The 142,362-nt window shown below is 43.2% G+C and overlaps 5 protein-coding genes across 8 annotated transcripts; 2 read left to right on the top strand and 3 right to left on the bottom strand.

Moving 5' to 3' along the window:
- Positions 1–16,886: 16,886 nt before the first annotated feature.
- Positions 16,887–40,296, bottom strand: MTHFS (methenyltetrahydrofolate synthetase). 2 transcript variants are annotated; one of them, XM_056499767.1, is made up of 4 exons: positions 40,087–40,296; positions 36,138–36,402; positions 28,534–28,639; positions 16,887–18,172 (listed from the first exon to the last, which is right to left on the bottom strand). In XM_056499767.1, exons 1-4 carry the CDS (start codon positions 40,225–40,227, stop codon positions 18,163–18,165), a joined length of 522 nt encoding a protein of 173 aa, XP_056355742.1. In that variant the 5' UTR covers positions 40,228–40,296; the 3' UTR covers positions 16,887–18,162. The 2 variants fall into 2 exon arrangements, with proteins under 2 accessions (XP_056355742.1, XP_056355741.1); XM_056499766.1 differs by lacking the exon at positions 28,534–28,639 and having other exon boundaries at positions 40,087–40,280.
- Positions 40,297–42,363: 2,067 nt separating this feature from the next.
- On the bottom strand, positions 42,364–45,292 carry BCL2A1 (BCL2 related protein A1). The gene is made up of 2 exons (XM_056499784.1): positions 44,737–45,292; positions 42,364–43,239 (listed from the first exon to the last, which is right to left on the bottom strand). Exons 1-2 carry the CDS (start codon positions 45,154–45,156, stop codon positions 43,135–43,137), a joined length of 525 nt encoding a protein of 174 aa, XP_056355759.1. The 5' UTR covers positions 45,157–45,292; the 3' UTR covers positions 42,364–43,134.
- Positions 45,293–71,463: 26,171 nt separating this feature from the next.
- On the top strand, positions 71,464–107,761 carry ZFAND6 (zinc finger AN1-type containing 6). 3 transcript variants are annotated; one of them, XM_056499814.1, is made up of 6 exons: positions 71,464–71,564; positions 96,276–96,445; positions 97,533–97,644; positions 99,772–99,872; positions 106,066–106,179; positions 106,771–107,761. In XM_056499814.1, exons 2-6 carry the CDS (start codon positions 96,295–96,297, stop codon positions 106,917–106,919), a joined length of 627 nt encoding a protein of 208 aa, XP_056355789.1. In that variant the 5' UTR covers positions 71,464–71,564; positions 96,276–96,294; the 3' UTR covers positions 106,920–107,761. The 3 variants fall into 3 exon arrangements, with proteins under 3 accessions (XP_056355789.1, XP_056355788.1, XP_056355787.1); XM_056499813.1 differs by lacking the exon at positions 71,464–71,564 and adding an exon at positions 78,295–78,395; XM_056499812.1 differs by lacking the exon at positions 71,464–71,564 and adding an exon at positions 78,389–78,462.
- A 2,555-nt stretch (positions 107,762–110,316) lies between these two features.
- On the top strand, positions 110,317–127,222 carry FAH (fumarylacetoacetate hydrolase). Its single transcript, XM_056499811.1, has 14 exons — positions 110,317–110,828; positions 113,030–113,140; positions 113,676–113,797; positions 115,136–115,185; positions 116,561–116,651; positions 117,154–117,251; positions 117,510–117,562; positions 118,933–119,032; positions 119,713–119,843; positions 120,602–120,677; positions 121,207–121,253; positions 122,291–122,392; positions 123,396–123,513; positions 127,008–127,222. Exons 1-14 carry the CDS (start codon positions 110,646–110,648, stop codon positions 127,085–127,087), a joined length of 1,362 nt encoding a protein of 453 aa, XP_056355786.1. The 5' UTR covers positions 110,317–110,645; the 3' UTR covers positions 127,088–127,222.
- A 5,502-nt stretch (positions 127,223–132,724) lies between these two features.
- On the bottom strand, positions 132,725–141,671 carry CTXND1 (cortexin domain containing 1). The gene is made up of 2 exons (XM_056499810.1): positions 141,519–141,671; positions 132,725–136,324 (listed from the first exon to the last, which is right to left on the bottom strand). The coding sequence occupies exon 2, from the start codon at positions 136,268–136,270 to the stop codon at positions 136,091–136,093; it is 180 nt and encodes a 59-aa protein (XP_056355785.1). The 5' UTR covers positions 136,271–136,324; positions 141,519–141,671; the 3' UTR covers positions 132,725–136,090.
- Between the last annotated feature and the right edge of the window lie 691 nt (positions 141,672–142,362).

The raw sequence follows: 142,362 nt of genomic DNA, 5'->3' as shown, positions 1-142,362 counted from the left end.
CAGCTTTGGTAAGTGGAAATTTTCTTCTTCTTCTGTCTGCTTTTTGTCCTGCTTTTTTTTACTTAGTTCTGCTTTCCTGGCATGTGTGGAATTTTTTTTTTCTTTTTTCTTTTTTTTTTTTTTTTTTTTTTTTTTTTTTTTCTTGTTTTTGTCTTTTTTGTTTCTTTTTTTCAATTTCATCAATAGAATGGAAAAGGCAGATTCTGCATGCCAAAGGCTCTGGGCTGGAGCTCCAGGTTATGTCACTGCTGCAAAGGCAGCTGAACTCTGGGGCAGTGCACATGATGGGTGAAAAACATGTGGGGTAGTGAAATGTTATCAGGGATCCTGTAGGGTGGTGAAATGTCATTTTCCATGCTTGAATAATGCCCACCACTTTCCTGTTAGGAAATCTCTAGGGAGCAGAAAGAGAAAGGTCACAGCAGGTGACCCCTCTGGTCAGCTGAGGTCCTTAGAAATGTCCTGTACTGTGGATCCTGCAGTCCTTCTGACTGATAAATAATTTAGATCTGGGTGTTTTGAATCCCTGGCCTTTTATGAATATAGAAATTTATTACAAGTGCAGAAAGTCTCACCTTTATCAATAATTAAAGTTGGTTACACAAAATGACTTTAGCAAATGATCTAAGATTTAGGTGAAAAAATGGAGTATTTGTCCCTCTTTTTCAGATAAAAAGAGAAGAGAGTGTTGAGGGATTGGTGACAATGTAAGGGCACATAGGAGGGGTGAGTGGACTACATCTTTCTTCTAAGTATCTCTCTGACCTGATGGATTTGTGACTACAGCTCTGTAATTTTGAGGTAAATCAATTCAGTTCAGAGAGAAGCAGGAGAGGAGGAGGGAGGTCTGCCATCCACATTCTTATAGGTGCAACAGGTATAAAAAAACAATATCCAGCATCCATATCTTATTACAACCACCACTAAAGCAGAATGTTATTAGCAGTCGTGGCACAACAGAGAACAGGAGGGGAGATAAAGAAAGAAAAGAAATCAGGATTGATGTTCTCTTCCTGTATTTGTTATCTTACAGAACCAACAGCAGAATACAAATTAACCCATCCCATGCACGAGAGGGTGGGATCCTTTGAGGCTCTTGTTTTATAGATTAAATTAATTCAGTTGCTGAGGGATGGGAGACTATAAATGTAAAAAAAAATCTCACCTTTTGCATATACTCTTCCTCTGGTGAAGAGCTCTTGGAGAGTGGTGTGAAGGGAAGTGCCAACAGTGGCCCAGGATGGTCACAATTTTGCCCTTATCAGGAGAAATGATCCCATAGACTTCTTCTACTTCTTTCATGGCAACTCCTTCCTTGGAGGAGGTGAAATGGCACTTGGAGATGGCAGTGAAATGGCACCCAAGGTATTGTCACCCATTTGGGAAAGAAAAAAAAAAAAAGGAAGAAAAGAAAAAAAAAAGGGGAAAATATTTTAAAAGGAAAATGAGCTGACTAGGGAAAAGTATGTGAGCAAAAGTGGAAAAAAATATGTTCTTCATGTTTCAGCAGAGACCGACAGTCTGGTTTTTTCCAGTCTGCAGTTTTCTACCTGAAAACACAAGTTTATGTGTTTTACAGACCAAATCAGCAACTGTTACACTCTGAAGGAGCCTGTATCTCCCTGAGAACACAAAACACAGCAAGCACCAGGCTGGTGAAGCCATCTCACCTCCCCACCACCTCCTGCCCTGCACTGCAGTGATTTCCCACACTGTGCCTGCCTTGGAATGCAGGAGAGATTTCACAGCTATCTCTAGACAGTAGCAAGAGATGAAGTTGAACTGAAAACCTACCCAATATATTCCTTTATCCCTATTTCTTGAAGATTAACATAGATATGTCAATCTACAACTTTTCAGGCTTGTGCCCTTTGCCGGAATATACTGATTTACAAGGTGGAGTCAAGAAATTGGTTGTTGTAAGAATATCTCTCACAAGCACACATCCCTCAATTTTCCATCATAGCAATTATCCAAGAGGCAGTGGGATTCTTGAGGTTCCAAATACATCATGCCCAGAAGGTGATTTCTCTGTGAAATTAAACCACATTCAAAACCAAAGGGCACTTTTCAGATTGGTGATAAAATTCTTAATTATGCTGCATCAACCACAGCACTGCTATGGCGAAGCAAATTCTCTTACAAATGATGCACATACATCAAAACCACCCTCTGTTTCAGAGACAAATGCCCAATCATTCCAACCTCTTTTGCCATTTACAGCAGACACTGCATCAGGCTATTTGATATCTTTAAATTTTAATATGTCTTTCCTCACTACAGTCAGTCAACTTGTGATTAGCCAGACTCAGGGAGGCAGCTGAACTAACCCAAACAAAGTGAAGCACAGTCAAACAAAAGTGATGTAAATCAGACTTTGGAAATAAATGTTTTATTTTCTGTATTAATCTTGGCAAAAACTGGAGCGATGATGTAGGGAAAGGTCAATGAGGAGAATAAAAGTGTTTTATTTTTGGTGTGACAGGCTTCATTTGCAACTGGATAATCTGCCCACACATAATTAAAAGTTGACAGTGTCTGTATTGCAAGCTAGGCAAGCAAGTCAAGGAAAAAGCAAAGTTGATTTTGTTTCAGTCTTTGCAAAGATTCTGCTGCTCGGTCCAAGTGATGGATTAAGATGGAGCTGGGATACAATTTACAGCTCTGTCCCCTGGGCAGACTTTTCAGGGAACAGAAAGCAGCAGTGGAACAGCACAGTCCTGATCTCTTGGCAAAATGTAACATGCTTCCAAAACACAAGGGGCAGGGCCACAGACAGGGGTTTAAATAAAACCAGCTTGAGAGAGAGAGATCTATAGCTCAGTGGGAGCTGCAGCCAGTGCCCAGCCAGGTGGGGAGGAGGGACCAGAGGCAGAGGATTCATGGGGAGGATCAAAGTGACCATCACACAGCTCTGCTGGTGTGAAGACATACAGGAGAGGTGCACATTTAGGGGAGGCAGATAATGCTTAGAAGAAATTCTGTACATTCAATAATCATCCTTTTCTGTACACTCAATAATCTCCCTTACAGAGATTTGATTTCCTATTACATTATTCTGAATCTTATTAGAGGTTGCACACAGAATAAAGATTGGGCTCCCTCATCCTTTTATGTCTCTAAACCCAGGTAGAATGCTAGAAGACAGTAAAGTTCCTTTTCCTCTTTTTTCCCCCTTCCCTCTCTACTTAGAGGAAAAGGTGCTTGATAGTAGTTTTAAGATTAAGAAAGAAAATGGGTATTTAAAAAAGAAACATATTCTTCCTGGGTCACTCTGAAAAGCTGTTTCATTATTGCCTAGAACCAATGGAGATAAAGCCAGCATGTCATCAAATCCTTAATACAGCATTAGATCTAATTGAATCTTTTGCATCTATTTTTAATGAGCATCTTGTTTGTTTAATGTGATGGCTACATAATTATGAGTATGAGTTTGTTCTCTGCTTGGGACATATTGGTTCTAATGCAATGACATTTAATTACCACCTCTCAAGGAATTATAAGAAACAAGCTGCCAAGCCTGAAAATGCAGTGAGTTATTCCTTGTTCCTTAGACTGAAGAGCCCACACGTTGTTATCCATGAGGGGTCCCTGAGGGGCCAAACCCTTCATCCCAGATTTCTCCATCCACCTTCAGCACTGGAGCTCTGCACAGGAGCCAGATCAACATCAACATATGCAGATGGGTGAGACTTGCCATAAAATGAATCAAAATCCTCATATTAAATGTGCAACAGCTCAGAGCAGTAATAGTGAGTGATAGGAATGAGGATGAGGTCCAGCTGTTGAGACAGAGACGAGCACACACTGGAAATGCACATCTGTTTTCTAAGGAACAGCATCATCTGCTCTCCTTGCACCCGTCTGACCCTATTTCTGTCTATCCAAGAGCCCAGAAATGGCTTTAGAAAGCCACCAAGGCTCCTGCTGGGAGCTGTCTGCCCAGATTTCTGCAGCCCAGGCCTGAGGCTCAACCTGCTGTCCCTGCCATGTGTCACTGCCTGGCATCTCCTGTGCTCTGCTGCCAAGGGAGGTGACAGGAGTGGAATTATTGGTGGTAATAACATCCACAGCAAATCTGGCCTTCCTGCCATGCTTTGTCTTAACCAAACCTGTGCCCTAGGAAGGGATCAATCACTTGTAAATTCTCCCAGTGTTCAAATGAGGAGGGGTTCCCAAAGAACATGTGCCTGGCTGGTTTTGCCTCTTAGTACTTCAATCACAGGCATCTTCTCCCCAGTAATTAATAAAACTCCTTAAAGATGAAATAACAAATCATTACCCTCCATCCAACCCCACCTCAGAGAGAAGAGCCTAGATCCCTTGACCTGCTCTTTTTAACTCCTTTCAGTACTTCTCTTTTCACTAAAAATGGCTTTCCCCTATTTTCACAGTAGCTGTGTTGCTGTGCCTTTGCCCTTCCAGCCAGCCCCACTCAGCAGGGCTGGCCACAGGTCATTTCTCAGGCAGCCAATTTGCCATTCTCTCTCTTTATGCCATTACTCTTCCCTTCCTGTAAGCCTCCCTCCCACAGGACCCCATCAATAACGTGAGCTGAGCTCAGAGCTTCACTCCAAAACCAGCCAGGGATCCTCACTGCAGCTGCTTATCCAGCCCTTGCTTAAACAGAATGACTATTTGGGGGCTGCTGGCCCTAAAGAAACACCTTCAAAATGCCTGGATTCCTTAACAGTGTGTCCTGCCTGCTCCATGCCTGGGCTGCTGCAGTGGCACAAGTTAATTGGAGAGCAATCAGGCAGTATCATGACTCTGCTGACATGAGTAACTGCAGAATTGCCATTATTTCCAGCAGAGCTACACTGCAGTCCCCACAAATAACTCTACAATCGACTTGGATAAACCCTGCTGTTGTTCTTCAAATGTTTTCTAGATAACATTGTTGTGAGGGATTTCATAGGTATGCATTAACAAAACTAAAGATTCAGAGGTAGGCCAAAGTCAGAAACTAATTCACGTTACCAAATCAGACCTTGGTACTTCATTCACGTGAGATAAAGCCCAGGTAATTCCTGACACATTTTTGCCTACAGAAGGATTTAGCCAGAGAAACAGCACTGGAGAGACACAGCCCCAGCTTTCTTATAGACTGTACCAAATGGTAACCCAAGGGACATCCAGAGCAGCAATTCTGCTGGAAAAGTGATCTAAGAGATCACCCTATGCTAGGAAAAATCTAGGGATGAAAATGTCTAGAGGAAAACAGAGCTGACAAAAACTACTTTTAGCTCCCACTATTTGTTCCAGCTTAGAACACCACTGCAAGAGATTTTTAATTTTTTTTTTTTTTTTTGAAGTTGCACATTTTGTCCTTCCAACTGGAAGAAAGGCAGAGAACAGGAGGAGGAGAAGGGACAGCACAGATTAAAACACCAGCTTGGGCTGGCAGTGAAATATCACACTCAAATGCCTGAATAACCCACAGCGAAGCAAAAATTAGACAAATGAACAATAAAACTGATTGTTCCATCTTGTCCTCAACGGATGGGAAAATAATTAAAATCTCATCAAAGATATATGGTAAAGTTAGTTTAAAATGGATTTAATGAAAATAAAAGAGGATGAGTACTCCTTCTAGGCTACTGATTTTTATTTTCTGTATTTTAGTCCTCATAACCAAGTTCTGTCTCATTAGCCAGTAGAAGTTTAATACAGGGTTACATGTTCAGTCAAAATCCAAGCAGCTTTCAAGACTTTGAAGGAGCAAAATGCTGCATTTTGAAAGATTAGCAAGGGCGTCCTTGGCTGGGTCCTTGCATATTAAAAAGTAAAGTTCAAACCTGGGTTTTTCTTGTGGGATGGGGGGATGGGAAATAATTCAAACCATCATGCCTTTTTTTTTTTTTCCTTGCATTGAACTTGGTATAGTGTAAAATTATACCAAACTTGCAACAAAAGGAATAAAGGTTTACAAAGAATTATCTAGAAAATGAGTGGCTCTTGTGAAGATGAAACATGCTCCAAAATTAGCTGAGGGTTTGGGGTTTTTTTTAAAATTCTATATTCTTTGTCTTTCATCTGCTTGCAGATTTTAGAAAGAATGAGCTTTGTCCCCTCAATGTTTTTCCATGGTGTAAATAATACATCACAATAACAATATTTGGAAGAAGTGGGATCTGCCTTGGTGTCAGAGGTGTTGGAGGCAGACACAATGTGGACAAGGTGAGACCCTCATGTTAAACAGGAACAAGCAAACATCCTCAGCTGGGTGTGCTGGGGGAACATCCACAGGGGGATGCTTAGGGATGAGTGACCTTATAAACGGGCACAGACAAGCAGAAGTCCTTTATAAAGCAGGAGGTTACAAACCACAGCCCCAGGCTGCCCACACTGCTCTGCCAGTGAGTCAGCACTGAAACTGAGCCTCTCTGGCCCTGAGCAGAGAGCAGCTCCTCTGACTCATCCCAGCACACTGCAAGGCTGCCAAAATGCCAGCGGGTCTGGTGACAGAGGTGCACACAGCAGAGCCTGGCTGAGCCCACTCGCTGTGGGAAAGGGCAGCAACTTTGGGAGGCTACACCTGACCCAGGCTGGACACAGAGCTGCAGTGAGAGCATTTCCATCTCTGCAGGTGCAATGGGGCTGCCACAATGGCCAGCCAGGGGCTCATTACCTAACAGTAATAAGCTACTAGTTAATAGAAAATGGCTAATTAGCCAATGAGAAACTTAGAGCACTGAAGCTGCTGTCAGCTCCCTGGCTGCTGTGAGAGCAGAGATCCAGATCTCTGTAGCTTGACAGCAATGTCCTTGATCTTTTTAGCTGTGTAAATAAGTGCATAAATAAACTACACACACGTGCTTTCCTTCAGGAACAAATGGGAATTTTCCACACCCAGCCAAGGAGCAGCCTCTCCTCAAGGCTTCTCCTCGTGAATGTCCCCAGGACCCCAGTGTGACACAGGATCCTGCTGCAGCCTCTGCTGGCACCTCCCAATCTCTGCTGCCACAAAGCAGCTGCTGGTGCTGAGTGACTTTCTGCACCAGTGGCCCTCTCACGAGCAACGCTGATTTTTCTTTCCTTAGCAACTGAAGGTGCAGGGTGTGACTTCAGTCAATTGATTTTGATGGGGATCACATCCGCTGGCACGGGGAGGAGTTGGATGAGCCAGAGCCTCAGCCCCGGAATGAACAATTGCCCAACAGCAAGGACACAAAGGCAGCACATCCCAGGCTGGCACGGGCAGAGGTAACAGCCCATCACCTGCAGGAAATGGCTGTGTACAGGAAATCCATCCACACCCTGGAGTGAAACCATCCTGCTCCCAACCTGGCCCAGTCAAAGAGGCGACTCATTTCTTGAAACTCAGCTGGGCTTTATTTTCCCAAAGTTGCACGGAGCCCCTGGCCAAAATGAAGGAATGCCACCTGGGCAAAGTGAGTGCTTTTAGATGTAAATTCCCCTAGTGCTCACTGTTCTGACTCTTGTTCTGATCCATCGATATTTATAAACCACAAGCTGCTTTTGGTGGGTGCCTTTGCTGGATGCTTTTGCTTTTTCCATCGTGGCTCGAGCTCTCAGGCCTCATTCCTGTTCCCAGGGAACAGCCCCACCACCACATCCCACCCAGTGAAGGTGGCCTCTGTCCTGTGACAGTTTTGCTGGGCTCTGAAGGGGTTACCTGGGCACAGCCACATCCCAGCTGATCAAAAGAACTTGACCATGAGCCTTGTACTGCTCTGTGTTTGGTTTCTGAATATTTCTAACCCTAAAAAAACAGTGTCTGCAAGCAGGAGGCTCTCAAACATCACAAGCAGGGTAGGTAGTTGTGTTTTCTCCATCCCCTACCAGCACTGTGTATTTTCTTTGGTGCAGGAGGAGCAAATCTATTACTCACCACAGCAAATGCCAGACAGACAAACACAGGCACTCCTCAGGCCCTGGTGAGTAGGGCACATCTTTCCCCAGAGAATAATCTCCCTGTGATCAACACATAACACTGAAAGACAAATGAGAATGAAAAGGCCTCTCAAATTTAATAGCCTCCATGAATTACATGGCCTTTCGTCTACATGGACTGTCACTCTTTCCATTAAAGAGTTACTGTCATCTGTAATCCATTTTAAGATTTATAGATGTGGAGATTTATAGACTTGCTGTTCTTATCTGCCTTTTCTCCCCCATGCACCTCCAAGGGCCCCCAAAAGGTGGGATTCTGTCCAAAGCCTCTCCTGCATCTGAAAATATAAACCTGTGATGGGATGGAGGGCTTTTGAATTGGATGCCAACAAAACTAATAATGCTGATAAGGATAGCAAGGATGATAACTATGAGGGGGAGAGAGAGGAGCAATGGCAAGGACAGGAAAGGATAAAAGATGAGCAGGAGAAATAAGAGGGGAATAATCCAGATTTTTAGGTATTTTTTCCCAATTCTTACTCTAAAATTCTATAATTTCAAGAGAGAAAAAAAAAAAAAAAAAAAAAGAGAGAGAGAGAAAGAAGTGGAATAAAGGAATTAGGTTATTTTGACTCTGGTCATTTTTTTACTTAAGAGGGGAAAAAAAAAGCTTGCATCCTTGAAGTAAATGTATTCAGGTCCCATTTTTGCATCCAGGAAGGCCACTTTACAATGCTCACAATAAAGATTATGCTCAGGTGGGAGTATGCTGACATTACCAACTCTGTTCAAACAGCTAGAGGAATTTTAGTACAAATGAGCCTCAAGCTACCTGCTTTGCATATTTTTATCTGATTCTAGTGGCACAGTTTGTTCTGATAGTAGTTGAATACCCATGTGTGGATTAATACCTCCAACACAAAAGCATTTGAGTGTGCTCACACTGCTTGGAACCAGCCTGTTTGCATGTGCAGCTCCATCCTGGATAAAGCTGCAAATACTTACGTGACTTACAAATCAAAGTACTGTTCAAAAAGCTTCTTACTCATTCTGGATCTGTTTTGGGACACATGTGTGAGAAACAGTTCTAGTTATCCTCACTCCATTATTCCTCACATATTATTTAAACAGTAGGTAGTGTTTGAAGCAACACTGAAGAAGAAGCACTAGACTAAATTCCTTAGGTAATCTTTAAAATTTCTGTTATTTGTATTTCTTCATGTATTTGTACCTGCTTGTGTGTAAGAAGAACTAGGACAAATCTTTTCTGAGTTTTGTTGCTGTGTGGAAGAAAGCTGTAATGTTTGGTGAGCTACCAAAGAAATGCTCTGGTACAAATGGCTATGGTGTAAATCACTGGAAGTCTGCAGGGAACACTATCCATGTACATCAAAAATAAGGCTCTCTTCCCACATGCAAATTTACTTAAAGAGCAGTGAACTGTGGGGATTGAATGTGTAAAATATTCTAATTAGCTTCCTCTTAATCATAGCCATTACCACAGGCTATCATCATATTGGAAGCAGTGTCTGTGCTGATCCTTTACACCATGTACATGTGACAGCTGCCAAAGTAATTACCAGCACAAATTTCACTTTCTGTTTGTATTTTCCAGCTCCAGACAGAGAGAAACTAGTGGTGGATTAATTTTGCTGTGCTCTTGGGGATAGGCTGTGCTAGGATTCATTTCACATTGATCCTTCTCAAGCTCTTCAGCAGACAGAGCTGTAACCCATGAAGTCAAGATCTGGCTGCCTGTGCTCCAAAGTGTTGCACAGGAAGGGAGCCACGAAGCCAAAGCTGTTAAGAGTCTCCTCCTTGAACAAATAGCTGCCTTAATAAATGCTCTGGGCTCATTGCCTTTAATAGTTTTCCAGTGTTGCCTCAAACATTACCTGCTGTCAGAGTCATATGTAGAATAATGGAGTGAGGATAAGTAGATCTGTGTCTCACACACACATCCCAAAACCAGACTCAAAATGAGTTAGAAGTTTTTGAATATTAGTTTGTTGTGGTCTTTTGTTGTTGTTGTTTTGTTCTGTTCTGTTTTGGTTTTGTCTGCATATCATTAATATGCTGATATTTGTCTCCCAACAGCATTATTCTCTTGCAAAACAGCTCCTATGCTGGGTCTTCTTTGTTCACCACCTCTTGCATGGCACACCAGCTATCTGAGAAACAAAATTCAACAGGGCAGAAGGGTAAATGCTGGGATTTTAGTGTGCTTAAACTGCTCTTGACCCATCTTTCAGGTGACACCAGACAGAGGTCACTTCATGGAGCAACAGTGTTGTGGGTATCTTGAAAAGGAGCAGAGTGCTCAGCTGCAGGCAAGCTTTTCCTCTCTGGGAAGTGCTTTGCTGTATTTTAAACACCAAAAGGATAATTGTGCTGTTCCATGGGCTAAGAAAATGGGAAAATAGTGTAGAACTTGGTCACTTTTCCAGCTCTCCTTCTGCATCAGGAGGCTGCCCATGGTGGCTGCCTCCTCTTCCTCCTCCTCTGCCTGAAGGCAGCAGTTTGAAAATGCATAACCTGGCTCTTCGGCACCTTCCCAAACCCATGGAAATGCTCACTTGGCAAATGGCCTCTCTCCTTCCCCACCTCCCTTGATTCAAATGCCCTAAATCTCCAGGCAGGGCCAGCTGGAAGCCAGAAGGTGAGGGAGGACCACTGAAGGCAGCAGCCTCCATGCCCACAGGAGAGCTTGCAGAAGAACATGTGGGATCAGCTATTAAATACCCACAAACAAAGCAGAAGATTAAAAATGCCATTTTGCAGCCTCCTGGCAGCAGTCACCATGCTGACAGGGAGCAACACAGCATCAGATGGGGGCAGAGCCCAAACCTTTTTTTTTACACACACACATCCCACCTACTTTAGGTAGTGACTTAGAGATCAGAAAAAGGACTTGACAGTTTAATATAAAAACAACTTATTTCATGTTTAGACCATCATGTTAATAATCTGTGTGTTATAACAATAATCAAGAGGAATAGAAGCTTGCTTACAATTAGCCCCTTCTTCTGTCACACTCTACAGCACCTCAGGCCCATGGCTTCTAATTTTAGACAAATGCTAGGTTTAAAATCCAATTTACATTTTGTTCTAGAAAAAAATCCACATGGCTCTGTATAAAAAGTTTCCTGAATGACAGGAGGTAAGTCTGTGGCAGTCCCCAGTGAAGAGCTGCTCCCTTCCCTCCTCCTCAGCCATTCACCCTTTCTGCTCCTCTTCCCCCTCCTCCACGATGCCCAGACAGCTGCAGCCCTCTCCCCACTGTCCTCAGCCAGAAACATTTTATTTCTGGGTGCCACAATAACCAAGACAGCTGCTGTGCCCCTTATGGCTTCTGTCCATGCACCATAGAGTGTCCTATAAATGTTGAAGGAGGATGCTTATTCCAAAAAATTGTATACAATCAGGGAAAGAAAAGGCAAAGCAAGAAAATTATACATCCATGCTGGATTTGAAGTATTCAAATGGTGAGAAAATAGCCTGGCTGGTCCTGCTGCTGCTCTCCAGCCCTTACAAAAAAACCAGATTTAAGCCTATTGCACTATAATTCCCTCCTCCTACCTCTTTATTCTTGTTCTTGAATAATCTGCATTGTGCTGCGACTAATCCCAGCCAGAGGCCTGTTGTGCTGGAGATTGTGCTTACAAAGCTAAGACCAGTGTCACACAGAGCTTTAAACCTCACTTTAATTTTGGTGCAAATTATTCAAAACAAAGTGTTCACATCACTGTTCAATAAACTGGGGAATTTGTGTTATGTTGAAAAATTGAGACAGACTCTTTTTCTTCCTTTAAAACAAGAACCTCATCACCAAGAGCAGCTTCTACCAAGAGTAACCTGGATGGTTTTTAAGCCAGCAAAGAGTCTTTGACTGATAGCCCTGTGTGTATCAAATCTCAGCTGTGCTGTGGAGGAGCCCTGAGCAGCAACATCCACAGCAAGGCAGCGCCTGTGCCTCCTCAACATCTTAATTAATGATGTACAGCCCAGCCCCTGCTGCTGCTGCTGCTCACACCAGATTTATGGCCAACTTCAGGCCTCTCCCAGCTCTTAATTTAAGACAACAACGCTGTTCATACCCGGGTGTCCCGTGTAGGGACAGCACAGGAGGTCTGTCCGAGTCCTGCCAGCCCAGGAGATGTCTCAGGGAAGCGTCTCCCAGCTAACAAACTGCAAAGTGGCTTTTTCACCCTTTGTAAAGTGGAGGTTGCTTTTTTCAGCTTTTGCAGAGCATTTATCAGGGCTGTAAAGGGGCAGTTTGCATCTGGTCACTGACTCCTGCAAGGTGTCCCCAGGGGGGTGGCTGCAAAACTGCTGAAGTCTGAGCTAAGCCCTTTCCCACCAAGTCATTGCAATCCAGTTCTTAAAGGGTAATCTCCTTTTCCCTTTTTACAGCATGACTTGATTGTATCTAATCCTCCCCAAATTCCCACCTCAGCTCCAGTTTTCTGTTAAATTTACCTGCTTTTTCTTGCTAGGTTTTTCACTTTTGCCTGTATTAAAGGGCTGGTAGGTTCCAAAAGTGGTGCTCCCAGGGGGCCACAGGCTTTTCCCACTCCAGGAATTACAGAAGTGATGGTTCAAAGCTTCCCTGGGCACAGTGATCAGAAAATCATCAATACTTTCCTGGTTCCCAACTGGAGTTTTACCTGGCTATTGTTGTGGAAGGTGCTACAAAATGTTTCTATAAATACATTACAAATAAAAGGAAGGTTAAGGAGAGTGTCCATCCTTTATTGGAGGTGAGGAGAAATTTAGGGGCAGAGGATGAGGAAAAGGCTGAGGTATTTAATACCTTCTTTGCCTGGGTTTCTAGCAGTGAGACCAGTTGTTCAGCAGCTACCCAGCCCCCTGAGCTGGAAAACAGGGATAAGGAGCAGAAGGAAGTCCCCATAATTCAAGAGGAAATGATCAGTGACCTGCTCCACCACCTGGGCACTCATATACTGTGGGGGGAATGGTGAATCTAAACTATTTAATAGGAAATGATCCTTTCCAGTACTTTTTTTAACCATTCTAATATAACTTTTTTGTTAGTAATATTTTATTAAATTTGACAAGGTGATAACAAAAGGCTATAGAAAGGTATTCAGCTTTATTATAGCCTACAGTACTTTTCCATAAAGGTTAATATGGACTCACCACTCCTAATAATTAAATGGCAGTACTTCTGCTCAGAATATTTAAACCTGATAGTCTCGCCCTTTCCAGAAGAATCCTTTGGTTTACTTTCTGTCCTATTCCACTCTTCTGTGGTTTTCCCCATGAAAAGGCTACATTTGCAGAAATTTAGGGGTATCCTCTGTTTCCTCACAAAGTGCTACTGGATACACTACAGTAAAATACAAAGTAAAATCTACTGATGAAGACAATTTGAAAGCTGACAACATTTTTTGTTCCATAACTATATATCCAAATCATCTCCAAAGTATTGTAGTCTTCTCTTGGAGCTGATAAGCCATTTAAAATGCATTACACTGGTGACAGACAAGCTGGCGTTTGCTACAAGCATTTTTATGATTCAGTAGTTTGCAGAGAGACTAGAAAACTAAGTAGCAGATTTACAGTATAACAAAATAAAAGCAGAGATCTCATCTGCCTGATGAACGACTGAAGCAGCTTTCATCTCCAGATTTGCAGATAGTTTGCCTGAAGGTGGAGAACTTATTGCTTGGGATGTGCTAATGGTACCCCCAGGCTACAATCACGTGGCATCTGCTGAAGACTGTACACATGCAGGGGGTAGAGAGATTCCTAACTCTGGGGCAGTTTCCATCTAAGCAAGACATGTAAGTGCAATAAATCTGAAAGAAAAAGGAGACCCAGAGTAAGGAGAAGTGCCAATATATGGGCCCCAGCAGCTGTGCCTGGCTGGCTGCTCTGTGCAGCCCTTGTCTCTGTGGTGAAGGTGCCACTGCAGACGTGGGGCTTTTCAGAAATAACAAATTCAAGGGTAACTGCAGCTGAAAGGCCATTACATACATAGAATTTGGCACCAACAGGCAGGCAGATAGAGTATTTCTGGCTGCCTCATGCCTTAGCAAACAGATATTAGATAATGCCTCCTTCTTGGCCAAGCAATGAGTCAGTGGTTGAGATGAAGGAGGAGCTCTCTTGACTTCCATTCTTCACATCTGACCAGAGATCATGCCAGCTGCCTACACCCACACATTTGAAAAGGTCAGAACTTCTGCCTGTCCCTCAACACCAAGGGACATACTCAGCCCACCTTTCACTAAGGGTTAACCAGAATGTTTTGAGCTGAGAGAGTAGTGGAAAAGTCAGACTGTCCCAGCACTCTCTTACTCTGTCCCTCCATCACCTCTAATCTTTCATCTCCCTCTGTTAGGGCTTAGAATCATGGATTCATAGAATGGCTCAGGTTGGAAAAAACCTGTAAGATCATCGAATCCAACCAGTTTCCTCTGTACCCTACAGAAAAGCCCACAGGAGTCAGTTCCTTTCCCACCAAGGAAATGGCCATGAGGCACTGTCACATCTTAAACACATATTAAACCTTCTGAGGCCAGTGGGAATAACTGGGCAAAACCAGCAACTGCATTTTCTATGCACAGAGTTTTTGGTGCTTTCCGTATGATTTTTAAACCATGAGTAATGTCGGCTTTCAGAGATTTGTCCTAGATTTGAACCTTGCTCGCAGTCATCCACTTGCTTAGCTGTAAACATGATTTCAACAAAGCTATTTCAACATCTTAGTTAATTTGGTTCTGAGGCCTTTCTCTTTCTGAGTGTGTAATTAAACTAAAAGAGCCTGGAAAAGCCCCTTACAGTAAATAATTTACAACTTCTTCCCCGGGGACATTTTTTAATTATAACTCCAATGGTCAGATCTTACTGAATAGTCTGAGATAGCATTCCCCGCTGAGATCCTGAAATATAATTAACTTATTCCTTTGGTAATGGTGCTTTTCCTTAGTCTATCTGTTTCTTATGCAGGGCAGGCAGATTTGTTTATAAACAAAGTGGAGATTGATAGACGCTTTGTCACGAGAACAGCAATAATGGCAATCGCTGCGCCAGACGGGGGCACGTCCATTTGAGGAAAGATGATACTGTTTTGAAGCAATTTTTATAAATCCTACCCTGACAATCCAGCATGGAGAGATACAAGAGAGCATGCAGACAGCCCCGATTCCTCTCGGTCTTGGCAGTCTGCCTCGCTCCCCGAGTGCCACTTCATGCATAGCAAACGTAAATAATCCTGACGAGCCCCCCACCCCCCTAACCTCTGTGCTCCAGGAACACTGCTATATACTATCAAACTGACAGTGATTTCATGTTCTGTGGCAAGAAAGAAAAACCCTGAGCGACAGCAGCAAGGCTGGGGATGTCAAATGAAAACTGTCACATTTATTTAGCTCCGTGATTCTCAAGACAATATACATAAATATCGTTTTACTATCCCCACCAGCTAAATGTTAAGAGCTATTTGCATCAGCCAGGGTCCTGCAGCTCCCCCAGTCTGGCTGATGAGCCTGTAATGATCAACTCCTGACTCAGGAGAGGCTGGCAAGGAACAAAGCACCAGCTCCTCTTGTTCCCAATGATACAGTACATTAAATAGTCTCCTCATCCTTTCCCACTGCAGCTGTAGCCAAAAGGGCAGTTTGGAGTGAAAGTGGGAGAGAATGGCTGCACGAGGTACTGAAAAGTGATCTGAGACATAAGAAGTTTGAGGACACTCATTGCCTCAAGTCCTGAAAACCTTCAAAGCTTGCTTGCTTTTTCTACACCAATTAATTCCAGCAACTCCAGTGAGCCCACAAGGACAAAGCTTGGTGCTTATCTGTGGCTGTGCTGGATGGGGGCCTGTATTTTGCATCCAAAATCTTGTCTTTCATTTCCCCCCTCCTATTTTGAACTCTCACACAACAAAACCAAGTCCTTGTCTCCCAGCCCTTTGTTTCTGTACAGCTGCTAGTACTGGCTCTGAAGCATCCTCCCCATATGCTGGCCTTTCTGTAGTTGTTCACCTGGTACCATCCATAGTGAAATACCTACATGCCCAGCAGCCCTTATTCTAGTGAATAAATCAAAGTTCAGACAGCAAGATCAAAAGCTAAGCCAAAGGCCTGCTCAGTGTTAGACCTAATATATGAATTTAAAGCATGTATCAGAGGCAGGTTCCAGGTTTCTGCTGTGACAAGCGCTGGGTTCAGCGTGGCTTTGTTGATGTTGGTGGCAGGCTGTGCCATATGGCACACTGCTGAGCCTAGTGTGGTAGGTGAACTCAAGCAGCTTTGCAGACAAACCCAGAAACAGGCCTGCCACACACAAACCCCACTGTTTCATCTCGTTGCTCTCCATATGCTAATGGAAGTTCAGAAATAAAGAAGGGATTAAAACACTGACACAACAGAGATTGTAAAAAGAAAAAAACAATGTCTGATTTTCTCATCTCTGTTTTATTCCCCAAAGGTCTGGAATGCAGGACTCTGTTTCCCTTGTGAGAGGCAGTACTGCTGGCAGTACTCACAGCTGAGAGGATCTGGGGGACACTCTGACAACTGCACCAGCAGTGATGCTGTCACCCCAATTTCTGCTTGCACCACCCTTTGTGCACCCATGGACTCACCTTTTGTTTGCAGGGGTGACACAGAGTGATAAGGAAGGGATGGAGGCCAGCTCTGATCACCACTGTTACACTCAGCAGCCCACACTGCAAAGTGCCACCAGCTGCCCTGCCCAGGAGGGATCTTCAGCCTGGCCAGAGGGACCTTGGTTAACACAGGATGGAGAAGGGAGCACAGGCCAGAGACCTCAGTGGCTAAGCTTATTTTCACCCCAGAGCCAGAGGGTTTAAATAGCTCCTGTATTAGCAGAATGGAAACAGCACTGAATACAAGCACTCTGAGAATAAAAGGCTCACATGCACTGCAGGCATGGCTTTGCTCACAAAACCAGTTGCTGTTGAGGAAAGCCTTAAGGTCATTCCGCTGTGGAGCTGGTTCTTAAGAATTTATGGATTTTTAAATGATGACACAGAGTAGTTTGGTGAAAACAAACACACTGATTTATTGATTGAGGGAAGAGTTAAACATGCACAGAAAAGGTGAAGTTGCATTGAAGAAGGAACACAAAATTCTGACAGTTTGACTGATCCTGATTGGAAATACTGTGTTCTTATACTACAAGCACAGTGTGCAGAGGAAACTTGCTATCTTCTGGATTTCCATGATTGTGCATGGAGAAGCAGAGAACAACCAGCCTTCCACCCAAAAATTTATTTCATCCATAAAGTCTGCTCTCTGCAATTCTCAGCATCTCTTATTTTTAGCATAGCACCACAAAGTATTTTGGGACATTATGAATAGTTTATGTACAAAATTAGAGAACTTAAAGTAATTTTGAATATTATTTTACCAAAAAAGAGCTGTCTCCAGATAGAGAATTCCCTGATCACATTTTAGACATTACAATCTTATATTCAGATAAAGGAAAGAACATACCAAAGTTATGGACATCAACCTTTTTTTATTAACTCCCTCTATTTTAAGACAACTGCAAGGAGCCAAGTAAACAGTCAAATTTCCTGCATACATAAAATTAATTAAGGCTTTTTTCCATCACCATTTTTGCCCAGCTTCCTCTAAGATGTCTCCATTAATTTCTTGTTTTGATCATGGATGCACACAATATTTAAGTAGTAAGAACTTTTACAATAACAAGTATCGAATTCCAGAATGGATCAAGAACTGTCATTACTGGACAGTTCACTTTTAAACCAGATAATAAAACTCTTAAGTATCAAGGAGCTTGTACCTCACAAATACTATGAGAAGAAATGGTCCTTACTGTAATAGACACTCATTCTTGTGTGTATTGATTCTAGGATACAAATTAACACCATCCATTTGCAAATTAGAAGCAAATCAACACAATCCTCACTACTATTACCACAGTTATATTCTTTTTGAGGTTTTTGTCCCCAAACACAAATAGTATATTTTATTGGTCCCAAAGTCATATATGACAATTATTAAAAAAACATGATTGATGGATATGACACCTTTGTTTGCTTGATCTGGAGGTGGGTTGGTATCAAAACACTTTCAGCAATCTTCATAAAGGATTTCATCTATTGGAACATCATTTTCTGTCACAGGCACTGATTCACAAATCTGTTCTCTAAAAGCCAAAGCAATCGTGTAAGGCTTTCCACGGGGATGTTTCATACATCTTTCAAGATAGGTATCATAATATCCTTTCCCTCTTCCCAATCTGTTGCCTTTTTTGTCAAACCCAAGGCCTGGCATGAAGATAAGGTCAAGACCTCCTGCAGAAAAATGAAATAAGCATTAGTGGATGCCCTGTGGATTTCCTGATGGCTTGACTACAAACCACATAACTTCAGATATTTGCAAGAACACAAGCTTTGTGTTTTGTAAAATGCTTCCCTTTCTTTGATCAGATGAAAAATACTTTGAATACTAAACCTGTAAATTTACATTTTCATCTTATCAACTGCATACTAGTTCAGCTGAAAAATAATTAGATCTTGAAAAGCTGGATGGGAAAAAAAACCCTACATTTTAACAAATTTATTTTATCATTTTAACCCCACACTTCCAAATACAAATGATTATAACTCTAAATCCAGGTTGAGACTGAACTCAGGGAAATTAAATGCAGGAAGAATCAGAAAATCAAACGACTTCAACATCAGACACAAAAATAGAAAAGGAAAAGAAGAATGAAAAGAATATGTGTAAGAGAAAGCAGAGACATCTTGACACCACTGTAAGATGCCATGAACCTTCTCTTGACCTTCCAAACCCAAAAAGCCTTGAATACAATATATTCTGAAAGTGGTAATTTGCCCTCTTATATCAAGATGAAGATCTGAAGGCTTGTCCTTTTGTGATGTCAGGTTCCTTTTGTCCCAAAGCGTTTTCTTTGTCAGCCTCCAGCAATTTTCACTGCTGTTCCAGCAGCACACACAGGCATTCTGCTTCCCTGCCCTAAATATCCCTCCTTCCAGGATTCTTGTTAGATTGCACTTGATTGGAACTCAAAATCAGTTAAAAAACAGAAAAAAGATGCATAAGCTGCTAATGGACTGACTGGTGAAATCCTGACAGAAAACCCCACCAACCAGCTCCAGACAAAAAGGCAAGAGTCCTTGCTTTGCTCATGCTCTGTGAGGAGATGTGGAGGGGCACCATGCCAGGGAGCCTTGTTTCAGGAGCTGATTCACATCACTGAAACCACGAGGAGTGCACCAGGCATGGAGGCTGCTGCACATCCCCGTCACTTCTGCAAGGCTGATATGCTCAGTGTGAGAAGTCTTGCACGGACATCCTCTAAACAAATTAGCTGGACTGGCCTGGTGCTGACTCCTGAACCCAGGAACATCCCACTTACTCCTTTCACAGTGCAAAGAAAGTCTTTTATTTCTTGCTGCTGTAGCAGACAGACACTTAAGGAGAGAAGGGCAGGGGGTGGAAAGGCAGCACAGACTAAAAGACAGCTGACACGAGTCTGGAAAGAAAGCAAATACAGAGTCTCAGTCCACTGCTTCTGCCTTCTTACAGGAACAGTGCTTAGCCCTGAGCAGCTTTTCTGTGACCAGACTCTGCTCCTTCACCAGAGCTTGGACCTGGTCAGGTACTTTTCTGCTTTTTCCATGTCCACACCAACTCTTTCCTGACATTTTGGGCTGAGCTGCTTTTACTACATCTGAGGGATGATGCCCACCATTGAAGGAGATGTGTGGAAAAGCCAGAGCAAAGCAGACTTTTTCAGTTCAGAGGGAATCCCATCTGAGATCACATATCAACTCCAAACTCTGTCTGGAAGAGCATGTTAACAATTCACATAAAACCAACTCATTTGCACACAGTTCCCAGGCTTCTGGAGATTTCTTTCCAGTCTTCATTGTTCAGAGGAGAGTCACTGACATGAACACTCAAGCATCATGATCTGATGTCTTAATTAGAACATTGATATAAAATATGCAAGGCAACACAGTGTGAAATGCTTAAAGAACATCAATCTTGCAAATCCAGCACTGTACAGTCAAGAAGCACAGCTTTTCTAAGGAGGTCAGGGGAGTAAGGGTAGAGAATTAGCCATAGGACAGACCACAGAACAATACTGGTTGGATTAAAAAGGAGTCAGGGTGTTTTACACACTGAACTCAACTTTTGACTCATAGGATAGTGAAATGAGTGAAATAGCAAATGGCAAACAAAGAGAAAAAGAGGCCCAAAGGCAGAAGTATGGTCTCCCTGAAAAGAGCTGCCATTTTCATGGTACCACCATGTACATCATATAGGACATACCACATCATATCCCCTCAGTTTGCTCTTGTCAACAGTCAGGCCTATGAACTAGGACCCAGAAACCAGCCCCCCTGTCAGCAAGGTCAGGAATAGATTCTGCAGGTCAGGTTACTCCTATTTATCCTCTCCACAACCTGCCTCACATCAGCCTTGTGCAGGCATTCAGGTGGCCCAGAAGCCAGTAAGCACCACTCAGTCATGATGCACAAACCTAAACACACTCTGCCTCACAGTCTGTTTCAGCCATTTTCACTCCAGGTGCCTCTCAAGACAAAAAGCAGGAAACATTTGCAGTCTGCTGCTAGCAGGAAGAATGCACATGGGGCAAATCTGCAGAGCAAAAAGGTACCATTTCTTCTTAGATTTGTGTTAGAGACACGAAGAAGACAAGTCAGGGGAAACACTAGGGAAAGAGGGAAATGGCAAAAACAGTGAAGGGAAGAAATATATTTTCTGTGGAGTTTAAGTGATAGCATCAGGCACCTCAAGTGAATTTAGATGTATTAAAGCACTGTTTTCCTCTGGGTTCTCTGGAGAAACAGGGACTTTTTTTAATAAGCTGGCTCCTCTACAATCATGGGTGTCTTATGCTGAGGAACTCAAAACAAGCTTATGCAAATCTCAATATGAAAAATTATGCTGTAAATACTATAGTAGTTACCCTTATATTTTTCTTTTGTGGCATACATAATACTGACTGCCTTGTTCAGACTCACAACATGTTCTCTGATATCCATGCAACTCACACTGCACAAGATTTAAGTAAAATATCTTTCAAGACTTTTGGTAGAAAAAATGACACAACTAACCCTGCAAGAAGCCCAAGGGCAGCTCAAGCAGCATTAGTCCCAAATCCTGTATCAGGGTCTAGAATGGATGGCAGAGAGCTGCATGAAGTAAATGTCTCCCTGACATGTCACCTGGGGAGCAACAAAACCTCTTGTGGTGTCTGTGGCAGTGTGGGGGAAGAGCTGTCACAGGAAGAGAGGTGACACACAGATGAGACCAAGATTGCAGACACCTAAGATTGCTATCAGCACTGAGGGTACATCAACAGGATGGCAGCTGAGGATAAGAACATGCCCCTTGTGGCATGGGGTCCTCATGCTCCCCAGCTCTCCCAGCCCTGCAGGACTACTGCCTGCCACTCAGGACTGTGCCTTGCTCTGTCCTCACATCCTGCTGTGTGAACTGGCATCCTTGTCCCTGAGAAGACAGAACAGGGACTTGAAAATCAAACCATCAGGTGTTTTAGTGCCTCATAAAACGTGTTATGGGAATCTCATGTTCGACATCTGCCCATCTCCTTGTAATGGCCACTGCCTCCCATGTGTCTGTAGACATTAACTGGTGGTTCTTGGATCCCCAAGGGTCCTGTGACCACGTGCCAGGAGCCAAGGAAAGCACACCCATAGTCAAGAGAGTTTTGTTACAGGTAAGCTGTGCTTCTCCTGGAAAACTTGCATGTGGTCTGCAAATTGCTGAAGGCTGAAAACACTGTCTCAAGCAACAACATTCTGCTCCAGCTTCCATGTAGAGAATATCCATGGTTCTCACACACTTTAAGCTGCTGGGAAGGGTGGTAAGTTTAGTAATTATGATGACAGTCACCTAATACTCAATGTATCTATATCATAAGCTCTTGTGGCTACAGCTCCTCCAACTGTGTAGCACCATGCGTGAAATAATATACCCTGACTTATCTATCAGTGTGGGCATACAGCCCTGCTGACACGGCCACACAGGCTTCATTTATACTGCTAAATGCAGCACAGCCAGAAAACAAATTGATTTACAGGATCACAGGTGGTCAATACCTTAATTGTCAGCACAATGTCTGGCACTGCTGGACCAGGTGCCACCCATGACTGCTCCAGGGGACAAGATTGCCATGTGCAGAGAAGACAGAAGGGTACAGGTCTGGCTCCTCCAGACAAAAGAAAAGAGGCCAAGCTCTGTGTAGTGTGGACAGGACTTATCTGTGCCACTTAGCTCTGTGCTGTTTGGCAGTGTAGATGCAGTCACATCTTCTGAACGGTCCTGTGGGTGTACAGGCATGCTCTGTTTGCACTGACTCCCTTACAATGATGTAGACATACATTATGTCACAGAGAAGTGAAATGACTGGCCCAAGGACTCAAGAAACGTGTGGCAAAACTACATTCAAGAGGCAGGTGTGCAAGCTGCACATGCCCTGACTTGGGCAGCAGACCAAAGCATTAGCATCCCTCTCGGTGCTCTAAATAAGAATACAGGGTTTTGTTTCCTCTAGGCAGCTGCAGTGAACCTCAGCTTGGCAGTGCATTTCTCATTACCTTTCATGATGGTATCAGGTTTGATTTGTTCCCCAGGGAAGGATTTTCTCCTTGCACCTCATTACCTCTCTTCTCCTTAATCTGATGTTCCTATTTGAAATGCCAGCCGGCATTTTCAGAAGTGTTCTTGACAATGGTTAATTATAGAAGGGTCCATCAAACTGCACAGATACAGGTCATGTAAAGACTGCTGGGGACTTGTTCTGCCCTCAGAAGGAGCAGCCAGCACAGCCTCTCTCCTCCCAGGTTCAAGGGGGCTCCACCAGCCCGTTGCCACCCGCTGTGTGGGGTCATTCATCTCCCCCTGCACAGCTTGACAGTCCTAATGGAAGCTGGAACTGAAATACTCTGTCATCCCAACTTCTCATCCCTTGCTGCCACTCGCTTTGTGGGCACAGCAAAGCGCCAGGGACCCATCACAGTGGGAGCTAGGACTCTTTTGATCCTCTCCTCAAAAGCAGTGACAGAGGATGGGGCAGAGGCCGAGCTGCAGCAGCTCCTGTGTGCCTGTGAAGGATGGCAACGTGCTCACACGAACATGCTCACAGCACAGACGCCGTCTGAGCAACGAGGGGCCAACAGCGATCAGCTCCGTGTCACTGCTGCTCCTCACAGCAGCAGCTGTGCAGTTTGAGCTTCCCCTCAAGCACAGAAGTTTGTGCATTGTTTACTCCATCACCACAAGGATGGCTGGATCCTCACAATCTGGTACCTCAGGCAAGAATGAGTTTTCCAGTGGTTGGTTTTGTTCCACACACACCTTACTCGTGCTTTGCTCAGATGTAAATGATTATATAAGGTGCAGGAGCAGAAGAACCAGGTCAAGAACAGCTTTCTGTTTAAAGGAAAGGAGTGTTCATGTTGCTCTGCACACCATAAACAATGTCAGATCTGTGCAAAACCTCTGCTGAGCTCACAAGTAATTGAAAGCTGCTGATTACAAGGAATGAAAACTTACTTTGGTCCTTTTCTGACCTAGCAAAGACCACAATGGATTAAAAAGCAAACCCTATTTCAGGAAAACCTTACTTTTCAGAATGAAAAGAACCATCCACTGCCTCTGTATCTGCAACCCCAGCATAGAGGAAAAAAAAACACTCAATCACTTGATCCTAATATCTGAGTATCAGTCTTGGAGACACAGAGGGTATGAGCCAATGAATTGGAATAACTTAGAAATTTCTAATTAATGACAGAGTCCTCACTGCAACTTTAATTACTGCCAGCATTAGCATAGTTGGGCAGGTGTTTGCTTTCAACACACTCTATAGGGCACAGATCACCATCTTGTTCTGTATTTACACAGCACCTAACACTGTGGTCTGAGTTAATCACCAGATCTCAGGGAAAACAACTCCACAAAAGTATTTCACTTATGCTGCAGCAAAACAAATCCCTTCCCCTTTATGGTTTCTCCTAGAACACCCTGGGTGCCCCAGCACCACTCCTGAGGTTACTTACTGTTTCCTTCCAGATAAAAAGGTTTCTGCCCTTTGGAAAAACCTGCCCTGGGTTTCGAGCACAGCATCTCTGCTCTTACATGTCTCTTGCTATAAGATCAAAAAGGGAAATGCCAGATCTGTTCACTACGGATCTGATCCAGACCCTGCTGAGGTGCATGGCTCCCAAAGGGCTGGGATTGCTTCCAGAGGAAAAAAGCTCTTTTCCCCACAAACCCTGGGAGAAGAAGACACTGTTACATGCCCAAGGAGACAAAAACATTATCCTTTGCTGCAGCTCATAAACATTTGAAAAAAAGGCATTCATCCAAACTCAGTGAGGTGCAACACAGAGGATTGCAGACATAAACAGCAACATTGCTTGCCTTGACCCCAACCAGTCTGCTAAAATACAAATACAATCCCTTAAAAAGAAAGGAAACTTTTAACTGATAATTCTTATTTGCTTACATGATACATTGTCAGAAGCTCACTGTGAAGTCTCATCTCCTTGGAAAACCAAGTTACAATATGAAGGACCATGTCCCCACTAGCTCTAAAATGACATTGCCCATTGACTCCTCTCTGCACCCACCTTGGGAACTACATGAAAAATATCCCATATTACTGACATAAGTTGGAGAAGAATGAATTCTTTTCTCTTGTAGATAATGTGGTGTTGGTTGTACATAAAAAGCTTTCCTCGAGTGCTCACTCTGTGGACTCTGTAAGATCCCAAACAAATACCTAACAGGACTAAAACTTGTGTTTCATATCAGAGTAAAAAACCAACTGCAGTCAGTAGCTTCTTCTCCAGGTATTTCCCCTGTGAGAACACCTTTAATTGTGCACTACCACATCACTTCAGCAGGACACACTGTTTTCTACTTATTCACAGACACCCGTTTTCACAGAATCACAGAATATTCTGTGTGAGAAGGGACCCACAAGGATAATTGAGCCCAACTCTTAAGTGAGCAGCCCACACATGGATGGAACACACAACCTTGGCATCACAGCCACTAGGCTCTGACCAACTGAGCTCATCTCAAGAGTGCAGCTTCAGAAGGAGCCAGAGAGATACTCACTTTAACCTAGCACAGGAATCAAAAGTCTAAATATCACATCTAAATCTCACAGGCTCCATCCACGGCCTCCTGCTATGGGACACACCATTAAGTTCTCAAAGCCTCAACTCCTCCAGGGAGAAATGCTCCATACACCAGGGGTAATTCCTTTATTTTCATTCTTTTGTATGGGAATCACAGGTACTAGGAAGGTTTTGTCTCCTTTTGTCCTCTGAAGAACATTTTGCACACCCATAGCCCATGTTTTACAGCCATACAGATGCCAAGCAGACTATCTCCTCTGCAATCTTGGTGCCCCAGCTGCTGGCATGACAGACACAGCTGTTATTACTTCAATAAAATATTTTGCAGAAAATAGAACCATCAGCAGAATCTACAAACAAGCAACTGAGCAACTCAGCGTTTATCTGTCTACTCATCCATGTCAGTGCTTTGTGTCAGCATGAAACATTGGTCTTCACAGTTCACACTTGCCCTGCTGAACTACAGCATAATAAAATATTTATCCGCCTCCCTGAGAAACTACATGATAGCCATCAGTCATAAAGATTTAAAACAACTGAGTGGCAGCCACTTGCCTGATATTAAACCTCAAAAACACAAATAAAGCTGCTTGATCAGCTCATCTGCTACTGAGCTGTGCTCAAGCAAATACCTCTGACTTCGAATTAGTTTAAACCAAAATCTTGCAGGTTTAGTGCCAATGCATCTGAAAAGCTAAGTGCACTGTACAACATCAGGTGTAGTTTGTCAGCCCTGCTCAAACAAACCTATCCTACTCCACAGAAAAATATCCTTTCATGTTTCACCAGAGAAGCTACTGTACAAGACTAAGACTTGTGTTTCTGGCTGGTTTCACAATGTGGAAATGCTGTGTGAGGTTATAACAACCACACTCATTTCCCCTGAGGTTTAGCTTACAGTAAGATGGGGACTAGAGTCTCATTTTCAGAGTTACACCTAAAAGAAAATTTTCTATTCCACTATTATTCATCGAGCCTACGTAAGCCCTGTAAATAAAACATGATCGCTCAATGCCACCCACAAAATGTCTGGTCTTGCAAATTGAGAGTAAAGGAAAAAATAGCTTAGGACTTCAGTTATCAGACTGTGAAAAATGACTTAATCTGTTTCTGATATTCATATATGTGAGCACAGTCTGATTGGGAAAACATGGGCAATCAAAAATGTTTGGTTCCAAGGCTTGCACCTGCATTCTTCTGTGATTTTAAACCACCAAAATACTCTGAAACCAGATGTACCAAGGAGCAATTCCAAAGAGAGGAGAAATGGCATTAGAGCCACTTTACAGCACATCAGCATATCTTGTTAAATCAGCAAATGCTGACTGCAAATCTGCTCCTTTGCAGAAACTCACAAGGCATTGATGCTTGAACAGTTTATGTGGGGACACTGCTGCAGCCTAAAAGATAAGGATCTTTGTGTATCTTTATGTGTTTTTATGGGAATTTCTCTATGGTCTTATCAGCTACACTTCCACGGTGTTTGCCTGAGCACTCATTTAAATACTCCCACTGGATACACGTGCATGTCTTCACTCTTGGTCCTCTTTTGCATACTTCTGTCTGGGTATTTTTAAGTCAAAATAAGACAGAGGTGAATCATCTGGGGCTTTTTCAATACTTTATGCATCACTATCAATATTTCCAATACCCTTTGACTCACTCAGCAGACAGCCTATCATAAAATAAGCAGAATTGCTCACGAAAGATAAACAGGTAAGACAACAACTTCCAAGTCAGTGCATAAGCCTGGCTCCTGTAAGGAGTGACACCACTTGATGGGAATATCAGGCTGCTTACAGGCAGGGTTTATTGTACATGCAGAGTCAGCTGGCTGGGAGGTGATGGCACCTTCACAGTTGCTGTCAAATGTGTTAACACCACAACAGCTGAGAAATCCTGCTTCCTCCATCACAGGATTTTCTTTTATCTTTTTAAGCTTGCACAGTTTAAAAAATCTGTCTCTCCCTGAAATCCTATCCCTCCCTCACTTCAATCCCTGATTTTTATGGAAAATTAGGCTGGAGCATTTGCTCTCCTGTGTGTGCGAGTGCAATGCCTGGATGGGATTTTAATTATAAGAAAACAGCCAAAATTACACCAATGCTCCATGGCAAATGTATGGAATGCTGACACCTGCCGGCAAAAGGCTTCATGTCACTCCTGGACAGGAATCTGCCCTCATCTACATCCCAAAAACTCATTCCCATCTCACATGCACAACAGCCAGCCCAAGCAGAGACTGAGTTCAGCATGACACCAAACATGAAGGTCCAGAGCTATCCTTCCACCATGAAACAGCAACATGAGTCTTCTGCTCCCTGAAAGCAGGTGGCTCTGGGCCAGTCCCAGGAGTTTCCCACCATCCAGGGGAATAACTGTGTATTTTGAATCTCAGCAAAACCAGCAGGGATTAACTGTGCCAGAAAAACAAATCTTTTGTAGCTGGAAAAGTGCTGACCTGATTTAATAGCCCACTATGCTGGCAGAACACCAATCCTAAAGAAAGGGAAAAAAAAGCCACAAATTTCTGCCAGGTTCATGAGCTGAATCTGCTCAGCAGCAAGCAGCAGAGATGGTACCTGAGATGAGGGGAGCACAGAGCTGGGCACGAGGAAAAGGCATCAGGACTGTCCCCTCTGGCACCAGGCAGCTGCAAGGAGGGCTCAGCTGTCTCACCAAACCACATCTTCAACCCACATTCCCCACACAGGTGGGCAGCAGGAAAAGCTTCCTTGTCTCTCCTGTTCCCCAGCTTGTGAGCACAAATGCAAAGAGATGAGCTTGGTGCTGGGTGTTAATTTCCAAAACATGAAAATAAAGGGAGAAAAAGATGTCTGTTTGGATTAATTACTGCAGCCAGAGACACTTGCACATTGGCATTTCCCCTGCATGAGTTGTTGTACAGACTCCTGCCACACTACAGAAATGAATTTCACCTCTTATCTGCCTTTCAAAGATTCCTGTCTCTAGGAAACTGTATGAAAAAAAATACAATGCTACTGTTCACATTCACTGGAGCAAAATTAGCCCTCTTTGAAACAAAACCCTCGAGAGTCACTTGCAGTTACTTCAAGGCCCTTGCCCATGTTGCTTTTACTTCTCTTCAAACTTTAATTGATTACAGCAGAAGTAATCTTTTTAGTTGTTTTGATGAGTTTTCTGCAAGAAGGCAAACGTGGATGCGACACTTCAGATGATTACAAGGAAAAAATCCTCTTTTAAAGCCGTAATGAACTTTATGAAAGCAAAAAGCTGTAGTGTTCCAGAGCTCTCAGCCTTTCAGGTTCACTGCAGGACACCCTGGCATGGGTGGTATTAAAATTAAACCACATGGTGCTCCTGGTTTAGTCTGCACAAGGGAAATTCAGGATATAAGGACACCAAAGATCTGTCCAGTGAGCTGACCTGAAAAGCAATATTATGGTATATACAGAAAGAATTAATATCTCCAGTGCCACTACATGAATTTCACAGTATTTCTTTACCTGGGCATAAAATTTTCTCCCAGGCATCTTTTTTCTTCCAGAATAACATCAGAGAGATTGTAAAGGTTGAAAGAGCAATGGCTGGAACCCCTACAGAAAAGCTTTTCTACAAGAAAAATAAACTGTCAAAGTTTGATAGAAAAGAATACGATATAATACAGGTGTAACTAAATAATGAATAATAAAAAGAATTTAACTCATACATCCTTATTTACTTCTCATCATAGAAAAATAAAGTATCCCTTAAACTGAAAGCAGCAAATTTGAAATGAATACAATGAACATAATACTTCACAGGTCACAGGAGCATAATATAGTATTAACATAATAAGGAACATAATATTTCACATTACAACTAACTAACTAGTACAACTCACAGCTGTTGGAAGGCAGCAGAGCCAAGGGCTTAATACAAATAAGATTTGATGCTTAGAGGAATGCTCCAAATGCCTGTTGGAAAGAGAAACCAGAACCTGTTTGTAAAGTGATAATCTGAGGACTGCAGCTGCAGAGGTAGGAAGATCCTGCAGTTATTGCTACACAGCTACAAGTTGTGAGATTTCCTGACTCTTGTAAAACATGTGATGCTGAATTGCATGGCCAGATCCTGCACTGTGAGGGGAAGGATCCTCTCTCCACAGCAAGATTCATGAGCAGAATGTTAATGCCTCATTTGCACTGAATTTTGTTCTTCTTTTGCATATCAAAAATACTATGGATCATTGTCTCCAAACAGAAGTTCATTCCAAATTTTAAATCATTTCATTAAAAAATAAATTACATTAGCAGCTAAGCCTCGATTTTCAATTTTGTATTGTGCCATGCTCTCAGGTTTTCTTTTTATGACCAGTGTAAAAAGATTTTAAATTATAATCTGTCCCTTGGCATATTTTGTACTGCAAGTTTTAATCAAGTCTCCCAGAGGAAAAGAAAATCTAATAGTACCTTCAATCACTTTACAATCTTGTTTGGGGTATTTTTTTTCTAAGCAGAAACATTTAACATCTCTGCTTTTCACGTACCCATATTTCATTTATTCCAGATACATTCCTATCTGCATATAGCTCATTAAAATATTCCCAGTTACCTCTGAGCATTGTTTACTACATATCTTTTTCCAGTATGATTAGCATCATTTTGTGTGGTCCCATTATGCCTTCATGGACAGCTGTACAACATCTAATGCAGCTGAAGTAGGATATTAGACCTTCCCTATGCTTCAAGCCACAGCATTTTCTACTCACAAGTGGTTTTTATTTCTAAACTCTAATGCTCCTCATCTTTCAAAATCCTCTCACTTTTGGTGCATTTTTTTGGGGGGGTGGGGGAGAAACCCATTATCCTTTTTTTAAATCCCATTTTATTTTGCAGTTCTAAGTCAAACCTATTCCTCTTAAGACTGTGCTGCCATCAATTCAGTCACACTTCTGAAGAACTGTGCTAAAATTTGGAATAACTAAGAATGCTGATGGCATCACAAGGCCATCAGTCCTGGCAGCAAATGCAGAATCTTTGAATGCATGAATAAATAGCAGGAATTTAAAGACAGGTATAAAAGAGTTTCTGCAGACAAAAATGCTTCTGCAGGGCAAATCCTGATGGGAAAGTTTCAAATAGGGTCAATGGTCACTCAGGAATAATTTCAAACTACTAGAGGTTTGGAACCCTAACCTATAGGTAGCCACCAGTTTCCTTGCAAGAGAATCATGTTCCCTGGCATAAACAGCCCTTATAAACCAAATACCACATACAGGTAAGCTGTCCCTGTCTGTTTCTGCTACCAGCAGGTTGTTGTAATTTATGCTACAGCAAGTCTCACAGTGTACTGGAATTAAAAGGGCAGAAAGATAAAACTACCTTAACCTTAAAAGCCAACATTCAAAAGGTTATGTGAAAACAAAGCCACAAGAACTTACTGCTACACATCTGTATTTCCTTATTTTATCTCAAATTCAGAGCTTTTCTTTTTATCCATAATAAATTTTTTACCGTTATTGAAAGCATGGATTATCTAGTTAATATTTCACTAATTATCTTGAAGTTACAACACAAATGCTGTGATCAGTAGGCCACCAAAGTTTTTAGTGCTAAAAATGCCAGAAGTCTCCAAACCAAATTACAAAATACAACTCAAGTTTTTAATACATTCTTTTCTTAAAGCAAAAATGCATTATGCTGTAGCTGAGTAGTAGCAGATTATTCAGCATTCCCCATTACATATAAGATGCTATATTGTCAAATGGTGACATTTTTCAGCTTGGGTACTTATGCCAGACTGAGGTGGGGGGTTATGTTTGCTTTATTCCTGCAGAATGGTTCACTGGTTTCCATGATCAAAGCTAGTAAAAAAAAAAAAAAAAAAAAAAAAAAAAAGGAGAAAAGCTCTGTTGCTCCATGCCTTGCAGCAAGAACTTGAAATCTTGCTGGTAGTGCCCTCACTGGTGATAATGTGGCTTTAGCCCTGTTCAAACCCATTTAAGCCAGGCTTATGCAATGCAGCAAATTTCTGAAAAGCTGCCATTGGCACTTTGGCACAGAACTCTGGGTGAGTTCTGGGGCTCTCTGAAGATGTCCCCCTCCCTGTACCAGTACTGGAGTCACATTTGCATGGGTGGCCTCATGATTCTCTCTAGGAACCTGTGCCACAGCAGATGTTCCCTCCATCCTGGCTCCTCATTCCCTCCTCCCCACACACGTGGCACTGATCTGGCCACATGGTAAACTGGATCTACTCATCATTGGGTTCAAAACAATGAAAACAGGAGAGGGGGAAGGAGGGAAATAATCTTCATCCAGAGCAGCAGGTTGATCCAGCTCACCAGAGAGGGGCAGGAATAGGCTGAAAACACAAGGAGGGAAAACTCCTCAAGCCAGAACTGGTGCATAGAGGGAGCACATGGAGCTGCAGGTTCAGCTCCTCCTGCCAGACCCATCTCAGCTGTGAGGACTCTGAAGGACTTTCATTTCATGGGTTGTTCCTATTCCTACTGCATGAGGCTAGACTGGGAACTGAAACATGGAAGGAAATGATGACTGAAGTTTCACTGAGACTTTCTCTGGCATGACACCCATTTTCACAACCCTTCACCATCAGCTTCCTACCAGCCCTCCAGTTGCATCAGTCCAAACCTGTGTAGTGGTTGTGTCTGAGAAGAGACTTCTGCTGGAGCTGGGCTGCTCCTAACCAAGACTGGCTTCCCAGGATAGGTCCCAACGTGGCTGCAGGGCCATCTGTTCTGGCACAGGAGAGGAGGAGTGGGGACCAAGAGGAGGAGAAATGGCAGCAGCTTATTTACACAGGCACTGCCCAAAAGAAAACAATCACAAAACTATGTCTTTTGTACAATTTGGTAGAAAAAGTACTATTAAACAGTGAAGTTTTTCTAAGCCAAGGAAAAAGAGGAAGAAGTCCTCCAGCACAGTGGGGAAGGAAATGAATAAATTGGGATGGAGAATCTTGTATGTCTGGAAGCAGACAAGTGAAAGAAGACAAACACATGATCTCCTCACTTTTGGCAGGGACAAGCTATTTATGCTGGCCCAGCTGCTCCTGAAATGACAGAGTGGGAATGAGAACAGGAGGAAGTGGGGAATACAGTGAGAAAGGCCAGAAAAGGACACTTAGGAGGGAGTTTCAGAGAGGCTGGGGAAAGAGCAGAAAGATGGAAAGGGACATTGTGGTGGTAGAGCAATTAAAGCTTGGAAAAGGAGGTCTAGTCCAAGGCTGAGACAAATCTGGGAAATTTTTTTTTTTTTGGAAGGAACAGAGAAGAAAACTTCATGTTGGATAAACAAGCAAAAGAGTCTGTATTCACTGGGGGCTGCACCTCTGCACAACTCAGGCTGCAACAGGATCCTGAGCCTCTGCTGCTTCTCCATCAGCAAACACCACTTAATATCTTTAAGTCACTGAATGGTGTAGTGATGAAGAGCCCATACAGAAATGCACATCTCCATCTCTATTCCAGGGTTTGAATAATGCACAGTAAAGAGGGCAGCAGCTCTAACCTGAGCAGGGAGAAAGCAAATGACGGAGTAGATGCTCATTAGAGACAATCATTAACAGCAAGCAGTGCTCACTCATCTTCTGCCTCTCTGAAAGAACTCATTTCACCTGGGCTCATCTTCGAGGGAGTTCACACCTGAGGGACAAGGACCATGTACTGTGACACCAGGGCAGAACTGACAGAGATTAAGAGGCTGAATTAAGTGTTTACACATAATCCTATTTCTTGCATTTCTTAGAAAAGCACATCCCAATCCACTAGAGCAAGCAGATTCAGAGCTGTAATTTCTAATAACACTTAATTTCTTGGCCAAGAAAAATACTTAGGCCAAACCGCCTCTCTCCATCATGGAGGTGAATGTTACAAAAGCTGTTTATAATTTACTGCACACCTTCAGCTACCAGTCAGTAGCTCAGTTATAAACAGTTAAGCATATTTGCTCAGGTCCAAGCTTTCCAGCTGAGATCCCTGGCCACGTGCCTCCCTTCAAAGAGGCCTCCAAGAATTTTACCATATGGAAACATTCAACCTAGTCTTTTTTCCCTTTTTTGTGTCCCGGTAAGAATAATCTCTTTTTCAGAGGAATAACTTAGCTTTTCCCTCATAGTTCTCAGAGCAGGTCTAAATAATAATAAATAACATTACAGATGGGCAAACCCATGTCCAGCTCAGTGAAATCACAACACCTCCCTAAACCACACTAAAAATGAAACTGCTGGTGAAGAGTTCTTTAAACTTCTGTAGGAGTAGCGATACAAAGCAAACAGGGAGTACAGTTTTATCTGATTTACTCCTTCCAAAGTTGTGCAAGGTTTCTACACTTTTGTAAACAAATACTGCAACCTGCCTGGACTTTCATCAGCAGTATTACCTTGGGCAAAACCCAACACCAGTGCACATTAATACCCCTGATAGGTAAGGATAGAAATGGGAATTGGTACCTATTAGGAAAATGTATCACAGGCTTGCCCCAAAGTTGTCTAAGTCTTTTCAATAGATAAGCTGGAAACAAACCAAGTCATGCACCCACACATATCCCTACTTCAAAATATCTGAACTTCTTCCACCTTTGTTCTTGCTGTTATTGTGTCCAAACAACCTAAAGAAAGCAACTTTGCACATGCCAGTGAGTCACCCACACATGGTAGAGAAGATGACAGACTTTCTCCTACCACAAAAGCAGTGATCTTTGTTTATGCCAACATGGTGTGGTGTGAATACTGCCAAAATGAAAAGAGGTAAACCTTGGTCCAACAGAAAAAAGGATCATCTCCAAAAGGAGGGGCTCATGTCTATTCAACACTGCCCATGAGTGCTACTAAAGAACGGGAAACTATGCAAAAATTATACCCAGTCTTGTATTTGAGCTATTCTTAACAGTAGCCATACCTGAAGTCTTAAGGACAGTGTGAGTTTAGGCTTTTTGTCATGCAAAATGAATACATTCAGAAATGGCATGGCTTATTTATGTACCTGCAGGCTATTTCTTGGAAATTACATAGTAATTTATGCCAGCCATGGGAACATTACTAATGTAACACCATGTTATCTCCTTATAACAATGTAAATGCCTCAGATCACCAAAGTATTTGATAACATCTCTGAGATAAATGTGCCATCCATGTGTCATTCCAACAATGGAAGATGGATGTAGCAGCAGGGCAATTTGCATTCTTGCAAATGTACCAAAGTTCAAAAAATATAATAGGTGACAGAAAATATAGCAAAAGGAATATAAAGACATATTGAGATGAAGGGTGTGTTTCTGTGGGGACAAATTAGTAGCATGTGTCTCATGCTGCAACAGTGGAAAAAAACAAAACTTCATCTCTAATTTACAAAAACTGCTCTAGGATAAAGGACCAAAGTCTGACTTCCAATCCAAATGGCATTATTCCAAAATTACTGTACAAACAGTACAAACAGACTAATATTGAGTTTCAGGCAGAACAAGTCTGACATGGACATACATCAGTTCTTGCAACTGTTTTCTTGGCACCTCTCTGTAGGGCACAGGAGCTCTTCTGGCACTGCTCTATGCCCATAGCCTGATGCAGAGAAGGAAGCAGCAGCTCCAGAACTTGCCAGATGCCAAAGTGTGTCTCTGCCTTCCCCATCTTCACTGTCTGGCAGGTACATCTCAGTGCACTCTATACCTGGAAGTCCTTGCTCTCATCATATCTCAATTTGTGTGTTTACTCTGTGATGTCTGCAACAGACTTGTTAAATTCAATTAACAGCAGCTTACCAGTAGTACAAAAGCTTGTCCAGAGTGCCTGAACTAAGCTCAGTCAACAGAAATCCAGATATTTTTAGGTTACCCTCAAAAGTCCCTAAATCCCACCAATATACACAATTTTTTGACAAACATTAAAAAAACATCAAACAGTGCTAAATACTAAATGTAAAGAAAATGATTGTATGAAGCAGTGAAATCCCTTGCTAGCTAAAATGTAGACACAGAAAAGATTTTGAATTAGGAAAGAGGTAATGACCAAAAATAAAAGAGAAACAAACATGGTGAGCATTCTGGGAAAGTACATTGGCATCCCAAAGCAAATACAATCCCAAGTTCAATCAAACAGAGTCACAGAAATGTTATGTTCCTTTATGAAGCACTAAAAAGCTGGCAAGTGTGTGAGGTGTGGAAGCTGTCTGCATGGTGAATTTCAACCAGGAGTAAATCTTCCCAGGCTGAGGTTTCAAGCACGAGTTCAATATGAGTTTTCCATTAGTAAGATTAAACATTTCTGCACATGTTTCAAGAAGACATTAAAGTGTTTACAAAAAGAATGCAAATAATGAATGCAAATACACAAAAAGTAAGCTTGTTTAGAAGTAGGAGTTAGGGAATTTTAGGTTAAGAGAGAGGTTATTTGAAGATCAAAACACACACACACAAGTTTGATCTTAATGAACTTGTACCTTCTCAACTCTATGAAGAATCCAGTGTCTAAGACAGCATTATAAGATCAAAATAAAAATGTGAGAGAATAATGCTGGAAAAGACTGTAATATTCATGCAGGCCACCAAGAAAGTCCTTTTATTTTCAGTCTAAGGTCTCAGTCCAGAGAGCTGTTCTGCAAAGGCAGGCTCCATATCAGCACTGTGATTCATCCATGCAACACAATTCACAGGATCAAAGATTTCAGAAAATTCTCAGTCTATGGACATCACCTGTGATGCAGCTTTTCAGGCAGCACAAACCAAAGTTCTCAGAGCACATCCTAAACATGTGAATCCCCATGACTTTCAGTGGCAGCTAAGCTACCCCCAGCAAGCCCCTCTTTCCTTTCCAAGCCTCTACATTACACTGGCTGAGACTGTGCTGAGGATGTTCATGGATCAGACCATAAAGATGATTTATCTGGAGGGTTTTCTTCCAGCTGGATCAGTGCAGTCATGTTCCTGCTCTGCTGGCATGTCACAGGGGTGCCATAGGGTACAGAAAAATAGGCAGGAGAAAGGAGCATCTCTCTACCACATATAAAACCAATATGTAATATTTAATTTCATTCTTGCTATCAGAGTATCTCTTACCAGCCTCCAGGCTACTTCTGCTCAGCAATCCCATGATGCAACAAGAAAATACTCACCACCAGCAAGAGCTTCCTCTCTTGCAGTGTCATCATCACTGGGCTGAAGAATATTCCAGGATGTCAAAGCAAGTGAAGAAATGTCTTCAGCTGATGATAACTTCAGCATGTCCATGTGATTACTCTGAGGTTTGTAACGGGGGATGAAACATTCTTTGCCTTGCTTAAAAATGTCCTTAATGATCTCTTCTGTCTGGACTTCATCTGGCATGCTCAGGAAGATTGCAATTCTTTTGGATTCTTGGTACTTGGGATGGTCAATCACCTACATGGCAAATTAACACAAGCGGTTTATGAAAAGTTTTTTTGAAAAAAAAAAAACTGGAGCAAAAATATTCATTGAAAATGGTAGAGATAGAAACTTTGATGCATCATAAACAGAATAAACTGACTTTGCTGCCTACTCCAACATTTCTACCATCAGCAAAATCAAAATAGGCAAATTTTTGCATCTAGTGAACTAAACACTGCAACTCACGTTTGGGCCAGCAAAAAGCAGTTTTGCAGACAACCTTCCAATCCTCTAAAGATCTGTGCCATACAGTTCAGTCATCCTCAAATGCCCAACATCACTGCAAAATAAAGCAGGCCAGAACTGCCAGCTTATGCAAGCCATGAGGGTTTAGCATTCCTTTTCTTCCATCCTTTTTACAGGCTGCATCTCTGCTCTGGGCCAAGGCAGGACGGGAGGCGCCTCAATGATAATAACTCAAAAATTAGCACCACAGCAGATGACAAAGTCTTCCAAGACCAGCCCCTCTTTCTTTTGTTAACCTGAATGTCTTCCCTCCAGCAAGATGAGATATATGACTTCAAACATCACCTGCTTCTAATAGGTGATCTTATTACTGCACATTTTTCAGAGCTTGAAGGAAAGATGGCCTTGCCACTTTTTGATTTTCATGAGACTCTGTGCTGGGCTTATAAAAGGCTGAATATAGGAGGGAAAATAAAAAATGTTTATATGGTGAAAACATGTTAGCAGACTCATACCTCACTTGTCTCTGCCCATTCCAGACTGAATTCCACATTAAAATTTGAAAGGAGGCTTTTCAAAACTTGTCTTCTCATTCTCTTGTACCTTATATATTTTGTCACTTACATCTGGATAAAACAAATATAAATGTGTCCCTACTCATTTAAATGTGATTTATTTTACAAACTTACAAAAATCTGTCAAAAATATCAGACAATTGAGAAACTCTCTAGTATCTACAGAACAGAGATCACCAAATCTCCTGCTCAGTGTTTGTATAACTGCAGGGTAACTCACTCTTCTGAACTTTACCTTTTGCCCTGGCCTTGTTTTGAGATACAAATGCCCATATCTGAGCCAAGATATGGTTTCCACTACATCTTTTATTTTCTTTCCATCACAGCAGTTAAAAACCAGATGAAATATTCTGAAGATGGATATAATTTTGTAAGGGAAAAAAAAAAGAAAAACTTCAGACAAAACATTGGTGTACGTGTTTCTTGGCCACAGAAACATCTTAAAATTCAAAACTGTGTTTTATTTCCTTTTCTATCTGCCTAACCCTACACATGGATTGTTCCACAGGATTAAGCTCTTAAAGAAACAGAATTTCCATGGTTGCTTTTGCTGCAAAAAGGAGACTATTCAGTCAAACTGCAGACTCCAGAAAACAGCTGTGGCTCGTTGAGAGCCTCCAGAGCCAAAACTTCTCATGATTTGGTGAAGAGAGAAACTGAGACACTGAGACAGTTTCAGACAAAGGCTGTGTGCTGTGGGCACCACACAGGTCCCACCTGCTCTGATGTATCCAGTAGCACATTAATTAGGCTGCATAGGAACAAAAATGAGGTTGAAGATGTAAACCCACGTGTGAGCAGGAAGACAACTTCAGATGTTCTCAGAATTGTGCAGATGCTCCTGCTATGACTCGGAGCAGTTTCTGAGAAGACTGAAAAAATTTCCACACTTAACAAATATTATTTGCCCTTTGTTCACCAGCTGATGACATTTTTTTCAGAATCAGAGCATGCAAATAGCATGACTTTAATCATGAACATAAGCATTAAAAAAGAGTAATCATCCAGAAGCTAATTAAATACTGGCGGCTAGGTTGGCCAGTGGAGCTATTTCATTTTGATTTTAAAGATTATTTTGAAATGAGATTTTACTACTAAAAATATTACTCGGGAGTTATAAAATAACCTGCTCACTTTTATTAGCTACAAGCACTGATGTATGTTACAAAGCTACATTTTTGGCCTCATATCATTCCAAACACCTTCTCAGCCTTTTCCAAAATTTCTCTGTGTCTGCTGTATTACCCACCCCCACAAGGAAGCTGCCTACTTTCTGCCACTTGCACAGAGCCACTCTGTCACAAGCAAGCTCAGGATTTTCAATTTCTGTCAGATTAAGAAAATGGTAAGATATCATCAATTTATGTCATATTTCCTGATGCCTTCTTTTAAGCAAAACAGAAGCTGTATCTTTTAGTGGGCTCTCACTAGAAGAAATGAGTGCTGTGTTGCTGTGTTTATCAACAGCAGTTAAACAAAGGCTGAGGGCTCCTAAAAATTCAGTACTACATGGACTAGGTGCTTAAAAGTTGGCTGAGGACTGAATTTTTAAAGGGGATGCATGCCAGTATTTGCTAAAATTTGAGAGATTTAAGTCTAGGATGTGTGATTACTAAAATGCATTATCACGAGAGTAGGACACTACATATAGATATGTTTTTAAAAATCATTCCCAATGAAAACAAAAAAAGGCTATGTAAATTCCTGTTAAAACTTCCTAGAACCTAAAGTTTCTGTGCTGCCACATCCCACTCATGAAGTGGCTACACATTAGTAGTAAATGAAGTCTATAAAATGATTTGAGAGCCTCTGGCAGGAAAATAACCACATAAATGTAGATCATCTAGAAGTACCCGCTGGTGCTGCAAAAAAAATGAAGACTGTGCTCTATTACATGCAGTGACTGCAAAATAAAATTTTATTATGTTTATTAAAATGATAAAATACATCTATATAAAAACTGTGTAATCCAAACACAAACAGGACATTTCAAAAGTACATACCCATATCACTCTGTGCTAGGATACCAGTTAGGCAAACCCTGCATGATATCTTTTAGAGTGTAAAAATTATATTAGAAATAAAATTGTGTGGAAGAAACACTGCTGGAAGATACAGAAGGGAGATGACAGGGCGTAAAACAAGAGGCCAAATCAGGCAGCGGCTGGGTTTTGTATGTATGGCTGGTGTGAAATGGCTGAGACAAACACCCGCCACCACCCCCAGGAGCCCTGCTTGGGGTGTGCGGGTCTGTCCCGACTGTCCCCAAAATCCACGGGTGAAGTGTGACCACCCCAGGGGTGACGTGTGACCACGATCCCACGGGAGCAGTGTCCCCAGCACCCCAGGGGCAAAGGGCGATCACCACGCCACTTCAGGGGTGAAGTGTGACCAACCCAGGGGTGAAGCGTCCCCAGCACCCCAAGGGTGAATTGTCCCCAGCACCTCAGGGGTGAATTGTCCTCACCACCCACGGGAGAAGTGTCCTTAGCACCCCACGGGAAAAGTGTCCCCACTACCCCAGGGGTAAAGTGTCCCCCAGCCCCGGCAGAAGTGTCCCCAGCACCCCCGGCAGAAGTGTCCCCACCACCCCAGGGATAAAGTGTCCCCAGCACCCATGGCAGAAGTGTCCCCAGCACCCATGGCAGAAGTGTCCCCGGCAGGCCCCGCTGTACCGCTGCCGCGGGCAGCTCCTGCCACACAGCCCCAGCAGCCCCGCTCCCCCAGAGCCGCGGGCCGGCCGGGGAAGGCTCCGAGGCGGAGCTCAGCCCGCTCGGCGTAAGGACCCCTGAGTGACGCTTTCGAGCAGCGGCGGCGCGGCCTGCAAAGTCCCGGCCGCGCTTCCCGGCTCTGGGCCGTGCCCGGCTCCGGGCCGTGCCCCGGTATCCGCACCCACCTTGCGCCCGAGCAGGCGGGACTGCCGCTGCTTCTCGGCCGCGCTGAGCGCCCGCAGGCGCTGCCGCAGCTCCGCCCGCAGCTGCTGCTTGGCCGCCCTCAGCGCCGCCGCCATCGCGCCGCCGGGCCCGGCCCGCTCCATGCGCCCTGCGGCCTGCGCCCGCGGCGGGGCCGGGCAGGGCTCCGGGACCGCCCGGTCAGCGCTCCGAGCCGCCTGGCACCGGCCCCGCCGTGATGGAGGGCCCCTGCCAACACCTTTTTTTTTTTTTTTTTTTTTTTTTTTTTTTTTTTTTTTTTTTGTTTCCCTGGCGCAGATCGCCAAGAATTTGCCCTTCTCTAATTTTGCTGCAGGAAGGGAGAGTACACTCCGGCGGGATGTTTTAGCAGCGGCTGCCCAGCAGTTTCCTATCCCTGCGCACCCGGCGGTGGCCTGGGCTCTGGGAGGGATGTGAGGGACAGCCCGTGCCTGCGGCTCGGGTGGTCATCCATCCATCCGTGTCCAGCCAGGAGCTGTGCCCACGGGGAAGATGTGCTGGCCACCTCCCAAGGGAGGCCTCTGGGTCCAGCACACCTTTAACTGCCCAGGGAGGTGGTGGAACCAGCCCTGGAATTGTTCAAGAAATGACTGGATGTGGCACTTGGTGCCGTGGTCCAGTTGACAAGGTGATGGTGACCAGTTAAAGATCGGACTCAACGACCCCAGAGGTTTTTTTCCAACCTGCCTGATCTTTTGATTTGATTGAGACGTTTCTATAGAAGAGCTGTTTTCACAAATCACTTCCGTGTGGTTTTTGATGGCATGGCAGTTTGGCTGCTGTGTGCATCGATGAAGCCATCAGCTGTCACACTGTGCAGCTCTTTGACCTCACCTTTTGCTCTAGGAGCAGCACTTTGTTCTCCCCTGGCAGATCCAAGGATCCCTTAAACAGTAACTGCACATCTACACTATTTCATAAAACTTAGCTAACAGCCCTGCTGTTTTCAGGTATTTTACTATGCTTAGAATTGGGCTGGTACATCTCATCACTGCTTTTCTTGCTTTGCACTGAAAAAAGGATGTTTTGTCCTGGTGAAATTAACCTGGAGCCCGCTGGACCATTAACAATCCAGGCTTCTTTTGTTTAAACCCTGCCCTTACCACGAAGGCAAGTTCTAAAATTATTGTATCACCTACATTTTGAAAAGATACAGTCACCCTTTATATTTAACTAAAACACTGTATTTCTGAGTATAAAGTAGGTTACTAGATCAGTGTAAAAGGAAGTGGATGTGGTATTAATAGATTGGTGTTCGCCACTATAATACGTGCTTGCAGTAGTGCTCAAAAAGGAACTGAGTAAGAATTACTGTTCTTACCATGAAGACTTAGGCTGCTAAAAAAGACATGTATGTCATAACATGTCTTAAAATGTCATTTCTGACAGATGATGCAATAGGTGTTCTGGAGATGGGAATTTTCCTTTATCTGCCCCTTGCCCTCTGAACGCTGCCATCTTTTCTTCAACAGCAACAAAGGGAACCTAGATGAAAACTGTCTAGTGCCCTGCTCAGTTGTATCCTGAAAACTGCCAGGGAGGGGGACTCTACCACAACTCCATGCAGGTTGTTCCAGTAAACAGATGTTCTTACTGCAAAAAACAAAGAAAGTCTTATGCTGAGATGAAAGGTGGAGAGCCCATGACCAGAAGAGGCTGATTCATTCTCTCAGTGTCACAAAGCTGGATATTTTAGAGGATCTGTCTCAGAGAACAGTGGTGGTGTGTGCCACAGGCAGCTACTGGCTCAGTTTGGTTCACCTCCCAACATGTCTGAAAAAAGAAAAGTGTTTAGACCCAGCCTTAGTTCCCTAATGGAAAGTCACTACAGCTGAAGAAAACCCTTCTAGAATGAATTCTTGAAGAACTACTGTTTAGCTTTTGAAAACAAATGGAATTTGAGTAGAAGTATTAATTGCCCCAGACTGTAAAAGCCTGGAAGTCTCTTATATCACTCTCTGAATTAGCTGAGTTTTATGATGTATCCCAAAACACTAATTACTGTCAGCAGAGCTGATCCAGTTCATTTGTTTTGCCACAAGATACCTGTTTCTTACACCAGATAGTACCTATCTGATAATGAAAATGAAAATGAAAGTCTTGACATCCATGGTCATCAGGTCAAACTCATAAACTACTTGGATTTTCCAGCAGCATTGTGATAACGCTTCTAAGATTATTTTACTCAGGCAGATCTTTTCCCATTCTCCAGTTCTTCTGGAAAAAATGAGACCAGTCATGACTTTAAAACATGTATTTTAATATATTTTCTTAAAATATTAGTGTATTTACAAAAATTTATCATTTAAAAAATATTTTGTACTTGCCATTTTTAAACGTCTAGTTTAAAAAACATTCAGCCAGATGACTACATCACACAAATATGAAAGAACATTCATTGTAGATGTGAGCAATTAAAAAAATACAGCACAAAAACACATACCATTGCATTAACAGTAAGTGAGTGCACATTTTTAAGTTGCTAGCTTCCACAAACAGTTCTTCCCATAGAAATTGCTTAGTATGTGTCAGTAACTTCTACCCACTTCTATGCTGGAGTTCCCATTTCTTTTCTCTTCACAAAAATCCCCCCCTTTTTTCTTATACAGAGATTGCAATAAAATGCATTACAGTAGTATTTCATTTACAAAACAAATGACATAAAAACTTGTTTCTTAACCCATTGGATTGTATTTCACTAAAACAATGTCCTTTCATGGAGATGCAAGAGAGATTCCAAGAGCTGTCTGGATGTGGAAAATGATCTCAAAGCAGTTCTGGAAAGGTGGACTTGAATTGCTGCATGATGTTGTACAGATTCCCTTTTGGAAGGATGTCATCTTCAGATTTGGTATTAGGATAGCGTGTTAAACATTGCATTTAGTCAAAATAAATACAAATAAATTAAACACAAATTATGGAAGGAAATTATTCTCTTGTTGATACTGCTTGGAGGAAGGCTGAGAAATGAAGCTTGTGGCAATATCTACACATGAATGGCAGATCCTTTTACTTCAGTAGTACTCTCTGAACAAGGAAACAACAGCCATGAACAGGGCTGTAATTTTGGAGAAGGACAGTAGTGATCTTCTTTCAAACTTTGTTAGGAAGCCATTTTCCTGTGGAAAAGAACACGCACAGTTAGGGACAGCTTAAAAACTGCACGTAGGGAAACCACACCACTGTCTGTGTCAGATTAAAGTGCTGCAGCATTGTGCAGTGAGGGACAGCTTTTCAGAGCTCTACCATCAGAAGATGAATAGAGCTTTAAAAACAGTGGCTGAAAATAGCTGCACCTTGCTGAATGTTTGTTTTATCTCCAAGTCAAGACTGTGCCCTCCCTGTGTAAATAGAAAACAAACATGATCTCTATCGTCTGAGCCCACATCTTCCAGGAAGGTATCAGGAAGGTACAAGTACTATGTTTCTGATGTAGTAATACACTCAGAAATATCTTCCTTTAAGCTTCCTTATTCTACTGTGATGAGCCACCTATTATGACAGAATGTTGCCAGGAGTTGATACTTCTCTGAAATAAAATTGACTCTGTTTGAAAGAGATGGAAAGAGAAGCCTTTATAATAAATCTGATGCCATGAGTCACTATCACCTTTTTTTTGCTGCTGCAGACAAAGAAGGATTAAAACAAACAGAAAGGAAAAAAAAAAAAAAGGACAAGACATTAGAAAATAAAACAGGGGGAAGTGGTACGAAATATGAGAGATGTGGGATGAGAGGGGGTGGAAAGAGAAAGTAACATTTACATATAAGTAAAGGAAAAAAGTCCCGAGGAAATAACTGAGACTGGTGTCATTGATTCTCAGTTCCCAAAAAAAAAAAAAAAAAAAAAAAAAAAAAAAAAAAAAAAAAAAAAAAAAAAAAAAAAAAAAAAAAAAAAAAGTATTGGCGTGATGAAACTTTGCAACGCAGAAGGAACTTTCCCTTCACTGGCAGAGTGGGAATTTCAGCAGCTTGGCAAAACAGTCCACTTAGTAACAATGTTTTTTCTCAGCATTGACCATTCATAGATAGAAGTTCTAGGATTATCTCAGTCCAAACAGAAAAGATTTAATGCCAGTTGTACTTACCTGTACATTTGTTGTAAGTAAAACTGATTTGGGGGATTAAATAATGGCTTTGTTGAAATCTACAGCAAAAGTGCTGACTTCATTTGTGAGGATCACACCTGTGCATTCTTTCCTTAACTTGAACTTAAGTATTTTTCAACCAAGTCCTTTATGAAAGCAAAATTGCTGCACTGACCTTAGGATGCCACTTAATTTTAGATTTAATAATGGAAATTTCAAGCTATGTGTGGTTTAACCTGCTTTGAGTGGGAGGCTGGACCAAATGACTTTCTAAAGTCATTCTCAACTTGAATTATGGTATAATCCTGTTATTCAAAATTGGGAAGGGCCTTTTAAAAAGAAAGTTGTCTTTTACCACTGTGCTGTTTAAAGCAGAAGCAAAGCTCTCACTTAAGTCTCAATGAGACATTCCAGACACCAAATATTAATCCACCAAATGAATCCCTGAATAAAATTGTTTTGACAGTGTCTATAGCAATAATTAATGAAAACTCTTTATCTAGACTTTGGTGGAAAATGAGAAACTCACCCAGCCACCATTTGCATCAATCCATTCGGATTTGTTGTTGATGATGTACTCTGTGATGAAATAAGAGATCTCCTCCTTCTCCTCTGCAGTCAGCTGAACCCCATGCTCTTGAAGCTTCTTTGTGAGGAGACCTCCAAATGTAAAAATGGTCATAATTCGTCCCCAGTTAGTATTTCCATCAGCAAACTTTTCATCCATGACTCCATTGAAAATTCTCTTGGCAACAGCTACAGAGGTGATGTCAATCCTGTCCAGGAGTGGCCTGAGAGCCTCCTCGGTTTGGTCTTGCAGGGAGGACGCCATGGTTCGCAGGACATGGGCAACCCTGGTCTGGGCTGGTCCCAGGTGTGATTCCTGGAGCACATACTGCAGATAATCCTGAGCCAAGTAATAAACATAATAGAACTCAGCAGTTTCCATTCAATACAAGATGCAGAGAGCAGTTCACTGCTCCGAATCAGGGTCGGCAGTGAGCAGCCACAGGACATGCACACCGTTTTGTTTCGTCTGGTTTTGATGGAATCTTTCTGGTTTTACCACAGAATTTCCTGTAAAAGGCAGTGACTTAATGGTGTGTGCTGGGGAATATGTCACAGAGGAAATGAAAGAAAAAGTATGTCTCCTTTTATGTCTTGAGTGATTTATTTCTCCATATAGTGTGATTCTGCAGCTAAAATCGGCCACATTTTACCACATTCTTTAGCAGAATAAATTGGCATTTTCTAGGGACTTTTGCTACATACCACTAGCAAGGGTTTGGCATTTGGCTTGCAAAATTCCAAGAATGATGTGTGCTAGCAAAGGTTAGGCATTTGGCTTTGAAAAAACATGCCCAAGAAGTGCATGCTGCTGGAGATGCAGCCCCCACCAGCAACTCCAGTCCAGTCTCCTCTGGAGACTGTATTGCAGGTTTATGGGTTATTTCTGGTCACAACTTTGTGAAGAAACTGATAGATGTTCCTAACAGGATGAAGGAATAGATAAATTTTCTTCAGCACTCAGGGAGTTTTATGGAAGTTTAAAAAGTCTGAGCACAACAGTGGTACAATTATAGATGGACAAATGGGAAAGTCAGCTTTATAACATTATCCCTGTTCCAGACTTTCCCACATTCTCTCTGAGTGCTCTTCAAGGTCCTTCTTTGAAGATTTGAATGGGAAGCTTCAAAGATTTCTTTTGCCCATAACATCTTTACAGCCCATGCTGTGAAAGATGTTATAACTATGAAAGACAATGTTAATGCAGGCAGCATGTCAGAACATGGGATGGAAAATATGGGGCCAGTGATGTGTGATACCACCTGAGTCTTTTAGGACAGGTAACAAAGAAGTATCATGATACCTACAGCTGCTCCTAGATTCAAATATTCTGTCAGTCTGTTATTCTTAGGAGAAGAGGCAGGGGTATCTAGCCAGATTTTTCCTTACAAACATCTCCTGAGGCAATCTGATCTTGCTAAGGGGTCAGGATGTGCCTGTAGAGAACTTCACCCCATTGCAGAGGCTTCAAGGAGCAGCAAGCAGTTTGATGTCTGGAGACCCCTCTCTTTCTTCCATCTTTCTTTATCCCTCTACTTCTTACCCACCTTTCTTCCACTGCTCTTCCTTCTTTGAAAGCAAAAGGCACTCCCAGCACCCCACACCAACTGCTTTTCTTTGTCCCAGGAGTGGCTGTGAGCCTGTTTCCAGTCCTGGGCACTCCCTGATGCTCAGACCTCTGGAAGAGGAGCAGAGCTGCAGTCTCAGATGTCAGGATAGCACTGGCACCTATTACATGGGGAAAGCCTGTGGGACTGAAGCAGCTCTGATGTCAGCACACTGCTAACCCTAGCCAGCCCCACAAAATGTGTGTGCTGCTGCTCTGACATCACAGTTTTTGCAGAAACCCATTGAGTAGACCAGGGTAATTTCCATTTCCTGCTCAGTTTTTTTCTGCATGTGGTGAGGCTGGCCGAGAGTGACACAGTAATCTTCCATCATAGCAGGGCTTGAAACCTCGAGCTGGAACCAGCACAACACAGCATCCAGCACTTCAGGACTATTTCCCTCACTTTCCCTTGGAAACAAAGAGAGAGGGGGCTTGGTGTTGTGTTTGCATTTGGGAGAGGATGTGTTTCAGAGGGCAGTGTGAGCTGGAAAACTCCAGTGTTAGATGTTCCCCCCAGGATGGATGTGATGCCAGGACTGGGAATGGGGTGGGCGTGGGAAGCTGGATCTCCCCTCTTTCATACACTCATGTTCTTACCAAAGCTCATTTTGAAAGTTCAGAGGTGTTTCCTATCCAGTACCTGCAGCTGTTGCTTTGGCAGGGCTTTCAGGCTGACTTTGCCTTTGTTATGTTCAGTGATTTCAGCAAAATGCTATCATTTTATGAGGAATGAAAATGAGGGGGAAAAAAAAGAAGAAAAAAGGATGTAACAGTCCCTATAGGATGTAACTCTTTCCAGCTGGATGCGAATTTCTGGTGCAGAAATTCCCCCTCCTGTGAGATGCTTGCTGTAAACAGGGCTGAGAGAGGTACTAGAGCAGACATCACAAGAATTATTTTCCTATATAGCACAGTCTGTGAAATTATAGATCACTTCTGAATTTCTTAGTAATAAACTAATGAAAAGTTCTTTGTATTCTCTGAGAATATAAATAAGATATGATATATGATATGATATATGATATGACATAACATAACATAATATAACTATATAATATGTATTATTATATTATATATATCAACAAGTAATAGCTGAATATGAGAACAGTGAACAGTACCTAAGGAGACCAGTTTTGTTTTCTTCATTGACAGTAGCAGAGCACAGGCAGATTTCTTCATTAGTGGAGCATTTAGGATTCTGAGGAGAGTGATGAAATAAGACTATGAATATGTCACCATTCTTGAAATAAATCAGTGTTGATACCTTGGCAATGTGGGTGCAAATGCTGCTGCTTACAGTCTCTTGATTTCTGCAGGGGCTGTGAGGTGAAGCTGAGGGCTCAGCTCCTGGGATGTGGTGGCAGCTCTGAGCAGAGATCTCTAACAGCAGCTGTGACACTGTGACAGAGCTCAGGATGGAGCTGTTGAAAATGCCCCAGGTGTCTCTCCTACAATGTTTTCATGGAATGCAGTGCAGGGTGCAGTTCCAAGTTGGATGTTCAGTAGCAGTGACAGCTGATGTGTCTATACACACAGGTTGATAATGGTCAACTCTGAACACTCTAAGCAATCAGCTTTGGGATCTCTTGCCACTCTAATGCTTTGATTCTCATTTTCTGCATTAGGCAATGTCTTGCTTTCTTCTAGCAGACTTATTCTCATTTTGTGGTTATAAATGAATACCTCTGAATTAATGGAATCTGCTTTGTTTCCTACCTGCTCTGTCTCCCCAGTATTGCATAGACTGCCTTCTCATACACTGCACTGTTTCTTCCTTGTTTTCCTCTTTTCTGGATATACTCTAATATTAATTGTTGATAAAAGGCTTGAAATAGAAATCAGCTTGACAGGGAAGCTCAAATGCAAACCCTCCCCTCACTACTTGGCGATTGGAAGGGGCTTCAGATACTTTGATTTAAATCTGTGCCCTGTGGATTTGAATCCACATCCTACTCTAACCTGAAAAGGCTTATTTTTCCAGAACAGATGGGGACTGAGCTGACAGATCCTCATAAAACTGACTTGTGAGAGACGATGTTATCTCATCGCGTTCGAGACAAAACCAAGCCAAATAACAAAAGCTTTGCTGAGCTATCTGTGCTGCATCTGCCTTGCCAGAGTTATTCCAGTTCCAGGTGATTGTGGGAACTGTGATTTTTTTTTTTTTTTTTTTTTTTTTTTTTTTTTTTTTTTGGTCTGGAAGAACAGTCCAAGGCCTTAAGAAAATGATTGAAGATTTTTTTCTTTCCCCCACTCCTTTTCTTCCCTTTTTAAGGTCTGCACCAGGGGAGAGGGGGTGATGATTTTTTTTTTTTTTTTTTTTTTTTTTTTTTTTTTTTTTTTTTTTTTTTCCATGGCAGAAGAGCAGCTCGGTTCACTTGTAGCTTTGCAGCTGTCCTGCACAGGGCTGGTACAGGGCTGGGGAGGTTTGCTGGTTTTGTTTGCCGCGGATGCTGCGCTGGGGCCGCTTGCCCAGTGGAGTGCTGACATCTAGTCGCAGCCGGGGGAGCTGCGCCGCACATCCCCGGTTTGGGGCTCTCTCTGCAGCCCAGACATAAAGCCCCGTGGGATTGGGCTGCACCCCGCTAATGAGCTGAGTTAATAAGTGATAATGTGTTCCCAAAGCCCCGAGGCAGCAGAGTGAGAGAAGGATTATCCCTGCCGGCTCTGGGACCCCACTGTGCCCACTGTGCTCTGGGACAGGGCTGTGCCCATCTCTGGGGTCCCCAGCACAGGAGGGACATGGACCTGCTGCATCAGGGCCAGAGGAGGACACTAAGTTGATTAAATGGTTGGATCATCTTTCCTATGAGGAAAGGCTGAGAATTGGGATTGTTCAGCCTGGGGTTGACCTAATTGCAGAGCCTTCAGGAAGGATGGAGGGACATTATTTACAGGGTCATGGATGAAAGGACAGGGTGGGAATGGCTTCAAACTGAAAGACGGCAGGTGTAGATTAAGTATTAGGAAAAAATCTTTACTGTGAGGGTGGTAAGGCACTGGAACAAGTTGTCCAGAGAAGTTATGGTTACTTCCATCCCTGGAAGTGTTGGAGGCCAGGTTGGATGGGGCTCTGAGCAGCATGGTCTAATAGAAGATGCTCTGGCCAACAGCAGAGGGCTTGGAACTAGGTGATCTTTAAGGCTCTTTCCATTTCAGACCATTCTGATTCTCTGATTCTATGAATTCTGCCAGCCTGGAAGCACCAAGGACTCCTGTTCAAAGCATGGAAAGGTCATCTCCATTAATTTTGTGAGCAGTTAACTTTAAAACATTTAAGACCATCTCCTAATGTTTCTAGGATGGAGACAAAATATCAGGATCCTGGATCTCCAGTTCTGTGGCAATTGAAAGAGACACTTCTACCCAGCAGTCTGTGTGCCAGACATGCACTGAAGGCAAGCTCCAGAAAGGATGGGAGGATGCAGCTGATGTTGCATCCTTTGGGCCAGCTGAGGCATTCTGGGCTAATTGGAAAGCCAAAGTGGTCCCTAGCATAAACTAAAGCAAGTAACTACTCCAGCTCACTGTTGAGCTGTGGTGCCATCCAGAATGACAGGGCTGAGCCATTTGGCATAAGTTCTCTCCTGCTCCCAAAATACCACCCAGGAAAGGCTGAGAGGATGGATCAAATGGAGGTGCATAGCATGGTTCTCCATTGCTCAAACATGAGAAGGTTGTCATTCAGTTCCCCTGATGACTTCTGTAGCACGACAGAGACCCAAGGGGACTGTAGGAATGGCCAGCTTTGGCTGTGTTACTCAGGATTCAGCTGCTGCCTCGTCACTACCCTGGTAACTCACCTCAAGTCAGAGCCTGTTTTCTTCTGAATCCTTGCTTCTGTCATCACCATAAGTCAAGGAGCAGCCAAACATATTTCTCCACTGTGCACGTGTCGCGTGTCATCATGTGCATGTGTGCAGACACATGCTCTACATTCTCATAAGCCTTTCCAAATGTTTATCTTGGATTAGGAGAATTTGAACACATAGTCATCAGTGTGAGCAGTGAGCCACAGAAATGTAAAGGTCCCTCAGCTTCCCAGACAATGAACAAGTCTTGGTAGAAGCTTAGTAAGTTCTTGCAGATGCCAGCAGAAACACTGGAGTCAGCTACTGGGCTGAAAATACTTGCTCCCAGAAGGGGAAAAAATGAAAATCTGCTTTTGAGTATTCATGGAATAAGTCAAGAGCTCATGCCTCAAAATGATAACCAAAACTTTGTGTGTCCCTGGCACCCATGAGTCAAGGGTGTCACAAGTCAAGGGTGATCTTGAGTGTTGGTTCATTCCCCTGGGGCAGATGAACATGTGCACAGTCATTTGTGATTGATCAGCAGCTTTAGTTCAGATCTGTGTCTGGCAGCAACATAATGCTGCCAGGAGAGACAGGCATTCAACACCTAAACCTGGTGATATCCAAAATGTGGTGAGACAGCATTTCAGTGACATATCTGAGCCTTGCTTAGCATACACTGAATCACAATTCCAAAATATGAACAAGATTTAGGTAAAGAGTTTCCACAGAGCATGGATAAGATATGGGTGCCCAGTTCCTTCAGGTCTCTTTGGAAAAAAAACAAAAAACTTTTCATTAAAGCTACTAATAGTTAGTTAGGCATGCTTTTGAATTCTTTGCTCTTTCATTTTTCCAAGAGAAGCTTATGTATCTCATGTTATTAAAATAAATCACTTTAAAATTCAAGCTCTTTACCAATTACTAGTTACCTGGGTGCCTTGGAGCTTTGCAGTCCTCTCTATCAGCCCTCCCAGGAGTGTGCTTGCTTCTGTGCTTCTCCATCTTTTAAATCAGCCCTGCATCTGCTCCTGTACTTCTCCATTATTTAAATCAAGGCTGCATCTTCTCCTGGTTCTACTAGTGACCTTTGCCCTGGGTCAAGTGTTTGTGATCCACAGATTAAATACTTTTCCTTCAGAAGAGAATGTATTCTCTTAATAAATAATTTCACCCCCCTTTTTCCATAGCCCCTCTGTTGATGACCCTATAAAAGAGGGTTGCAGCAACACTGGTATTTCTACTATAAATTCTTCTTCATGGGGGTTCATAATTCATCTTTAGTTTGTTTTACATGCAGGGTTCTGTTCTAGGGGCACATTTGTTTTCATTCCCCTTTTAAAATGTTTTGAAATATTTATAGTTATAAAATAGAACAAAATACAAATGTATAGTGGATAGATATTTTCTTTTATAATCAATCCAGATATTTGGATGGAAATTATGATTGGGAAATGTGTAATGGGATTTCAGTAATTTTGATATGTTCAGAATAAATACTGATATTAAAACACGTTTCTGAACCCTTACTCAGTAATTTTACTACAGTTTTATTGCCTTTTCAAATGTGTATTTGCGTGAAAATGTCGTGGTGCTGGTGCCTACTGCTTGTAGCCTCCTCTTTTAAATAAACATTTTAAAAAACCCTTTATGTGCAAGAAAAAGACGCAGACTACATTGCTGTTTGGCAGGACTTTTGTGAACTCTGAAGTCAGTTGTTATGAAGGTCATTCCATCCACCTACAGCCTGAGAAACTGGGCTCCATGTGGTAGAATAAAATCTCCTTCGTTACTGAACTGCAAGGAAGAGTTTGTGAACTTAATACCCCAAATGACCCTTCTGGAGGGTTCTTCAGCCCTAACTGCATTTCTCATTCTCCTGATTTGCACCATTGCAGCAGACACTTGGCTGTTGGCACTCTGCAGTATTTTCAAATGATTATGTGCAAATTGCTGCGAATTATAGCAAGAAATTAGCTGTAACTCCCATGGCATATTTTTATCCTTGTGTTTATTATGACTTTCTAATCCTCCAAAAAGCATGCTGAGATGGCATTTCTGTGCTCCTAGGAGAAGGCTGTGAGCAGAAATAGCAAACTAATCTGTCTCCCCAGGTATTTATGCCACATTCATCGCTGAGCTGTCTGAGCATGTAGCACTGTCCCCTCGATCTTTTTAAGTGAAATGATGTCCTGTCAAGTAAGTGTGAAGGAAGCTGATGCTCCCGTGACTGGTTATCCAAGCCTGCTGCCATTCTGTAACCAAAGCAGAATAAAAAGAGATTTGCTCTTGAGCTCATTTTTTAATGATGGTTCTTTAGAGTGCTCTGTGCTGTGAATTACATTTGTCCATCTTCATTGCCATGGCTGTGTACAGAGCCTGGGGTCATCGAGGGAATTAAGCCTGTAAGCATCTTAGCAGTGCTACTGATCCCAGGGCCTGCTCAGACCCTAAAATGCTCTGTCTTTAAGAAAGCTGAATTCTTTTAGATCATTCCAAATAACCTGAGCTTTTGCCAGCTGTTATGGGCAATAAAGCAACACTGAAATGCCCCAGCTGGGAGTGGGGGTTATTCTGTGGTGGGAATTCACCCATCCAAGCCTGGAGGAGTGTCCTGCCCCAGCTCACTGAGCATGGGGAGAAGCACTGAGCCAACACAAACCCCACTGGCCTCACATAACAGCAGGAGTGGGACTGTGAGAGTCTTTCATCAGGCAAGGGTGAGGGTGATTGCATTTAATCTGCAAGGCATTTTAATAGCTATTGGTAGCAGGAGCAAGCAAACTCCATACCAGCAGTTCAGTGCACGTAATTCTGAGTTTTCACAATAAAACCCCAGAATACCCACTCATCCTCAGCAGACTTGCCTTTGTATCAATTTGGGACTAGATTCTTGGCATGCCAGGGAATTATGCATCATAATGACTTAATCAAGGGCTTTCACAGTGTATTCTGGAGCTGAGAAACCTTTTAAAACCCAAATGCAGATGGAAGCTTGGACCCAGCAGCGAGTGCTTTGCTCATGAAGTCAGAGGAGCTCTGCACAGACTGACCCCCCATGCCTCTGCAAAGCTGTATTGATTTTGGTAACTTCATCTGTGCAGGGATGTGAATCTATCCACAGGGAGCTAAATGAAGCCTGAAGTTATCGATTTTCAAGAGCAAAGAACTTTAGTTAAAAATCTCTTATGTTTTCTTAATTATTCCTGATTTTAAAACATGGCATCACAGCAGAGTAATGATATTAAGAAGCAGTAAATAAATCAGCCAGTTGCACGTGATTTAATGCAGTAAGGGCAGAGAGAATGGGACTGGCTGAATTAGACAAGGTTTTTATTTTCCTCTTTGTGCTGGATAACTGTTAATCACTCAATGAGAAACGCATTTCCAATGGCCAGTGCTCAAGCAACATAAATAATAGCAACATCCTTGTTTCTCCTTTGCCCTCAATCTCCTTTTGGAGGCTTGACAATAAACAGCCATTCCCAATCTATTTCGTAACTCAGAACCCAGATCCAAAAAGCCCCCACAAAGCGTAATTAGTTTACTTTACTTGTCTCTCCTTTATATTCCTGAGCTAATAAATGGCCATTGCAGTTCCAGAGGGAGTTAATTTCTCTGGCTTGTTGTCTCACTTGAGCAGAGCTCAGTTGCTTGCTGGGTGTATCAGCAGGGGCTGTATTTGCTACAGAAGGTGGCAAACCACAAAATCATTATATCCAATGCAAAACTTGGTGTTCCTGTGGCATGGCAGACCCCTTCAACCTGCTGAATTTTGGTTTCCCCATCTATTACATGGGCTTCTCCAGAAGATTTGCTGACTCTTACAATACAACTTTCTAGCTGTGCCTGCAGGTGCTGGAGAAACCATTGGTGTCTCTATGACCCAGTTCCCCACTTCTAAAACAGGAAATTTGAGAGCTGCATTCAGGTCTGTGGCTCTGCCTGTGTTTAGCAGCCTTCCCAAGGAGGGGTGCTGGGGCAGGGGGTTCTGTTTGTGGTGTCTCTGCTGGGCTGGACCGTGCTCGGGCTGTTGGTGATGATAACTCTGCAGCCACGAGCTCAGAGGAGCTGAAGCAGGTAAGAGCTGACTCAAAGTGCATCACTCCAGTCATTTGCCATCTGTGTGTGAGTCAGAGCCCGAGTATTTGTTTTCCATCCTTTGTTGGAAGTCAGTGGAGCTGTTTATTTATGCAGCAGTTGACACACTGGGGCCTTAATCTGGGCCAGGCCTAGGTGCTGGTTTAGTACACAGCCTAATGTAGCATGGCATGAGTGAGAGGCTGGGTTTGGCTTTTATGTGTATGTCTGTATATGTCTTGAATCCCATTTTTCTCCCACATGACACTGTAGATAGCAGCTAGATCTGCCCTAGAGATGCCAAAGATGTAGAGCTTGTAATTCTTTGGACATGTGTGTTGATTCAGTCACCTAAGATTGAGTGCTAGTGAGGCAACCTAAAAGGCAGTTTTATCAAGTTCATCTTTTCAAATCACTTTTCTTTCACAATATGGCTTGCTAGCTGTAAAATTATTCCATTAAACTATGTTACCACACTCTGAGGCAATTTGTTTTCTTGTGCATTGATCTTTGATCCAAGGTACTTGCTCCTGAAAACATTGTTCCTTTTTAACCACTTAGCTAGAAGTTAATTTTGTAGCAATTGGAAATTGATGTAGAACAACATTTCTTTTGTATTCTGTCCTTTGTTATTTGCTAATCACTTTTTCTGGATAGTCACTTTGCGAGTGGATTTCTATTCAGTCACGGTCAGGTTCTTTAGTGTTTAGTGTATAAATCAATTTGTTGTTTAGCTTTCCAAAATAGTTTAGAATTATAGAATTCATAAAAGGGTAAAAATCTCATTTTAAAATAAAGAAATGGTTTTGCTAGTATGTGATGTTTGGCAGATTGGAAACAACTGCAGCAACAATAAACTATTTATTGTTAATTAACTTGTAATCTAATGGGAACTAATCTCCCCTGGAAGGTAAAAGCCCAACACACTTGCATGGTGTAGTCAGGTTTTCTGTTCATGGTGTCCAGCTGGAAACCCAACAAGGAAAATGTCTGGGGGTTTATTGCAGCAATTCCTTGCCAAACAATTCTGTCTCATTAGCCATGGCCTCGTGTCAAACCAGGAGGGCTTGTAGGTGCACTGGGGACCTCTAGCTATTGTTTCTCTTTGAGACATTGTTTTCATCCTGAAACATCCATGCTGTCCTGTCCCCTTCCTTCCTTTCTGTGGATTTACAGCCCTGTCCTGCAGCCTCAGGTGCACCTGTGCAAGGTTTGCTGCTGGGGATCCTCCTGCATGGAGGGAGGTGGAATGCAGGATCCAACCTGAGCAGCTTCTGTCTCCATTCTAAAGGGTTCTGAGACTTCTGAGGAAGCAGGGCTGGGTAAGGTCTGGCCTGGAAGCTCACACTCATGAATAGGGATTTAGCAAACACACTGCCTAATTCCTGATGATATTAGCAAGGTAAGAGTGCTGAGATGAACATTTACAACCCAAATAACACACTGAAAATTGTGTCTGATGGGAAACTGACTCAGTAAAAATGTTCTTCCAAAATGCAGGAAGCTGTTACTGAGTCCAGACCAAAGGTAAGCAGTTTACAAGCAAAAGTGCAGTGTTTATTTCTCAGCTGCCAGCCATATGAAGGGCCCATGCTCTAAGTTGGTTGCCCTACAGCTGATGTAGTTGTTTCCCCAGGAGATGTTGTAGTCATGACTTGGTGATGCTTTGCCTCTGCTTTGTGTTTGTATTTGCAACAGGGAGGTCAGAGAGGTTGCAACTGGATGTGAAAAGGGTCAGAATGGGTTCCTTCCTCCTGATAAATGTACACCTGCTGGAACTGCCTCTTGGATAACACAAAGCACAGAATTTCAGTTGCTACTTTCTGTGTATAGCTCATACATGAGCTAAGACAGACTCTGCTATCCAGGTGAACCCTCACAGTTTTATAATTTTATCCCTCTTAATGGTTTTGCAGAAATGTAACACTCCAGAACACTCATGGCTCACAACAACTGCTGTGGTTCTTCTCCCAGAGCATTCCCCCTTGGCTCTTGCACTGGCTCTGGAGCTACCTGAGTGTTGGTGCAGCAATGTTATAAACCTTCTTTGTGCCCTGAGGCACCTGTGTGATACTCAGCCAAAGTTTTTTCTGTACCATTGATAAGTTTTACAGGGGCTTCAATGGTTAAATAATAAAAACAATAGATAAGAATTTCACCATTGTAAATACCTTCACTGGTGATGTCTTTGTGACTGTGTTTCCATACAGCCCTGTACTTATTTGAGTTAGGGTATGGTGAAAAAACATTCTGTCATTGTAACACTCCAGGAACTAATGCTGTTATCTCTAGTCTCTATCTCCCACTTTATTAAAGTTTGGTATTTTGATACCTTCTGACATCACCAGATGAAGAAGAATGCTGAGTGAGCACAGCCTTTTTACTATGAATAAGTGATTGCATCAGTGTTGACTCCAAAGGAATTTGTAGAAATTTATTTCTAGAGAGCAGTTGAGCTATCAGCCTCCAGAGAACTAAATGACAGCAGTTGGTTTCAATAATTACAGTGCTTTTAATTTGGCACATTGTCCTTTTGTCATCACAGGGTTTCTTCTTGCTTGAGGAGCCTGAAGAAAGAGAATATTGACATTTGAGTGATTAAAGTCTGGGAAAATTTACTTTCAGTTTGTCTGTAGCATCTCTGCATAGACAGAACAATCTGTTGAAGTTAAAAAGATTATTAAGGCAATACTGTGCAGGGAAATTTTAGTGCCAAGAATTTAGCCATGTATGTCTGACCATATTAATGGGAATCCTACTGCTAAGTCCCTGTGCACCCTGGTACATAATTTACCTAATGATTTCAGTTAAGCACAAAAAACAAGCACCATATGAAACTGTTTGACATACAGTGCTTGATGCATGGGAGCCAGACAGAAAACAGCTCTGCAATGTGAGTATCTCAGTTCCCAGTGCTGGGAGTGGGGGGTGAAGATGGGCTTTAGGAGAAACATATTCTGGGACATCAGTGCACACTGTAATGGATCCATGGCAAAGGCTTTGGATTCAGCTTTTATCCCACTATGAGGGATGGACCTTTCTTAGTCTCAAGAGTCCAGTTGGGCAACACTTGTCTGATTTAGGCTCCTGGCTTCAAAAATAGCACTCTATTGTAAGCTCTAGGAAACCTTTAATTTGCAAAGAATTTGGCATTGTATCCAATTTGGACATAAACCACTACTTTTACAGTAAATGTTTCCTATATCTTCCCTGTATGTGAGATTTCAGCTTTGGTGTATGCTGGTTTGGTATTTCCCATCTGCCTTTGGCAATAATTTTTCAAGGGAGGGTCTGATCAGTTGTCCTCCCTTGTGGTACAGTTCCATTCATATAATGATAGGTTATACAGGCAGTATGATATGGACAGTCTGTTAGGAACAATCTGCTATTTCAGGTACTAAGTCCTCTCACAACTACATATAGCAAAGCAGTGAATTTTTAAAAGTGACATAATAGAAGAATTTCTCACCTTCCCTATTTCCAGCTCTGATTTTATCCTTCAAGTATATGTGGCAGAGCCAAAGCAGAAATTTCAGCCCCAAAGCAGAAATTAGAGCAGACTGTGGGAACACACTAAGGATGCCTCATCTCTCAAAGTCCAGTAGAATGCTACATATCCTCCTACTACACTTAGGAAAGATTTGCTTTCTGTTAAATAAGTGCTATTATCTGCATTACAAGTCAGCAAAAGCACCTACACATCCCTGGCTGAAGGCTGCCTGTCATCCACCTTCCCACACATATCACATGTTTGGGCTGTAGTGAGTAAAGCTGTGTGATCTCAGGTCCTGAGCCAAAGAAAACTGGGCTTCACAAGTCACTGGACTGCTTAGGAAACATTTTAGAGAAACTCATGCACTGCTAGAAATGAACCTTCCAAGTCACAGCCTTGTCCCTGAGCTCAGTTGGAAATATTGCGCCAAGCATGGTCACAGGGAACCTAATGCTTGTGGAAGTGCCATCATCACTCACAAGTGATGAAACGACCACAAAATACTTTGGAGCATATTTTTACAAGCAGCAGCATATCAGCTCTTATGTCCTCATCAAATTCCAAATCAAGCAATTACCTTGCAATTCCAAATGGCAATATTATTGTTTGCTTCATTACCTGCTGTGCTCACTAATGCTGTTTGTGCAGGATGGTCACTATTTCTCCAGCTTAGCAGCAGTCACGTTCCAGCAATGAGCAAAAAGACCCATTATCAGCCTTGCACAGCACCTTGGATCTCTTCAGGATGAATAGTGCAATATAAATGTAGAGGATTATTTAAAAACCCATTGCAAACACTTCTGGTGTATTAGCCATAATAATAGTCTGACTGTTTTATTTGGCAATAATCCAATTCCTTCATCAAGATACAGTACCTGGTGCATGTACTTGCAGACCAACCGACTGGCTCGTAAAATAGCAGGGTGGCAGAATTATCAGGAAAAACAATGATGTGTTTTTATACTGCTGTAAGTTATGGGTGTGCAATAAAAGGGGAACATGAAGTTCTTGAGCCAGTGAGCGTAAAGGTGAGGGGTTTACAGCAGCTGTAAGTCCTGAAGTGTGCATTTAATACTGCACAGTTTTTAGCTGTTCACTCTGATTTTTGTGTACCTGACTAATAACAATAAAGGTGAAGCAGATAATGTAAGAGTTGGAAACTGTAGCAGGGCAATGTTTTCTTTGAGAAAATAGCAAAGGGAGATGTGAAATCTCACTCCAAATCAAAACTAAAAATTTACAGGCCTCCATAAGAGCACAAATGAGGCATTGGCCTAAATTCACTACACACATGGTTTATTTGAAATCTGACGAGCAATTCATAGAAAAGTTGACTTTTATATTTATGCAATATAGCCATAATAATACAATTACAACCATTGTTGTTTCTATGAGATTTAATTTCTAATCTAGTGCTTATTAACAAATGTGCAGCCACTCTTCAAAGGGGGAATGGGGCATGGCAGGGTGCCAGCACTGACAAAAGCAGATCTATCATATTCATTGGCACCTCTGAATTATATATGTATGTGTAAATGTTGATAATACTCATCACTATTAACCAAATAATTCCTGAACAAATGATGCCTGGGGATCTATGCAACTGGCTGCTTGTTAAAACTTTATTTTTCAACCAAACGTTTGTTTAGCATGAAGAAGACCTCCCTGGAAGGGTTTCCTGAGTTGTGCTCTCGTGCTATCAGTGATGGGTAACAAGTTTGGGTGTTGGTATGCTGTGTGCACTCAAGGCTGGCAGAAATTCAACAAAGGAGACTTGTACTGGGCTCCAGACTCAGCTCAGTTTGGAGCAGAGCATCTTAGGCTTAAGTACCACGATTTTTAGAAGCATCTTCATGAATATACAGTGATCTTCAGCCTTTGTGTTGCTGATTCAGTTTTGCATGGAAGAGGGGCAAGGTGATCTATCCTTCCTCACCTTGCCAGCCACCTGGCTGAGTGGTGGGTTTGCCAACCGAGCAAACTTCAGCTTGCAGATCTTCCTTAGCTCCTAAAGAAAAGCCTGGAGAGGAGCAGATCCTGATATCTACATATGGCTCAGCTAATTAAGAGGTGCTTTAGGCATAGACTAATCAAGCCTTAGAGCCCTCTGTGCTGCAGATGCTTCTTTTCTCTAACTACAATGGGGCTCTGTCATTCACCTCCTGTGAACTGTGCAGTTTCTCCCATCTCAACTATTGTCACCAAGGAAGAAAGTGTTACTCAACACAAGCAAATGTGACAGCAGCTGGGTCTATGGTTAAGTCTAATCTGCTCTGAAGTGAGAACTGACACAGCCTAACCCTGCTGGATGAGTCAGTGGCAGAACCAGGGTGAGAAGAGGACTCCCTTATTACCAGCTCTGTGATATAAACACAAGCCTTCCCTCTCTGCCTTCCCAGCCTTTCATTAAAACAGCGGTAGCAGTTAGATTTTGTTTATTTTTTTTTTCTCAAGATGAACTTTCACCTATTTTTTGAGTTAGGCAGGAATCCTTCTCCTTGCCTTGCTCTTCCTGAGCATTCTCTCTTCCCATAAAGCACCAGAGTGTCAGGCTCCTCATGTTTGCCAACATAAAACAAAAAATTGCTCAGAAATATTAACATTACATATTTGCTTGGTTGCCCCATACCTGTCACCTGGGCACAGCTCTTGTAGCTGCATTTCATTCTTTGTGGGGCAATCCAGCCCCACATGAACATTTAAAAGCTGTGAGTCAGGCCTCCAAGAAAAGTCATGCATGACTTAAAATCACAAGGTTGATCAAAAACAATAAAATGCATATTTTCAATTTGCCTTTGGGTTTTCTAAGGCTGTGAGGCACACCCATTTCAGGTCTTCAAGCCCTGATTTGCAACCATTAAAGCTAGAAATTCAGAGTATTCATTTGTCATGAGCTACACATAATTCTTGTTTTCAGAAAAACAGGAAATATTATAAGACCTAATGGCCAGAATTGGCAGCACTGGTGCTAACAGTGAATGTACTTACTGAAACTAAATGCATGATTTTTTCCTTTCCATTTAGAATGAGGGTTTTGCTTTTCACAATGAGGGTTTTCAGCACGTCTCAGTGTTCAGATATGTCAAACTACTTGAGAAAGTGTAGATTGCTTTTGCTGAGGCTTTTTAAAAGTTGTATCAATGTGTTGGTGTTGGATGAAAGTCACAGTGGGGTGGACTGTCCCCTGATTCTGCACTTTCAGCCTGTGGTTGACTGTGCCCCTGATTTGGTTTGGGTTTGGCATGTTTTGTTTCACCTCTTCACATTCACACAGCTCCATACACTTGGACTGAATACCATTCTGAATTTACAACGAGAAAAATAAGAAAAAAAAAAAAAAAAAAAAAAAGAAAAAAAAAAAAAAGGAGAGAAGACTAATTTTCTCATTGCAAATTTTGGACATCATAGCAAGATGGTCAAATGGCTGGACTTGGCACAACCCATCCTCCAGACCTTCAGACTAAACACCTTGCTGGCAGCTGCGTCCCTCAGGTAAATAGGATTCTGCAAAATGACAATGCAGCTTGTGTGGGCAGGGGACAGGCCACATCCCAGAGTAAATAATGAGCTCCCTCAGGGGCTCATGGCCATGGCAAACATCACCACCTTCTGCTTCCTGTGCAAGATGCAATTCCTAGAGCTTGTGTTCTTGGATGCAGACAGCACTAATAGTACCTGCCAAGACATGTGGGCCTTCCCTTGAAAAAAAGGGTGAGAAAACAAAATACATATGATAGATGTTAGTCATGTTGCTTATTGCACTGTTGGCACACTCCCCACCTGGGGCTCCTATACTCACATCCAGGATCTGGGGATGAGTCACACGTACTGCATATGCACTTATGGGCAATCTGAGCATACACAGAACATAATGGGAATTTCATGATGTCCCAACTTGCTTTTGCTTCACTTTGTGCAATGAGATGTCTGCAAATCCTAGACAGAGCCCTTTTTCTCTGAGATGAGGTTGCTGAATGGAAAAACACAGCATGCCCACAGGGAGCTGCATGTGTGGAAATGAGGGGTTTTGGTAGAAGAACAGACTAATGCTGCACATTACTGCTGGCCACGTGGCCTTGGTGATGATATTCTGCAATTTCTGGATTTGTGGTAGCACTCAAGAATCTCTATTAAGCAAAAAGTTTGCAGCCTCCACATTTGTAAAATAAAGCTGGTTCCATGTGATTCCCCAGCATATCAGAAAGCAAAGACAAATAAGAACACACTGAACCTGTATGTTGAAGACTGAAAGTCTGCAAGCAAATCACATGGCTTTGGGGGACCTGAAATTATTTCTGAACAGCTTGTGTTGACAACTTTCTAATTTTCCTTTAATAGCTGTGTCTGTGCTTGTGGGGTTCAGCTTCCTACACTTTATCTAATAAAGATACTAATGTTATTTTGTATATGGTAAACTTTGTTTTATTTTCTCTTCTAGTTCCTCAGTCACTAACAGGAGATAGTGTTATATGCAGGGCGATTATTCAGGAATTACAGGATGAAAATGTGGACTATATTTCCCTGGGAAATAAAGTTTTCAGACAGTCTTTTCCACATATGGAAAAGGAATGAAAGCTTCAACACTGCCTGCTCTGGTTCTCTGCTTGCAGCAACAGATATGTTGGGTTTTTGTTTGTTTGTTTGTTTGTTTGTTTGTTTGTTTTTTCTTGCCTGAAAAGAGAAAGATTGTTAAGAACAAGGATTCAAAATGTAAGGACAAAAAAAAGCACGGTGCTAACATAAGATGTTGAAGAAAAAATGTTTGTGAGCCTTCAGTGGTAGTGTCCCACTTCCATGAGGTTGCTTTACTGCAGGCAAAACACAACAACACACAGCAATGAATAAAATACTAAATGCTGTGGAGATTTTTAGGAGGACATTTTTATAGTTCTACCAGGTGCAGTGGAATTCTTTTAATTACTTGGGCATGACAAAGAATGCTGAAAAGCTGAAGTGTTAATTCTCTGCTATACATAAGGCATTAAAGGTAAGAGACAGGGAGGGAACTGAGCTGCAGGTAGAAGATTCTGATCTGTGCACAGAAATGGCCAACAAGGTTTGTTCTCATCTGCTTGTTATTACACTGCTAACAGGTGGAAATAATTCTGAAGGGTATAGCACACAGTCATAAAAAATATCACTTGATTTATTCATCAGAAGAATTCCAAGTACTGATGTCTTCCCAAATGCTGGCACTCTACAGTTGTGTCTTACTCAATTTAATACATGTAACACATGCCCAGTCACCTGCTACACCCACCCTTGTCTTCCTCCAGACATTTACTCAGATGTTTCTCAAGACCTTACCAGGAGCTCATTCTTCAGGGGAAGAATGAGTCCTGACTCCACTGAAATATTTTCTACAAGGGGTGTCAATGAGAAATCAAACCACAATTTTTGGCAATTAATCAAGTTGTCCCCTGTACTGTGAGTGTAAATTCTTGCCCCTACACTAGATCTGCTCCCTGGAGAAATGCTTCCTTAGCAAGAGACTGAGAACACCTGGGCATCTGCCATGCTCTCAGCTCCTGATGACTTCAAGGACAACTGAACTCATCCCATTTTTTTCTGCCTTCTGCAGGTCCTCCCCTTCTTCAGGAGCTGATATAATCCTACATAATGATCACTCTTTGACACTCAGCAACTCACAGCATGAGGGATTATAAGGTAGGGAAGTATTATCTAACATCATGGCAGAGAAATTACGTATTTTGCCGGAGATCATACAGATGATCTCTTGTAGCACTCAGAAAAACATCCCAGAGAAGTAACTTTTTGTTAGGTATGGACTAATACACAGGTCTTTAATGTTTATTTTCTCCTGTTTTACTTATAGCTCTGTTTTCTTTGATTTACTCAAGAGTTAATATTGATTTTGAACTACACTGGGGTGTTTTGTTAGTATAAAACTTTCTGGTTTATGGTTTGTTTTTCTCCCAATTCCCATCTTCCAGTAGTATGGGCTCTGGCAGCCCAGCTCCAGCACAGTTAGCAGTAGTTTTGTAAATGATCACTGCTTCTCATGGTATTTTCTATAGACACTATTGTAGCATAAAACAGCACAAAAGGTTGTGTGTCTGTACTGCAGTTCATAATCCAGCATTTTAGCACCAATGCATCCCCATCACTGCCTTAAGCTGTGAGCTGGGCCAGCTGAGTAATAAAATAGGTCACCATCCCCTTCTCCAATCCCAGAGAGTTGGAAACATCTCACGGAGAGGAAGATGCAGACAGAGGGGGTGATGAGCCTTATCCTTCAGTGGCCAGGCCCACCACTGCTCTGGAGAGCTGTGACCCAGGGGTGTGATCACTGCTGTGGAGGTACACCCTGCACAAGGTCTTCACGAGCTGGCTTGATTACCAGCCAGCTGGTAAAAGCCAGAGTTTGGCATTTAGTGACTCAATGAGTATTGTTCTGATTGGTTTTGCAGCCCTACCAGTGGTGGTGCTGGTAGCAGAGCCTGAGATCTGAGCTCTGGCTGAAGGAGGGCTGAGCACACCTGTGCTCCATAACAGCCACATCAATGCAGACATAACTTAATGTTGACATTTTCAACTGTGTAGTTAGGTATGCCAGCAAATGAACAGCAGCAGTTCTGAGCACTATTCTTTGTGAGCTTGATGTGGGGTGTGTAAATATTTTGCCTCAGTTAAGGAAGAGAAATTAGGGAAAATAAACATTCTAGAGAATGCTAGATAGAAGAACAGAGCAGAGTATAAAGCAGATTTTATAAGGCAGTATTTACAAAGACCTTACATTACTTACACACCCCAACATTTTCATGGCTGAACTGCAAATAAACCCCACTATATCTTACATGCAGGACACTGTATTCTAGGAGGTGTGACTTTGAGAAGTACCAGAGTTTTTTAAGTAAAAAGAAGAAAACCAAAAACCTGCAGCCCTCTACTGTGGTATGCTTCTCTCTTTCTTCAGAACTTGTTCTTTATTGTGGCAACTCTGATAGTTAGAAATTTCCCACAGGAGGAAAGATTTTGCAAGCCTATAAGATGTCCCTTTCATTTAGAAGAATAGAAGCAGAAAAGTAAGGAGGAAGCAGAGAGAAGCAAGCTGGGAGAGAGGTGTGATTTATTGCTCTTCAACTGTAGACCTGTCAGTGAGCCAAATCCTTAATCTTGCTCTGTGTGTACTTTTTCTCAGGATGTCCCCTGAGCATGTCCTGCTTGTAACTCAGGTAAGTTGCTAGTGTAGCTTTTTAATATCTCCTGGGCAGTGAACAAGGCAGGAAAAGACAGTATAGGGAATCAGGCATCAGAGTTTCTTCATATTAAATCAAATTAAAATAAACAGTATATCAGCTGGACCAGATCTGCTTTTGTAAAATCTATCAGGGGTAGGGTAGGAATGAGGATGGACAGGCCTCTGCTCTGATTCTGTTACTGTGGTCCTCACACAGGCTACAGCTGTGTAGGAACTGCTCAAAAGTGATACTGATCTGTTACAGGAGAACAGGAACACCATACCTCTCCCTCTCTGCACCTCCCTTCTCCCCATGTAGAGTGCAGGGAGCACAGTCAGTAATCCGTGTTCACGTGCAATTCCCTGGGAAACTGCCAGCACAGAGGAGAGAGATGGATAGACTCTGTCCCTCCTGATGTGGTACAATGAGCAAAGTACACTGCAGAAAAACAGGGAGGCTGGGCCCAATTTCTGGCTAGGACAACTTGGGAATTTCTGTGATTGCTTTAGAATCCTTGAATGAAAGGTACTACCCAAAGGCAGCCCCAGCTATCAATCTTCCAAAAGGCTTCTGTTTTGAGGGAGAATACCAGGACAGCAGTGATCCCATCTCAGCTGGATGTCCTCTGCCAAAGTTAATGAGAGAGATCAAAGCTGATTATGACACAATACTTGGATATTGTGAGACAAAAATATGTGCTGTAGGTATATTAAAAGCATCAGCCTCAAATTTCCTAAAGAAAGCATACAAAATCTCAAATGCATTTTGAGGATCTGTGAAGCTATAGAAATGTCCTGTTTTATAACTTTCTCCAGTGGAACATTTTATTTTTTAAAAATATATCAAAATCTAATGACATTTTGACAGAGAAGAATAATTTTCTAATTTAAGGAAACATTGATCAGATCTGCTTTGCTGTAAAACTTTTTATCATCTGCAAATTTCCAGCCATTCAAGTATCCAAGACTGCTTTAGAAAAAGACTTCAGGCATTATAATTTTACAAGAAGTTAGTAACTGCTTAGAGAGTTTTGTAAAACAAATGGTTTGCTTCTAAGCAATCAAAGTGATTTTTTAGCTCCCATAATGTGGTAGTTCCCTCAAGGAGCTGGAGAATACTGACACCAGATACTCCTCCGTGTTTGCAGCAGATTTCCCTGGCATTGACAAATAGCCTATGTGAGCTAGCAAGGTCAGATGGACAGGAACAGAACAAACAGGAGTGCCAAACCCATAGTAGTCTGGTGCTCCTGGCATTCCTGAGCAGGTGGGAAAACGGCTGAACAGAGATTTTTGTCATTTGGGACATTTGTATCTAGATCCTTGACAGGTGCTTCAGGCGTATTGCTTGCTTTCTAGACACCAGGATGTGTCCAGGCACTGACATCCACAGTGTGAGCTGAGACAACAGAAAGTTGCAAAAGCAAAAATTGGCTCAGAGTACCTTCAGGGATGCATTAAATTCTGCTGGATTTAAAGGTCTCTGAAGGAGTGCTGCTGTTAAAGGATCACCAAGCAGTCCTGCCCTGACAATGGGATTTTTGCTCCCCTTAAATTTCAAGGACTAGAGCAGAAACTGGTAGGGCCAGCTTTCCTGAGTACCTGGAGACTTTTCAGTGGCTAAAGCCGTCCTGTCAGAGCATCTCTGGTCCCTGTGGCCTCACAATTTAACAGCAATTGATATCTTCTGGGCTTTCTGTGCAGTGATCCATTTGTGGAAGGGTTTATGCATATAGTATTTGGCTACTTTAATGTTACAGAATTTAGGAATCCAGGTTTAAAATAGTAACTAATAGTAATTAATACTCAAACGCTGTAGCACATACAAAGCATAGACAGACGTGTTCAGAGGGTTGTGTTATGAGCAGGATTGGGGAGCACAGAGAGGCTCCCAGTGAAACTGGAGTTGCTGTGTTGAGACTAGACACGCTCAGCGTGAGCCACTCCTGCCCTGAAAGACTTTACTATCTACACAGACAAAGCAGATGCGGGAGAAGAAAAAGCACAGAGGTACAAAATAACTTCTTTGCCTAAAGTTACTCATCAGCCCACAATGGCACACTGTTATCCTGAATGCTCAATGAACTACTTAACATGGATATTAAAAGCTTAAGCAGGAGTCGTTAGGGCTTTAAAAAGCCCCAGCCCAGATTTCTAGAATGAAGCTCCCACATCTGTCACCACGTGGCAACACAATCTGCCTCATTGTGAAAGATGCTGAGCTGCCCGGCGGCTCCGACTGGAACCTGCAGAATCCTCCCTCCCTGCCCAGGAAAAGTCACTCTTTTTGGTTTGCTCTCTGCCTGTGCAGCTCCAAGGGCACCCTGGAGCAGTGCCATCCTCTGGGCAGGGTGGCACTGACCTGGCCCCACTGCCCCTCGGACGCTTTGGGGCAGTGGTGGGCATTGTCTGGTGCCTGGCATCTCACTTGCCTGTTTTCATCCATTCATTCTCAACTTCTGTGTTTTTATCTATCATCCTTGGTGATCACTCATCCATTCATTCTCAACTTCTATCTGTGTTTTTACCTCTCATCCTTGGTGATCACTCCGTTTTCACCAGATGATTTTTTTTTCTCTCATCCTCTCAGAGACAGAAAAACATTTTGTTATTTTTAGGGGTAGATTCATGTCTCTGACTGGGAAACCAGTATACAGAAAATAAAACAGAGTATTAAAGTTTTGAACAATACAAGGCTTTTTATTCCAACCATTTTCACAACAGACTTGATGAGTAAAGCTCCAGAACGCCATAGATAAATGCCAAGAAATTGGATTTTCATTTCTGCTTTTTTTTTTTTTTTTTTTTTTTCAAATGAGAAATAGTCCCTGGGTTGTTTTGGAAAATAAATGCTGAAAGCTGGAAATCCTGATGGTAATTGATGTTTTTTCATTTCCATATGTGCATCTTTCTTGCAAACTATGTAGCATCAGCACAGTAAATATCCTTTATGTAATTTAAAAGTAAAATGCATCATGGAGCATGCTAATAGAGCTTGATGGTAATATCATATAAACAGAAACACGAGGGAGTCTGAAAAAATCCTGGGCCAATTTCTGCTCTTGGCTAAAATCTTACAACCCCCTTGAAGTCAGTGGCATTCTGGGCTTGCAAATAAAAGCAGAATTTGGACTCTAATTCTGCAAATCTCTGAATGTGGGCATTGCAATGGAAAGCTGGCATTGCTGCTCATGAAGGTCACTGCCAAATAACTGCTGGGCCCAATTTCCAGTAGGCCTGGGTAGCTGAAACTCCAGCTCATCCTGTTAGGATAAGGCTTAGAACAGGAGACTTGTGGATAAAAAAAAAAAAAAAATACAGTGAGACTCAAATAAAATAAAATTTAAGATTCACTTGTTCAAGAGAACTTTGTGCTTATTTCTTTTTATTTGTATAGACTGTCTCTCAGGAAGCAGGAGCTGATTCTGATCTCAAAAAACCTATGGTGAAAATCTCAGCAGAGTCAGGAGCTGCACAATGGGCCCCAAACAACAAGATTAGAACTGAAATGATGTTAGCACTTAACATCAGATCCAAAGCCCACTGAGGTGAAGAAGAGACTTCCCATTTACCAGCTCTGAAGATAAACCTACCTCAAAATGAATACATTACTATGATTCCTCTAGTGATTTCTAAAGCTTTAGCAAAAGAAATAACAAGCCACTATAGTAGAAGCAAACATAAAAGGAGCCAAAGGAAAAGGTCCTCTGTGTTAGCAGATAGATTAAATGGATTTGGGAGAAGGGAGTAAAAATCAGGAGAAATCTCTTTCAGAAAAATTGTGCCCATATTTTCTAAAGAGGTCTATGAATAGATAGTCCTTAAAACCATGAAAATAAGTTGTGCTGGGGAATGAAGATGATGGGAGCATTAATACACGAAAGCAGATCTGAGTAATGCAGGTCAAGGAGAATAAACAACGTTGCAGTTGTGACGTTATAGAAGAAGAAGCAATGTTCACTGATTACCTCTCACCATTTTGCAGTACATCATCAAATCACTGGCACAGCTGGGAAACCTTTCACCTCTCTCCTTGGTGTTTCGGCTTGGACTGGGATCCCCTGCCTAATTATCTGGAGTTTCTTTTGGATTTCTCTGTCAAAGCAAAATCATGCCTGGTAGAATGAAGTTGTTCCATGAAGAACATCCCACTGAATATCAGGCTCCCCATGCTTCAGGCAATCCTGTGCCCTACTGAACATTTGTGCACTCTTAAAAGTAAAAATTATTCTGATCAGCTTAAGGTGGACCAATAGCCTCCATCTCATTCTCTGCAGTGCTGCACAGAAAACAGGCTTCTGCTTTCAGCTGCTGGCTCAGAATCACTTGACTTCTTCAGCTGATTTCAAAGCCAAGGATGCCCTTCTCTGGGTGGTTAAAACCTTAACCATTTCTCTAATTATACACTTCCCTTTTAATCTTTATCCTACTTGACTTCAGCAAGGTTTTTTAGATCCTCAAATTAGAATATTCTTCAATATTATGTTTTTCATCCCCAGTGGAACAACATGTACATTTTATTTTTAAATGCATCCTTTATTCTACCCCAAGAATAAACCTGGCCATCTTGTTTGGGAATTTTCTTCCTCAGAGACAGTTTGACTACTTTTTTTTAATGCAAATGGCATAAAACTTTGTGTTCACTATTTTCCTAGAGGTTGTTTGCCTTTTCTGAGCCGTGGCAGCTTTTGACTGTACCAAACAAAGTGATTCTGAATGCTCCAGGAAACCCACTTACTCCAGCATTATTGTAACTGAGTTTTCTCATTTTGGCACATGACGAGCCTCATCCGCAACTTGAGTAAGATCACATTTGAACATTCTGCTGCTCCCCCTTGACATCTGATGCCACAACGTAACATTTGTTGCACCATGTGTTGCTGGTCAGTAACTCCTGGCACTGTTTGCATTTCCCTTGTATTTACGCTGCTGTTCTGCCAGCTGCTGTGCTGGTCACTCACAACTGCAGAACAATCAGCTGGCCTCTTCCTAAACACTGAGGATGTTGTGCCCTACTATTATGCATTTATATTTCCAATAATGAGATGAAACTTGACACAAAGAAAGCAGTCTGAGAACAAGCAGAGGGAAATCAAGGTTTAAAAAAAAAAAAAAATTAAAAAGAGATGATCATGGAGAGCCTGGGAGGAATGTGATCATCACTCCCCGCAGCTCCTTATGATCACTGCCAAGACCATGAAAGCGCTCCAAATAATGTTGTGGTGAATGCTGTGATACCCACATGCAATGCAGGTCATCTTCTGCTCATGCAACCTGGCATTTGGAAAACCTATTGCATCAGCAAAGACAGCCAAGACTGAATAATCTCTACCAAAATAGCTGTAAAGCTATGCTAGCACTTCCATGCTGGTTGCACCAGCATTTTCTAGTGTTGATCCAAGCTCAGATATTCAAAACAAACAAGGTGTTTTCTTCCCTTTAGTGCTTTTTCCAGGTTTATGTATCTACCTACTCAGCTCTCAACGTGGGTGATAGCAAGCTCCTAGCAAGAAGTCTCTGCTTGGATTTTATCTTTGCTGAAATCTTTACGTGTCCCCTTGCAATGTTTTCCTCTGATCAAAAAAGAAAAAAAAAAAAAAAAAAAAAAAAAGACCCCAAATTTTAAATCTCTTCACAGTACCTCTAGGAAATCAATGATCCTGATGGGTCCATTCTAGCTCAGTATATTCTGTGATTGTATGAAATGAGAACATGTTTTATCCAGCCTCAGCTTCTCTGGCTGTAAAACCACACGCTTTTCCTTCCCTCCTCCAAAACTCTGCAAACTCCACTCAGCCCCTGGCAACTACTCTAACCTTGGCCTGCTCCTCTCCCCTTATCCACCGATAAAAATCTCCTTTTATTTGGCTTGTTTCATGTCCCTGGAATCCTGTACTCCCTATCTGCTTCAAGCCACCAACTCACTCATCATCCTTAAATCTCACCTTTAAAATCTCCCTGCATGGTTTGGGCTATAGCTGTGACAAGTGCGGACAGCATATTAAAAAAAAAGTAAATATATCCATATATATCGGGCGTGAGGTGGAAATGGTGTGCATGTAAAGAAGCTGTAGTGGATTGTCTCAGAGCCCTACAGGAGAAAAAACACGAGCAAGCAGGTGACACTATAGATAAGACTCCAAGCCCACCGCTGCCTTCCCACAGGGCACAGAGGCGAGGGGGCTCTGAGGGACTGAGCCCTGCTAGGAGAGACCTTCCCCTTCACGGACCTGAAGGGCAGAGGGCGCGCATCCACGGCTATTTCACAGCAAAATGAATTTATCTGCGGGGCAGGAGGGCGGGCGCCGCCGCCCCAGCCCGCTCGCCCTCCCGCCGCCGCCGCGCTCGCCTCAGGTCACCCCTGCGGGCGGGGGGGCGCGGGGCGGGCGCTGTCCCTTTAAATAGCATTCGGTGGTTCACGTCGCCGCCGTCGCCGTGTAATAATTACTCGCGGGCCGTAGCGCCGCCTCCCGCTCCCCGCGGCCTCCCTTCCTGGGCTCCGCCAATCAGCGCCCGCCCGCGTCACTCTGAGGGCAACGAAACACGGAGAAAGGGGAAAAAAAAGTTTGGTGAGGAGCGAGCGGGGCCGGCGGGCGCGGCGGGCCCGGCGCAGGTGAGGGAGCGCGGCGGGGCCGGGGCGGCCGGGCCGGGGCTGTGACCGCGGCCCCGCACCGCCGCGGGGCGGGGGAACGGCGGCCGCCCGCCCACCGGCCCCGGGGAGCGGCGGAGGGGCTGTGGGGAGGGTCCCCCGTTCGCACCCCCGACCCCGCACGTAGCAGGCGAGGGGCTGCGGGGCGACGGCGGGCGCGGGGCCCGCGGCTTTTTCTCTGCCTTTTTTGGTGGTTCCGTCCTCCTCTCCCCACCCCCGGCGGGCGGCTGCGTGCGCAGGAGCCATCCCGGGGCAGAGGTGTTTGTACTCGTGTCCTTGGGTGGAAGGGAGAGGCAGAGGCGGCCCGCCGCCAGCGCTGGGCCCGGCCCCGCGCCCTCCGCACGGAGCGCGGCGTTCGGAGCGGCCCGAGCCGGCGGCGCTGCCCTGCCGGCCCCAGCGCTGCCCGCCCGGCCGGGCCCGCTGCCCCTCGGGTGAGCCCGGCGCCGTGGCTTTGGCTGCTGTGGGGACAGGCGTGCGCTTGGTGTTGTACCGCTCTTCGGTTGTTGTACTTCGGCGTTTTGCTTTATGAGAAGTTATTGTTGTTGTTTTGGTGCTCGCCCAGGAGCCCTGTGAGATTTAACCCAACTTGCCTCCTAGGCTTTGCCAAAAGCCTGGAGTGATAGATAAGGGGTGTGAACATCCACTCGTGTTTCCACAGGATGTTAGGATTGGGTAACCTTAGAAAATTATAAGGGCAGTTACCTTACTGCTAATAACGACAGCAGCAACAACGAAAATACAGAAGCTTCCACCATTTGTGCTGGTGTAATGTGGAGGCATGCAGCAAAACCATGGTAGTTACTTCACCCCCTGCATGGATTGACTTCAAGTGCACCGTTGTGTTCTGAAGTCCATTCCCGAGTGTTTGTCCAGGCTTGTCCTATAATAGGTGTCATTGCATAAGAGTTACAGGGAGCAAAGAGCGTGCCGAGTTTCTTTCACTCTTCTAAGGTTCTGTGCTCACATCTTAACTATGCCAAACTCTACACTGAAAAGAGAATGGCACAGCTTGGTAAGCTGCCCTGTGAACTTCAGTGGAAAAAAAAAAAAAAAGAAGTAATTATTCTCTTCTTCCTCCTACTTACAGTAAATGTTTTTGTTTGTCTTGTGTCTTCTTAAATAATTTTTTGCACAGAGTGCTAATCCTCTTCTGAGCTGTGGATGATGGTAAGTCAACAACTGAGGAAGTAAATATGTCAACTCCTTCCTTTGTCTCTTTCTTGTCTGTCTTCTAACTATTACAGCTTTACTCTGAGTTTTATCTGATCTGTTTTTGTAGTGCTGTTCTTTACTATAACCTAACTTACAGCAAGGGGACTGGCTCTTTTCTGATCTATCTTGTATATGTTCAGGCCAAAATAAATGTATAATTGGAGGATTTTTGTTCCTTATGGTACTGAATAGTAAAGTCTCTAACGTGTCAGTGACATAATTCCTTGGGTTTATTACTTTGCAGATAGAGAAGAAGATAATCTTCACTACTGGAAAAACTGTCTTGTGTATATATTTCATAAAATACCTGTTAAAATGTTTTTCTTAAAAACCTGTGAATCATGTTAAATTTATTTTAATCTGTTACTATTTAGCTTCTTGACTAATCATGAATTTATGGCAAAAATTACCAGCATTGTATGTGACATAGTATACTTACAGGAGTGTGATTGAAGAATGTATATTTGCATTTCAACTTCTCGTTACTTCATGGTCTCAGATGGCACATTCAAAACCTTACACAAATAGCTTGAAAGAGATAGTGGCAAGTTATCAGAGAGAGTAGCATTAACACAAACTACTGAAAAGTTGCTATGGTTACAGATAAAGGTAATCCCTGTTTCTGTGAAAGTGTGTAGTTTTGTAACAGCTATATTAATCAGTCTGATTTCTGAGAAAATTGGAAGTGTACAAACTTTTGCCTCCATTTCTTGGCAATTAATTGCTGTGCAGCTTTTTTTTTCTTTAATACTGATTGGGCTGTGACTTGCATTCAAGATACATCATTTGACCTACAAAGATTGTTATAGATTACATATAAATGCACTTGGACTATGATGAATTAAATGGAAACTGTAGTATACTTAGTTTTGCTCCACCCAAGAGATACCTGATATCAAGGAAGTATCTTCTAAAATGTCTAGGTCCTTTTTCAAGAACTTTGGCTGAAGCAAGTGGTGTAGCCTTCTGTCACCAAAGACCTTGGCTGTGCAGCTGTACAGGATACAATTCCATGTTCTGATTTGAAAAAAAAAAAAAAACCACACAAAAAAATCACCCACCCCCCCAAAAATCCCAACAACCACTCCAAAGCAAAGCAATATGGCACCTGCTGACAGATTGAGACCTGTTAGGAATATCTAGCTTTAGGCCAGGGGGCCACAGGGCAGGGACAAATGATTCTGTTAAGGGCTTATTCCCTGTACAGAAAGAATTGGGATTTAACATGCTGGAACTTCAATAATATCTCAAGTCAGCCAAGCTTTGGGTGGTTTGAGATAGCTGCTAAAACATCCAGGGGAATGTGTCTGTCTGGTGTGTCTGTACTGCTGTCCAGACAGCTCAGCAGAGCTCTCTGTATTTACCACGTGCACCCCTTTGTTGTTTCCAGATCTGATTATTGCAGTGCAGTAGTTCATCTGGGATTGAAAGCAGCAAGAGGAATCTCAGAAGTTCGAGATTACTGAAATCTCATCAGTCTGGTATGTTCTCTTCAAACTCCTGGAATAGCAAGCTGAATTCTTTGTATGTGAGGGCCTCCTTAGTTACAGCTGAGGATAAGTTTCCTGCTAGGTTTCTAGGATCTTGGCTTTTCATCAGCAATTTCATTCTCGGGAAGTAATGTGCTACTAAGAATTATGGACTGTGTATTGTTGGGCTTCTGTTGAAGGTTGTTTTTGGTAGTGGTGTTTGAAGCAGGACAATGAACCCAAGCTCTGGGGACCTTCAGTCAACATACACTCTGAACTTGTTTTCATCTTCCTTATCCAGCCTGGAAAGTGCAGGTAATTTTGCAGACTTTCAAAATAAAGTCAGGCTGGAAAGGAGATACTGCTAGCAGACTTTGCAGAGACTGCACACTAATGTATTGAAGAATGCATAATATGTAAAGGAATGTTTGTTTCTTCATGTAGGGATTTTTTTTCCCCACTGCTTCTATATAGACATGGCCCTCATGAAATAATGTGGTTTTTTAGGTTTGATAAAAAAAACTTAATAATCTTGTCTCAGTCATTTCTCAAATGCCAAAGTTGTGAAATTACTATGCTAATATAATCCAAAAATTAATATATTTTCAGAAATACACAGCAGGATTGAGAACTATTGTTTATAAACAGGGTTACAGCATCTGAGGGTGTGAAAGGCATGGGAAGTTAAGTATTACTTTGAAAGCTGTCTCTAGTAATAACAAAAGCTAAAAGTCTGAACTATAATAATAATAAAAAATTCAGCACGTGCTGTAGTGCAGGCATCATTGACAAGCACAGGGTAAAGTCCTTTTCTCCAATGCCACTTCAGTGTGTGTATGCAGCAGATCAGTTTCTTTACTACTTATTAACATGTACAGAATCCAGGAGGTGTAATGGATTCAGGACTGAAAACTTGAAAAACCAGGTGCAGAATAGTGAAGAAAGCTCTTGTGATCACACTGATCTGCTGGGACCTGGACATTGAGTAACCGTCTCTTCATCTAATCCCTGAACAGCCATCACATGTAGCTTTTGATCACTACTATTCTTGTCTCTGTTTGAACTGGTGACTTAGAGGTGGAAGGCTCTGTTCCTGATCTCTTGGGCTGTCAGGTCTCCCAAACTTGCTGTCTTCTGCATGTGTGAGATTACAGAACAAATGGCCTTTTAGCTGTTCCATGATTACTGTAGTCAAATGAGAGTCAGGTGCTCTCTTAGTGTCCAAGTGCAAAATTGGGTGGCAGCAAGCTGATTTTTTTTTTTTTTTAACACTGCTGTTAAAGCTTCCCTGCTTAGTGTTCTTGCAGCTGCAATCTGCTATTTTCATTTTTTCTGCATTGCTACAGATATTGTAAGAGCAACAAAGGCTTAACTTGAGCCTGAGTTAATGTGCCTGTGTCATTTTTCCAGAATGTATGTGTGTTTAGAGAGAAAATAGATGGCTTTTTGCTGAAACTTAGACTGAAAATTAGGCTTTTAAATCTAGTTTTACTACATTTTCTTCAGCATGGGATAATGACTTGAGTAGCAATTTTTAAATGCAATTTTTAACCCAAGATTTAGGTACAGATGTGATTTCTAGTCCAGTAACCTAGGGTCAGCCATGAATCTAGTTTGGATACCCTACTTCACAGACAATGTGGGGATCTTCAGTTTTATGAGGATAGCAAATTACTCTTGGAGCTTTCTTATTAGGGTAGTAATGATGTGTGTGTGTGTGTTTTGGTTTTAAATGAGATGGGTAAGCAAAGCTGGGAGGCCAGTGCTGGGCAGAGGAGAGTTTGCTTTGCCATCCCTTCTGCTCTGAGTCGGCCAAACTTCTGCCAACTCAGAGACTCAAGGCAGGTGGAAGGGGCTGATTAGCACCAGAGCTGGTTTCTGGAGTTGGCCAGACTGCAGGGCATGTGGGGGGAAGAGGTGGGGAGGAAAAGGGATGGAACATCTCCCCTGTAGTGATAAGAGTTGCTAGTTGCCTGTGTGACAGAAGCACGAGCTGGAGTGTGGGATGTTTGATGATAAAAATTATTTTTCATTGCCATTACAAGGGGGTGAGACTGCTGTGGTAGCAAATAGAGCTGGAGACTTTCAGAGTAGTGTATTTGGTTTGGGTTTTTTTCCTCTCTTCTTTTTAAAGTACCCCAACAACAGCATTGACTATGGGGTTGTCATGTCTTCTAGCAGTTGGCAGTTTGGTTGATATGATTTGTGACTTGTGCTGCTGTTTTTATGGGCCTAAAGTTAATGTGCTCCAAATTGAAGCTTTCCAAGATTGGTTACTGAGATACTTGAGTTACACTTTACTGTCCTGTTTTGTTTGCATGAACTGTGTTCTTGGTTTTGATTGCTTAGATAAGGGTTGGTCAAAAAAGTGTCATGCAAGTATGAGTTATCCTCAGGGGACCCCAGATCAGCTTCCAGCAGTGCTGGCTCTCGCAGGGCACTGAATTCAGATGCAAGGATTAAGGTCTGGTTCTTCTTGTTTATATTTTAGGTGTGGTGGGGGAAGTTATGTGGATATTACTAATTCTGTTCTTGTAGTGTTTCATATATATCAACTTAAAACCAATTGCTGCTTTTTTTTTTTTTTTTTTTTTTGTACTTGGATTTGTGGCAGGATAGGTTGCTTTAAAATAGGTAACACAAAATGTGCTATTTCATCATTTTAGCAGAAGTAAATGTCCTTCCTGAAGGTGTTTTTTATGCTCTTTTTGGTGTATCAAAGCTCAAGGGAGCACTTAGCTGTAAATATTTTCCTGATGTTGCATGGTATTTGCAGTAAAGCAGTGTGCTGGACTGCCTTGGACTTTATTAATCTGTATTAGGGAAGTTAAAACTTCCCTGTTTTGTGGTAATGGGTGAAGTAAGAGAAGGCAGGCAGCTCCAGCACTGGCAGAGGAAAGGTGACAAGAACCAGAAACAAGTTTTTCCTCTCTGCCTTTCCACACGACAAAAACAACCCAAATGTGCTTGTGCTGACAAGTGCTTTATCTTCCTCTAGCTTGATATTTTTAGTCGTTTTACACTAAGCACGTGAGAATATTTTACGTAAGGCAACCTTGCTACCCGGGTTAAGTCTTGTGTAACTATGATGATACTTGTGTGTGCAGGAGGGAACACTGACTGTGTTCTGGCTCTTCCCTGTGTTGCTTGTTAGGAATGGGGCAAGGTTCGTCTTGAACCAGGTGTCCTATCAACACTTGTGAAATATTTGTTAAGCCTTGTTTTGTTTTTATGTATCTTTTTCACTGGATAGATACGTAGGGAACCACATCTGCGTTTGCACGAAGGAAAAATAACCCCTTTTGAGCCAAAAGGCAGGTTTTTATGTAGTGCTGAGAGCTGTGCCGTGAGAAACGCTGTTGTCATAACGTGACCAGGATCTTGCAAATTTGTTCAGTCAAGTGAAGCCTGAATAAGCACAAAAAGTTTCTGGCAGAAGCCGTGGTACCTTGTGGGATGGAGACAGTCACTTCCTGCGGAGCTCCTGCTGACTCATGCTTTAAATGGGTGGAAGTCGTTGGAACCGGCGACCCGATGTATTTTTAGCCAGGGTTACTAATTTATATAGTGTGCTCGGCCTCCCAGGGTAACTCCAGTCACCCTTAAAGCGCGGATGGGCTCCAAACCCACAGCTAATTTTATCCCTTAAGTGGAGCAAGCGGCAGTTGTGTAATTGCCGCGGGAGAAGCGTTCCCAGCCCGCTCGGGTGTTATCGTCTCTTCCACCCCCGAGCCCCCGTCCGGGATCGAGGTGCCGGGAGGGGTGTGCGCCCCGCGGGGAGCGGGGTCCGTTCCCCGGGCATCATTCCCGGGGTGCGCCCGCCCGCGGCTCGCGTTTGTGACGGCTGGAGCGCGGCACGGCCCCTTTAAGAGCGCGCGCCCGGGGTGCCCGAGCCCGCCCAGCCTAACCTGCTAGCGAGGAAAAGTTCTTTACGTGACGGACACGCCGCTCCTCCAATCAGCGGGCGCGGCCCGGCCGGCGGGGCGGGCCTTCGCCACCTCGGCCAATAGGAGCGCGAGGGCGGGCCCGTGCCCAGGGTAGGTTGCGCCGAAGTGCAGCTCCAAGTGAAGTTAATCTGGGGTGAAGCGAACAGAAAATTGTGGAGATCGTGTTGGTAGGAATTTTGCCCTTCTAATCGCGTCGTGTGGCGTCGTTCCGCCCTCCGGGGCAGTGGAGTTCATGTGCGTGGGGCTTTCCTTCGTCGTTTCGCTCTCTAATGATGGCAGGATATTAACATTTATGCAGGGAAGCAGAACAAAAGGGCTCTTTAGACAGGAAATAAGGTGCTGAGAGGCTCAAACTTGACCGAGTTTCTTTTGTCATCTCTCGGCTTGCACCGGGTGCTCTGGTGTGGAAGAATCGAGCGGTTCCACATTATCTTACGGAGAAATGTTAATTCTAAAATAGCGAGGATAATGCTGCTGTTTTGGAGTTACACAATGTTACAGGAAGAGAGCTCGATTTTAACTCTAACTTCCCTGATTCTGATGAGATTGGAGGTAACTAATTATGACAGCTGCTGTGGGATTATTCAGTGATAGCGTTTGCTCCAAGTCATTTGTCTTAAATTGTCCTTTGTTGTATCACTGAAGGCTGCTGTGCTGTTGTCTGTGTGTTTGTTCTTGATGAGAAGAATGTCTCGCAGGTCTTTAGCATTTAGAACAAAGATATGTAAAAACTATGTAAAACAAGGCAATTTTTTTCTCAATTTTAATCAGTTTTGTAGGGTGTCTGGGTCTGTAAGAGCTCTGATTACAAACACAGGCAGGAAAAATTAAGTGTTATTGCTCTGTGTTGCAGCTATTGCCCTTTCAGCCAAGGGGGGAAAAAATGGGGGGAGCATTTTTTTTTGCCTTTGGAATTGTCTGAATCTCTTTGGAAACCTGTATTGCCTAATGGTAGCAGGTGTTTTATTTGAGGGAAGACTATTTTCAGTTTCTGCACCAGTTATATCATATATGGTATTTTTAGTGACACTTTGTGCATCTGAAAGGGCTTCGGGAACAGGAAAAGTATGAAGTGCCATGGGTGGCATGGGATAGGGTGAGAGGGAGGAGAGCAGGAAGTGGTAAGGCAGGAAACAGGAGGGTTCTAATGAGAATGAAGACTTTCTTTTAATTGTCACCCTTTCTGCATTAGATGAGGCCACATACAGAGCAAGGCTTTCAGATTGGGAAATCTGTTTTCTTACTTCCCTAAATATTTCCTGTTTTTATAAAATCCCTTGCGTTGATACATAGCTGCTCCTGGGAATTGGAAAGAAATACTCATGTCCCTGATACTTGTTGAGTCTCAGAAGTTTGATGGGTTTTGTTTGATTAGTCATGGTGATAGAAGAAAGGATGTGAAAAATTGAGCAATAGTCTTTCAAATGATCATGGAAAGCAATACCTTAGACCTTTGCTGAATGTAAACAAGTTTTATTTTGAAAGTATACCTCATTCTTTCAATTTTACAATGAGCCATTCTGTTTCCTCCCAAAATGCTAGATATAGATTGTTTTATGTATATATCAGTGTCTTGCCATGGGCCAGTGGCTTATAGGTCTGAATTACTGTTTTCCTCTTGCTGTCTTTATCTGTTTATGCGTTTTTTAAATGTCCTGTTTGTATTTAAACCCTGAAAATACTATTTTAGAATGGACAATGACTATATATGTTCTTTTAGCTGAGAGCTGGGATGGGTTTCCTCTACTGGGTTTAAGATCAGGATATGTAAGTGTTTAAATACCTGGATATTAATTTCTTAGCTGCCATGTGATGCTAGGCCTAAGACTAAGTGTCTAGATCAGATGTATGAGGTGGGGGCAAGAGGAATACTAGATTTAGCTGTAATTTCTCCAAACTTATAATTATGTGTATTAGAACTGCTGAAACTGAAGGAAGACAACTCAAGTATTTGTATGCTGTTAAACGTTACATTCAGCCAAAAACTGGTTTCTCTTAGAACAAGATAAAAGCCAAATACATGAAGCAACTTGTTCCTGTTGCTTGATCACTGAGCAGCCATGTTTTTTGGGTCCCCTCTGGCCCCCAACTTAGTTAGGAAAGGAGTATTACCTGGGACCAGTTTTGCTGATTTATTCAACACAGGAGTGAAATGCTCAACTCTCTCGCCACATGTATACAGTTCTAATGCAGGCTGTTTGTAGAAAGCAAATCTGCCCTAAAGGGTAAACATACCACTTTGCTGGCACAGCTGTACAACTTCTGTATTCAGGCTACAGCAAATGTTTCTTGCCTGCATTCAAAGCCGTTGCTGGCAGGACCCGTGTTGTCCCCGCACGACGATTGGTTGTTCCAGCATTTCTTGTTCATAAAACCTTCTCCTGCACATGCTCCATCTGCAGATCTTAAACACTGTGAATGTGTTGTGTGCTGTGGGATTTATGTGTCTGCTGCTTGTGCCAGGATGGAATGTACATCTCTGATGTGAATAAGGGATTCTTAAAATCCGCTGTAACCCTGTGTACAAAATGCAGGACTGAATTTTATCTCCCCTCTTTGAGACAAAGGACATCTGTGCCTTACAGTCCACTGGCTGCTGGTGGCACTGCCCAGTGTGTGCTGGGTGGCCCAGCATGAGCTGGGAAGGTGACCCTGCACTCTGGTTCTGTCCAGTGCTGCTTGGAGCAGGCTGTGTGCCTGCCATGGGCTGATCTCTGTAAAATACTCCTCAGCTTAAGGAAGGGCTGGTGTTCACCCTGAAACCAGGAATGTGACTTTGCATCGCCCTGCCTGTTGGGCCCTCTGTGCCACCCTTGGGGCCTCCTGCACACTCCCAGCAGAGTGGGTTCTGTGAGCACTGCAGGCAGAGTCAACTGGGCTGGCTCAAATTGTTCTGAACTAGTGACTGGAGCCAACCCAACTGGCTCTTTTCCCCTTCTCTTCCTCCCCCTGTTTCCCAAGTGGTTTAGGGATCATTTCTGCTAATTGCCCTGTGCCCAAGGCAGGAGGGAGGGGGAAGAAGAATAATGTCATCCTAGATTGTGTCAGGGGTACTAAGAAAGGGACACCTGGCCCTGGTTTTAGCTGTGAGGTTTGAATTCTAGCTGGTTTTGTTGTAGTTTCTAGGAAAGGGGTGAACTGAAGAGGTGTGATCAGCACAGGGTGCTGTTGCAGGGCAGATTGGTGCCTTGGACCTGCCCTTTCCTGCAGATACAAGGGATCCTCAGGAGATAGTTGTGTGTGTCCCTGCGGTATGGAGCTGGCTCTGGGTGGGGCAGATCATCTGCCCAGTGATGTTTACACTGTAATAAGGTTTTGTGAAAATAAGCAGTTAATTACACATGACCTACAAAGGAATAAAAATAGTTGGGATATGTTCTTGTTTTAAAATCCATTTAACAGAGGCATGAAACATGTTTGGGATTTTTAAACCTGCTTCTTTTTTTTTTTTTTTTTCTTACCTTTAGTATCAGGAACATTAAGTCTTTCTTCCCTGTTCTCGTTGGATTTCTCAGATGTGTCATAAGCTTCTCAGCCCTTAATTGAAGGGGTGGGGTGATATATTTTTAACAGATCCCTTCTTCTAAGTGTGTTTATAGGGCTTTTGAGCTAAACAGAGATTAGCTAAAACAAAGCTTTGACAGTGCAAAAACCCTTTCTCCTCAATCATGTTGGGGTTTTGTGCTCATTCTCCAGTTATTGAAAGGAACAGAGGGGCTTTTTTTAATTTGAGAAGAAACTTTTTTGGCTATTAAATTATCTTTAAGAGAGAAACTGAGTTAAATCCTAACCTGATCCATCTTCTGCTCCATTTAGATCAACTTAAGACAGTATTTTGAGTATTATTTATAAAAATGAACACACTCGTTTGAGTATTTCCTAAAAATAGCTCCTTTTTAAGCAGCAGTTCTATTAAACCCACAGTTCTTCCTTTAACTTAATGCCTCAGCAGTCTTGCAAGAGCTCAGCCTGTCTCTGTGCTGAAGACCACCCCTGCTCAGCTGTTCTGCCCTGCCAGGATGTATTTGTGTCACAGGACTCTAACCTTCAGGATATGGTATTTGTCAGTCTGAAACGTAATAATCCTGTATCTGGAGAACTAAACTATAAACAGTGTGGCTGGCTTGGCCCTGGCAGCCACCCCAGCAGTTTAACTAGCCCAGGGTTTAAGACAGCACTGCACCAGTGTGTCCTGTAATTGATGATGCTAATGCATCTTTACCTGTGTGAAGGATTAGGGAGACAAATATAAACTTAATAATCAGATGGGAATGGGAGCTTAAGAGAGGTGTTTCTGAGCTTGTGAGGTGTTTTGGGCTTGTTGAAACATCTTGCATTGCATGAGTTTTTAAAGCAAGGCCTGAAGTCTTCACCCTTAGTTTGAACAAAGCAGGAGACTGGATGATTTTCACGTGTGTCCTGTGGAATATAATTGTGGTGATGAAAGCAGAATATTGCATGAGGAATGCAGGTATTTTCCACTTAAGGTTTAAAATTGTGTTTGTGGTGAGAGAACCACTGATTCTTCAGGCAAAAATGTAGCATTTTGTACCTAAGTTGGTAGTAACTTAGGTACAAATGCATAGTATAGAAGGCTGTCTCTAATTTAGATTGCCAGAAGAAAACAGTCAATGAGTTGTTGATCATGCCAGTTTCAAGGATGGAGTGGCAGGGGAGATATGAAGCTGCAAAGTAGGATAAAATTGTTTCTCTACTATCCCCTGTATGAATTTAATATATTGATAGAATCAAGTTCTTAATGCAATGCAGTGTTGTCATGTACCAGAGTGTTTTCTATGCAACAGGATGACCTTGCATTGGGATCTGGATTATTATCAAGGTAGGGGCAAAAGAAGAGGTTCTGAGTGTTAAACTGAAAGGTTTGGAGGTTGCTCTCCTTGCCCAGTTCCTTCAGAATCAGGTAAGATGCTTATCAGGTAGCTTTAGTTGCTGATACAGGTGAGTTTTCTGAGTTTCACCAGGCTTCTCATATTGGGATTATGCTATCCGAATATCATGCTAGTATGACATGCTGTTGGATATTGGTGTCAAGTCCTTAAGTGATTTTTCAGTATCAATTAGAATTAGTTACCAAACAAATGTTCTCCAGGTGAAAGATGACAAGAAAAGTATTTATTTTAGTGTTTTATAATACCAAAATATTTGATTACTAGCGTGCAAAGAAAGAGGAAAAAATTTGTGGCAACATGGAAGAACTTACCTGTAATGCCTTTTAGGGAAGAGACTTTAGAATTGTTTTGAGTATCAGCATATTTTCATGGGGTTTGTTTAAAGTATCCTGGGAGAGGAGGAAGGCAGCATTCGTAACAATAGGTCAAGGTAAGTGTATTATTATTAGTTACATAACAAACAAATTGCCAGCTGTGTGACAAACCATGCAGGGGCCAGGACTAGTGCTGAGATAAAGGAGTGTTTGATTTGTTTAGAATGGTCTGGCAGTTGGGCATGACTTTGCCTTCTTAACAAGTCCAGTCAAACTTCATGCTTTGAGTGCATTTAAAAGTGATTTAAAACTTCTGTGCATGGCAGTGGAATAATTTACATTAATTTTTTCTTCCATTATAACAACAGAAATATCAAATTTTACACGCTGGTCACTTGTTGATGTTGTTGTCCTGCATTTGCTTTTCTCTTACTTGGTGTCTGTGAAACTTTTGGCCTTTGCCTCTGGTCTCTCTTTCTGCAGAAATTGGCTTGTTATTCTGCTAAGTCATAATGTGACTGTGACCTATGATCTTAAGTTTATACCTAGTCATTCTGTATATAAATAAATCCCTGATTAGTTGCTACCTACTTATCCTTCTGTCTTCAACCTCAGATCCCACACTACACAATCAGAATGCTTGGAACATCAGTCTTCTCTGAATAATATCTGTGTCCTTGTTGCAGCTCTGACACCTTAATTTCTTAGACTTTTTTTCAAGGCCTGAAATGAAGAATTTATTGCAACTTTTTTTGTGTGGCCTTTAAAGTTCAGCCTGGTGAACTTACAGGGGGTGGCATGTGCAGTGCAAAATGTGCATTGCAGTGTTGCTGGGTTTCCTTGAGCACCATCACATTTTACAATGGGACAGTTGGTTTTTGAAATCCAGGGTTATGTCTTTAAATTAATTTTGCTTTAAGTGTAAGGGATGCAGATATTCTTCAACAGTTGTGGGGATTTTTGCCTTCACAAAAGAGGTTTGATACAGAAGGGATTTCTGGGAGACAGAGTAAGGGCACTGGACTTTTTTTTGTGGGATCAGCCTAGCTGAAGCTGCTGTGCCTGTGACTGCATCCTTAGGCCAAGCTAAATGCCTTTTTCTTGCTGATAAACCTGTTTGTGACCCAGTACCATAATAAAAAGGAAAATTGGTTTTTTTTCCATTGTTTCCTGATAGAAGCCCTGTTGGCCATAGTTTGTGAATGCAAGGGAATGAGCATCATAGAAAGCCACACATTGTTGACAGTTGAAGCTCAATATCCTGTGAGCAGATATTCCCCCCCACCCCCTTCCTCTTTATCCATTCTGAAGTGTGATACTGGCTTTAATACGCCAAGCAAAATAGTTGACGATCTGGCCTCCATTTTTCTATGTTTGTCTACTTTTCCTTTAGATTGTGAACTTTTTTTTTTTCTAGAAAGTGCTATTACTTTGGCATGTGTCAGTCTGTTCTCTGGCAGAATACAATCACTATGGCAAGAGGATAAAAAGAGAAATCAGATCTACTTAAGGAGTTACTGTTCAAAATGCTTCTAAAAATGTACATTTTTGTTTATGTCGCTTGAGGAAAAAGGGGAAATCCCATGGCACTACTTAACACCTTGGCCTTTTTGGTTTTAAGTCCTTCCTGTAAAGCCATTTAGGACTTTATTTTTCTATGTAGAATTGTAGAAAAAAAATCTCTGTGCAAAGGTAGCATAGTAATAAGTGGGGAGACAGTGGCATCCAGCCATGCTATTTTTAGGTGATTTTGTTCTTAACTTGCTGATCTAAGTGTTCTGGACAGTGAGTGGGGGAGACATTGTACTAGAAATGTGTACTCACATAGTGGAATCTTGTCTGAAAACAGAATGAATAGCAGCCTTGGTTATCAGGAGGGCAGGTCACAGAGTTGTAACTGGAGTATTTGTAGGTTAAAAGGATGCCCTAGTGATTAAAGCACAGTGTTTGCAATGCAGACTCTTACTCGAGAGCTGTCAGCTCTGGCTTTCTCCTCAGCTGAGAAACTGAAATATGTGCAGTCTGTTCTGTATGGGCTTAGGGAAGAAGTGTAAAAAACTATTTTCTGTTCCGTGACGGCAGTGGGGGAAGAAATGCCAGTTGTCCTCAATCAAGTTGCTTCCAGTATTTTTTTAAGCTTTTCTTACGCAGTGACCTCTCCATCTGAGCGAGTGGTGTACTTTGGAAACCTTCAGAAAGTAGAGTGTCTCATTGCAAATTTCTGATAATTTCCTAGCCCCTTATCTATTAACTTGATGCTTAGATAGTTAAAGCTGACACAAGGCAACTCTCGCTAATTCTCACTCTGACCTCCTGGTGATGGGTGCCTTTTTTCTTGACTTAAGCTGTAAGTGAGGCTATGCCTTAAATTTCATTGTTACTGACTTTGTAAGCTCACCTTCGTCCTGCACTGTTACTTTTGATTCTTCTGGCACAGAGCTGCACCATAGACCAGATAAGAGACAACCCAAGCTTTTGAAGAATGAAGTTTCAGGGTAGATCAGTTGCTGTCCCAGCAATGCTGTGACAGAGGTATCTGAAGCCCCTAATTACCTGTATCACGAAATCATTGCATTAAGTTACATATTAACAGATATTGAATGCATGTGTATAGGTTGCAGTTGGATGTTTACACGTTCCATTGTTTCAGGCAGTGTAAAGTGACAGCTAAGAGGGAACTAAGAGAAGATGCAAAGCTTCAGAGTGACCAGTTGGTCTATTCATGTCTTCAGTGAAACTTGACAATGTATTGAAGTGATGGATAAATTCCAGTTGTCCAGCATGGCAGCTGCCATACCTGTGTAGTATTTTCCTATGCTTTGTGCAGGGGATAAGTTTTAGTATGTAGGCATCTACATAGTACATGTAATTTGTTTGGGATCCTGTAAGCTGGTTTTCCCAGTGGTTGAAATACTAATGAAGGGATAAAAAAGGCAGCAACCCCCCCCAAAATAGCATTGAGGTTGAAACAAAGTAATACCTTTGAGTCCCTTGACTAAATTTAAGTGTATTGCAGGAGATGAGGAATGCAGCTTTGGCACAGGGAACATTATACTTACACCTCTTCTGCTGAAAACTTGTCCTTACATAACCTCTTTCTTTGGTCAGGCTTTAGCTTTAGGTTGAGTTCCCCATCAAACCACTGTTAAGGGTATTGTATAATTTTGCACGCTTAAATTAGACAGAGTGCATAATTCTAAATAGAACTACACATCATGCATGATAATCACAGTGTTCTTGGAAGTTAAGCTGAATTCAAGATGCCCTAGCCAGAAATGATGATTATTTTATTTATTAACACATAGGAACCCCGATATTAAGGCAGGAGCTCCCTTAGCATTAAGCCCATGTAGAGCTGTGGCATTATAAGCTAATTAAAATTCTACATAGTGCTGTTTATGAAAACAAATTATAATGTGTTTTGTGCTTACTGTCAGTTCTCAGCAACAGGTGCTTTGTTAACAAGAAGCTGTCTATTTTGGGAACTCGTGTTAAAGCGGCTTTTATCTCTTCTGGGTTTGATATGCTTAAAATAAGTGAAACTTATGCTGTATTGAGAGAAGATTACTTATTCACTGAAGCTCAAAAGAAGCGATTACTGAATCTATACCTATTCTTTCATTAATTATGAGGGTAATCTTGTAAGTGTTTGAATCCTTCTTACAGATTATTTCTCATCAGTGTGTAATGTCAAACCTGTTTTTAAAATACAGCATCAAAGATAGTGTATGGTGTTGCTCTCCTGCATCCCTTTTGGCCTGGTATTCTAAAGGAATTGAGAGAATTCTAGAATGTCCTGATTCTATTTTTATACAACCTCTGATTTCTGAAATGGCCAGCTTCAACATCTGATATCAGAGAAGGCAGAATGCAACCCTGTGTGTTCTGTTTCAGAGTAGTTTTCTTACCTTTTGTAGAGTATTTTAGAGAAGGTATTTCTGTAATCTGACAGATTTCAAGTAAACTTTAAGTTTATGGGGCTGTGAGGAGCAACTCAAGGATTACTGCAGCACCTGAATGCCAAAATACAGGTATGAGATGGCACAAACTAAAGAGGAAAGAAAAGGGCTTCTCAAGGAGTATCTGTATCTATGTGGCTTGACATGAGCTCAGCCACAAATGATGGAAACTGTGAGCTGATGTAGCCAACTGCTGATGAGCAATTACTGACATGGTTTGATTTTTCTGATGGGTGTAACTTCTGAGTTTTTATTCCTCTTGGGCAGAGATGCCAGGGCAGAGCAAGCACTCTGTAGAAGGGTGCTCTTTTAAAAGTAGCTGCATGTTGTGTCACAAGTGTAACTTCATGTAAGATTTCTGTCTCAATCTTGTCTCAGAGATAGCCATCTTCCAAAAATGGGCCTGCTCAGCTGGTCTGCCTTAAATCTTGAGCTGAGGGTCTAAATTCAACTTCATATTTGGGGGAGGGCACTCTTCTCTGGGCTCTGTATGGACATATAGTGCTTTGTGTAGGACAGTGTGACCACTGGGGTGGCTGGCCAGTGTCCTCTCTGTGTTCCTTGCATATCCCTCTTGAACTTCTCCCACCATGCCTCCTCTCCCAGGGATGCTGGATCAAAACCAGCTTCCTGAAACACATCTTCCCTTGTGTTCACTTTTCTTTGTCTGTAACTCACTTAGAAATTGTTTTTGCTATGTTCTGAACAAGTATAGTTACTGTGTTGCTTTCAGTGCTTTTAATGTTTAACTAGTTATCTTTATTGAAGGTCCCTGTCGTGGCTCTGTAAACAAGTCTGTCTAGCTCCAAGGGTTATTTGCTGGTTTTTTCTTCTGAGCCCAAGAAGTGAGTTTTGTTGTGTGTCTGGGTTTTGTTGTTTTTACTTGCATTCAGGTTGACGTCTCCAAAAAGGCAGCTTTGTCAGCTTAGATTTTTCTGATAGTCTTCACTGGAGAGACAGAAACTTAGAACATGCTGGTGGTGTCTCTTTCAGAAAAAGTGTTTTTGTGTTGCTCTGGACTGGAGTTTGCTGGATGAACTGGGGGTGCCTACAAATGTATTGTGCTATTGGAAAATAGGAGGCTTTTAAGTGTTCTAAGTCAGAGGAAAAAATGGTGTTTCTTTGAATCTCAGAAAGTTTGGATGCTGTCATATGCAAGGGTCTAATTCTAGTGGTTCTGCAGTGTTAGTTTAGAACAACTAGGAAGTCCCAATGTACAGGCTTAAATGTACTAACAGTGATAATCCTTGGCATCCTGATTTGTATTTAGCTGCTTTAGACTCAAATTGAAATGCATGATAAATAGGAGTGTTGAAGGCTTTATACAGAGTGCTGCACTTAATCTTTTAGGTGTCTTAGCAGATGCTCCATAAAGTAGTGGTCATTCCTGCAAAACCCCAGCATCCCACCAGTAGCTCTGTGTTCTACAATTCCAAAGCAAGTCTTTTGTCTGTACTCTGCCTCTTTGAAATTCAAAATAAAATATGCTTCTTCCTGCTAGATAATGAAATGTACCTCTTACATTGCTTGTTAATTATTGGGGGTTTTTTTAGAATTAATCTTCAGTAGGGTAATGAAGTTCATGGAATTGGCCCTTTATTTGGTGTGGCTATACTAGAAAGTTTGGGAATTAAATATGAAAAATTTGCTTATACTTGCTTTTATTTGTAGACTTTAAGTGGTCACTGCAAGTAATTAGATGCTTTTGCATGAGGTGAATGAGAGTCTGAGGTACCACTTTTACAGAAGTTAATCTTTGGCTCTGGTAATCCATGCCTTGCAAAGGTTAAGCGTGGTCACAAGTAGTAATTACAGTTTCAAAGTAACATCTATTAATAGTGTATGTAGACAAGCATGGAAAGCTGAGTCCCTCTTATCAGTGATCTCCTTGATAGCAGTATAGAATCTGTGCATCTTTGTTCTTGCTTAGCAAGAGTGGAGGGGTTGTAGTGAAATGTCCTCTTGTTTCTCATGTAACCTTGAGTACAAGAGCAGTCAGCTGTACTTAGCAGCACACACGCTTTAACACTGGAGGCTTTGTCTACACCAGGTGTTCCTGGGTTTATGATATTCTGGCTCAGTTTAGTTATAAAATTTGCTAATGTTCTGTCCCTTCCTGAGATCTGAACTGTCTCTTTTCTGTCCATCTGCCACTTCTGAGTTTGCGCTTTCTCTAATGTGTGTGTAAGTTTTCCATTAGTGTGATTCTTTCAGAGTCTTTCTGACATCTTGAATCTGAGATGTAGCTTTCTTAAGAGTCCAAATTTTATTTATATTTTAATTTTGTATGGAAGGATTTAAACTTGTTAACTGCTAAAAATTGGAAGTGAGGAAAAGACATCTCTAACTCTTTTACATCTTTTTGTAAAGTTTCTGCTAGGAGTGTCTAGTATAAGTACTTGATTTTAGTCTAAATTAAGTCTGTGCATGAAACAAAAATAAAAAGCTGTTCAACAGGAATAGACAGGAACATGGTAGATATTAAATGACTTGTCAGGTGAGTTAAAAGAACATCTTATGTAAGTCTTTGGTCACTAGCATGAGTATTTTGTTTTTGTTATGAAGTCATATAAATTCTACTTCAAATTGCAATTTAAAACTGTAGTTTGTTTAAGCAGGAGGAAAACTAGAGGCTCAGTGGAATGAGTGGAAAGCTTTAAAATATATGGATTCTCTCAGTGCTGAGGAAGTTGGAGCTCCTGTGTTTTGAAAAATGCAGCAGCTGTGTGTTCTGCTGCTACAGGAACAAAGAGGTCGCTGCCCTTACAGATCTGCTTGCATAGCTGGTCCTTAACCATATTCACTTTTTTTAACTCAAAGCATTCTGATGAAACTGGGTCAGAGTGTAACTACACATGTAGCTGTGCTGGCAAATGTGAACCAGCTGCAGTGCTTTAGCTAGGGTGAGCTGTAAGATGAAATGACATGTCTGACTGCAACCAGCAAGCTGGGCTGAGCTGTAGTGACTGAGGCCCCTATTCAAATCTGCCAGTTCTTCTTGGCTCCATAGCAAGTTGCTGGGACATGATAATGCCTTAAAGCAGCTACAAATGACTGCTCAGTGAATGTAAATTGGAGCCTTTTGGGAGGCAGCAGTGGAGTAAAAAAACCAGGACTGTTCTGTAACTTGCTATTAATTTGTGAGTATAGTGCTTTATAACCCTGAGTAGTGTCCTTCCAGGAGGACATCTGAGCAGTAAATTCCAGTATGAACCAGTGTCCTCGATCACAGCCGGTGCTTTGGGAACTTCTGCAGCAAGATTCAACAGAACTTTGCTTTTGGACTTTTATTTGCCCTTTATTTTGATAAGCCTGTAGAGAAATGCATTTCCTATTTATTGATTCTTCTACCAGCATGCCTTTTCATATGGTGGTACAGGTGGTATTGGGTATCTGTGCCAGTACGTGCTACAAAGTGTGGAGTGTATCTTTGTGTGCCTAGCTTTGTGTATTATTTGTGCCTGAAATGAAGCTTTGTATGTTTAAGCAGCACACTTTACCACTTCTGCAGTTTCTTCCTTGCTTCATTAGCACAAAGAGAAAATGACCATTGGTATTTGTGCTACTTTAGTCAGTGCTGAACTGCTTCATTATAAAGGTGATTATGACAGAGGAGGGAATATTTTAATTATTTGTTAAAATTGGATTTATCATTTGAAGTGAGTGTCAGGTAAAACTGTCAGTGTGCTGATTTTGTCAGTGAAGAGTAGCTCTCTGTGTTCTGCTTTCTCTCTGAGCAGCAGTTTTGGAGCTGGCATCAGAACGATTCAAACTGTGTGTGCTGTGCTGCTGAGGCACAATGCTGTTTGGGTGGTCTCAGCATTAGCTTTTGGGAGGGATCCTTCCCATACCAGTCACAGATTTTAGGAGTGCTTGCAGAACACAAGACTACTGCAGGATGCAAGGATCTGCTTGTTTTCCTTACCACAACTTGAAGTATAAGGATAACTGGTATTCAAGAGACCTTTTCATTTGGGGAAGACAGATGAAGAGAAAGCTGGCTTCTGTGCCAGACTTTTTTTTTTCTTGTCTAGAAAGGGGGGGTGGGGGGGGTTGTGTGTGAAAGAGATTATTCTTAAACCTTGTGTGTTTAATCCTGCTAAATGCTGCTCTCTCTCTGATCTTACTGATTAACATTTGAAGCCTATAAAGCTAGGGTATCAGTTATTTGAAACTAGTGACATATAAACATTTTAATTAAAAGGAAAAAAAGAAAGGGGGATGAGGAGGAAGACCAGGATCACAGTGCCTGCTCTATGGGGAAGAGATGTCCACAAGTATTTTGTTACTTGCTTTACAGAGCATTGGAAGATGTGTCTCTTTCTCCAGAGAACTTGATGTCCAGAAGATTTGCTCTGCTTTAGTGTTTCTGCAGCTTCAACTCTATGTGTTTTATAGGCATGTTGTTGCTTGGTACAGAGATGAATTTACTCTGAGGATGTGACATTGTGAGGGAGGAAAGGTAGAACCTGTAGCAGCAGCAGTAAGAGTGCATTATTAAATTAATGAAGCTGTGTATTACAGGAGTAACAGGAACAGGTAGACTGAAAGCACCTTATTTGTAGGAAAAGGAGGACTTAGCCTGCAGAGCTGTGTGCTGCCATGCTTCTAGTAGCAAAAAATATCTTTAAGAAACCAGTTAGAGGAAATTTCAGCTGAAGTTTAGTAATTTTTAGCTAATACAGAAGGAGGGTGTTTATTCCATACTCTTCAATGAAGTAGGTGTTCTGGGGTTGCACTGAGAGTAGTTTAAGGCTCTGGCACTTCCCTCTCAGCTGTTTCTTCTCATTAGTGCTGGTTATAACTGGTTATACAACTATACTGTAAAGCAAAGCAGGGAATGTGCTTGAAATATTGTAAAGAGCTCTGTTTTGGGTTTTTTTCTTAAGATAAATCAATTCTTCATTCAGAATAACCTTCAGAATTCATAGCATTACCCTATGAGTGCTGTGCAGGCACAGCTCTGGGGGAACGGGCAGAGGCCAGAGGCATTTCCAGGAGCTTGACAAGCTCCACGTTTATTTTGTGACACCTCAGACTGAGGAGGACATGCATGTAGTCATGTTGATCCCAAGACTTTGTTGTCGCTTCAGCTATGAAGCTGCTTCAAGTGTCATACTGAAGCCAAGCTAGAGGAGACCTTATTTGAAATTATGGATAGTGTATGCACTTGGGTTTTATTTTACAGAAGGCTTCATGCTCTGCAAGGGCTTGCTGCCCCTAAAAAGGGTTGTCCTATTTTTAGCCATGTCGCTTCCTGTGCAGTGTATGTGATTTCTCTGGAGATGATCTTCTATCAGATCAGCAAGCTCTCCATTGCAGCAGAACAAATATTTGTGTTGTTTCCACGAAATGGCTGAGCTGATGTGGCTGCAGGCAGGGATGGGGTGCAGCAGTGGCTGGAGCTGTGGGAGCAAACATCCCATAAAGCAATAGAGGTGGGCAGTCACTGCTGATGTTTGGGCTCGGCAATACTGGGAGTCTTCCTGCGTGAGGCAGTTTTGAAACAAAAATCAGCTAAGCTGAGCCAAGAAAGGGGCTGATGGGAGGTCCTTCCCTCCCCAAAAACACCTGTCAGGTGATGTTTGCTGTGCTGGGGCAGAGTCTGGCTGCTCTGCTGGTGGCTGTGCTGGCCCGAGGAGCCCAGCGCTGTCATCCGGCCCCTGCCCTCCCAAGGGACGAGTGTGCACAGGAGAGGCACAGACCAAGTGCAGGGCAGGAACTGCCTGGACTTGAGTCTCTCTCCTTCTGTTTTCAGTGCCTGCTTTTGGCTAGTGGCTCTCTTAATTTCTTTAAGCCTGCTCTGCTGCTGGAACAGGCATTTCCACATGTGTCTGCAGCTAGACCCTCTCTGTGCCCAAATAGCACACGTCTGACAAATGAGCTCAGAAACCAATCTGTGTTGAAACTAATTGGCAGAAGGTGGAGTGGTTGACTTTTTTTAAAGTTTGATCATTTCCTTGTTTCGTTTTGGTGCATGTGAGCACCAAAGGGAGGGCTAAGCATGGGAGAGCTTATTATACTGGTTTGGCATTCTGTGGCTTTAGGGCTCAAATAGATGAGTTCAACCATCCCAGGAGCTTACGGGCTGCTAAAACATATGTTGTCCCTTCTGGTCACATGTCTTCCCTCACATCAGTTCCGGAGGCTCTCCTGTGTTGAACTTTGTTTGTGTTTTTTGCACGTGAACTGGTTGAGCTCACTGAACTGTCAGAAAACTTTGTGTTGGTGATGGTCCTTTCTTTTCCTGGTGGGTTTTTTTGGTAGCTCACAGCAGTAGTTGTGTGGGTGAGGGGGATTGTACCCAATTGTCTCCTTTGTACCCAACAAGTTGTTGTCTTGGTGCAAGCTCTCCTTTGACTTCATAACATTGCATCAGGTTGATCCTATCTCTTATTCATTGTATTTCTTGAATATTAGCAACCAATGAAAGATCTTCCGCTTCCTGTGGCCCTTATTAAAACTCTTCAGAAGAATCCCTGGCACTTCCCCTTGGAGATTGAAGTGTTCTGGAGCCTCATGCCAGTGGCTTGTGCTTTGACTGGTGACAGGATCCACTGGTTAATGAGCTTGGGAACTGGCTTAGCTGGAACTCAGGCCAGCTTTTCTTGTTTTTCGTCTGGGCATCTTTGGGCACCTTTCACAGTTTGTTTATTGAATTGAAGTAGAACTTTTTTTTTTACATCCATGTTAGAGATTGTTATTCCATGTTTGTGATTAGCACCTGGTCCCTTCAGCAATGTTGTATTGGGGAATGTTAGTGGTGCAGTTATTGAGTTCTGTGTGTTGCTTGAAGCTAATATTGAACAAAATCTGGTAGTGTAGGGTTCTTTAATATGCTGCTGCCTGAAGTTAAAAGGATTAATATTTGTATTGTGACATTGAATCTCTATTAGCTCTTGAAATATTCAGTTGAAAGTGTTTTTAATTAGTCTTTCAATCTTAAAACATTCTGTGCCAAAAATTATTTGCGTAAGGTTTCAGCTTTAAATTGGTTCTGGTTACCAAAGCACAGCAAACTCATATTCATTTGCGTTCCCCTGAAATGGCTTCTCTGAAATGTTGGGCCCAGTATAAGAACTAAATTCCACATGCACTACTTGCAGTTTCATTCTGAAAGGCTGTCTGGAGAAAAGCAGGAATGAAAGTGCTCTTTCAGCTACAAGTACAGTACTTCAGCAAAAATCAAATTTAGCTGTCGTGTGAGGTCAATGGGGGCTTTGTATGTTGAAAGCAAGTGCTTCTCTGTTGGGGTGGGGGAGTGTAGTCAACAGCTGAAATAAGCTTAATTGCAGGTTGAAACTGAAAAAGATGGTATCAGATTTTGGTTGTCTTCCTGCCTGTACATCTTCCTTGTCTTGTATCTTGTATCGTTCCTCATCCGTAGAGTACCTTATTGCTGAGAGCAGACTTGACTTGTTTGTGTTGCTGTTGGCTTTGCAACCCAGAGGTTTGCGCTTGGTATCAATTTCATATGTTTTGGGGAAATAAAAACAAAATGGAGTGGATGGGGGTATGAGAGGAGATGAGGGGATTTCTCTGGAAACGAAATCATGGGAAAGTTGTTTGTGTTTGGCTTCAAATACATCTTATGTGAAAGGAAATCTTTTTTACTGTGGTACTTCTTACTGTGCATTAATTTAGTTTTATAACATTGCAATTGGTGAACTATTCAAGTATCTTGAAGCCCCTTTCCATCTGGATTTTTTTCTTTTTGTTTGGAATGTATACTGATGCTACTTGCAAGATTGTTTTGGGTTTTTTTTCAGTAATATTGCTTATCTTTGGCTTGACTTGCAAGAATTAAAATCACGTATGCTTCAGCTTACTTTGTAATCAGGGAATGGTATACCTAAATTGATCTCAAATTAAATATAAATAATTGATACCTTGATATACATAGTTTCTTAATGAGAAGCTGTTTTTTCTTTCAAGTTTGGTAAAAAACGTGCAATTCTATATTTATGGGGGAAATGGAAAATTAATTTTCCATCTCATGAAATGACATGTCAAAAATGAGTTGCAAATTAGACCACTTGATAATAGGAGCCTCAGAACACTGATGGAAATGGTCATTTGTTGTAATTTTCTTGTAATATCTTGCAAGTATCTGTAAACTTGATTAATACCAGCTGGGGAAAAAAAAAAATAGTTTTTATGAAAACCAAAGTTAAGGATGTTAAGTCATGTGGCAACTCATATATCATATATCTCTTGTATCTCTTCTCATTTTTATTATATTTTCACACAGAATTTATAAGTAGGAGGTTATGTTTACGTGGTCTAATATCTTTGACTGTAAGGGTGATTTTCTCTTAGTGTGTGAAAAATCATAATACGGGTTTTGTGGTAAGCAGTTGTTGTATTTCACTAATGACACAGTGACTAAACAGTGACATGTGAATTCATGTGACTGTTGTTAATTATAATTACTGTGCAGCAGGTAATTGAGCAGTGGACATGGACAAGGTACCATGCTTGTCTCTTATTTTACAGTTCTTGTGCAGAGTGTGAGATGTTCAGGTTTCAGCATAAGTGTCCTCCTCCCCTACTCCCCTTACCTCACTGCCAGAAGCAGTAATTCTTCCAATATTTGCTAAAATTACTTTTTTTTGTGGGGCATACATTAAAAATAAATTGGTGGGGCTGGTAGGGTGGGTCATGGAAAGCCTACATATCACTGTATGTTTATTATTGGGCAGACTTTATAGTCTTTTTGGGAAAGGGCACAGAGTTACCCACAAGGCATTTTTTCTGGATGGTCTTTTTGCTGAGCTATAGGAAATTGCAGATTTTCAAATGTCAGCTGTAAAAGAAGAGTTTTCTCAGGCCTCTAAATACTGGGTTGTGTGTATCAATTTCAGGTTTATAGAAGAAGGGAGGATGGCTCAAGAAACTAACCGCAGCCAAGTGCCTATGCTTTGTTCCACTGGCTGCGGATTTTACGGGAATCCTCGCACAAATGGCATGTGTTCAGTGTGCTACAAAGAGCACCTTCAAAGGCAGAACAGCAATGGTAGAATTAGCCCACCTGGTAAGTAACCCCAACATGTGTGTGTGAACAGCTCAGCCTGACCCAGCAGGCAGCAGCTTCGTGGCCATGTCCAGATACTGATTGTTGGAGCGTTAGTGCAAACCGTTTCATTCCAGCATCTTCCCTCATGGAATGAGCTTGGATTGAATGCTCATAATGGAGTTGTGTTGCCACTAATCTGCTCAGAAGTAGCCTCTCACTAATACCTTTTGTATTCATTTGAATGTTTCTGATTTGAAATTATAAAAATGCAGAAAAAACACTACACCAACATATTTTGCTGAAATTACTGACAGAGGTAGGATTGAGCTTGGGGAATGTTTTTGAAAAGCATTTTAAGTACAGGTATTTTATCACTGTGGCCTCATGCTGAAGGATTAAATTGTAAACACTTGCTGGTGATGCCTTTTCCTTTTGAAGGCCTTCTGGGGCTTTTGTGGACATCTTCCCATAACTGCCCCTGAAGGCCTTCAAATAAAGATCTGCTCTCATATTGCCTGTTTACTAAAATTATCTTGAGTTTAATTTCCAGGTTGGGAAAAGGCAACAATAGTTTCTCCTTAACTTCACATACTTTCTGTTCTTTTTGGCCCAGTGCACTGTGCAGTGTTGCCTTCCCTTCAACCTAGCCTTTTAAACTGAAGCAATAGCTTCTACTGAAATCTGGAGATCTGGGTTCTGCACCTTCAAAATGCATCTGGAGTTGGCATTGACATGTTATACTGGTGTTCTCACAGATCCATCTTGGTTTTTTAAACAAAACACCAGCTTCTCATGTCAGAGTACAGCAGTGTATGCTGAGAAGGCTTCTTGTAGATGCTTTAATTAGCAAAAAATAGTAACTGTTTTAAAACTCCGGCTTCAAAATTTTCTGCAGTGTAAGTTCTGGAGGCCTGGGGCTGGAAAGAGATCAAAATATGGCCAAACATAATTACTTTTTTGTAGAATTACATTTCATTATGGTGTAGGCAGAGATTCAATTACTTTCCTGGCTGGTGTCATAGGGGTCAAAGAGTAAATGCAATGTGTAACTTTTGTAATCCCAGGAAGCAGCGTAACACATTTTCCCTGGGTGTGTGTCTTGCAGCAGCCTCTGTCAGTAGTATCACCGAGTCCTTACCGGTCCAGTGCACAGAGGGCAGTGCCCAGGAAACTCAGTCCACTTTAGATTCTACATCGACTCCATCTATGCAGCCAAGGTAAGGTGCTTCAATCTGCTCTGTGTCTTTACAGAGAAATCTGTGTCAAAATGATTCAATGAAGTATGCTGATCCTGCATAATTAAATGCTGGAATTTAGGATTAGGAGAAGGTGTAGGATTTCAGTGCTAACTTTAAAGCATGGGATCTCAGGGTGAATGCTAGCAGATCTCTGTGCTTCATCTGGCATTCAGATGGAAATTTGTCCTTAGAATTTAGCCTCAAATAGAAGTTGTCAGCTTCTGTTCTACGGAGATTTGTCTGGCTGCTCTTCTGCTTCCACAACTTGCAGTACATTTACCAAAGGAGAACTCTGTTCATCCTAGAAATTTGAGGATTTTGTAAAATGGCAGGGAGCTGTTTACTAGAGCTCTCATAAATAAATGTATGATAATGTGTTAGCAAGCCAGTTGCTTTGCAAGGAGTGGAGAGTACTGGAACAGGGTAAAGACACAGCTCTTGGTACAAGTTGTGCAACTGAACTGATCTCATATTAAACAAGTAATTTCCATCTGGATTATTCAAGGATACATAATGTCCTCTTGTAAATCACTCAGACTTACTAAGTGCTCTCCATTTGTAAAAGCTAAATATTTGTTTATATTTAGTGGCTCTATTTCAGTTTAGAATGACACAACCAACAGCAACTTAAGTGCTTTGGAAATTTTTTTGAGTGAAAAGTGTTAGTGTGTTACATACTATGGTTGCTAAACTTGCAGTAATACTCATTTCAACTTTTCTTTTAAAAAATGAATGTAGTGGAACACAGAGTGAGGGTGATTTCATCAGTTGCTGTTGACTGATTCTGCTCAGATTGTTTCTGCTCCCTGGCTTTTTATAGGAGGTGTTATCTCATGCTTGGATCCTGCATATGAACTGAGAGCTAGGTGCCATGCTTGATGCTATATTTAGTCTTTCCATTCTGAGATTTCTAGTTGGGGTAGCAAATACATATCTTACCCTGAAACAACTCTTCTCGTGTGTGTAAAAAGAAAAAAAGTTCATCCAGGTCAATGCACAGATGTGAACCAATTACAGTGCCTTGCCCTTGTTCTCTCAACTTCAGTAAAACCGTGAAAGAGTAGAAGTACCTCACTGATCACTGGCTTGATTACTGGCTGCAGGAGAAATGAGTGGATGGTTGCTCTTGAACTTGCACTTCAAAAAAATCAGTGTCATTTTCCTGGTTTTTTTTTTTTTTTTTTTTTTTTTCAAAATAAAGAAGCAGGATTTCAACTTCAGTCTCTGGAAATAGCTCAAACTTACGATACTCTTGAGGACAGATAAAATGAATTGACAATGCCCTTTTGTAGGTGGCCAGATGGGCTGTTCAAGACCTGAATGCAGTTCTTGACAACTAAAATTGCAACTCCAGTGCTCTGGTTGTGCCATGGAGTGCTGGTTCATGGACGGCTGGATAATCTGGATTTTGCCTTCAGAGTGAATCCCTCACTGGAAAGGAAGAAAAAAAAGTGCAGCTGAGATAGTGCTACCTCTTGCTTGGGTCTTGAATTCTGTCTTATGCCACAGGAGAGCTGCTGGATGAGCAGCTTGGCTGGGAGAGATGGTTAGTGTTGAATTACTCTCTCTCAACTGCTCAGGGTGTTCATTGGTGAGTGTTCAGCCATGCTGTGATTTAGCAGTATGCCTAAAGGGTTGGGAAGTTTGGCCTGCACCACCTTACATTGTGAAAATCCAAGGGGTTCTGTGTGCAGCTGCTGCAGCTTTATTATTACTGGAAACATTGACATGCTGCAATTTTCTTGTTTGTATCACCAGAACACTGAAACTATCTCCTCTACAATTATCTTGCTGACTTATAAAGATCCTTGCATATTGAATGTTGCGTTGTTGTTTCTGAGTGGAATGATGGTATGCCAAACTACCCAAAATATTTTTCCTTTTTTACAGTGGAACTGTTCTGTTGCATTCAGTATGAACTAAAAAAAAAAAGTTTACCTTTAGTGTCAGTTCAGATTGTGGCAGTTTTAAGTGGTTACAGAAACAACTTCAGAGTGAAAAGTTCTGGGATACCTTTTCATCAAGAGATGCCCAAATGTATCTCTTACAGAAAAAGGATGTGGAAATGCATCATAAAAAACATAACTTTCTTCTTTTGCCCCACAGCCCTGTGTCAAGTCAGTCACTTTTAACAGAATCTGTAGCATCATCCCAACCGGATAGTACGGCTGTGGACAAAACAGTACCTGAGACAGAAGAGTTGCAAGGTTGGTGCCTAGTTTTCAGGGACAGAATTTATGAATAGTGCTTTTTAAACTTTGACTGTTCTTTATACACTACTGTTCAAGACATGGCTGATTCTCAAACCCTGATATTCTGTGAAATCAGAAGGCAAAATAAGGATAAAGTTTCTTTTCTCGAAGGGCAAGTGAAACTGAAACTCTAACTGGTGATGTCAGTGTCTGCCATAAACAAGTTAATTGGTGTTGGAAATGCACATCGTAGAGCAACATCCTGTTCTGTCTCTATGCCATAGCTATTGCATCTAAGTGGAGTTTTGAGTATCTGTTTACTTCTCAGAGTAACCATTTACAGCACATATCAGAAGTTTATGAGCATATTTGTGATTTAGGGTGTTTGACATAGCCATTGCAAGAACAGGGTCAGTATCTTTCATAAACAGTAAACACTTATAAAAGAACCTTTCACCTTTGAACTACATGGTGTAAGATTTTGAACTACTGAAATTTACTTTATCAAGTATAAAATTACCAAACCACAGGCTATGTGTGCTTGAAGGGCAGTGGCTGAGTAAGTTTACATACTGGCCTAAAATCCTACCTTCTAGTACAATGTAAACTTTCTTTTCCCTTTTTTCTTGTTTTCTATGTGCAGACTTTCAGAGATTAAGACTAAAAAATTTAATAGTATTTTTTAGGAGATGCAAAAATGCCAGATAATATAAAAAGGGTGTTCAGACTGGTTACCTATAGGCATTATAAAAGATATTTAAAGGTAAGTCAATAAGTATTCTGCCTTTTGCTGAGACAATTTAGGTTTTAGTGGGGAGAATTATTTTTCTGTGGACTAGTCTAAACATAGAAGTGTGTATTTTTTTACAGATACAGTCAAAGAACTAATATTTAGAATGTCTAAATGGAATTACAAGTTGTATCTCTGGTATCAAAGTTTTGCTTCTCAGATACTTTTCTAAACCTGACCTGTCCCTTTATGTAAAATGGAATATAAGAGTCATTAGTCAGTTACTGTGCTGAGTAAGGCCATTTCCTTGGTTACATAAATTTGGGAAAAAAGCTTTTAATTCAATTTTTTACCACTTTTACTAACCTTTTGATGTGTCAATTATTAGTAATGTGTTTACTCTTGAAAAGATACACTCTAATACCTGTTAGAAAATTTATGTTCTGGATCTGAAAGCTCTTGTCTCAGTTTTGACTTTTCACTGGGAGGCAGAGGGAATACTTTACTGACCCTGGCACTGAGGTGACTTGGGCCTGTGAAAATACTTCTCCCAGCAAGTTTTCAGAGGCATGTCTCTCTTCTTACCCACTTGGATAAATTTGTGCTGCTTCTAATTCTCCACCTCTCAAGCTCATTCTCCTTATGAGGTTTCTCAACCAGAAGCTTTGAATTTAGGGATGGATCTGCATTTTACAGTATGTTTTTCAAGGGTCAAAGTGTATCAGGTGTTTAGATTACTCAGCTGTGTCCTCTGTCCTTTTCTTTGTACCCTCTTTTTCTAAACTAAGAACATCACCAGCATGTAGTTGCAGTTCTAAATTACCATCCCTATTTATAACTCTCTGGCAGGGCCAGCCTTACTTCCTTAAGAGTTCCTTCTGTGTTGTCCCTTAACTGAAAATCATAGGAAATGTAGTGTTTCCAGTTTTAAAGCATTTTGATTTGAAAATGTAAGTTTGGAAGGAAAGCTGCTTACAATGGATGCTGAGAGGGATTTCATTGAATTGGTGTCACAGCTGTGCATCCTGAAGTTTCTTTTTCTTTGGAATTTGAATTTTAGGTTGCAGACAAGCATGTAATACAAACATGTGAATCCAAGTGGTTTTTTTAGCATTGCCTAAGTTTCTGACATTTAGAGAGAGATAAGGTCACAGCCATGTGCTGGTTGGTCCTAGAGTGAAGTGTGTCTAATAGTACTTCTGTTGATGTAGGGGAACAGGAGAAATAATGTCAGTTTTTATTTTGATAAAATCTTGCCTTGTGGGAATGTCTATTCTGGGGCAAATTGTTCTATGCTGCTGCTGTAAGTTAATGTATTGTGTTCAGCTGAGGTCCCCTTAACTTGCCATTTAACAAAAATTACCAGGCTACAACAGCATTGAATGAAAGACTGGGTGAATAATTAAGCTTTCTTAGATTACTATTATTACTTTTCTAAAGCAGACAGATAAATTAGACTTGAGCTGCGTGGAACACAGTCCTTGCTGTTTGCAGTCAAGCTAAAGCTACCAAGGGATAAAATTCCCAAAGAGCAGTTCAGATTTGTCTTTGTTGGATTTATGCATTGCAGAAGAAATAGAGGAAAACTCCAGAATATGTTAATAAGTTTAGGCTTTAGAGCTAGTGTTTGTATGATGATACTCTAAGATAGGGAGTAATAGAATTTTTTTTAACTTTAATGTTATTAAATACCATGAACATACCTTTAAAGATTACCTAAAATGAAATTCGTTAAGTACAGTCCAGCTTTTCTAGCACCTTTCTTCTATTCTGAGCATTTCTCCAAGTCATTTTAGTTACCTCCTGGGCTATTGTGCCCAGCACAATTGCTCAACATGATGGCCCTGTTAGGATTAGCCTGTCAGGATTCCTGATTTGTTAGCCAGAGGAATTAACAAGGCTGCCTCCAGGCAAGCCTGCAAGCAGGTAAAGAGGTGCTTCACTTCCCTGGGGTAAGTGAGTTAAAACCATCCAGGTTAGGATTCACACTTCTAGTTTAAGGAGGATTTTAAAGGTAAACGAAGCTTGTCATGGAAGGCAGGAGGAGACTCCACCATAAATATTATGGAGCTCCAACAATTGAAGAACAAGGGGCTAAAAGTATAAATCCAGCTTACAGATGGACTCTCAGCCCCTCTGAGACTGAAAACTTCTGAGAATGAGAACAGCCTCTGTAATTTTTCAAGCTTTTTGTGGATTGGAGAAGAGCATGTACTATTAGCATTGCAGAATGCCATCACTCATGTCATGTGGTGTTATTATTTGAAAAACCAAAGTACGAAGTTCGATTGGATTAACTAAGAGATATATATGGCTGTTCTAAATGGAGCCACTTGATTTTGTACATATCTGGATTTTATTGAGGTAAAACAGTTAAGTTCAAGCTAAGTTTAAAAAAATTGATATTAAAATAATTAGGTTGCTACAGAATTTTATGTGGAGGTAACTTGAACTGAAGATGAATGCAATTGAACTAATGGCTTCAACTTCAGTGGGCCTTATCAGGGTTGCCTCAGGATACAGTACTGGAAAGGAATTGATGGATGCTTTTGTGATAGTACCAGGGACTCAGAGGTAGACTATGATTGTGATACAAGTGTATAAAATAATACCAGATACCCTGATATACTGGGTGAATGCTCCAGGGAGAGAGGAAACATACAACACAAAGATTAAACTCAATTCTGTGGGTGAATGTGCTCTTACTTATTTTGCCACTGCCTAACATTGAAACAGTGTATTTTAGGCTGATTATGTCAGTTTAAAATGTTCACAAGTAGTGATATTTTCCTTTGGATTAACTTCACATTTCACTCCTCTGGAGGTGCGGGGGTTCTTCTTCCTAGGCCTAGTGAAATGCCCTTAAGAAGTAAATGTAGCTGTTTGTGCTCTTCTGTAGGAATAAGAAAGCTTTTTCTTTTAAAATCTCTGCCCAGTAATGCAGGGGTGTCTTGCTGCACACAGAGAGCTGCTGTTGTGCCTGCAGGGGTGCAGAGGCTGGAGTGCATTTTATCATGGGGGTGCTGTTTTTGTGGTCAGTCAGAGCACACTGAAGCTCAGGCAGGGATTGGCACAAGCAAAGCAAGAGGAAAAGCTTGTGCCTTTAGGAGGGAGGAAATGCAGGCTCTGCTTGTTTTGGTCAGCTAGGAACACTTTCTGTCAATCAGGGAACTTCTAGTGGCCAGCCCAACTTGCCAACTCCAGAAATACTTGACTGTGTTCATACCTTACTCCTTTTTGGTTAGTTGGCAGCTTGTACTGGTGCTGCCAGGGCTTCTCTTCTTTAGCTGCAGGTAGAGCTGGAGCTGGAGGAAGGGGGGGCTTGGTTCAAGGAAAGCAGGCAGCAGAATCCTGAAATCCAGATGAAGTCCAAACATATTTCCTACAAGCTCCAAGCGGGGCAGTACTGCATCTTACCTGGCTTTGTTCTACTGTGGTCATCACAGGCAGCTGATAGACTGAACACTGGCACATGGTCATCTAAAGTGGTTGGGATGTTTGTGATTGTCATAGAGGATTTTGGTTCAAACCTCTGGCAAATTGAGACTTAAAATTTATGGTTATTATAGTAGGTACAAGTAGAAGAACCTTCCCACTCGGTTCTACACTGAGCAGCAGCTCTTAAATATTTTTAAACCTTTTTAATGTGAGAACCATACGCACAAAGAAAATGTAAGTAAGGGTGTGTGAGAGCCTTGTTATGCTGGGAGGAGTGACAGGTTTTCCTAAATTTAGCTAATAGTTACAGAGGCTCTTAGTGAAACTTACCTTGAGGTAACTGGATTTTGCTACAACAGGAAAGGCAAGCTGGAGGATGTTAGTTCATGGCATGAATTTGTCTTAATGAATTAATAAACACTGCAATGTCTGTTTTGTGTAAAACTACGAAAGTTCATTTAAGTAAGTCTTACCCCTTCTGGTACTTATCTTACCTCTTTTAGTCCTCGCTGACTTTGGTTCTTACCTTGGAATCCTTTTGGTATTATGCCCACTCAGAAATGTGCCCTTTAACAGCCATTTAAAGCCACTGAACTTTTTTCCAAACGATGAATTGCAATAAATTTCACGACAAAGAGAAGCTCTGCTTGTAACATAGGTGGTGAGTTAGAAGGATTTAATAGACTGTGTATAATAGTATCTTTGCTAGATTAACCTGTGGACTATATTGTCCCCTCAGGCAAAGTCTTTGCTGGTGATCAGGTATCTTGCTATCCATTGATGTTGCTTAGTACAGTGTTTTGATACATAGCAAAAGTGATGAGTGCCCTTTCCTTTTTAAAAAAAAAAAGAACAGAATAGCAGCACATGAAAAACCCCACTGGATTTGTCATGCAGAGGAGCTGTCAGCTGGTGAAGAGCTAGCACAGAACTGCATCTGACAGTCTCTGACAAACAAAAGTCCAGCTGCACAGAAATGCCTGCAGCTTTTTCCTTGACAAATGTCTGAGCTTGCTGTTGTATTCCCTTCCTCACTGCACTGGTTCTAGCTCTGCTTCCATCCACACTCCTCCCAGCTGGAGCTTGCTTTTGTTCATTGCTGCAAATACTCCCAACTTCTGTGTATCTTAGTCATTGGAGGCTTGTCCTGCTGTGGTCTAGCTATGTCTGGTAGGCAGAGGTTGGCTCTTTGCCCTTCTTGAAATAAAGTTGGGGTTTTTCTGTTTCTATTTCTGTTTGTAATGTAAGGAATGTGCAAATACTTGAGGAAAACCAGCCAACTTCTATTTTTACCTGACTCAGGCAACTACTACTAGTTCCTACTCTCCCACACAACCTATAACCTGTTTCTTTTAGATGTAAGAGAGCACTAAAGTAGGCTGAAAGATGCCTTAGGAGAAATGTATTTAAAATTAGGTTTTTACCTGTTTCCTTCTGGACTCCAGGGCAGTGTAGTTCTACCCTGTCAGTCTGGGTTTCTTGAGCTGATGTTTCTTGCCCCAGGTAGTGACTGTGTCCTGTGTAGGCTTTTTACAGGTGTGCAAGAGCAGCAGCATCACAGTGGTAGAGATTGTTCTGAAACACTATGTTTTGTGTGGCCTCCATGTTGCAGTCTTCACCAAAAATAATGTTGATTCAGGATTTAAAAGAGGGTGTTTGGCTCAACTGATCCAGTTACATAGAGTGCTTCTTACAAGCAGATTTTGGGATCTTGGCGAGTAGCACTGTGGGGAAAACACTTGGCTGTTGGATTTTCTTCACAAATCTGACAGTGCTGAATCTTGCTGTTAAACCTAATATTTATTGTTTTGGTTGTTTTTGTGGTATTTTTAAGCATTTTGTGATTTCTTTTCTTAAATTATATCAAAGGTCTAGAAGGAGGGAGTTTCAGTCGCTGCAGAGGGACCAGTGCACTTGAGACATGGAAGCTGCAGCAAAATGGCCAAATGTACAACATGAGCTTTAGACTATTGTAGGACTTAAAAGGGGAGAGACAGACTTTTTTTTCTCCACTGTTCTTATTAACATTTTTAATGTCAGCTTCAGTGTCAGAGAATGCAGAGCCTACACCTGAAGAACAGGACAAGTCGCTTGACAAACCAAAACAGAAAAAGAATCGTTGTTTCATGTGCAGGAAGAAGGTTGGACTGACTGGTAAGAAATACTGATTTCAGTTTCCTTAGGCTTGTTTAGGCTTTGGGCCTTTGAAATGTTATCTTAAAGGGAAAGTGGGGCATGGTCATTTGATATGATTTGAATTAACAGTCAAAGGTACTTTCAGCTGACTCTTGCTAGATTAGTCATTCATGTATCATTTTGTTTTTCAGCCTCCTTTCTTAATTGAAGTTCATAATTCCAAATACTTCCTTTTGGAAGTCTGCTGAGCTAAGGAATTGGATGATAGTTTGCTGCCTTTCACTAGCCAGCTTTGCAATGATCCAGTGAAAGGGCTGAGTTCTGGACGGTGAAGATTCATAAACATAGCAAAAGAGCAGTTCTCTAGAAATGTTCTGTGCTAGAGTGTCATGCAATAAGAAGGAATGGTCAAGTCAAATCTTGCTTGCTTTAATCACTTAAAAATGTATTACTTGTGATTCTTATGCTTTCTGCAGCAGAGGCTCTTTCGCTGATTGATTGACACTGGTGACTGAGATTTATTGCTAGTGAGTGAACACATTCAGGATTTAAAGCAAACCAGTGTAATTAAGAATGTTGAAATGTCTAAGCTGCTGTTTCTGTCCACAGGGTTTGAATGTCGGTGTGGGAACGTTTACTGTGGAATGCACCGTTACTCAGATGTACACAGTTGCTCTTATAATTACAAAGCTGATGCTGCTGAGAAAATCAGAAAAGAGAATCCTGTAGTTGTTGGGGAAAAGATCCAGAAGATCTGAACTGCTGCTTCTGCTGGAATACAAAAATCTTCTGACCATCTGCAGATTAAATTGACTTGAGCTTTTTTCCTTAGTCATCAGGAACGTAGAGCAGTGTATCTTGCCTAGACCTTTTAATCATGCATGTCATCAGATGAATAGATTTTTTTGTTTTCGTTTTTTTTGTTTTGAAAATGACTCTGAACATTATTTTCATTGCAGTTTTCTGTGGCTGAAGACTTAAGTAAACTTTACAAGTATTATCCTTTAAGATCATTTTAATTTTAGTTGAGTGCAGAGGGCTTTTATAACAAACATGGAGAAAATATTGGAGGGCTGTGCTTTTCCAGGATAAAACATGCATGCGTTAACTTTGCAGTTTATTTTCTTGTTGTATATAGCTTTTCTCTGCAGCACAATTTCCTTTTTTTTTTTTTTATTGATAATGCCTTGTATGGCACAACTAGTTATCAGTAACTGAATGTATTTTAATCATTATGGCTGCTTCTGGTTTTTTTTCCCATTAACGAGAGGTTATACATGTTCGCATATTAGCTTGTTTGCACCCTCTACCTATTTATGTATGAATCATTTGTAATGAGAGTGTGTGCTGAGATTGTGTGGGGTTTTTTGTTGTTTTCTTTTTTTTTTTTTAATTGGGGTTTGTTTTGTGTGTGTGGGGGGAAGGCTGTATGCACTTCATTGACTGCAGTTTTCATTGGGATTACATCCATCAGTTTGTCTGTACACAAATATGAAGAATGATCTGAAGTACCTGTGCTGTATTTATGTTTATCCACGTCTTAACTTTGATTAAATAAAATTTTAAAAAAATCTGAGCCCCTGTGGCTATCACTGGCATATGTAAGTTGGATTTTTCTTGCTTTGTTTTAATGGGGATCTTCCATTGGTGGTTCCTTAAAGTGTATTTATTCACAGCTACCACATGTATCCAAATGCCAGCTAAATTCTGATGAGTTTTTTTTATTTTTTTCACCAGAGACTCTGCAGTTTCCAGACCTTTTTTTATTCTGCCCAGGGAGTTCTCCATGTTTCCTGTGCAGCACATATCTCATGTGCATGAGTTTGGGGCATTTGTGACACTGTGACAATGTACTTCAGTTGGGCCAGACCTAAAAGTGAAACTGATTTGGCTGTGAGTAGGCTGTGGAGTCGTGATTCTAGGAGATTGTGCTGTGGGGTTTGGGATCCACTTCCTGACAGATGGCACTGTTGAAGGAATTGTTCTTTTCTTGTCTTGTGAGGGTGCTCAGTTAGTTTCTTTCTTCAAGGCTGCCTGTCCTGAGATTGAAGTCTGTGCCTTTTCCCAGGTCACCTCCAAAATTTAAAGATGGTTTATGTAGTGCCATGGAAACTTCAGCCAGTGCTGCTTGTCACCAAACCTAACAGTACACTAATAAAGTAACACCAGCTCTTTTCCAGATGGTCCTGATCTGCAGTTGAAATCTCACTGGGTGACTTGCTGCTGCTTTGGAGTATTTGTGAAACAAATGTGATTGCGCAGCTTTATTTAAAACATTAAATTTTTAATCAAAGCCAGCTCCATCCGTTAAAATTCTGAATGCTCTTTAAAAGCTATGGCTGGCAATTAGTAGATAAAGCACTACATTTAGGATATAAACTGTGCAGCAGAAGGAGCTTTCTCTGGTCGTTACAGAAAGTAATCTGCAAGACAGAATAATAAATGAAGTAGCTTGTGCTTGCAGAAATGGCCTAACCACAATCTATGAAGCACATGGAGTTTATAGCAAAGGAAGGAAGGAATAAATAACATACTGGCAAGTTTCAGTAATGGTCTGCCTTATCATGGGTCAGAGATCCTGTATTTCCTCAAAGCATTTGCTAAACTTCCTCTTACACAGCACAGAGCATGGAAGAACAGCAGTGTCACCTTTGGTGGGTGTTTCTGTTTGCTTTCCTCTTTGCTGCTCCTTCCCTGTTGTGTAATCCTTCTCAATTTGATTCCTCCCTCTTCCCTATTTCTGGTGTCTCTCTTTTCCTAAGCATGTCCTTTTCTCTCCTATGTGCCCTCCTGACCAATCTGCCTTTCACCTGGCAGTGATGCTTCCGGGCCAGCCAGAGAGAAAAGACACCATTGATTTTACAGAGTGTGGGAAAACCTGTTATGTTTGTATTTTCTGTTGCCTGAAAGAAGAAAAGGTACAAGAAAAGTATTCACATCCTTCCTTTTCTTCCACCAGTTACAAAGCAGCTGCTCCTCTGGCTCTTTATTCCACAGTAGGATCCTCTCCTGGCAGTGCCCACAGTGGGGCAGAACCACAGTGGGAGTTCTTCCACACCTGTCCTTCTCCAAGCCATCTAATAAACCTCCTTCAGCCTGGCTTGTACAGGGGACTGAGTTAATACTGAAGGAGTTTATGGTCCTGTTGTATAACTTACATTTAGACTGGATGTACACCTTCCTGTGACACCTGAGAACTGTGTGTCATGTTTGTTTGCTTTGGCAGTGGCCCTTCGTTATCCTGGTGGTTGATCTGCACTTCAATCTGTATTTTGTGTCATCAGTTTGAGGTTAGCAGATTAACATTTTAATTAACACCAGCATTCACAGCACTACTAAATGCTTGAGTAAATCTGTCTCCTCACATTGAACACTATTGGAACATGTTTTCAATGTGGTTTTGTTCCAGTTTTGGAGTAAGTAGGTTCTATAGCCCAGATCCTATAATCTGTCCATGAAACATCTTCACTGTTTTTAAAATCTTTCCAACAGTTGTTGGAAATTGTACAGGAAATCTTCCACAAGCTAGGCCTTGTGGTGTTTTAAGTAAGATCCCTTTTCAAACAGCACTTTGTGAGCTTGTGTCTCAACAAGTGAGCAGCTGTCACAGATGATGCTGTTATACCATCTTGCACTGAATCTCTGGCTGTACCATTTGCTGCATTTCTTCTAATGACTCTGCCAAAAAAAAAAAGAAAAAGGTTGAGCAGCAAACCAATTCTTCGGCTTGGCAGTCACAAGCCTCTTCCTGTTTTTATTGGAAAGGTGTGGCCTTTGCTATTTAGTTCTAATTTCAAGGATTTTCCCTCATTGGTTTCTGCTTCTGATGATGAGTGAATTTTCTCCTGCAGGTGGGAGAAGGCTAGGACTGGGAGCAGAAGCACCAGCTTCCCTGTTCTTTATGGTGGGCTGCACATACATCTCTGGTTTTAAGATGATGGAACTATCTGGAGAAATGGAAGAACTCAATGAGGTGCAGCAGCATTGCAAAACTAAAAACCACAAAAGGTGCAGTTTCAGGTGTGAATTGTGCAACTTCCCAAGGGCTGCTGAGCTTGTGGTGGGAGAATCAGTGTGGACACAATCGTTTCACTGGGGCCCTGGCACATGAATGACCCCTCCAAAGTTTAACCAGGGCAGTTACCTCTGGTCTTAGATCTGCTGGATCCTTCACCACAGCCAGTTACCTGTTACAGGAAGGTTTCCGCTTCATGTGAGGGTCTGTAAAATCATGGAAGTGTTACGGTTGGAAAAGACCTCCAAGAACATCAAGTCCACCCCTAAATTAAGTGCCACATCTTTTAAATACCTCCAGGAAAGGTGGCTGTGAGCAGGAAGACCCCATTTCACTGCTTGGCTGGGAGCAATTGGCAGCTGCTGACTCAGGCAAACCCTGGCACTGATTAACCACTGCAGGGATTGCAGAGGGGTGGGATGGTGACAGAGCAGCGATTGGTTTGTCTGAGGAGGGAGGGTGGGCTTTGATGCTCCTCTGCTCTGGGTTCCACCACCTGGAGAGGCTCTTCCTCCGTGGCAGGCACGTAGCACCTGGGAGGTGGCAGCTGAGGGACTGCTCGGGGTTCAGCATGTCTTTCATCCACGTAGACAAGGACTCGGATTTTCCTCTCCAGAACCTCCCCTATGGGGTTTTCTCCACGAAGGAGGAGGTGAGTAACAGCAGAATTTGTTCTTGGCTGTTGTAATTGTTCCAGGCCTGTGACACGGCAGAATTTCCCTGCAATGTGGGATAAAGGAAAGCTTCCCAGCCTGAGACACTCATGGGCTTCCTGACCTGATGGCAAAGCTGTAGCTGATACATTGTCTGTTTCCTTAGCGTGGTTATTTTGGTTACAACTTCTCTGAAACTGCACAAAAGAAATCAGAAGTGTTAATACTGTTGAGAAGTACTTTGGCTAATATGTACAGTAGTTCCTGTGTGGTTTTGATAATTCTTGTGACACTATTAAATCTATGTTTGATCCACTCCCTATGTAGAGGCACAGCATATTTCACACTCAACTTTTCTGTCTTTAACTCAGTCTTTCATTTTCTTTGTGACTGTAATCACTCCATTACCCTTAAGAAACCTCATTAACTACTGCTCTTGGGGACTTTTGTTGGTTAATGCCAAAGCATTAAACCAGGGCACCAAATGTGTTTTTTACCTGTTTTTGCAGGTGACCTGTTGTGTTCTATTGGGTGTATGTTTATCCAGTGCTGCATTAAATGTGTGCACGTGTGTCATGTTTAAAGCTGGGCCCAAAGCCTGCAAGTTGAGACAGTTCCAGGCCTTCTATTTTATGATGATCACATAAGAAAATGTGGCTCAACCTTTCTGCCAAGGAGGTAGCTTCCAATTCCAATTTTCATGAGAACTGAGCCCAGCTAGGCTGAACCTCACACCTCTGAATGCCTGATGGGATGGAGCTCCAGAGATGTGTCCTCCTGGAGAAAGGGAAACAAGCCAAGAGCTGCTTCTCAGAAGGAAAAAGTGGAGAATTTATTTGTCTTTGCTTAGGGAAGCTTTATGATTATCTCCTGGTGTCTGCTAGTTATCCATGTAGGTTTAAAGAAAAATTGAAGCAGAAGATAGTGTTTTCTAATGTGGTGTTTTCTAAAGATAAAATGAGATGGTGCATTTAATCTATTCCTAGATGTGCTGTTATCTAGCAAGTTTGGATTATTTTTCTGCCTTCCTCAGTAACTGCTCTCTGAAAAAAAAATCTTCACTCAAACCCTATAAAATGACAGGCAAGACTTACAGATATTATTTAGGAGAATAATGTTCTGATAGTAGCTGAATGTTTTAATGATTTAAGGCTGGTGTCATTCCTGACTATCCCAGTTACAAATTAACCTGACATGACCTTTAGGTTTTTTTCTGCAGGAATGCTGAATAAATACTTACTACAACATTTGGAATCTTGTTTGGAAATTAAAGGTTGAAAAATAGGTTTAATAGCACGGGTGTCTGAAGATGGTTATTTTGGGGAGCTGCTTTTCAGAGTGGCTGTGATAGTTTGTCTCTCTTTGCCTGAAGACACAGATAATGGAGGCTGTGGTGTGTTTTGCCCCGTGCAGCTGCCGTGGTGCTGCTGTCACCGCCGGCTCCGGGGCATGAACAGGAGCTTTGTGTCCTGGGCTGCATCTGTCACATTTCCCCGTGTGTGGGATGCTGTTCCTGCAGTCAGGGTCCAGCAGGGACCAGGCTGGGCTCAGCAAGCATGTCCTGAGCTCCTCGGTGATGTAGGGCAGGCATGGCACAGAAATCGTGTGCCTGAGCATGATGTGCTCCTCACCATGCACCTCCTGGTACCACCAGGGCAGTCCAGAGCCCCCCAGTCCTCTGGGAGGAGCTGGGGTGCAGGAATTCCTGTTTCTCCAATGGCATACCCATAGGGATGGGATCCATCCTGCCCATGGCCTCTCTGTGCTTCTGTGCTCCTCTTGTAGGAGGAGCGGTAGTGTTTTCCTACTTCACAGCATATTCCAGATGTATGGGCTTATTCTGCAATGCTTGTGATTAACAAGGGGTGTTAATGAGCAAGTCAGCCTCTTTCTGGGGTAAAGAGGACAGGGAGAGAAACCTCTGCTTGTGCTATCCTTTCCCCAAAAGAGGGGGATGAGGCTGTTTTCCACCCCTCAGGGTCTGCAGGGAGTCTGCAGTGGTGCTCTGCCCAGGGCTTTATGATTTTCAGCAGCCAGACTCAGACTGGCTCTTGGTGGTGGTCCATCGAGGTACCAGACCTTTGTCCTGGCTGGGTTAAACTCTCTGTGGTCACTGAGTTCCCCTGTGCCCTCTTTGGGCCATTTTTGGGAACAAGCATAAACTCATCTTCACTTCCTCCCTCCTCTTGCTGCTTTGCAGCCTCGGCACAGGCTTGGGGTAGCAATTGGAGACCAGATTTTGGATCTCAGCGTCATTAAACATCTTTTCAATGGACCAGCTCTTGCCAAACACCAGCACGTCTTTGACCAGGTATTTATCAGTCTGTTTTAATTTCCACACACATTTAAAAAATATTCCATAAGGCACTTTAGCAACTTGTGGTGAGATAATGAACATGAACTGGAAATAGGTTGTCAGGCGGGTTCTGGTAGAGAAAAACCATCACAGGTGTGATAGCAAGGAGAGCAGGGGCATCAGGGGTCCAAAGGTCATTTTCCAGGAAAATGTCATCAGCCTTTGGCCATGCAGGTGTCTGACACCAGGCCTAAATGGTAATTCACTCCTGCTTGTGCCTTCAACACTCCATGGATGGGATATCAATGACAGGGAGGTTGTGTTAAGGAAAAAGGTAAATACAAAGCACCTCTGTTTAGATACCAAAGCCACCAGCCTGCAGTGGTGCAAACATGCAGCAGGTGCTGCTGCAGGGGACTTTTGGGTGAGGATGGGGGTGTGGGCAGCCACGGGCATCCAGCACCAGCATGAGAGTGTGGGACACCTTCCTGCGTGTGAAGGATAACCAAAACGTGGTGTTCTCTTTGTCCCCACCCCGTGCCACTGCCAGCCCACCCTGAATGCCTTCATGGGGCTGGGCCGGCCGGCGTGGAGCGAGGCCAGGGCTCTCCTGCAGAAGCTGCTGTCGGCTGGAGAGCCCACCCTGAGGGACAGCGCCGAGCTGCGGAGGAGGTGAGGGGCTGCAGGGACAGCCGGGTGTCACCTGAGGGACAGGGGCTGCAGGGACAGCCGGGTGTCACCTGAGGGACAGGGACAGCCGGGTGTCACCTGAGGGACAGGGGCTGCAGGGACAGCCGGGTGTCACCTGAGGGACAGGGACAGCCGGGTGTCACCTGAGGGACAGGGGCTGCAGGGACAGCTGGGTGTCACTGGGGTGAGGGACAGGGGCTGCAGGGACAGCCGGGTGTCACCTGAGGGACAGGGACTGCAGGGACAGCCGGGTGTCACCTGAGGGACAGGGGCTGCAGGGACAGCTGGGTGTCACCTGAGGGAGCAGGGGTGGCTGCAGGCACAGTGAGGTGTCACCTGAGGAACAGGACACCAAAACCAACAGTGTGACGTGGCCACCTGCCTCCTACGTGGGAATTACCTGGGGTTTGTGTACATCGAGTGCTTCCTTCTCTTAATTACGTAGATTAATCTCTGATAGATGCTGTGGCTGCCCACAGATCCAGGGTGTCACCTCCCCTGGGAGCAGCCAGCCCTGCCCTGGGGTGTGTCCAGCCCTGCTGCCTGTCTGTGGGGGCTGTGGGGCTGCCTGGACAGGTGTGACCACGGCCCCTCACCATGGCATTCCATGGGGACACAGCTCCAAGGGTCTGTCTCCACCTCTGCCAGCTCCCCCAGTGCCTGCCTGCCTGCCTGTCACACCTGGAGCAGGTGTGGGGAGACCCCCATGTCCTTGAAACCACTCTTTAGATTTTGCTAAAGCTGTGGTCACACATTGGCTCAGATCTGGGCTGTGCAGTGGTGGTGGAGGGGAGGACTGTGATCTGCTCTGTGTGTCCATTTATCCCACCCCTCTCCTTTGTCCAGAGTGATGCTCTAAACACCACAAGTGCCTGCCCTGGCAGTGAGCAGGAGCTGTTCCTCCCTGTCCGTGGGCATTGGGAGGATTTAGGCTCTCATGAGAGGACAGGGGTTGAACTGCTGCTTCCACGTGGATCTTCCTGCACAGGGCCAGCAGTTCAAATCAGACTGCCCAGGAGCCACATGCCATGAGCTCATCCTTCCCATGCAGTGGTGTCCTGGCCATGGGCACTGGGGGTTTCTCTGCCAGCCCCAGGGATGTCCCCTCCTCACTCACTCCTTTTGGTGCAGCCATCCCACTAACAGCACCTTGTGCAGTCCTCACCTTTCCTGCCAGGTTTTTTCTTTAAGGCTTTGCAAATTAAATTAAGGAAAGAGCTGGGAGAGCAGGTCAGCCTCTTTGATGCTTCTTACAGGTGGCAGCTGCAAGTTTTCCGAGATCTGAAGGCATCATTTATCATTTTTCATTTTTCATTTCAGAGCATTTGTGCCTCAAGCTGCTGCGACCATGCACCTGCCTGCCCACATTGGTGAGTCCCCACAGCCAGGGCTCCTCAGCACTGCCCTTTGCTCTATTTCCAGCTTGCTCAGACAGACACATCATAGCTCTGACAGGGAATGGGGCTTGCAGCAGCCAGAGGTAGATTAGTGCACGTAATGAAAGGTAGGTGCTGTCCGTGGCACAAGAATAAAAGCCTGGGGAAGATCAAGAGCTGCCAGAACACTCCTGGATGCCATTTCCACTAAATCAGGGTGTCTGGTGGTGCATAACTCCTGTCATCAGACTGCCATCACCAAAGGCCTTTGTGACTAGAGCCAGGAAAAACACTTGTTTCCAACAATTGTTTCCAGCAATTTCCCCTTTTGCCATCGGAAAATAATTCAGGTGTTGCAAAGTTTCCAGGGCAGATACTCCAGCACAGGCTCATGAACAAGGATGAGTTTCCATTCTCCAGCCTTTACTCTGCATTCCAGATCTTGCCTCCACTCTCATGAGGCCATGGACTGCTTTGAGATTACTACATTCATAGAGATAAATGAGCATCTCCTGTTTTTAGCAGGAGTTGGATCCAAACCAGCTTGATCAAAGCCACTTGAGGGCAGGACCTTCACAGGATCAGGGATGTGAACTTGTCCATTTTTCATCTAAGCTCTGTTCTGAGCTGGCTTTTGCCTTCTGGTTTGGGACAAAGTCTAGCCTGTCCCAGAGGAGCCATGAGGAGTTCCCATAGGTGTGACACCTTCCTGAAGATAGTTTCAGGTTGAACATGTCCTGTCAGAAGGCTGCTGGCTCCCGTGAGTGCTGGGAGCAGAGCACTGCCCTGGTGTGGCTGATCTGTACCACACGGACACAAGGCATTTAGGATCCCACAGCAGCTCTGTCCTGAGTGCCTGGTCCTGCTCAGGGAGGCTGGAACTGCAGGAATATAATTTATCCAGTCACTGCTGGATATCCTACCGATACCAGCATGCCAGCTCACCCTCCCGGTCGGTGTTTTGCCCCGGCTGCAGGGTTTTCCCGGGGTGGGAGCTGTGTGCAGGGATGGCAGCAGAGGGCAGCAGATGTCCTGAGTATCGCCCGAGTCCCTGCCGGGTACCGCCCGAGAGAGGAGGAGCAGGAATTGCCTTCTCTGAAAACTGGGCTGCTGCTTTATGTCCTGTGTTTTCCCTCCAGTTCTCTACTGGAGACTTTAAAAAAAAAAAAAAAAAAAACACCATTTTTGTCTGCATAATTTATAGGTGAACTGTTAATCACCTCTTTATGCTATTAGTGACATCCCCCAGCACTCTTGCTGTTCCTTTCCTGCTCTTTTCATTGCCAGCAGCATGTGAAGTGCTTTAGCCCCTGCAGATGAGGGACTTTGTTGCCACTGATCCCTATTTTATGGCTTTTTCCTCGTGCAGGAGATTACACTGACTTCTACTCTTCACGCCAACACGCCACAAACGTTGGGATCATGTTCAGGGGGAAGGAGAATGCTCTGATGCCAAACTGGTGGGTGGCTTGGATTAATCTCTAGTGCAGCTTTATTTTTAGGCTTATCTGCATATATACATGTGTTAAAGGTCTGAGTGGTTTTTCAGGATCACACTGGTTTCAGTTCACAGCAGATGAGAATCAGTGTTGTCCAGAGCTCAATAACAGAGCCAAACTCCACTTGTCCCAGCCTCAGCTGATCTGCCCTGCCCTTCACTGCAGTGGCCACACCACACTGTGCAGCCCCCCAGTTCAAAGACAAATATACCTAAAAAAAAATAGGTTTTGCTGAGTGACGAGAAAACAGAATTTAATATCCAGGGAATTCATTGGAGCAGTGGCACTGAAGTGCATTAAGACTGAAGGGTGGCTTTGGATTATACTTCACTTCCACCCTTAATCAGAGTAAGGTGTGCTGAGGTCTGTGCCCGTGTATACAGAGCTCCTTCTCCTTGTAGCTCACACTCCCGTGGTGCTCCCACCCCCAAGCCTGACCCAGCTCTGTGGTGCTCTTTCCAAGGCTGCACTTACCTGTGGGCTACCACGGCCGGGCTTCGTCTGTGCTGGTGTCTGGGACGCCCATCCGGAGACCTGTGGGACAGACCAAACCCGACAATGGTGAGTCTCTGGGAGGACTTTAATGGGGATTCTTGTTTCTTTTATTCTTTAATTTTACTGCACATCATAGAGCAGTGAAGTGGAAGGGTCTGGGATACTTTGCCTAAAGCCCAGCCTGGGGTCAGGGCAAGATAAAGCCCTGGTTTAAGTCCATCTTATGTTCCATGCCAAGCAGCACCAGCTGCTATTTCTTCTGGTCATTATTTTTATTTTCCTAGCTGCCTTCCTGATGTGAAATATTCTTTTTTCTACCCACAGATAAACCTCCAGTGTTTGGTGCTTGTAAACGTCTGGATATCGAGTTAGAAATGGTAGAGTTTCTTTTTCCTCCTTATGACTTGAGAAATATTAAAATAGAAACAGGGAAGAAAAGGTGGGTTTAGCTTCTTCTAAAAAGAATGTCCCATAAGGTCTATTCCTATGGTCCTCTCTGAGCTGTCTGTGCTGCAGGCAGTAAAGATTTCTGTGGAACAAGCCTTTGCTTTGGATGAGGAGCAGGGTGCCTTAGCTCACTGGGAGGTTTGCTCATACAGCTCCCAGGCTGGAAAAAGCTCACCTGGCCAAAGCTGAGCACCAGAATTCTTTCCATCAGCTACCACAGCCTGTTTCCTGGTCAGCAGTTACCTGTGCACTGCAGCCAGGATCTGTCAGTGGGCACTGGGCTTTGGAAGTCCAGGCTGTCTGCACCTTGTGCTAGAGCAGAGGAAACCCTGAGTTCTTGGCAGTGGGGTTCAAACGCGTGATTCTCCTGCCTGGAAAGTTAAAACCTGTGCTGTGGGTGTTGTAAAAAAACATGGTGGGAAGACACATCATGTTGTGGCTTAGTGTGGTCCAGAAGGGAGGGTTTCATAGGATTGTATTAAGATTTATGTAATTCTAATGGCTTATATAATTTTTGTATGTTTTATTCACAATCTATTCCCTTAAAAAAAAAAAAAAAACATAGTGGAAGAAGTGTAATATTGATGGAAGTGGTTATAAAATGTAGTGAAAGTCTTTAATGCTGTGTGCTTTTCCAATCAGTGCTACAAGGGGAGATGCAGTCCCATAAGGTGGGGCTCCTGTGGTGCTGCTATAGCTCTGCTTTCCAGCCTGAGGTCTACTGCTGGCTGCTGCAAGAACAGAAGGAAAAACTTCCATATTGTAGACAGAAAGAGACACCTAAGGTTCCCTGTGAAATCCTCTGCATGTGCAGGCTGTGGATTCCTAAGGGAATGAGTGCAGGCACTCATTTCATGCCTACTTTACAGAGTGGGCACATTTCTCCACCTGCCTGTTCTTCCCCACTGTCTCACCAGGCTCCAGGCACGTTCAGTATCCCCTTGGATGATACTGAATTTTAAACTCCTTCCTGTTCACTGTCTGCAGCTCAGTCCCTTCAGTGGGCAAACCTGTTCTGCATCCGGACTGTGATTGGGAGGGAACATTTTCCCCTGCATTTTGACAACATCGTGCCCTTGTTTAATGCCTGTCTCCTAGCAACACAGAGCTCTTGAGTAATTCAGACCTGCCAGCTGCATGGAGGGGAAGAAAAGGGGAGTAGACCATGAGTTTTGTCCAAATGTGTGTGGGAAATGGTGCAAAACTCATCCTGCCCTGCCTCTGCTGCTGCTGTTTGTGACTGTGCAGTAAAGATTTTTAACTTCAAAAACATAATCAACATGTTGCTTTTTGATTTCAGGCATTCTTTGTAGGTCCTGGAAACAAGTTTGGGGAGCCCATTCCCATCAGCAGAGCCCATGAGCACATCTTTGGGATGGTGCTGATGAACGACTGGAGTGGTAACTGGAGCTGCAGGGATCTGCCTGGAGAGGGGGTTCCAGCACCACGGGAAACCCTACAGGGGGATAAACCACATGTTTGAATAGCAGAATGCTGATCACTGAAACCACTGAAAGGGATGGAAATGAAGTGTTGCCTGTATTTTTCAGCGCCTGTATCAATCCGTCTTTGATCAATTAGTAGAAGCAGAAATTGCTGCCTAATGAAGATTTATTTACTTATGAAAGATCTAATATCAGTCTAGTTTCTTCTGGGTAGGGATGGAGGAGTCGTAGGAATGGTGATACCAAGGATGGTGATTGATTTCAGTGTCAGGAAAAGGGAAAGGTTTTGGAAATCACAAATCCTTCAGTCTCTGCAAAGATTTAACTTGTTGAAGTTCTCCCCATGGCTGGCAAAGAGCATTAGCTGGGTATAAAAGGAATAATTAGTGGGGATAAAAATACTGGTTATATGGGGATGATCTGGTTTGTTTTACTTATTGCTGATTTATCATCCTGATCTAGCTGATATAAGAAAATTGGGTTGAAAATGGATGGATTTAAATCAGGATTTGGGCACAACAGCTAGAAAAGGCTGGGGACAGCAATTTCAATTCATGTTACTCTTTCATGGGTCTGCTGGATGTGCAATCCCTTGCATATGTTTAACTGCATTGCTTTGACTGCTCTCTCCCCAGCCCGTGACATCCAGAAGTGGGAATATGTTCCTCTGGGTCCTTTCCTGAGCAAAAGCCTTGGCACAACCATCTCTCCGTGGGTTGTCACCATGGATGCTCTCATGCCATTTGTGCTGCCAAACCCTGTCCAGGTCAGCAAGAGAAAAGGCTGAAGTAAAGGAAAAGCAGTACTAGAAAAGTGTCAGCAGAGCTGGAAGGTCCCATCAGTAGAAATCACTGAGCTGCATCCATGCTAAGGATTGTCTCCAGGGAATTTGCAGTTGTGATTCTGCCTCTAAGCAGATGAAGGCAGCCAGGCCCTCTGAGTTCAAGTGCTCATTGATGCCACTGGCCCTGGCACATGTTGTGATGTCATCCTGCTTGATCAAGGCAGAAAAATCATCTTTAAAACACTTGGAAAATAAACTAATGAGAGCTTCTTCTGGGTCTTTGGTAGCACTTAGCATCCAGTAAGTGATGGAGAGAGGGTGGAGTAAAGCCAGAACACTTTGTTCATGCATTTCCAGTAGTCTACATCATGTAGGTGGTTAGAACTGGAAAAGATGACAGGGTCTTGCAGAAGCCTCACCATCTTCCCTGTGCAGGCACAGAGCAAAGGTGTGCTGACACTTTATTTGTGCTGGATTAACATCCACACTGAGATGATGGGCATGGCTTTTGCCATGTCTTGAGCAGAAAAAGGAATTGGATTATATGGATATCATGTCTGTTCAGAAAAATCTTTAAATGTGTCTGAATGAGACCAAGCAAAGTGATAATCTGAGCAGTAAGAATGGTGAGGTGAATGGGTTGTGCAGCACAGGCTGGGTACACCAATACTCACTGGAATGTCTTGTGGGTTTTTAAATTTCTTTTTGTTTAGACTATGATGTGTTTTATGTGCTTTTAGGATCCTAAACCACTGCCCTACCTTCAGGATAAAGAGCCCTACACTTTTGACATCAAGCTCTTTGTTGCTATTAAAGGTATGGCAAAGCTGAATTGTGGCAGCACCACAACTTTCAGGTACTTTGCTCTGGGCTCTGCCCTCCTTCTTTTCCCTCTTTGCCCAGGTTGCCTCTGTCAGAGAAGAGGCAGGACTCCTCCTGCTCCCTGCTGGCTGTGCAGCTATGTGCCAAGCAGGGAATGCCCCCTCCTCAGGGTCTCCTTGCACAGGCAGGGGTCATCAGGACATGGAATGAGCAGATTTGTGTGGCATCCAGATGAGCTCAGCCCCCACATCATGGCCCTGCTGACCACTAGGTCCAGGTGTTTCTCCTGTAAAAAGCAGAGAGTAGGAAATGGGCAGCTTGATGCTACTCCAGTGCAATCCACACACTTGTTTTCTATAAAATCCCAGTCTTCATAGCCATAGGAAGTGTTATTACTGGTTTCTCACTAGGGATTACAGTGATAAAAGAAGTCTCCGTCCATCTGTAAAATAAAAAGACTCCAGCATCATTCATCCAACACAAACAAATTGCTTCTCTCTTTCTTATCCTTTATTTTCTGCAGGAGAAGGGATGAGTTCACCAACTACTATATGCAGATCCAATTTCAAGGTAAGACTCCAGTATCTTTTGTTTATTTGCAATCTTGCTGATGCCATCAGCTCCAGCCCAGGCAATTTCAAACACTGCTTTTTGCATTAGACTCATAGAACAGAATCATAGAATCACTAAGGCTGGAAAAGACCTCCAAGATCATCGAGTCCAAATGTTAACCCAGCACTGCCAAGCCCATGGCTAAACCATGTCCCTCACATCTACACACCTTTTGAACACTTCCAGGGATGGTGAATCCACCACTTCCCTGAGTGACTGTCCCAGTGCAGCTGAAGATCAGATCTGAGTGTCTGCACAGGAGGCAGTGGGAAATTTTCAAAAAAATGAAAAACATTCAGGTGTTTCCACCTCACAGGGGGGAACTATCTCTATTTTCCAGTGCTGATAGGTCCCCCCTGTGTGGTGGAAACACCTGAATGCTTGATGAAGGGGGCAGCTCTTCCTGCTGTCTGGTTTGGGGTGCTCAGAGCATCTTTAGCCCTGTGCCCATTTGGCAGGGAGCTGTGAGCACAGAAAGCTACAGGAAGAGGGAACTGCCTCTTGCAATGCAGCTCTGCTGTCACAGCCCTAATTTAGATGCCTCTCACTGCTGCCAGCCTGGGTCTGCCCCATCCCCTCTTGGGCAGCGTGGTGGCTCTGCCTCCACCCACTGATTGAAGCCAGGAGATTTATGTGCCAGCTGCAGCAATTCTCAATCAATTTCATATTCACATTTGGCTCTTTGCATAGTAATTACCTTAATCAGTAAATCAGTAGTCAGCAAATCAGTAATAAGTAGATTTTTCTACAAGGCTGTTAAAATACTGGGTGTAATCATAGAGCCTGGGTCAGCAGTACTGGTCTTAGAGAGGAAGAAAAGGAAAAATTACATCCAGCTGAAATAAGAAAAATTTTGAGGGACTCAGTTGCATGTTAAAGTGTGGGGTTTATGAGTGCCATAGGCCAGGGCACATGGCTCCATTCTGCACTGATGGCCCACCAGGGAATGTCCTTTGCTGCTCCCTTGCTTTAGCCCCTCTTCCTCCTTCCTCCAGCACATGTACTGGACCATGAAACAGCAGCTGGCTCATCATTCCATCAATGGCTGCAACCTCAGACCTGGAGACCTCCTGGCCTCTGGCACCATCAGTGGACCTGTAAGTGTTGAAACAATGACAGTCCCTGGTCAGCAGCTCAAAACCAGCAGAGCAGGGCTTGGGGCTAAGCCCTTCCTGATCTGAGCACCACCAAACTATCTGCAGTTCTTTCCCAGGCACTCTGGGGTGCTGCTTTGGTAGCCACAAATTCACAGTCAGAAGTGGTTTGGGTTGGGTAGGGTTTTTGTCTGGCTGGTTTTTTATGTTGTTGAATTTTGGGGTTTTGATCTCTCCTGTACTTCTTTCCCTAAGAACTATTTTACAACAGATGCAAGTTAACTTCTGTGTGGAAGCATCCTCACAATCCATTTACCCTCTATGAAATGCAGCTTTTTATTTCTGAAATTAATGTAAATGGTGCCTGGGTATAACTTTTAGTTTCTCCAGTGAAGTTGGAGCCAGCTTCACAAGCCTTTACTCCCCTTGAGCTGCCATTTGGGCAGTGGCTGCAATTTACGGGCAGCTCTCACTTTCTGAATCACCAAATACAAATCCTGTACAATCCTGTCACAAAGAGAGCCTCAGGTAAGTTGTTTGCAAGCTGGGATGCCTGTACTTCACTTTTGAGCATTTCTGAGGTGCTTTTTGAACCTTCAGATTATTGTACTGCAGAGTGACATTAAAGACTCACAAACACCAGCTTTGCTCTTCTGAAGAACAAAGTGTAATTAAAAATCTGAAACGTGACTACATAAAAGCACTGGATTCATAGAAGTCTCTTTCCCTTCTTTCCATTCTTGCTGTGGCAGACCTAAACTGCTTGAACGGGTTGAACACTATGTTAAATACACCAGAAAACAGCTGTAAGCATCACTGCTAATAGCCAGCAACACATTAAAATGCAAAGTCATGAAAAGGAGCCAACGTATCAATGAATTAAATCAAGAGCAGAACTCTGTTCTGTAGGGGTAACATCCTTGTGTGTCTGCTCCCAGCAGCAAGAAGCTGAACAGCAAGAAAGATACTAAAAAGTTGTTTATTTGTTTATGAACTCTTGCTGCAGGAGCCAGAGAGCTTTGGCTCCATGCTGGAGCTGTCCTGGAATGGGACAAAAGAAATCCCTCTGGGCAGTGGACAGTCTCGGAAATTCCTGCAGGATGGAGACGAAGTGATTCTGACAGGTAAAGGCTGGATTACTGCTGTCAGGAGGCTGAAGCAGGTGGATGGAAATTTCCCTGCCATAAATGCCTTCTAGATTAGATTATTTGCTTTTCTCAGTCCTTAATGCTCCTGCTATGCCACTGTGTGAGCACCAAGGAGATGATGGAGGCAGGTTTGCCTTTATGGGTAAAAACACCCCAGGACTAGCAGCAGTTGATGAATTGTTTCCACCACAGTCCAAGTTTGCATGTGGAACTGAGCTTGGAAAATGCTAAAAAATGTTATTTTTCAAATAGTATTTCATTTGTAACCTAGGCATATTCAATGAAGTGTGTTGCAAATCAAGTGTGTGGGAAACAGCATGATGCCTTCTAGAGCAGCTGACCAGCTCCCCTCTGAAAAGGGGGACTCTCTTTGCTTGAGAGCTGTTTCATGCTGAGGCATGGTTTAATTTTCATCTTGATAATCTAATGGTTTTATGAATTAAAATCTGCCATGGTGTTTTGTAATCTAAATCCCACTCCTACTTTTTAACTCAAAGCCTACTGCAAAACAAATTTCCTTTCCTCTAATCTTTGTGGCTTTGAGGTGGCAAATATTTGGCAAGAACTGCTATGAGAAACTTTTGTTTCAAGCTGCCACTGTCTTTGCCATGTGACCTACTGGGATTTTAGGGAATGTGCTGTGGGATGTTGTGTGTCACCAGCTGAGACCCAGCCAGTGCCTCACCTGGCTCTGAGCAGCTCCATCCTGCTGATGTGATCAGAGATATCTGCACAGGAACAAATGGCTCAAGCAATGGGAAAAGAATTCACAGGTGTGACTGAGGGCAGAGAAAATGTGAGAGACAAACACCCAGGCAGCTGCATCACAGTGTGCCTACACAGCTGGGCCTGCTCAATCCAACCAGGACTCCTAGGATTTTGGGTAAAACAGTTTAAAATTATAAGGTCTTTTCTTTTCTGAAAATTTAAAAAAAAAAAAAAAATTAAGGAAAACCAAAAATTTTCTGTCGTTAAGAAAAAAAAAAAAAAAGAAGAAGAAAAAATTAATGTATGTATTCCAGTGCCCTGGCAATGACTCCACACTGGTTTTGGTGGTGCTGAGCCAGAGCCCCAGTGCCTCCTGCCTGGCAGCCCATCCCTTGAAAATCGTGTTTCTGTGAGCTGCTGCCAGTTTGACAGAGTAAGGTGCTGAGACAACTGGAGACTGAGATGTAGAGAGAGCCACAGGTGAACCTGAGGAGTCCCCAGTGCCTCTGACACCCTCCAGCCCCCAGCAGCCCAGTGACTGCTCACTGTGCAATGTGGAGCTGTCTGACCCTGCTCTCTACAGGCTCCCAGCATCCAGGACACTCCTCCAGCAGTTCCAAGTGCCCCACTGCCCTCCAGAGCCCCCAGTCTCCCCCGTAACTCTGCCAGGAGCCCTGCAGTGAGGGTGATGAGCATCCCTGTGGAGTTGCACACTCACAACCCTTTTGGCAAGGAGCCCTGGCAGTTTGGGAGCTGCTGGCAAGGGGAGCCAGCTCAGGACAGATGGGACCAGTCTGTGCTCTTCGTGCCCAAGCTGTCAATTCATTAAACACCTGGGGTGCTGGATGTGTTTAACCTTTGGAGATGGCATGATGGTGCTGTGCAGAGCTGGGAGGGCAGTGGGCAGTGCCATGGGAATGATCTGCTGGGCCATGTCACACCAGCACAGAGTGTGGCTGTGGGCACCAGGGGCTGCTGGGGCTGTCTGCTGGGACAGTTTGGGAGCTGCTCTCTTTATTCAGTGATGTATGGCAGGTGCAGGGCCCTAAGGCACCCTTGGGGCAGGGCTGCTATTCCACCCTCTCCTAAGGCACTGCCATTAGCTGTTGCCAAGTGCTCAACACATCATTTCTGGTTTCCTGTTTCAACTTTGTATTCTTACTCCCCATGTGGGACCTATTTCAGAGACCTAATGCATAAAATGAGAGAGATATATTTCCCCAAGAAGTGTTTCAGGGAAGGAGCGTGGCAAGGGAGGGCTCCTGGTGCTGCTGGCAGCTGCATGCAGAAACCTTCAGCAGCTCCTTGGCACACACAGAGCCCAGGCCAGGGCTGCTGGCAGCCAGGGCTCACTTTGTTCAGTGTGCTGCTCCTTGCTGCTGCTCTAAATTGTGCCTGACAGCAGGGATAACCAAACTGGGCTGAAATAATCAGCTGCTGCTCAAAGGAAGGCTGGCAATGAAGCCTAATGAGTCAAGTGGAAGCTGAGCTGAGCCTTACAGTGCCTTAGTCCACGACTGTTTAAGGGTGAGGATTACCTGGCAGACACCAGGATGTGTCTGTGGTTACACAAGCACTTAGAGACACCACTGTGCTTGGAAGACTTAATTTCAGCCTGGCTGTGAGGGCTGCACTGTGGGTTGGAGCTGGAGGGTCTCTCTTTGTGCTGCAGTGATTTGGCTCCCTGCAGCCTGAGCCCACCCTTTCTCCTCCTCAGGGGAGTTTTTCCACTGATCTGTGCTAAGGGTGGGAATTAGGGTCTATTCTGTTGAGCTCCTTCTGGGCTTCTTGAAGGCAGCTGGTTTTTAACGCATGTAGGGGATGTATTCCATCAGGAAAATCCATCTCTAACTATGAAATCAGTCCTTAAAATGCAGCATGTGCTACTTGTCCTTCCTTTCATCAGCAGAAGGCTACAGTGGGGTGTCCTCAGCTGTTCTTCCCAGGACAGGGGAGATGGGCCAGAAGGCCCTGGCTGTGTCCCCTGCCCTGCTTTGCCTGCAGCCTGGCTGGTGCTGCTGCTTGTGGAGCAGCTTGGCTGGCCCTGGGCAGCAAGAGGAGCTGCAGCATCCCTGTGTCCCTGTCCCAGTGTCACCTCCTCCACCACAGGAGCAGGGAGGGACAGAGCTGTCCCCTGGTCACACTGTGGGGTGTAGTGTGCTGTCACAGGATGCTGTCACACCCCTGAGCTCTGCAGCAGCAGCCAGCAGATCTTCCACACCCTCTTATATAACAGAGGATTAATGAGAACTTGGAGTCAGATGCAGAATTTCTCATGGAATTAAACCACTTGACTTTAGCAAGTAAAACAGCTTCTGCAAGGGTAGGTCCTGCTGTTTGTGGGGCTTTAATGACTGCCTTCCTGGCTGTCAGCATCCTGATATCCCAAGAGCAGGCCTGATGCTGCAGAAAGAGAATCCAGATTTCTTTGATTAATTGCAGGGCTGGGCCAGGCAGTGAATCAGTTTGCCAGGTAGATTGATGGTGCTGCAGGTTAGGTTTGAAAACAGAAATATTGCTGGCACATCTTGTTTGTTCTTTGATCAATTCACTGAACTTGCATATTGCTGTGTTTGAGTTTGTGCTTCTTTTTTCTCATGTTCCTGGGCTACTTGAACTCTTCCAGGTGCTCCTTTTTTTTACCTCTCATTGCATATCTGAAAGGTTTCACTTGATTTTGGTATCTTTATGCCTTTATTCACTTTTATTCCTGGCAAATCCCTGCTGTCCTTACAGAACAAGCTGTTGTTTTCTGTCCCTAGGTTACTGCCAGGGCAATGGATTCCGTGTTGGATTTGGCCAGTGCTCGGGAAAAATCCTTCCAGCCCTGTCAAATCCATGAGGATGGAGCAATGTGGCAAGGAGGAGCCCTCCTCCCACCTCTACCAGTCATTCTGCTTTATTCAAATTTATTGTTTTTATATGAGTGATTGGAATCTTACTTTTTTAAATTATCAATAAATGTCTTAAAGGTGAATGTGGCTCTCTGGTGTGATCAGAAAAGGATTTCAGTGCTAGCTTAAAATTCTCAGAATATCAATAAGATGATTGAAATGGAAAGCAAGATTCTTAACTCTTCTACAATATTAATGGTTTTTTTCATAATTATAAAAAGAAGCTTTCAAGTAAGCTTAAATATTCAGAGTACTAGGCTGATGATAAGAGCTGAGATTCCATGCTGACTTCCTTTTTCCACAGTGTTAATATGCTGGAGGGGAAATCCTGAAGGCGAGTTGCATATGGATGTTAAAGCCTGCAGACCTTCCTGAGCAAGACTTACATGGCTGTGCCCTGAAATAATTTGCAGCAAAGCAATTTGGAACGTGGCAATCACCACAACTGAGGGCACCAGGCAGGCAGTGCCTGCTCCTGCTGCCCTTACACAGCCAGAGGCAGCTCTCCTGCCCCAGAAGGAGGTTGACTCCAGCCCAGAGATGGGTGTTGGGGCACCCCTCAGAAGGTCATGGTCAGAAAATCACCCTCGTGCCTCCTGCTCTGGTTTAGAGAAGGGAATTCCCTGTTTCTCTCACCCTGTGCACCAGCATCAAGGAGGGAGGGGAATTTCATCACTGGAGGGGTCCCCAGGCACTCAGTGGTGGCAGTCACACCCTGCCACCCACCAGGGACACCAAGCCCCCTTCCTGCACCCCTGAAATGCATCTCATGCCATGGCATCCCCTTGCAGCAGCAGTAAACAAAGCCTCATGCCACTTTCCTCAAGTGTAAAGGGCATCTGCTGTCTCCTGCTGGCCTACAAATCAATTTAACTCCATGGCCAAGTGCCAAATCACATCAATTAGAGGATATTACTGACTGGAGGAGCTCGGGAGACCGGATAATGAACTGTGGTGTAGTGCAAGGGGAACTTGTTAAATATTTGCTTGGTCCTCAAAGTGAAGAACCTGATGAGGCTGCTGGCTCCATGTGGTGACAGCAGGATGAGCCCATGCTGCTGCTGTTCCAGGCTGTCCCATTGCTGCCCAAAAACTACCAGCTAGTTTTGCTGGTGTGGCCCTGAGGGCATCTGTTGTCATCCTGGGGAGCACCTAGGGCTGACCAGGAACATGAACCATGCAGAAGAGGAAAACAAATTTGAAATGAAAAATAAAGGAAAAACATGGCAGTGCATATAAATCACTGCTAATGGGGCATGCACACTGTAATGGGCTCTCTTCTAGGGTGCAACAATAATAGTTCTTTAAAGAATGATGCTTGGAGGTTCATTCCCAAATCAAGGATGACCTGGCCAGGGAAATATTGGCTCATTGTTGTTTATCAAGAGAAAGCTATTTTGCCTTCAGGCTCTTGGAGCTGAACTAATAAGCAGATATTTATTTAATGTACTCTGAATGGATCATCAATTTATAGATGCTTTGTACTCTCTTTTAACCTCAAAGGACAATTGTGAGTTGACACCTTCCCTATTGGCTTTAGAAATAACCCATCCTGTTCCTCTGAGCACAGCCTGGCTTTGGACACACAAAGCATTTATCCAGGAGAGAAATTTCTCTGCAGAAGCAACACCCATTGTGCACCTTGGCATATCTGATGTTCTGGAAGTGCAGAGTCTGAGGAGAGGGAGATAGAGCTGATGTTGGGGCAGTGTGTCATGGACATCAGCTGTGACCTTGCTGCAAGCCACTGCCCAGCCAAGAAGGGCTGAGGTGTCAAGGCTTCCTGGGTAAACTGTAAATCCATAGTGCTCTCCCTGAACTGAACAAGGCAGAGGCAAATCCTGTACACAGCCAATGAATTCCTCCTCCAAAGAGCCAACTGGTGCTGCAGTTCCTGGTCAGGCAGAAGGTCAGTGGTGCTGAGACCCCAAACCTGGCCAGGATGGGGACCCTTCCAAGCTGGCTGTGCCCCAGGGCCAGCCTGCCCCCCAGCCCTCTGTGGGCCCTCTGTGGCCCCAAGGTGACTGAGCTGAGCTTCTCTAGCCTGGGAACACCTGGAGAAGCTCCAAATTCCAGAAGGTGGGTAATTTCTGGAAAGGACCTCAGGCACAGCAGGTTTCAGAGGTGAGCTGGACAGAGTCCAAAACCTCTCTCAGGACAGAGCTCAGAGTCATCTGCTGCCTGCCTCGTGGATGGGGGCCAAATTGCCAGGAGATGGTAAAAAAGGAGACAAACTTTTCTGTGTGCCCAAGGCCACTTTCTCCCCCCCTCAGAAGAAGCAGTGGGCTCTTTTTGGGTGGAGAAGGGGAAGCCATGGCCACGCTGCCCTCACCCAACACAGCGAGCCAGAGCCACCAGCGCTGCTGATCCTCATCCCTGCAGGGTGAGAGTGAAGGGCACACCTGTGCTGCAAAACAGCTTTGGCCTGGGACCAGCAGCACCCACTGCCTGCGGGGACAGCAGCCTCTGACCCAAATTTTGGGAAATACACAGGTGTTACCGGCACCTTCCCCGTGCTCCACCTCCCCTGGGGCAGCTGGGACCAGTTTGCACCCTTGTCCTTTAAAATTAAGGTCATGGAGCTTGCTTCTGGTTTGGGGGGAAGCTGAACACAGATCAGGCTCTTGGAGCAAGAGGGTGCTTCAGCCTGGGTGCTCTCACTTCAACAGGCTGACTGGGTGTTTGGAAAAATTTATTTTTGAAGTTGGGTTGACTGCCTCTACAAAGAGATTCCCATGCACTTCTGGAAGGTTTTGTTTCAGTTAAGGTTGAGCATGGCTGTCTCTGCTTCTAGAGATTACAAATTCCCATTTGATTTCAATGTATTTTTGTTAGTTGGGTTATAACCTGGCTTCGAACAAAAGTGGAAAAAACCCACAAAAAAAACTCAGAGCTCCTTTTTCACTGCCCTGTCACAGCACCAGGTTTGTGGGTTTATAACCTGTGTGTAGAACAAGAAAATCCTTCTTGGATCTTCAGAAGCCTGGAGGAAAAATGAAAACCTTCCTGCTGTGTCAGCCACCTGAGAGGCCTCGTCCAGGGTCATGCAGCATTGTGTGGGGGACACACACGACCAGAGGAAATGGAAATGTTGAGTGGAAAGCACAGCTCTGAGGTGGAGCCTGCAGCATCCTTCTCCTGCCTGGTGTTTCCCACTCAGCAGAGGTCAGCAATCCCTGCTGGAGCACTGTGATCCCAGGGGTGAGTAGTGCTGGGTGTTGGATGGGGGGCAGGAGCTGCTCATGGGTTGTGCTGCTTTATCACTGGCATAGAGGCTGAGATCATGCTGCCTGAGATTATTCCACCTGATTTGGTTGTTTTGCTGGTAGCAAAGCTAAAGGCTGTTTAGTACTTTGAGATGCACTTTCTTTCAGATCAAAGCATTGTCTGGTTGGTCCATAACAAAAAAGCTGGGTGTAATTTATAATAGTACTGTTGGTATAATTAAGTGTCAAAAAAAACCTGAAACAAACAACAAACCATGGAATAAACCCCTAAAACGTATTTCAGAATTTAAAGGAACCAATGGCTTTTTGATGTGAAATGCAGGCACTCTTCCCCTGTTAGTTTTCTGCAGAGATTCTAATTAGAAATGGATGTGATATCTTGGGAAAAAATTAGTTTTGATGTGAACGTTTGGGTGAGCAATATTCATATTTCTTTCTTTACCCAGGCACTAATAACTCAAAGTAAAACAGTCTCTCAGTAGCTGTTCAGGGTCGAGGTAGTGACTTTGTGAAGAGGGACAGAGCTGGTAGGTGATATTCAGGTGGCTTTGGCATTAAGCAGTGAGGCAGGAGACCATTTCTCAGGCTTGATTGCTGCTTCTGTTCAGAATGCCCACACAGTTGCTGCTTAGTGAGAAAGAGGGAGATCATTTCTGGGATTTTAAAATTGATTGAAGGCTTTGGAAGTACGTGAGGGACATGCTGAGGTACTGGCACCATGCTGCTCCATACAAATCTGCTGTGGCTGTTCCTCCTTCTCATCTTCCCTCATTCCCAAGAACTTCTCAACTCTTTCTGTGCTGCACAGGTGCTTGGTTTTCCATGAAGTTTTAGCTACAGGCCTGTGCTTTCTGATTTTGCTGTTTGCTCCATAAGCAGCTGAGGCAGAGCTGGTGTTAACACAGTCAAGGGAAATGCTGCAGGAGCCCCTGGTGGCAGCTGGGCATCCCTTGGGTCAGCTGGAGGATCAACCCCTTGCTCCATGGCTGCCTGCCCACCCCTGCCAGGTATTTCCTTTGATCTGCAGCTGCTGGAGAAATCCAATCAATCTTAAATATAACATAACTTTTGAAAAACTTTGCACTCCTTATGGCTTTGGCACACTTAATGCAATTTTAATACATCTTTGATTTCTGATTTGCCTGTGTGGGCTGCCTGGCTAGATTCCAGTATGAAACATGGAGCTTTGTAACTAAGAACTCTGTCATTCAATGTTTCTTAACACTGTTGTGAATTGAATTATATATGATGCCTTAAGAATAAACGCAACCAGGATTTTCAAATTGTTTATTGCTGTAAAGATGTGTGTGAGAGCAGAGTTTTCCTCCTGGTTAGCAAGGTATTGACCATTTTTAATGAAAATGGTTTAAAAAAAAAAAAAAAAAAAAAAAAAAAAAAAGTGAAGGAGATGGCTGAAGTCTGAGCATCTCCCCATCCTAGTCCTGTGCTGGATTCTGAGCTGAGGCAATCTGGGCTGAAGCTGCCTGCTGAGACTTAATGACCCAGCAAGCTGGGACACCTCTGGCAGAACAGGCTGCAGCAGCATTGCTCATGTGGGTCTCTGGCTTGCCATCAGTCCCTGCTCCTTTCTGAAAAACATGTCCAGGGTGTCTGCTCAAATTCAGCTGCTGCTGGCCTCAGTTCAGGTCTGCTCCTACCTCAGCCAGAGTAGCTGTGCTGAAAACAGTGTAAAGACTCCAGCCCCTGCTCCTGACTAGGAGAGAAGCAATAATTTATCAGAGAGTTTAGTCTTTGTGGCAAGCTGGGTTCCAGGCACAAAGATCCTTCTGCCAGAGGACTTGCTGCAGGGACAAGCAGATCTATAAAGCACCCAGCTTTCAGGCAAAAGAGCCCTTTTTCAAGATGAAAGAATTAGCAATTCATCTCTTCATCTTTTTCAAGAGGGGGAGTTCCCTAGGTGCTTTTTACCCTGCATATCCCATACTCTGGAGCTTCTTCAAAGAGACCCCCACAGATGCTCCAAGCTCCTCATTTTCAGTCGCTAGCAGGAGGGATTCCAGTCTCAGTGGCCCTGTTTCTTTTGGTATGCAATTTGTTAGATAATGAATTGCTGAAATACAGATGCTGCAGTCCCCCACTGAGCTGAAGCTCAGCTGAGTGCTCTTCCTGGCCAAGGGAGTCACCTGAAATAGCCTCTTTGGAAAGGCTGCCCTTCTGCAGAGCCACAGGAGCACCTGGGGCTCCCTCAGCTCCAAAAATCTGTAGTGGTGCAGCTACACTCTCCAAGGAGGGCTGTCATCCATGTATGCCCTTCTTGTAAATCATGTTGTGTTGTCAGTATTTTTAAAGATGTCCTGGCAACTGTAAGAAAACCACAACAGAGACAGCAAGGAGGTTTTCCATGTCGAAGCTGTTTATTATGTTAGATAAATACACTTGCAACAAGTTTGACTTCTATCCTCTGAGTGCAGTTGCTGGTAGTATGGCACAATGATTAAAAAAGAACCAAAACTAGCAGAGGCACTTGTTGCATGCAGCTGAAATTACTACCAAGCCCAGTGGTGCAGCTGCTGCTGGCAGAGCCCTTCCCTGTGAGCAGGATTTGCTGGCAGGGAGGGCACCAGCCTGAGCTGCAGTGGGGTGGGAGAGTCCTGGCTCCCAGGGCAAGGAGCACAAAGTGTCTGGCTTAGGCATGATGTTCAGTATTGCTTTTGGTTAAAGAGGAGTGAGGTTGTGTGATTGTAACCAGTGGGGAAAGGCAGAAGTTAGAATGAATCATAGAATATGCTGAGCTGGTTGGGACCCATCAGGATCACCAAGCCCAACTCCTGGCCTGGCACAGGACATCCAAGAATGCCACCATGTGCCTGAGAGTGCTTGAACTCAGGCTAGAGTCCTGTCACTGGTCACAAGAGTGAAGAGATCAATAGATTTACATTTTCTCTATAAAAACAATCTTGTGGACTTTTATGCAGCCATGTATATGAATATCCAGATTTTTAGAAAGACATTTTTTGTCAACAGAAGGATGGACTTGACATGCTATGCCAGGAGGACAAGTGCCTTTTTGTTAGAAAATAGAGCTACCCAGAGGGGTCTTTTCATTAGGATTTTCAGGAAAATCCATTAAATGGTTTGTTCAGCTGGACAAAGAGAGAAAAAAGTGGCAACTATCCTTGCAAAGCAGATTTTTCAATTTGCTTCCTCAGCATTTGCAACCCTTCATTCTCAGGCAGGCTGTGCTCCTGCAGGGGCTGTGTGCTGCTGTCCCTGCCCATGCCACAGGACTGACCCTGGTCTCTGCAGCTGGGCAGCCTGCTCAGAGGCTTAAACTTCAGCACCTCAATCAGTCCTCAGCTGAACTGGGGCTTATCAGTGACATGTGGCAATGCCAGAGAGTCCTGCATGCAGATAAACACCAAGTGGAGTATTGGCACTGAGATGTGTGAGGACAAGCTCTGTCCTTGCTCTGCATCAGCTGTGATCTCAGCCAGGTGACTGCAAACTGGGAGTGTCCCTAGCCTGGACATCATTTTGTTATTTTGCTTATTTTGTAAATAGCCCCACTAGAGGGATACAAGATTTAATGACAAAAAGCAGGTTCCAATCTTTAGCCCAGGGAACAGAAGTGTTGTTCTTTGAGCTAGGAAATCCATTCCTCTGGTTCTGATAGAACTGCCCATGACTAAGAGGGAGCAGTGGGTTTGCTCCAAGTATGATGAACATTTAACATTCAAGCCCGAAAAAGTGTTCTGTGATTACCTGGCTAGCAGAAACTGAGGCTAAATAAACAGCCTGAGGAGCAATCTGCAGTGGGTCATGGGAGCAGTGGAGGTCTCTTCCTAGAGGACATCAGGAGGAAAGCTAATCTTTGAATTTCCTGCCTCAGGAATGGGATCTCCTACAACGGAGATCAGCAAAAATTGTGTGGTTCAAAAGATCCATGCAAAAGTCTCCATCTGCCTCATAGCCTCCTGTTTTGGGATCTTAGTATCTGCAGTGTTGAGCACCTTACATCCTCAGAAATCAGTGGGCTGTGAAAAAAAGCCAGGTGCCATTTGGCTTGGCTCAAAATACTGCAGTGAGAGAGTAAATGGGGGTCTGGACAAGTCCTCAACCTGGGGAGAGCATCCCTGCAGTACAACAAGATCCAGACCTCCCCTATTGGTTTTAGCAGGAAGAGATGTAAGTAAGAACCTCATTTCTGTGTCCTAAGGCTCTCCAGGTGCTTTCTGGTATTATTAGATAGACCAAATGGGGTGTGACAAGATGAAATTGTTACACCCATTTCATTGATGAGTAGACTGAGGCACATAAAAATTGACTTGTGTGATCATCAAACAAATCTATCAGAGCTAGAACAGTGCCTTACAAAATCTGTGTCCCAATTTTCTTGTCACAGCCTTTGCTTCCACCTTTCTCACCCACTGTGCATTGTCTCATGGCAAGAGCCTGGGGGTCAGGCAGGATGGTGAGGAGGAGAAATGGAGAAATGCCCTTCTGGAAGTTTTGTGCTTTCAAGCCTTGTCTGTTCATGGTGCTTGTTGTGGTTGCAGTACCTGCCCTGAATTGCTTCCTTTCAATGCCATAAGTTGAGCATGTAGCCATGAAAGAAAAGGCAGGCATGAGCAAACCTTGGAATCTGAGGAATAGAGGACTTTGGAATGCTGCAGTCCCCACTCTTCAAAGGTAAATAATAAATTTCCAGTGCTCCCATGTTCTCTTATGCCTTCTTGCATAATGTCTTAATGAATTGAGAGAAGGAAATGTATCTTACAAATTAAAGGAAAAAACCTTCCTTTGAAAGAGCTGAATTTCTCCGAGGTAGAATGCTTATTATTGTGTGTTACTGTAAATGTTATGCTGAGGAGTCTGAATGACAAAGCTGAGAGAAAAACCTCTCTGTTTATTGTCCTGGTCATTCTAGTTCTGTCTCATCCCACTGAAGTACACCTGATGAAAAAGATGGGTAAAATTTTATGTGGAATCACTCTTTGCAAATCACAGCAAGTTCTATGGAGTTGACACCAGCAGTGCCCAGGCTCTGCTCCAGGGATTTTTGGTGCCTACCAAGCTCAGTCAGTGGCCTGACTAACCAAGGGCCCATGGCAGAGGATATGCCTGGTGTTTGCATGACTAGGATAGAGCAAGGTGGGGTCTACAGCAGTCCAGAACCCCCTGAGTGCTTCAGCATCCTGGTCACTGGAACTATGGCTGCAGTGGGGTAGGGGGTGCAGAGCCCAGTGAGTCAAGGATAAATCTGCTTGTTCAATTCTACTTAGCCAGAGGTACTTCAGCACTTCTACTTGGGGATGCTCTGGTATATAAAATCTGGGCCTTTCCTAAAATGCACCCATGATGACTGAGGAAGCAATCAGTATTTGAAGCAATCTGTTTCCAGGAAAGACAGAATACTCTTGTTGCTTTTTCTTGGTATTGATGGTTACCCTGGGTTTGTGGCTGATATTGAGGGTGGGACAAACTGTGCTAGACCAAGAGTTATATTAGGAAAAGTCTGGAGAATCTTGTGCTACTTGAGTTAAAATGACAACTGTAAAATAAGAGTTGCTGCATAGTAGTAAACTCTGCTGCCAGAATGGCTTGCTGATATCTTGACCTGTTGAGCAAAAATAATTGAGAGGATGTGCTCTTGGAGACATTGCCTTTGGCCTGCATATCCTAAATGGCTGTTGGTGTGTGGGCCTGCCCCGTGGGGAAGGCTGCTGGGGCACAGCGTGCTGTGGCTGAGTCTGGGCATCCCTGTCAGTCATCCAGGTGCTGCTCCTCCCACGTGGAAGTGGGGATGGCGCTGTAGGGGTCCATGATGACTTTTGCACAGCGGATGATCATCACAATCAGGAAGAGGCAGAGGAAGACAAAGCACGCCAGCGTCAGCCCCTTGTCCACGTCAACGTACACGGGCTCTGGGGTTGGCACCTCCATTGCTCAGGCCACTCTTCATCTGGGTTTGAATTTGCTCCTAACATCATCAACCACCTGCAAAACAAACACAGTGTCTTGGTTTGAAGGATAGGCGTTTGCTAAGGAAGACAGGAGCTTTTTTTTTGAAATGGAAAGTGTAAGCTCCTTTCCTCCAAATTATTATAATTTTGAAATTAAGGAGCTCTGAGGCAAATATATGGGAAGAGGAATAACTTCTTTGCTAGGAAAATTATAATAAAAATACAGTAATACAAAACCAAAACACTGTCAGAGTTAGAATACAACCTGACACCCATTAGTCAGGGTGTTGGTGGCAGTCTGATTAAATGGTGGCTGCAGTCTGATTAAATGGTGCCTGCAGTCCTGCTGGAGTGACAGATGGGCTTCTGTTGAAGCAATGATCCTGGAGAAGGGTATAGTTTTCTTCTGATGGTCTAGTGGTGATGAAGATGGGCTTAGTCTTTTTCTGGTAATCTAGTGGAAAAAGGCTGCTTTGGTGCTCCAAATCTCAGTGTTTATCTAGGTAGGAAATATTTGGCTCCTCTCCCTGGCTGGAGCATCTCCCAGTGGGATGATGTAATTTTATCAGTCACACAGTGGGACTGAATGGCCCATTAACAGAAGATATCTCCCTGGACAAAGGATGGGTTGTGGAAGATATAAAGAAAACTGCCCAGCTGGTTTTAACAGCTGGCCCATTAACAGAGGATATCCCCCCAGAGTTATAAGAGATGGGCCATGGAAGAGATGAGAAGCACTGCTCCACCTGGTTTCAATAGATGGTGATAAAATACACACTGCTGGTTACAATTTGCATTGCATCCCAAGACACAGGCACAAGGAATTTCTGCTCCTGGACATGGGGGAAATCAGGAGTTGTATTGGGCACAGATACATCTTACAGGTCTGATAAATTCTTGCAGGGAAAAAAACCCAATGGAAATGTTGTAGCTCAGCTGACTGAAAGCTGTGAGAAGAAGAAACCTCACCTCCACCTTAATTTAGCCCACAAATGCTAAAATATTAGACACTAAAAAGTTGTTAACAAAAAATAGAGAAGCAAGAGTGAATGAGCACTATCCACTTGAAATATCATCTCTTAAATGAGGCACAGACACTGTTCTTGTCTCAGCATTTCCTAATCATAAAAATATTTCTATTCCTCTGCTAGTGTGAAAGATCAGACAAATGGCAGAGCAGACTGTTTCTATCCCAATTTTCCTCTCTGTCCAAACATTCTCTGTCTCTCACTGGCACAAAGCAAAGTGAAAATTATTCATACTTATTTTCCATAATCTTTTAATCTCTGGTACTCAAGGTTCTTCAGGCAGTAGAAGATTTTTTTAGGAGCAATATAATTTTTAAGTGGATGTTTTATCAACCAGAGAGGTACAGGTGATTATGTGATTAGAACAAGGATTATCTTATTCACTGCAGATGTCTGCATAGCTGAAGGTCTCCTCTGGCCTCCTCACCTGAATCCATAATCAAAATGACTTCAGTAGTGATTGAATCCCCCTGAAAGTTTGATTCTGGATAGTCATCAGCTGATAACACAAACTGCTTTGCACAAGTGTGCTGAAGGAGAGGAACTGACCTTACACAGCATTGAGTCACTGCCCAGGGATGGGAAACTTCTCCTGACATCCAGGTTTGGCCAAGATGGGAGGGAGAAGTGTTGGGGATTAGAGTAGAAGATCAGGAGTATGGAATGCCTCTTTACAGCAAACAAAACAACAAAGTAATTCACATCAAATGCAATAATCAGCCAGTCCCTGCTTTAATTGGAGAGGAGAAATGGGAACAAGAAGATATTGAGCTACAGAGAGGATTTGGTGAAACTGGGGTATCAAACAGCCCAGCTGCTCTCTATCACTACATGAACACAGTGAGGAAATCCCAGGTTCATTGCACAGACAAGTTTGGTTATGTTTGCAGTGAGCTGGTGCTGCCAGGGCTGTTGCATTGGTGGTTCTCCTCTGGCTGCAGCATTTTGTTCCTGCAGCACTGTGCTGTGCCAGCTGCCAATGGGTGTCCCAGAGACTCCTGAGCCTGCAAATCTTCCTCAGGGTGCACTGAACATCTTTTATTTTAAAAGCTCACAGTTTCTGTCCTGTCTCATAATTTGCTCCTTTTCAGGTGGTTTTCCAGCCTCACAACATCCTAGATCCCACAAGGCAAGTACAAATCAGCTGGGCTCTTGAGTCTATTTTAAGCACAAGGATGTCAGATTTTTTTTTTTAATTTCCTGAAAGCATAGAAATTACTGCGACAGCCAGTCCTGCAGCAGGGAAATTAGAGAAGCTGATGGCACAAAGGGGATGAAACCAAGCAGGCATCTCATGATCTCATGTATTTACCACTCACATCCTTAGGAGCTCATGAAGAAATCTCTGAGGAGTGAGATCAGGCTTGTAGTGCTCACCTTGCCTGGTCAAAGGTCTAATATCCCCAAAAGACTCTGCTACCACACTATTCCACCAGCCAAGAGATCTTACATTGCAGTTTATAACTTCATTTGATGAAAAAAAGGTTTGTCAGCAAAGCTGAGTATTAAGTATGAATACTTTATGAATACAAAAGAAAAAAAATGTTATCAAAGCTGCTAATGTATCCCAGTCTTTTCCTTCACTGCTCTTGTGAAGCACCCAACAAGGATGGGTGTGATTTTTAAATTTTTTCCCCCCTCCTGACATTCTGGCTGTTGTACCATGTGGGGTTATTTCACCTAAGTTACCTCCTGCAGAATAGCAGAACTACCTGGTAATTTCCATTAATTTCCAGTACTGGTAATTTCCATCAGTACTGATCTTGAAGGAAAAACTGCTTTTTCACTCAAATGTACTTTCTTTGGAAAGATGAATAATTTACTCAGAAAATGATCAGGGGTTTCAAGTAGAGATCTATCCCTTGAAGATTTTCCTCTTCTAAATGTCATCACTCAATCTCAGAGGAGTCTGGTTTAAGTGCTGCATCCCTCTGCCCCCAGGACTTCTTGGAGGATGCTCCTCTCCTGCTGGAAGGGAAAGCACATTTTGGGAAGGATAGGCCAGGCAGAGGGCTGTACCCAGAGAGTAGAGTGAAAGGCTGAGGCATCTCACAGTATATTTGCACAGTATATTACAGTGACAGCTTGAACCTAATGATTTCAGGTTTATATTGATCTGTTTTGACAAAAGTGGGCATTTTCAGTGGGACTAGAAATATTTTTTTCTAAAAAAGCTCTCTTCTTGAGGTTATGTAAATCACACATTTCCCCTCCTTCTGGTCTCCCCACAAACTTGGCAATGTTTTGATGTGAGCACTATTCTGGACAAAGTCACTGCGTTTCTTGGGGCTGGCCAGAAGGATTTGGCTTTCCAAGTGGCTGTCCTCACTCAGCTTGGCTGCCCACCCGCCCTCTCACAGTGGAACCCTCCTCTGCAGGTCTGGCTTGCCAAAGGGCTCCTGTGGGTCATGGGAGGTCGGTGCCAGCAGGAATTTGGTGGTGTTCCATGCTGTTAGTCACTGCACCTGCATTCCAGCAGGGCAGGGAGTCCTTGGTGCTGAGCAGAGCTGGGTGCTGGAACGGGGCTGTGCCTGAGGCAGCTGTCTCCAGTTAATTTACTGTGGCTGGAACACTTTGCTGCTCTAGATCAGGCACCAGCAAGAGGCAGTCCCCAAATGCAAAAGGAGTTATTGCACGTGTTCACCAGGACTGCTTCCTCCTGGGCAAGTCCAGCTCCCAAATACTGCCATGGACACACTGTGTCCTACTGTCTGCCAGCTCCCTGTGCTCCTCCACCTCTGGAACAGCTGCACAGCTTGTCCTGCTCGATTCCCATTTCCCTGGCCAGCCCTCCACTGCCTGTCTCACCTCCCTGGTGCCCAGCCAGCCTTGGAGTGGGGTGTGGAAGTGTCTCCTAGGCTGAGGCAGACTGGTCCATGCAGGATGCTCTGCCTGCACACCCTGCCCTCCCTCCCAGCCCTGGGGGATGTGCTGTGCAGGTGAGCAGAAGGGTTTTGCACTCAATTTTCCTTGGTCTGGTGTGTGAAATCCATCACTGCTGTTGAAATTAGCTCTCTCTCCAGCTACAAACTGGTTAGCTGGATGTTTTGCTTTTGTTTACTAGCAGGGTTGATGTTAACAGCATTATGTGTGTGGGGAAAAAAATAAAAAAGATAGCAGAAACAATTACAAAGTTTCATACTTGAATGATCGAGTTTTCTCTGAACAGCTGAATTGGAGAAAATTACTTTTTTTCCCCAGCTTGACAGCAATGAGCTGTAGAATTGTGTTTTTATAAATTTCTTCAGATTTGTTGAAAATGTGATTAGGTCTAAACAAAGCCAAAAGATGAAGAAGGACAACCCCTGGTTCAAACTAGGCAATTTGGCCATCCTGAGTGTGTGTTCCTGTAAACCCCTGGGTGTTTCAGAGCAGTCTGTCCCCCAGTAACTCCTCTGAGGGTAGGTGTGTGCCACAGGCAGCCTCACCCAGGGATGGAGCTGTGCTGGGTGGATAATTCAGCTCCAGAAGTGACTCTGTGCTCCTTGAGGGCTGCAGAGGGCCAGCACCAGGCAGCAGCTGAGTCTCTTCAGGAGGGCTGGCATCCTCGAGTTTTGGTGCCCCGCTCCCCTGGATTGTTTTTGTGTCCCTGTTCTGACCCCTGGATGTGTCAGGGATGTGCCCCAGGGACCAGGAGCCCTGCTCCTCACGAGACTCCATCCCGAGCATTTGGTCTCTGCTGGTGGTTTTGTTCCCCTTGTGCCCTTTTCATAAGGGATTGCCACAGAAGAGAAATTATATTTAATTTTTGTGACTTTATGCAGGATGTTGGCATCCTTCTTAGTGTTCCAGCTCTGTTACAGGCTCTCCAACACTTGTGTGCCTGAATTTTGCAATCAGTCCTACCTATGTAAGATACTTTAAAAAATATGGTTTTGGTTTTTTTTTTGTTTTTTTTCCTGACCTAACAATCTTGGCACTGTCACTTTAAATATAGACTAATAATGTACCACATACATTGCAGAGAGCTGGTTCATTCCTATGCTGGTTAATCACATTTCAACTCATCTCAACCCTAAGGATTTAATTCAAAGCAGTCTCTGTTTTTGATTTGTTGTATTTTCTTGGGGTTTTTTTGTTTTGTTTTTTTTTGGTTTTTTTTTTTTTTTTTTTTTTGTTCTATACTGCTTCCTCAAAACAATAGATGTACAGGGAGGGGAGGGAAAGGAAATGATGAGATGTATGCAAGCAGATCCATACCTTCCAGACCTGGGTAGGAAGCCTGTCACATCCCAGCATAGCAGCATTGTGGAGACAAAATCCTCCCTGCAGTCATATTTCAAAAGTTTTGTCACTCAGTGGGACTCTCGCGGCGTCCTGGCTCGGCTCAGCTTCACCTCCACCCAGACCTGGAAGCAGTTCTCACCGGGGTGCTCTGAAAAAAAATAATAATTGAGAATTGCTGCTGAGGCAGGATGTGGGCGTGACGGTCGGGAATCAGCCCGAGGCACTCGGATACTCACACAGGATGGAGCCTGTCAGACACTCCCTGGAAGAACAGTTGTGATAGCAAGAGCAGTGTTCAAGCCTGAAGTCATATCAATATTTCTTCTTAAACCAGCAGAAAATCGTATTTTTAAATCACAGTGAAAGATCAGCCAGGTTTGAATTGATTCTGCATATTTATTTGGGGCTTGGATGGTTTAAACAAAACTACTTGATTTATTGGAACTGATACACCAGGACTTAAAAACTATTAATTATTTGCATTTTTTTTTAAGTTTGTCTGGTTTGGGACAATACTCTTTTTTACATGCAAAATAATTTCAACCAGCAACACTTGCTGGATGACAAATCTGGATTTTTACACGTTGTGGAAAGGATTCTAAGGTGTAGGATGGGAAGGCTGAGAAGAAGCAGCCAAGAGATGAGCCCCAGTCCCTTGTAAGGGGTCTCAGCAGGACAGGGTGAGTGGCCAGGAAGGAAGGTGAAATGCTGCTCCAGGTGGGCATTGTGTGTGTTTGTCAAACAAAGTCACCTTCAATTTGAAGTTCAAATCTACACAGGAATAGCCTGGACACTTGATCATACTCTGATATTCTTA

The sequence above is a fragment of the Oenanthe melanoleuca genome, chromosome 10 (genome assembly GCF_029582105.1).
Source record: "Oenanthe melanoleuca isolate GR-GAL-2019-014 chromosome 10, OMel1.0, whole genome shotgun sequence".
NCBI classification, from domain to species: domain Eukaryota; kingdom Metazoa; phylum Chordata; class Aves; order Passeriformes; family Muscicapidae; genus Oenanthe; species Oenanthe melanoleuca.
This window is presented reverse-complemented; position numbering and strand designations above follow the sequence as displayed.

Coding starts and splice junctions, on each gene's coding strand:
- FAH (XM_056499811.1), top strand. CDS start 110,646: ATGCTCCTCTGCTCTGGGTTCCACCACCTGGAGAGGCTCTTCCTCCGT. Junction 113,141..113,675: donor ACCAGCACGTCTTTGACCAG/GTATTTATCAGT, acceptor TGCCACTGCCAG/CCCACCCTGAATGCCTTCAT. Junction 120,678..121,206: donor GCTCTTTGTTGCTATTAAAG/GTATGGCAAAGC, acceptor TATTTTCTGCAG/GAGAAGGGATGAGTTCACCA.
- BCL2A1 (XM_056499784.1), bottom strand. CDS start 45,156: ATGGAAACTGCTGAGTTCTATTATGTTTATTACTTGGCTCAGGATTAT. Junction 43,240..44,736: donor TTGATGCAAATGGTGGCTGG/GTGAGTTTCTCA, acceptor TCTTTTCCACAG/GAAAATGGCTTCCTAACAAA.
- MTHFS (XM_056499766.1), bottom strand. CDS start 40,227: ATGGAGCGGGCCGGGCCCGGCGGCGCGATGGCGGCGGCGCTGAGGGCG. Junction 36,403..40,086: donor CCCGCCTGCTCGGGCGCAAG/GTGGGTGCGGAT, acceptor TTTGCCATGTAG/GTGATTGACCATCCCAAGTA. Junction 18,173..36,137: donor AGAGGAAGCTCTTGCTGGTG/GTGAGTATTTTC, acceptor ATTTTTCTGCAG/GAGGTCTTGACCTTATCTTC.
- ZFAND6 (XM_056499812.1), top strand. Junction 97,645..99,771: donor ACTCCATCTATGCAGCCAAG/GTAAGGTGCTTC, acceptor TTTGCCCCACAG/CCCTGTGTCAAGTCAGTCAC. Junction 99,873..106,065: donor TGAGACAGAAGAGTTGCAAG/GTTGGTGCCTAG, acceptor TTTTAATGTCAG/CTTCAGTGTCAGAGAATGCA.
- CTXND1 (XM_056499810.1), bottom strand. CDS start 136,270: ATGGAGGTGCCAACCCCAGAGCCCGTGTACGTTGACGTGGACAAGGGG.